This window comes from Salarias fasciatus, chromosome 3 (assembly GCF_902148845.1).
Source record: "Salarias fasciatus chromosome 3, fSalaFa1.1, whole genome shotgun sequence".
In the NCBI taxonomy this organism is placed as follows: domain Eukaryota; kingdom Metazoa; phylum Chordata; class Actinopteri; order Blenniiformes; family Blenniidae; genus Salarias; species Salarias fasciatus.
In genome coordinates, this window is record NC_043747.1 from 28,437,814 (window position 1) to 28,581,992 (window position 144,179).

The 144,179-nt window shown below is 44.1% G+C and overlaps 4 protein-coding genes across 5 annotated transcripts; 1 reads left to right on the forward strand and 3 right to left on the reverse strand.

The window, feature by feature from the left end:
• Positions 1 to 6,403: 6,403 nt before the first annotated feature.
• Positions 6,404 to 13,387, reverse strand: LOC115382780 (uncharacterized). Its single transcript, XM_030084672.1, has 7 exons — positions 13,360 to 13,387; positions 12,172 to 12,354; positions 12,053 to 12,097; positions 11,666 to 11,917; positions 11,321 to 11,560; positions 11,062 to 11,256; positions 6,404 to 6,533 (listed from the first exon to the last, which is right to left on the reverse strand). Exons 1-7 carry the CDS (start codon positions 13,385 to 13,387, stop codon positions 6,445 to 6,447), a joined length of 1,032 nt encoding a protein of 343 aa, XP_029940532.1. The 3' UTR covers positions 6,404 to 6,444.
• Positions 13,388 to 17,473: 4,086 nt separating this feature from the next.
• Positions 17,474 to 46,591, forward strand: LOC115409409 (nectin-3-like). 2 transcript variants are annotated; one of them, XM_030120581.1, is made up of 5 exons: positions 17,474 to 17,548; positions 24,004 to 24,088; positions 45,496 to 45,837; positions 45,944 to 45,966; positions 46,006 to 46,591. In XM_030120581.1, exons 1-5 carry the CDS (start codon positions 17,546 to 17,548, stop codon positions 46,171 to 46,173), a joined length of 621 nt encoding a protein of 206 aa, XP_029976441.1. In that variant the 5' UTR covers positions 17,474 to 17,545; the 3' UTR covers positions 46,174 to 46,591. The 2 variants fall into 2 exon arrangements, 1 of the variants encoding a protein (XP_029976441.1); XR_003933946.1 differs by lacking the exons at positions 17,474 to 17,548; positions 24,004 to 24,088 and adding an exon at positions 44,715 to 44,834 and having other exon boundaries at positions 45,944 to 46,591.
• A 7,081-nt stretch (positions 46,592 to 53,672) lies between these two features.
• On the reverse strand, positions 53,673 to 57,471 carry LOC115382790 (carbohydrate sulfotransferase 12-like). Its single transcript, XM_030084686.1, has 5 exons — positions 56,977 to 57,471; positions 56,646 to 56,782; positions 55,570 to 55,698; positions 55,215 to 55,401; positions 53,673 to 53,957 (listed from the first exon to the last, which is right to left on the reverse strand). The coding sequence occupies exons 1-5, from the start codon at positions 57,469 to 57,471 to the stop codon at positions 53,673 to 53,675; spliced, it is 1,233 nt and encodes a 410-aa protein (XP_029940546.1).
• An 8,217-nt stretch (positions 57,472 to 65,688) lies between these two features.
• Positions 65,689 to 89,416, reverse strand: LOC115382796 (carbohydrate sulfotransferase 12-like). Its single transcript, XM_030084699.1, has 5 exons — positions 88,925 to 89,416; positions 88,594 to 88,730; positions 83,959 to 84,087; positions 83,643 to 83,829; positions 65,689 to 65,973 (listed from the first exon to the last, which is right to left on the reverse strand). Exons 1-5 carry the CDS (start codon positions 89,414 to 89,416, stop codon positions 65,689 to 65,691), a joined length of 1,230 nt encoding a protein of 409 aa, XP_029940559.1.
• Positions 89,417 to 144,179: the final 54,763 nt, after the last annotated feature.

Consider the following 144,179-nt stretch of genomic DNA (forward strand, 5'->3'; position numbering starts at 1 on the left):
ATTTTAGTTTATGGACGTGATCTGTAGTTGTTTTAGTTTAAATGCGCAATCTGTCTATTTTGTCTTCTAAAATGCCGCCCCGCTGGTTGCTAGGCTGTTGCTATGGACTCTGAACTCTGACCCGGAAGTACGTCACGGACTGATTTTTTTTTTTAAACGGAGCGAGTTTTTGATCTTAAACTAATCATATTTGTCTACAAATACACTTCTGTGCATTATATAACAAGTTCTGTTTAATTTTAAGAGTAATATTTATTTTGAATCAGATGTGTGTTTTCATCTTCATACATTTGCTGAAAAAAGTTTGTTATAAATCAAGCAATCATTAAATCGATCACTCTGTCTGCATTTATGTGTTATAACATTAAGATCAAACATTTTTAACTGTTTTAATAGTATTCCAGTAGATTATGAAGAATTGACGTAACGACAACAAAGAAGAAAAGGGTGAAAAATCTACTCATTTCTTTAAGATAGATAGAACTTTATTCATACCTTTGGTGGGACCTGACGATAAATGTCAATCTAAAAGCAGCACAACACCAGCGTCACGTGCGTGTGCACAGAGAAGTAGCTCCATCCTGAAAAATGGACTTTTATGAGCTGTTAACATGGTTAGTGTGTGATTACCTCACGAAAACTTCTTTTTGGTTGATGTTCTCTTCATTCATGCATATTTGAGTATTCTGTAAGAATAATTAGTGCAAGCTCTAGCTCCCTTCACACGACTGATGTGCAGCATGGTGGCGTACTTCAGCATGAAGGAGAACCTCTCAACACAGATGTGCTGCACTAGATGCACCAGACGGAGCTGCAGAGGCCTTCTCTCCAACTTCAGTGTAAAATACACTACAAGGCCTGTTTCTTTCTTTCTTCATGCTGTGAGAGCTGGATTATTGTCAGACAGTCCTCTAGAGGTGCCCCACAATGTCATTAAACCCTCTGAGGCCTCGCTGAGACATGAAGCCTGTTATGACCTTTGACCTCTGTTGCTCTATTGCTCTTATTTGACCTCTACAGCAGATACAGACCTGAAACCTGAACTGCGAGGCCTCTGGGAGCTATAACTTCATGACCTGTTGGGATTTGTTTCATAAGCTCCTCCCAAACAGGAAGTAGTTCCAGGAAGGAGGCAGGCCTTCCAAATTCTACATATGACTTTCTGGCAGAGGTGTGAGCACATCCCACAAATCTCAGCTTATTTGGAGCAAATCTGACCAAATGATGATGCTTAATTGATTCTTTTAACTGGACACTGTGGCAAACACTTTATCATCAGCTGATGATAAAGCCTCTCAGAGCCTTTGTACGCAGTCTGGAGTCGGGATCAAATCAGAGGCCCGGTATATCCTTTTGCGGAGCACTGCGCATGCGCAGATCTGTGTGTATCAAAACGTTATTTTAACTTATTGAAAAGAAAACACGTCTTTTAAAATGTTTTATAACCATTCGGATTTACTTCACGTGCTAATACGCCGTCCCCTGGACCACTGGAAGGAGTATTTTGTCCACTTTCGTAGTCCGGCTCTGATTGACTTCCAGCTAAGCTTCGAGCTAAGCTACTACGATGCTAACAGCTGGGAACCAGCCGGACCAGAGACAAGGTATTTATGGGCTTGTCTAACTTTGTCAATGGGTTAGGGAAAGGGCGTGGGTCCCTAATCTTCAGAGTGTTCCTTTAAAAGCGGCATTTACAGTAGGAGGGAGTGCAGTGTTGTCAGTGGGGCACAAATTATATAAGGCAACCAATTTTACTTTCATGGTTCCATCAGCCCTGACCCGGAAGAGATAGCGAGCAGCTGCTCATATGGCCACCGTTCCATCTACTGGTGGTAATAAAAAAAACTCTGCTTAAATAATAATATTTGCTCTATTTGCAGTCATTGTAAAAGTAACGATAGTAGCGTTTCATTTGTAACGCTAGTTTAACTACCAATCTAGAACGAGTAGTGCCGTTACACTACTCGTTCCCATCAAAAGTAATTTAACTACTTGTAGCGTTCGTTACTTGTCGTTACATACCCAACTCTGCCCATTTGCCATTTTTGGAGCACTGCGCATGCGTGGCTCCCTCCCCATGAGGACTGTGGGAGCGCGCACGTCAGCCGCATGTCAGCTTGTTTACATCCACGCACTGGAGCATCTTTCCACATATGATTGAAACGCATTTGTAATCATGTCGGACTCTTCTTCCAATCATACATAAGAATACGATCCGTAAAGTAGTGTCTGTTTATGCAGCAGAAACACATTTGAATGGGATAATAAGCATGTTACCTGTCCAGCAGAAACTTCCCCACGTCGTGATCAGTCCTAAATCCCTTTTGTGCTTTGAATGTCCGCCGCCTCGTAAAGGAATCTCTGAGTAAAACACGCGTTTTGCCTTCTTTTCTATGGCCTTTCTTCTATCCTCCTGAGCTTCGTTTGGAGACCCGTTTTATCCGATAATATGAAGAGCGGGGGGGTGGGGAGGGGGGTGGTGGGGGGGACTGCTCGTGCTTCGACTCGCAGACTGGGAGCAAATATATAATATACCGGGGGAGCGGGCGCGGGGGGGGGGGGGGCTTGTAACTGCTGGCCCGGAACACACCGGCCGTTCGGGAAACCTCCCGAACCTCCCGGTGGCCCTGTTCGGAGGTGTTCGCAGGAGGAACAAGCCGCTTCTGCGATGGTTGCTCCCGCTGCATGTCACTTCCTAAACAATGCGCGGCTCGAAACAAGCGTGCGCACAGAGGCGGCGACTCGACATGATACGTCATCACGCAAACGCGTTCCCACATTGATTGGCATTATGACTGCCCAATCACAATTTGGAACCATACAATTCTGATTGATTCTAAGGATCCTCCAGTATACCTTTAAAGTAAACGTTTTTTTAAAATAAATACTCAATTTGTTATATTTTCTTATTTAAAGTAAACGTTTTTTTTTTTTTAAATAAATACTCAATCAGTTTTATTTATTGACATATAGAGGATGGTTTTCCTTGTATTAGAGTTTTATCTGTTTAACTTGCCTGAGTGGCTCAACTCTTCAGATGTTTGATTTTAACTGTAGCCTAGGCTTAGGAGACCATCTATAGCAGGGGTGTCAAACATACGACCCGCGGGCCGGAACCGGCCCTCAAGAAGGTTTGATCAGGCCCACAAGATAATTTGAAAGTGAAAAAAAATGCATAAAAGACATGGATTTAATTTTTTTAATTAGCTGCAATTCATGGACTATCCGCTAGGGAGCGCACTGTTTTGATGAGCCCGAACACAGCATTGAAGAGGGGAAGAGATGGACGATATTTGAGTACATTCCTAAGGGAGGTAACGATCAGCAGATGGCGGTAGTGCAACCGCAGGGGATGCAAGCTGCCATAAAACAGCAAAGAAGAAGAAGACCGAACACAGCAGACGGTCCCTGCTCATTTCCCCCTTCTGAGAGATGTGTGTGTGACCAGACCTGATGCGGACGTGAAACGGTGCAGAGACAAGATTGCAGGACTGTGGGAGTTTAAAGGTGCATTAAGGAGTTTGCACGTTTTATGCGAAACAGCGCCCCCCTGCAGGCTTTGGGCGTAACGCAGCTTAGTGAAAAACTCGTCCCTGTGGCTCCCGTGCACGGAAGAGGGGGACTCCTTCCTCGCTCGTTTAGTAGCGCTCAAGTAAGATTTAAGTTTCTTTTGCCTGGTGGAGTCTGTGTGGAGCTGTGGCAGTGCCAGAAGCCAGTCTGTTCTTACTTTCTGGAAGATCCTGCTCAGTTGTTGCTCACTAAGCATCTGGCGGAGTAATGGCGGACATAATAAAACCTAACGAGCCGGAGCGCGCATTACGTCATTCCTTTCAAATTCTCCCCCAAAAAACTCTGGAGCCGGACCGGCACTGTGACTTTCAAGTGACAGTTTAGCCTGTTAGAGGTACTTGCAATGAATATGTCAGGGCACATTGTACACATCATTAAAAATGTGTAACATATTTATGGTGGAAAATAAGTATTTTTAAGGTTGTAAAACTCCTTAATGCACCTTTAAGAAACGTTTTCAGGTATTTGGTGAACTTGAGGCAGAATTTTCAGTTTTTCGCTCACCTTTCACAGTTAAAGCTTCTGATCTGCCGGTTGACATCCAGCTAGAAATCATTGATTTGCAATATGATGCTGATTTGAAAGACACATTTGGCTCTGTAGGTCTGTACAAATTTTATCAGTATCTACTACCAGGGTACCCCAAATTAACAGCCCTGGCTGCTCAAATTTGTGCATGTTTGGGACAACCTACCTTTGTGAACAAATTTTCTCAGTAATGAATATCAATTAAACAAAAATGTGTTCAAGGCTCACAAACAAGCACTTAAATGACACTCTGAAAGTGACAGCTAGTCAGGACACGACACCTGGCATTGATGCACTTGTACAGGCCAAAAGATGCCAAGTTTCAGGAACAAAAACCAGTCCAGACTAGACTAACTCCTTTAAAATGCTGCCTTAGATACTGTTTGCATTGAAATAATACAGCTCTGTGAAGATGAAACCTTACTGTGGTGATTAAAAAGATGTGCAATTATATGTTAGTCAGCAGCTTCACTTCAAAAGAGTATGGTGGAATTCTAGTGTTCATGCAACTCCATCAATTTTCAGTATGTATTGTATGTGTCTGTATGTTTCATGTATGAAGTTCACACATTTACAGGACAGGTGACAGGTTCTTCTTTACACATTTAATAGCACTCTCCTTAGTTTTTTAAGGTGTAGGCAGGGATTCAATTTTATATGTTTAAATAGGTTTAAATATTCATTTCTTTATAAGTGTCATTTAATCTTAAAGTGCACTACTATATTTTTCAAGACCAATTACTTGTTAAAGTTTTGTGCCCTTGTACAATCAGTGGGATCAGTTGCAAAGCATATACGTGAATGATAAAAGTAAATTACACATTTGTCTGAGGAAATATGAGGTGTTTTGTGAAATGTATTGTAAAAGGATTGTTCATTAAATTTCAAGATTTTCCAAATGTTCTTGTCCTTCTTTACACCAAAAGAAAGGAAAGACATAGCAGAGTATGGTATAATTTTAATGGTCCGACCCACTTGACATCTACCTAGGCCATATGTGGCCCACGATGTGAAATGAGTTTGACACCCCTGATCTATAGGGTTAGGAATCTCTTCATTACAGTCTGATAAAATAGGGGCCCCCAAACAACATCTTGCCTAGGGCCCCCATGAAGCTAGAAACACCCCTGTTTATATCACAGACTGCTGAGATACTGTTTCTTTCTTTTAGTCTTCAGATGGATTTAATGTGTTGCTGTATTTTCTGTTCAGCTGTTCCACTGGTCAGAGGAGAGAATAAAATGTTTAACCTTCAGTCCAGGCTTCTCTATTTCCACTGAGCTGCTCAGTTTGATCTTTTCATTCTTGTTTTCTGTCGAACATTTCTTCAGATTGATAATGTGCAGTTAAAACATTTCTAATAAACTGATTAATCCTCTGCTGTCTGATTTGATATCCTCAACACAGTGATCACATCTCTGATAAATATGCAGTAAAAGTTGAGCCAACCTTTCATCAGGAACAAGAACAGTTCTTAAAGCTCTAAATCTTCCCTCCAGCTCCCCCTGCTGGCTGGATGAAGCAGACTGAAGCTGCTGGAACAATAAAAACTCAACATGAGAATCAGATCAGATGTTTTTAACTGAACTCTCAGAACATCGAACTGAAGCAACGTTACTAAGAACTTCACCAAGAAAAGGCAACAGATCAAAGATCAACAGATCATTAAAGAGATTATAAAGGAGGAAAAGCACATGTTGCTCAGAGGAACAGCTGATCCTCCATCAGTCCACTGGACACTTCCTGATGTGAAGCTGAACGCTGAAGACAAACTCCTCTCACATCAACTGTGCAGGTGAACTCTGAACTTCCCATGATGTGTCCTGTTCAGCAGTGTGTGTGTGTGTGTGTGTGTGTGTGTGTGTGTGTGTGTGTGTGTGTGTGTGAGTTACAGGCCTGGGACCTGCAGGGGTTAGGTTGCTGTAAGATACAACTGGTTACCACTAGCTACTGGATGTCTCTGTTGTTGTTCCTTTGAGATCCTGTTAGTTCATGTTTATCATTGTTTTACTTTGAAATCCAGCTGGTTCAGGTTACTTCCTGTCACTTGGTGTTAGACAGTATTAGTTCCTCTTCCCCACAAGTAGAAACTCTTCTGTTCCTCACTCTGAAAGTTCTTGACATGTTAGTAACGAGTCAACCTGCCAGCAGTCGACCACCTGTGGTTTGACCTCGCTGAGGCGCCGTGCTGGAACAGGAAGTCAGAGCGAGGGGCCTTCTCTGGAAACAGGAAATGATCACAAATACCACATCTTTCCAGTCAAGTGAAAATGTGAAGGTTTTATTCATTCTGCACGAGAACAACAGCTCCTCATCTTCAGAGCAGACGCTGGCTTGTTATACTGGTTATGACATCATCACTCCATCGTCCAATCCCTGCTCAGCCTGGGCAGCAGAGGGCGTTGCCATTGAGATGACTTGTTTGCTTCCTGTGGTTGAAAAAAGAAAATATTTTAGTCCAACAAGACAGATCCAGGTAGCTGTCAGTCATTAAGAGATGAACATGAGTGTTGATGAAGTATATGTTGTGTGCGATTAAAAATGAGGGGCAGTAACGACATCGTGCCATGAGTGACACCAAACAAGCAGTCCCATCTACCCAAGGCCAGATTAACCATTAGGGCAACTGGGCAATTGCCCAGGGGCCCGAGACCTACAGGGGCACACGGCAGTAGCCGTATAACCAGAGCAGAGGTGTAACTTACAGAGGGTTGGTGGGTTATGAAAACGCACGGGCCCTCTTTTGGTGAAATCCACCGCCGAGGATTTTTGTTTGTTTGTTTGTTTAAATCCGAGGCGGAAGGAGCAGCAGCTGCTTCTCTCCAGCCAGAGGCGCCGCTACACACAGGGCCCCGAGCTGAAGGGGGCCCCGAGGGATGGCTGACATCAGTCAATTTCAATGACAAATTAAAAGCGCTACACTAGACGCTGCAACGACAGCGTGTGGAAAATCCCCCTCATGGGGCCCCATGAGTGCCCGGCTTGCTTCAACGTGATGCATTACATGCAGTCAATATTCGGCATTCAATAGTACGACGCCATGACTGCATTTGCACTTCATGCCACTAGGTGTGCTGTTTGCATGTTCAACCTTATTTTACACAGACACCACAGAAGAAGAAGGGCGCCTGAAGAGCAGGCTGTCTCTGCATGTTGTGAGAAAAAGCTGGCTGGACGGAGGTGGTGATGTGTTCAATGATGCAAAGCAGCGTTTTTCAGTAAAAGAGAAGAAGTGACCTTGTTCCTCTTGTAACCGGGTTGAACCGATAAAAAGTGGTTGTAAACAATAATGGTCCACGTGTCATGGGCTTTATGTTTGCACTTATGGGCGTTTCCCATACATTTGTTAACTCGTGATTAGATTTTTTTTTTTTTTTTCTTAAGTGCAAAATTGCACTTAAGAAACATGGACATGTAAAATTAATTGTCGCTCTTAGAATTCTGAACTAGTCCTTTTTTCTTGTGAGAATGACTTTATGTTTGGTAATGAAAATGCTTTGAGCATTTTCAGGCAAACTGCTGATTATTTCAGATTTTATCTTTTTTTTTATCCATGAACTGTGACTGCAATGAAATAATTAAAGCAAAAAGTTTTTAGCTGCTTTCAGTATCACTGTCCCTGTTATTTATCCTCCTTGATATGTTCACCCAAATTCAAGATTTTTACAAGTACACTATTTGAAGTTTTCAGAGTGGCTGCTTTCTTTGAGTCAAAAAGTGGGTTACTTTCTCTGCAACCGTAGGGCTAATAGATCAGCTTAGACCAGGGTACTTGCTCCTGTCCTGACACTAAATGTGTGTTTTTGGGGGCAATAAGTGCTTTAGGATTTTGTAGGCGTCAGAATTTTAGCTTAGAGGGGGCACTTTGAAAGAACTTGCCCAGGGGCACGTCAGGGTCTTAATCTGGCTCTGCATCTACCCGAGCTGTTGGTTGATTGATTACCGAGTAGATTGAAGCAGTAATTTAAAGGTACAATGGACAATAGGGGTGTAACGGTACACAAAAGCCACGGTACGGTACGTACCTCGGTGTAAGGGTCACGGTTTGGTACGTTTTTCGGTACAGTGGGGAAAAAGTAACAAAAGCTCACAAATGTACCAGAGCATTTTTCCCAAGCTTTCCCACAACACATTATGGGCCCAGTTTACATGGTGTTTTTTCAATCCGACTGTAAACAATCGTATTAAACGCGAGAGTATTCATGTACAGCATACAAAGCATCCACGATGAATCCTCGTTTACAAGGACCCTGGGTGAAGCGGATTATACAGCGTCCTGTGACATGCGCACAAAGTCTCACGGGGAACTTGCAGGTCTTTAGTTCTGCAGCAGCAGTCCTCAACACCGAGCAGAGTGTTTTTATCTGCTGATATCTGCTCAAATAATGTCCCAACATCTGCATGATACGCTGCTGAAGGAGCGGCTGCTTCCCTGGCTGGAGCACTGCCGCGCCGAGCACTGCGCCGCATGCCTATGTTTCGAATTAACTGGTGCCCGTGTTAACTTGTGACCAATAATGACTGAAACATCTAGTCGTTCTGGCGAACGTCTGTTATCGACAGTTACAGTGAGTGTATACGTTTAAAGTCTTTTGTGAGTCTTACTTTAACAACTGCTGTAATCAGCATGTGTTTACACAGACCTCCGCCGTCATTCGTTAACACGGGAACCAGTTAATCCATAACACCAGCCGGCGATCGCTCGTATTCTGCTATAGAGCTCTTTATACAACTCGCTGTTGCGCGATTTGGTTCCATCTCGCCTCTCCAATGTTTTTTCTGTCGGGGTTTTTTTACTAAAAGAGTGTTTTTCCACCACTGTGGCGTTCTCTGCTGGTTTTTTGACTGTGCTGCTTCCCGTTTACTGGCACGTCACACGTCACTCCGTATGAGGGAACGCACGCGGAACAAATACTCTCCCGTAATCCGCTCCGCCACACGCTGCAGCTCTCATTCCGCTTGTACTTTCATCTTCGTTTGTTCATGTTTGGACCTGCTTGTTCTTCTTCTTCTGTGGTAATGGTGGTTGCTGGCAGCTTTTAGGCTCATTACCGCCATCTAAGGTTGGAATCAGGACTCGCTTCTTTTTTTTTTAACTCATTCGTGTATTCGTCGTGTGATTGTGTGTGCCGAACCGTGACCCCCGTACCGTGACGGTACAGGACGAATACAAATACCGTTACACTCCTAATGGACAATGTTTTAGCCAATGAATGGCATGATGATAGCGTCAACTTATGGTCACGCTGAAGAAATGCTTGCATCATGCCGTCAAGCGCGCTCGTAGGAGCAGCAGAGCAGGTAGGATGGTCTGGTGCATGCACGTTTTCAAAAAGCAAGAAACAGACGTTTGACTTCGACTTTTCGAGAAAATCGTCCATTATACCTTTAAGTTGTGATTGGTTTTGTTGGAGCCTCGGACTTCTGTCCAGCTGACTCTACACAGTTCTTAGAATACATGGTCATAATCTGAAGTCAGTTGTTTTGGCATTTTTCATACCTAGCATAGAATCTTATCCATAGATCCTGATTCTTCATGAAACAGAGCTTTTATTCCATATTCTTCTGGGCTGGACCTGCCCCAACAGATAGATTGGACTTGGTTTGCAATTGAAGCATCGAAGCAGCGCAGCACAGTGCAGAGTGGTGCTCACATAGCACACGGGGCGTCGGGGCGCCTATGCCTACAGCCGGCCCTGATTGCACTAATAATAATAATAAAAAAAAAAAAAAAAACAGTGCAGGCAGGTAAAACAACACTTATTTTTTTTACCTGCACACTGAAACACAGACTGGAACAAAGTGTCGGTAACTCTAAACATCAAACAAATGAAGTTCAAATGACCAGAACCAAACCCTCTTCTAACAAACGGGCTAAAGCACGTCATTTATTTATATCTATAATCTCTGCAGATAAGCTCACATTTTTTGGCTAAACAATTTCTCACATTATCTGCTCAAATTAAATGAAATAGGCTTAATTGCACTGTGTCGGGTCCGTTTTGCAGCGCAACATCCATGCAAAAACAAACACTAAATTAAATAGAATTAGCCTTTTAGATTAATAAAAATAATAATAACTTAAATATTAGTTAGTTAGTTAGTTAGTTTTATTTTTCCGGTCACTGCATATTCAAATGTAATATATCTATATATACATATACAAGTACATCCACACACATACACATATGTACATAATTACATACACATACATATATACTGACCGAAAGGGATTAGGCTGAACTATTGAAATATTACAATCAAACGAAATAAAAGTCAGCATTAAAAATGAGAATTGAGTAACAGAACCGTCTTTTAATAGCCCAATTATCTGGCTACTTACCCGTTTAAGGTGGAAAGCCATGTTGTTGTGGAGTGATATGAAAGGACACAACTTGCATTTGACTTTTTTTGGATCATCTTTGACTTGATCTGAAGTTCTGTTTTTTTTCCTGACATTGTGAGCCTTTTAAAGTTAAGCACCACCAAGCTTCTGCTCTCTGATGTGCCACTCACCATGGTGGTTCATTCACAAACACTAAATAAATAGAATATTGAATAAAAGTACAAGTTAAGTAAATTTTTCCACAGTGTATTTGATAGGCTAACATGTATATCAAATAGGATTTATATCATGTTTATTTGGGGGAAATAAAAAACAAGCAATTCTATGTAAAATCAGTCATTCAGCACCCCCATACAGCAGTAATGGAATGGTCCTCGTTTAATAACCACATTTTTTCGATGCTTCAACTGCGTGACTGGCCGTCTAATCAGGCCCCTTCTAACGAATCATCGAATCGTCGACTGTCTGAGGACACCCGTAGTTGAATGGTTGGTTTTAATGGTCAATTAGTCAGTTACTTGAACTGGTCCTTTAATTGGCCTAAGTTGGTTCGTATATGTCTTAATTAGTTAGTTAGTTAGTTAGTTATTTATTTAGTTAGTTAGTTAGTTAGTTACCTTTGGCTCTGCCTCGATATATCGACACCATGAGCAGAGTGGAGATGAAGTATGGACAGAAAACCAGCAGGTGGCGGAAAACACTGAGCACAAGCTGGAGCCGGATGGCACTAGTGGGTAGAGATCCACTTGTGGGCAGAGGTCCCTCAGTGGGCGGAGCTCCCTCAGTGGGCGGAGCTGCCTTGGTAGGCGGAGCTGCAGAGAGAGTCCCAGCAGGTGAGCATGAGGCTGAATCAGGAAGCAGAGTTCAGCTCCTCACCTGAGACAGAGACCCAGCTGGGTGGAGACTCTCCAACACCTCTGAAGCTACACCTGTAGAGGCCTTCAGCAGAGCGGGAAACATGGCGGAGGGTCATGTGACCTGTGGACTCGGTCCCAATGAAGACGCCATCTTTAAAGAACTCAGCTGAGAGGGTGGAGGGAGCGCTGGTTCTACAACCCAGAGTGACGTCCTGTCCCTCCATCACAGGGAGGACTGGACTCTGGAGGACCACTGTATCTGGACACAGAGCAGAGTCCAGCATCTGAGACACACACACACACACACACACACACACACACACACACACACACACACACACACACACACAACACACACTCTTACCAGCTACAGTGATGTTGATGCTGCTTCCAGCTGCTCCCTCTCTGGACTCACACCAGTAAGCTCCACTGTCCCAGGGGTAAATTGCACTGATGCTACAGGAGGAACCAGCAGGTTTTCCCCACCCGTCTCCACATGAACTTCTCTCTTTGTCGCCACTGGTCTTTCTCCGCACTGTCCATCCGTCCTCCTCACAGCTCAGTGACACTGAGGTTCTTTTAAGGAACTGAGATCTGCTGGGACTCACAGTCAGACCTGCTGAGAACGAGAGGAACTGACGGTAATAATGAAGAACGAAGCAGCAGCAGGATGCAGGACAGACTGGACAGAACAGGGACTGTAAACACTGATCACTGAAGCAGGAAGCAGAGGAACGAGGCGTTCACTGACCTGGAGGAGACAGTCGAGTGGTGGAGATGAGAGTGAAGGTCAGACCTGCAGAGAGAGAGGAGCTGGTCTGAGGTTCTCAGGTGGAGGAGACAGGAGAACCTGCAGAGAACAGTTCTTACAGAGCAGCTGCAGAACACGTCTTCCCTCCATCGTCCAGTCAGCGTCCTCCTTCTCCTGCTGCTCGTCCTGCTCCTTCTGGAGGATCTCGATGAGAACCGACTGTTTCTTTCTGGTTTGACTCAGAGGAAGTGAGCTGGAGACTTTAGTTTCTGCGTGTCTGAAAGCTTCTCTCAGCTTCACTACTGAAATGCAGCCGGAAAGGGAAACACACTGCTCACATGATTCACACTTTAAAACACACCCCGGTACCTGCAAGTAGGACACACACACATGAGCAAAATCAGAAGATGGGTTTGTATTGCTGGTTTTATTTTTACTTAAATTTGTTTTTTAAAACACATATTATTTGTATGACAACTACACAGTAAAACAAATACGGCTTAAGAACCTTAACACATCCAGTAATCTCAGTAGCAACAAGTCTATTGAAGTGATCGAAAATGTAATAATGAGAGGCAAAAATTGTACATTTTCTTTTGATCTGTTAGATCTGCATGAAGTTGAAAAATTGTTGAAATCTGTAAAATATAGCAAACAATTTGGGCTGGATTATTTAGATGGAAAAATGATCTCAGTTATAGCAGAATATATTGCCAAGCCTGTTTGTTATATATTTAATCTGAATTTAAAAGAGTGTCTCTTCCCGAGTTCTTGGTTAAAGGTGAATGATCAGACAAAATTCTGGACAAATATTCCGATTCCAACACTCTATGAAAAAATTAGTTTAGTTTTAGTTGAGTTTAGTTTATTTAGCACATACAATAAAATATATCACATAAACAAGTGCAGATTAAAAGAAACAGTACAGGGAGGAGCGAGCAAGCCAAAAGGCTTATGAAGAGCCCCCACCTAATAAAATTATACAGATATCATTAAAAAAATAAAATAAAATAAAATACAAAACAACAAAAAAAGCATCATAAGCTCTCATGCAAAACATAAAAGAAAGAAAGAAGAAAAAAAGACAAAAGAAAAGAAAAATGCTGTTGACCTTATAAGGACATCCTCATGAAAATGAACATTTTGTAGATCAGTATTGGCAACATGAAAATAAACTAAAAAAAAGAAGTTAGCAGTCTACGGAAAAGCTAAAATACAGAGCTCTCTTGGCTACACTGTTGAATTAGATGCTCTCTTGCGTCACTTTTGAAGATAGATAGAGATCTACAATTGTTGGCATGTGGTACCAACTGTTCCAAACTTTGACACCTCCATACCTAAACAAAAATTGCCTTCTAGATTTAAGACATTTGGGCGGATGTAGAGCTGAGGCCTGTCGTGTTGAGTAAGAATGAAAATGAGAATTTGCTGCAAAGTACGTCCTAAAATGCTCAGGGACCTTGTCTTCTGAAGAAAATATCTTGTACAGAAAAATGCATATTTGATAACTGTTAATATCATAAATAGTGAGAATTTGCAGATTTTTAAATAAGGGAGCAGCAGTAGCGTCCCAGACAGATCGAGATGCAAGTCTAACGAAACGATTCTGAAGAATTAAGATTTTTTTTAAGAGTGGTTGTAAATGTACGCCCCCAAACAATATTACAGTATGAAAGATGCGGATAGATTAGACTGTAATAAAGAGTAAGAAGACACTGTTTACTAACAAGGTGGCTGACTTTCCTTATTATACCAATAGATTTGTATATTTTCTTACTCACACAGTAAATCTGTTCTCTCCAACTCAAACTCTCATCAATAATTATTCCTAAGAATCTTGTAGATGATACTTGGGGCATCTCTATGGACTCAATTATATTTTTAGATAAATTCTTATTGCATGTTTTTTTTCCCACTGCAGATAATAGTTAGATTTTTTTATATTCAAAGATAATTTGTTCATTTTGAACCATGTGACAAAGGCATCTAAACCATCATTCACATCCCTTATTAAGGAATTGAAGTTTGGGTTTGAGAGAACCAGTGTTGTGTCATCTGCAAACATAATTGGAGAAACGATGTTTGAGATGTTACACAAATCATTTATGTAAACAGGGAATAATAGTGGACCAAGGATGGATCCTTGTGGAACTCCACAGTGAAGTTGTGCTCTGTTGGAATGGCAGCCCTTTGAAACATAATTTGACAACCATTGATGAGTATCTTTATGGAAGCCATATCTGTGCAGCTTGGCCAATAAGATACTGTGATTTATCGTATCAAAGGCTTTTGAAAGATCTAGGAAGACACTACAAGCAAGCTCACCCTTTTCTAGCGCTGATGTAATCTTATCAACCAGGTGAATTAAAGCCATGTGGAATGATTTGTTCAGACGCCATACTGATGTTTAAAAAGAATTTCATTAGAATTTAGATGAAAAATAATCCTTTTGTAAACTATTTTTTCTAAAATCTTTGAGAAGCATGGCAAAATAGAAATAGGCCTGTAGTTATTAAAACAACAAGGAACATTTGCTTTAAACAAGGGAATAACTGTTGCAATCTTTAAGTCATATGGTACAACTCCCGTCTTCAGAGACAGGGAAAAAATATGATGAAGAGGTTGCAAGACTGATTGCTTCACCTGCTTGAAAAGGAATGCTGAAATATTGTCATGACCTGCTGCAGACAACTTCAGCTGGTCAATTACATCACTTATTTCCTGGGTGTCGGGGAGCTCAAAGCTGGAAATAACAGGAAAAATTCCTTTTAAGGAATCCAGTGGGCTTCCATCACAGGAGGGGATGTTAGTTGCTAGTGTCAGACCAATGTTTACAAAGAATTCGTTAAACTTTTCGGCAATATCAAATGGGTTGTTTAAAGATTCTTCACCATTTCGAAAGACAGAAGGCAGTTTAGTGGCAGCCCTCTCTCTTTGAAGCAGTTGATTTATGACTTTCCAAGTGGATTTAATATTGTTTGAACACCTACTAAATTCATCACTGAAATACTTTTGTTTTGCAGATCTAATTTCATAAATATATATATTTCGGTGGGATTTATACACACTGTGATTGAGAGGAGTGGGAATGTTGACACATCTTTTATATACTTTGTTCTTTTTCTTCAACAACTTCTACAAATCAGGTGAAAACCATAGTTTTTTGAAATCTGAATGGTGTTTCTTTACAAGACTTGTGACAGGAAAACATTCCTCAAAACAAGAGCTGAATACATCCATGAATTTTTGATATGCTGACTCAGCTTTGTTCTCCTCATATAGGTTATACCAGGATTTGGAGTCAAGCCTGTCTTTAAACTTGGAAATATTTTTCTCGCTCATTATTCTTTTAGAATTTTTTTCTTTAGTGTTTTTAGCTTTGTTTGTCTTGATTTCAGAAAACTGAAAAATAGCTAAATGATCAGACAATTGAGCAGACAAGAGGAACAAATCAGTTCTGGTGTGAGAATTATGAGGAGTGGAGTAAAAGGAGTAATCCCGAGTCTGAAGATGCAATTGTCTCCATATATCGATGAAGTTTAGGTCTTTCATAAATGTTTGTGTCGTTTTAGCTGCTTTTGACCTGGTAATGGATTTGGAAGATTTGTCCAGAGCAGGATCTAAGCAAACATGAAAATCACTGCTTATTAATACACTGTGTTGTCCACCTGCAACTTTTAAAAAGATATCTTGCATGAAGGTTTCATCATAATTAGGGGCATAAGGAGTGACCATTTTTCTTAGAATATTTTACAATTAACAAAGACATGAAGGGTCAATATTAGAATCAATGACTTCTAAAGGAGTGTTTCTATTCACCAAAATGGCCACGCCTCTGGCTTTTGAATTGAAACATGAGGATATTACCTGCCCTACCCATTCTCTTTTTTACCTTTTTATGTTTTTGCATAGTAAGGTGAGTTTCTTGCAGGGCCGGCCCGGGCTTCGGAGGCGCCCTTGGCAAGCTCGAGACCAGCGCCCCTTGGGGGCGTGTATTTGGAGTGGTCCCGAGAGTTGTTGGGGGGGGGGGGGGGGGGGGGGGGGGTGCTGAGGAGCGGTGCCGAACGATACCGATCAGTGGCGAGCAGCGCCGAGGAGCGCGGTGCATCGGACCGCTGCACAGCACACGGAACACAGGGCGTCGTGGCACCCCTTGTACGACCGCAGCATCCCTCCCCGGGACGTGGCGCCCTGGGTGGCCGCCTAGTTTGCCTATGCCTAGAGCCGGCCCTGGTTTCTTGGATTTTTATGCAACAATCTGGGAAAGGATGTCGTGTTACCCAATCTTACAGCATTTGAAAAAGTATTACACAATGATGTACCATATAAATTTATTTCCAAAGTGTATTCATTGTTGATTGAAGACTGTCCTAAACCAGCACTTTAGAAATCGAAACAGAGGTGGGAAACAGACTTAAATTCTTCAATTGAAAATTGTCTTTGGTCTGAGTTATGTCAGGACAGCATATCTGCCACTATTAATGCACGATATAGCTTGATCCAGTACAACTTTTTGCATCAATATCGAACTCCAGAAAAAAATCCACAGGTCCAAACCTGAACTTTCTGACTTATGCTTTCGGTGTAAAATTGGTTATGTGTAAAGGTCAGAAATTTTTGGCTCGACTGGTGTGACACACTATCCAAGATCATGGAAGTTTTAATTCCCCTAGACCCAGAACTTTGTTTAATCGGAAATCTTATGAAAATTGATGCATCACTAAACAAGTATCAAATCAAATTCCTTGAAATTGCTTTGGCAGTAGCTAAAAAATGTGTTGGGGTTACATGGAAATCTGATTCCCCCCTGCTTTCAGCCAAGTGGTACACAGAGATGAATGGTTGTGTGCCTTTAGAAAAGATAACATACAGTCTAAGAAAATCATACAAAACCTTTGTCAAAATTTGGCAGCCGTATTTAAACTATGTTGGTGTAACTGTAAAGTGACTGGCAACACTTTGCTTTATGTCAATGTATGTAAGCTGTAAACCAAAAACTGTAACTTGAACATATATAGTAAATGGAGTGTTTTTTTCTCTTTCTTCTTTCTCCTTTCTCTTTTCTCTCTCTCTTTTTATTTTTTCTTCTCAGAGTGAGCAGGGGTGGGTGGGAGTTGCGGGGGTAAATTTAAAAGTTTCTTTTTTTTCATCTGTTGTACAATTGTTGTGCATTTGAGACCAAAACATAAAATATTAAAAAAAAAGGGGATCACACGCTTTGGATTAGTGGCGAATTGTGACTCCTTTGGCTTTCCATACTCGAACGAAGCGCAGACGTCACGGATCACGTGACTAAAAGTCAGGAAACGAATCAAGCTCCGATACAAACCTCCACTGAGAAGAGGTTAATTTTTTCCAACACATGCTTCGAAGCTTCGGTGTCACGGGTAACATCAGTAATCACTACTAAATGCTGTGAAAGTCGGACTGTCGGAGCTGAACACCGGGGCCGCCGAGCGTCTGAAACCGAGCCGTGAAGGTTAAACTGTGGACATGGTGAGTCACGCTAACGATAGCTTAGCCTCCAGGCCTGTGTTCTAAATATGCCAAATGATTGTTTCCCACTTATGTTTGTTATTTGCCTGTTTGTTGCACTTATATAAAAAGGTACCGCTTAACTCAGACGTGTTCAGTCTCCCGCTTCTTCACTCCATGAGCTGACCGAGTCTTCTGACTGGTCACTGCCCAGAACTGTTGTAATCCTTAAAGGAGCACAGCGCAGTTTTAAAGCTATAGTGCGTAACTTTTAAATGTGTATGAACGTCCGTTTTAGCCAAGCCACTACTAGTGGAGATGACAAAATGCAGATTAAGCCGATTGGCTCCTCTAACATGTCGCAGGATTTTTCAATATATATAATTATTGCTTTGCATGTCGACCAGCGACATTCCCGCGCTGGCGAGCAGGAAATTACGCATTTTACGTCACAACAAGAAGGGAGGGGGAGGACGCGCGGAGGGTCTCATAGCAACAGGCTCAGGCAGACCGAGGAAGCGACATGCTACGGGCGCCTCGCTCGCGCTAAGTTGTGCAGCACCCGGACAACGGAGAGGAGAAAAAAAAAAAACCTCTCAGACCGTCGAACACCGGCAGCGTTAGCAGCATTAGCGGTGTTAGCAGCCAGCAGCGTTAGCAGTGACACCACATGCTACACCCCCCCCCCCCCCCCCCCCCCCCCCCGCCGCCAAACCCTTTTCCTGTGGGAAACACTGTACTTTGTGTGTAACACTTCGTTTTTCATCAAGAAGCAGCTACTGGAGACCAACGGACAACAAATGATTTCCTCTGACGACCACTGGGTCTTTTTATCCACTAACCTGTCAGTTACAGATCAGCAGGCACCTTGTCTCCGTGTGTAATAAGCTATTTGCGTTTCTGTGGCAAAAAAAAAATACAATAATTACCTCTTCGAAAGAATCCATCTTTTTTTCACCAGCTGTCTTTATTCACACAGAATAAAAACCGTTTCCAACTGTGATTGGCGCTGTGGAAACGCGAATCACCGTGGCAGATTGGGAGGAGGAGGGAGGGGGGCACTGGGGACACCCGAGCGCACGTCATATAGAAGCGCCGGCTTTATTGTTGTAAGAACGCAGAATTCCGCTAGAGGGCGACCAAACTTACGCACTATAGCTTTAAATATTAAATAATCAATGATTCACACCCACACACGTTTTCACCTTTTCCTGGAGGGCAGCAAGAGCTGTTTCTGCAGGATGGCAGTCGCTCCAATTGTCCTGTGCAGGGCCCTGAAGGCACAGCGATATGAGTGATTCAGGTACGAATCGCTCTGAGCTGCGCGTGCACGCTGTCCTGTCTGATGAATGTGTGTTTGCTGCTTCGCGGACCCGACCCCCTCTGAAACCGGCCCGCCGGACACCGCCCCGCGGAGGGACCCCCAGGGAGGAGGCCTCCCGGAACCCGGTGGCGGGCCCGGGGCGACCGACCCCCGCCAGCTCAGTGAAGCTGACCACCCACCCACAAAAAAAATCGAAACAAACCCTCTGAGTGGTTAGTGGTTTGTTTGTGCAGTTGAAATTTTCGTTTGTGCTGCTTTTGTTTCTGAGATATTAAAGATTATTTTTTAGGTCATTCAGAGTTCACAATCCCCCCAGCTTATTGCTCCAAAATGAACCAGACTGGTCTGCTTTTTTAGAATTTTTCAGGGATGTCATCCCCCCCCCCCCCCCCCCCCCCCCAAAAAAAAAAAAAAAAAAATACACCGGTGTTTTTTTTGTTTGTTTTTTCAAACTTTATTTATATGTGTGTGTGTGTGTGTGTGTGTGTGTATGTATGTATATATATATATATATATATATATATATATATATATATATATATATATATATATATTTACACATATGTGTGTGTGTGTGTGTGTGTATATATTCTGTTAGAGCCATTTCAATCAGCAGCCAATGACAATGATCACACTAATTGACACAGGTGTGGCTTTTATGAGAGGTGAATTGTTTTTGATCGTGGGAAGTTAGGAAGACATTTCTTCTTGTTGATTTTGGTGAACTCCAGATGGAAAATAAGTTGAATTCTTATATCCATTCATAGTTATGAGTGTGGATATTTACATTTTGTAAATATAGAAACATAAACTCTATTGGCGTTATCACAGCAGCCAGAAGCCACACGTTCTTAAACGTTCTTGGGGGGGGGGGCCGAGATGAAGGGATGGATGGATCCCTGAGCAAAAATATAACTTGTAATATCCCCGGAACTAAAGCTGCACAAATGAAAATTTTAACTGCACAAATCAGCACAAACGAAGCACTAAAAAAAGTAGACCAGTCTGGTTCATTTTGGAGCAATAAGCTGGGGTAATGGTGAACTCTGAATGACCTAAAAAATAATCTTTAATATCTCAGAAACTAAAGCAGCACAAACGAAAATTCCAACTGCACAAACAAAGCACTAACCACTCAGAGGGTTTGTTTCGATTTTTTTTGTGGGTGGGTGGGGGGGTGGGGGGTCAGCTTCACTGAGCTGCCCCAGCTGGGGACGAGGGCAACCTGCCAGGCGGGCCACGCGCGTGCCTCGACTGCCCCCTCTGCCTCCGCCTCCGCCTCTGCCTCCCCTGCCTGTACCACCTGTACCTCTCCCTCTGGACTCCTCCGTGTTCCCCGTTCACCTCTCCCCCTGCCAGAGGCACTGCTGTCCTCTGTGGTTGTCTCCACAGGAATCTCAAACTGATCAGAGCTGATCCTTTGTGTGACATTTCACCATGTTTTGCATATGACAAGCTAGCTTACAAATTATGTCAATTTGAAAACGTTATTACTTACAACATATCAACAATGCACGTAGTCTTAGAGTTAGAAATACGAATGGGAGTGTTTTGACCGTGAGTTTGACACGTTACATATTGGAAACGTCATATCAGTGCACTGTGACAGCTTGTAAGTTTCGAGTTTTCATACAACACTCTGCTATATTGTAATTTATTCATTCATTGACGCTTTTCCACATGAAACTTGTCATAAAGTGGACAAAAACGGAGAAGGGGGAGGGGCTCTAGATACATCGTTTTTCCATGTTTACAACATTTGTTATGTCATTTAGAGGTAAATTACTTACACATGTTCTGTTGCAGATTTATACGTTTCTTACCTCTGTGGACATAACTGCGCTTCAAAAAGCTTGTGTGGTCCGTTGTGCTGCGTGATTCTGGCTTTCCCCCTTTGCTCGTGCTCGAGGACGTGCGCACTTCCAAGAGCGTGCACAGCTCTCATTCAGTACCGCTTTTCGTCAGAGAGGGCGTAGGACTGCCTAAACTGAGAGACTTGCGCTGTGCTCCTTTATATGTAACTTCCAGGCTACTCGGCCGCAAGGTGAAGTCGTTTTCCTGTCATGTCCGCTCCACTAAAGTGAATCTATGGATCATTCTTGTAAAAGCAAGGACTTTGCCCTTCCTGTCTAACAGCAGTCAAATCGGCGCTTGTCACCCCTGCCGAGTCTTGAAATCATGCTTTTAATTCAGTACTTTACTCCCGGAGCGCACATTGATGAATTGCTTCAGGCGTAGTAGAAAATGGCCCAAAAGCCACCTCACACCGTAACGTAATCAGATTGTTTACAATCCGATTGAAAAAAACACCCATGTAAACTGGACCACTGTTGCAGTTTGAACATCGACATCAGTCTGTGCAAGAGAGTCCTGCTGAAACACAAGAGCATCTGGCTGTCGCACAAGTGCTTCCCTGCACCCACAGTTTATGGCATCTAAAACACTGGTCAGGGCTGGGTTTTGGGTCATCCGTGTGATATGTAACATTTTGTCCTGCCCTGTAGGAATATTTTCATAATGATCCAGGTTTGGTTCCTCCGTGGCTCCTACAATCCAGCACGATGAAATTGTACAGTTCAAGCGGAACAACACTGTGCTTCAATGATATTCAAATCCTCTGAAGCAGGAGGCCAAGAGCAAGAAAAGCCAGTAGAGTCATGAATCAATCTTTTCAGGAACAATGCTGCTGTATACTGTGCTCTTACCATTGTCTGGTGTATTGAGGCGCTCTGTTGTTGTAGGCGTCCTGTCAGGCTCGCTGTCAGTCTGACTCAGCTCTCTTGACTGGGTAGTTTCTCCACCGGATGAGCATGGCAGCATGTCCACCAACTTGGACATTGTTTCCACTAAAACCATCTCGCCGATGTTGCGCTTCGTGGGAGTGGGGAAAACAAGCTGGGGAAAATCTTGCTGTCGTCGCCGCTTAAGTGAATCCTGCCAGAAACACAATAGAGGAACAGATTAACATTACCTATCTTACACTGCATTGTATTGAGCACCAAGATCATTTTTTGTGTCACAGCTGATCTATCGGTGTAAATGAGTGTCATTGTGCTCCTGTTTTGTGGCAAAAGCTGAAAAAATCCAAAGCTGTTATTGTGTGTGTTCATGAAACAAAGACACCACATGAGGATTTGACATTTTAATACAGAGTTGATGAAAGTATAGTGAGTTGATACAAGTTGAAATAGGTAATGAAATATTTGCGCATCTCCCTGGAGAGGACACATTGAATGCTCCTGTTGACACTGAGATGTGATGACAAGTGAGTTTGTCCAGTGGCTCATGTTTATGTCTGTTTTTTTTTTTTTCTTTAAAGTTTTCTTTGTAATTCTTAAGGCATCCACATGTATATAAAACCTTGAGAACTTTGAGTTGTTGTTTGGTTTTTTTGCTATATTAAAAACATGAACAGGAGATGTCTGTTTTTGCACCAAAACTCCAGATGGTTTTATCAGCTTTTGTTAAGGTGACATTTCTCTGTCAAAACAGCTAAACATTAGGTTTCACAGTTTTTGCATGAAACTCGTAATATAAAATGTAAGTTATTGAAAATGTAGAAAAATGGAGAAATCTGTTTTTACAAATGAACTCCTCATATTGTGCCGATTTTGCATTAAAATACACAGGTTGTCTTTGCACAAGACAAATGTCACAACTTGACGCATCAGCGTTATGATTACCTGTAATTTGTAGCATCAAGGCCCTCGTTGTTCTTCAACACATTTATGAAGGCCTTCCTCAGATGGTTCATTTGAAGCACCTCCAGGTTAATCAGCAGCCTTTTGGCGGATGACCTGCTTGCAAAAGATCCTGTAGCTTTTGTCATATGCTGGTTCATGTCTGAAATCATAAATATCAGGAACATTATGTGAATTTGTAGCAAACAAGCAAAACATAAAGTAAACAATGCTTTTTATGTCCTGTTCTAAATAGACTGATTTACTTGGGTTCTGTGTCTTTTCTTGCAGGTAGCTTCAGAAAGTGTACATACTGCTGGTAACAGGTTCAGTGCTACTGGACCTCAAGAGACACACAATCTTTGCCTTGAATGTGTAGAAGGATGCTCTTGAAGGATGATCTTGTTTCAACCGTGCAGCCTCTAACAACTTGCCTTTAAAATAAAATTAATAATAAGAAAAAAAATCAGTCTGTGTTTATAGCAGAGGAATATCTGTCAGACTGGTGTGCGCAGAATGTGGATAAAATAATACCTCATGAGTTGCAAGCAGCTTTTTTGCACAGAACTATATTATCGTTTTGGTTAGTTGATGCAAATATATCCATTGGGATGGTGTGAAGAATTTACAAAGCCACCCTCGGTTGTAATTACACAAAAACAGTAGTATTACTTCTTACCTGCTGTTAGTGTTTCAGCTTTTGACAGTTGATCCCTTTGATATTTGCCATGTTTGGTAGTGAACTTCTGAGACGGGGTCTTCCTTTCTCTCAGCTTTTTGTTCCAGTCGCCTGCTTGCCTTTAATATGGCTTTTCTGTCTGTGTACCTGTTGTAGCACGAAGGATGGTAGCCGGCATCCGCAGGAATATTTGTAAAGTCAATGTGGAGACAGTGCTGGAAGACGTTAGCAACCGCTCGGGAGACACCATCCAAAGACAGCCAACTTTGAAGGCTGTTCTTATACGTTTCCCAATGCGCCTCTGTGAAATTGTAAAGTTTCTCATTTTTCGTCGATACCACGTGCACATAGCACTGCTGTTTTGTCTCTTTAGTAGTGTCTTCCAAACCTATATTGGCCTCTTCATCGCTGCTACTCACACTCTTCGCCATCGTTCACGGGATACACTCGGGGCTCCTGACTTCCTTGTTTACGAAAAGCTGAGACCTTATTGGTTAAAGTTGGTCTCAACGTCACAATCGTGCCACTACTAGTAAATATGCGCTCCGGAAAGTAGTGCGTCATAAATATCGTCATTCCACACTTTTGAAGGTGATCGGTGCGCTGAACAACACGGTTTCAGTAAGGTATATTTATGCATTTTTTATGACAGAAATATCCTGCAGATTCACAAGACTGGAGCGAAATTTTATTTCTTAAGCACTTTTGGGGGTTCACCTTGTGGCCTATACAGTCGTCTCCTCTCTCTGACTGCTCTCTCGGTTCTTCATCTTCCTCTCTCTCTCTCTCTCAGTGGAACCCTCCAGAACTCCAGAACATGGTCCTGCTCCTGTTCCTCACTGTGATCTGCTGGATGTCTGTGGACTCTGAGTCTGCAGGTCAGTGTTTTAAAGTTTTCTTCTCTGCTGGACTCTACAGGATGATTCACAGGATCAGAATCTGCTTTTAACTGGTCTGACATGTTGGACTCTTCCTCCTCTATTTTCAATGTCTTTCAGAAATAGAGAGGAACACAGCATTACTGAGGACTTTCCAAATGTAAACATAACATTTATTCAGAGTATTTGACTGATAAATGAAGCAGGTTCTGTTCATGTAGTAACTTAGAATTCACAACTGATATCAGTGTGAAGCTGGGAGCTGCTCCTCCCTCTGAACCACAGTCTGATCTCCTCTCTGCTGCTCTGAGGCTTTTATACAGACAGACCTACATCAGAGATCTGCTCCAGCCCCATGTCCCCAGCAGGTCCCTGAGGTCCTCTGATCAGGGCCTGCAGGTAGTTCCTCGTTCGAGGCTGAAAACTGAAGGAGACTGCGTGTTGAGGTGGTGGCACTCACTCTGTGGAACTCCCTCCCACCAAATCTAAGATCAGCGGATGCTGTCGACACTTTTAAAAAGCAGCTAAAGACCCATCTTTTTAGACTTGCCTTTGTGTGATTTGTTGTTTCTCTTTTTGTTTTGTTGATTTCTGCTGTGTTTTTATGCCTTGTTGTTTTATCTTTTATAAAGCACCTTGTGACTTTACGCTCCAGAAAGGTGCTATTTGAATAAAGTTTATTATCATTATCATTATTATTGTTGTTGAAAACTGGTTAACCATTAAGGTTAAACATTAATCAATAGACAAGTTATTGAGCAGTGTGTGTCCTGAAGGGGAAAGTTATTTAACACACACACACACACACACAGACACACACACACACACACACACACACACACACACACACACACACACACACACACACTCAGCCATTGGTCCTCTGTGTTCTCCTCTCTGATTGGCTGCTGGAGGAGTGAAGAGTCTCTCCTGAATCTGTTTCTTCTCAGGTTCAGTCCAGAGAAACGTCTCAGCTGTTGAAGGACAAACTGTCTCTCTGCTGTGTGAAGCTCCGTACAACGACGAGACCATCTTGGTGGTAGAATGGATCAGACTGGACCTGAAGGACCACTATGTTTTCTTATACAGAGACGGACACTTTTATCCAGATAATCATCCTTCTTATAAGAACCGAGTTGATCTGAAGGACAGAACGATGAAGGACAGAGACATGACTCTGATCCTGAAGAACGTGACCTTCAGTGACCGTGGGACATATGAGTGTTTCGTCGTCCAGAGAGGAGAAAACGGCAATAACCATAACTCCCTCAGCTTGGTCTCTCTCTCAGTGGATCCAGGTCAGTAGTTTCAGCTGCAGGTCTGTTTCTTCATGTTGTTGCTGAGAGTTTGGAGAAAAGACAGCAGCTCTTCATCATCCTCTACCTCACTCTGTTTCTGTCTGCAGGAGACCCAGAAGGACCAGGAGGACGAGGTGGAGGGAGAGGACGTGTTAGTCTGACTGTAGCTGCTCTGGTTGTTGTTGGTATTTTTGGTGTTCTGATGTTTCTAAAACACCAGAAGAAGAAGAAGTCTCTTCTTCCTGCTGATTCTGATCCAGATCTTGATGAACGGTTTGACCCTAAAAGCCCGAATAATGTCTTGTGACTCTTGATCGTCCCTGATGGAGACGGTGGAGACGACTGAGACTCACAAACTGGACTCTGTGTCTCTCGCCACATGTTGGAATGTAGGAGATGTGTCCTTGTCGCTCTCCCATGTTTTCACCCCTGAAAGTATTGTTTAACTTAAGCTCAGACCGGCCCGCCGGCGGGCCGGTCAACTTCTCCCGATGCATTTATCAAATATCCAGACGCATTTTGCATATTCCACAGACGTACTATGTACCGTTAGAAAGCTGATATTCTCATGAATCCGCTGGTATAAACCACTTTCAGATGTGATAACCACAGCGGGTAATATAAACACATTTGTCCAACATACAGCAAATTAAGTAAACAGCGCAACTCACCTTTGGAGGCTCATAACTGATCACAGATGATCCATAATCCAGATAATCCGGCAAAAACTGCCACAGTACAAGCGTATGCATCCAGGCAAAGCTAGAAAGTATAGCCTTTTGTCCAAAACATGTCTTGAAATAAGCAAATAATCCAGAATTAGACGCGGCGCGTCTCTCCGCGTGCGCGTCCGATAATAATCCATATTTTTATCAGATAAAAACATCCAGACCTCTCTCAATTTCGCTGAGGATATCCAATATGGCGACTGATTGGTTTCCGTTGCTTATTCGTCATATTTCAACCAATCAAGTGACTCATCCCGCCCTCCGATGGCTAACCAGCCAACCGCTGCCGAAACTGATGGACCCACGTCATCGGTCGTCATCACTCGTCATCAATGAATTCTGAGCCAATCACGTCGGTAGAAACGTTTGACTGACAGGGCTGGTAGCCAATGAGCTTGCTGAATGGCTGGCTGGGTTTTAAGAGGGAAAAAATTCAGGCAAGAATGAAATTCATCCTAATTCAGTGTGCTGCAACATAAATAAATCTGTGGCAGTAGCACCTAGAGTAATTCTGACTGCACTGGGTGAAAATACAGGTTGTCAGCTTTCAAATGGGACCCCAACCATGCATGTACTCCAAACAGTTCAAGAACAGCATTCAGTTTACTTTGGGTACGTCTTTAGTTGAACTTTTAGGCGAAAATGGCCCCGAGCTTAAAGGGTTAATGCTGCCAGTGAAAATGAGATCAATCACAATTATTTATTGTCGGGTTGACAAAAGATCCTTCCAGTCCCGCGGACAGCTCCACAATATTGACAGGATCCGCACCTTGACAGTGACTCTGACATTTGGGCTCTATAGGGCTGTCGCCCTTTCCAGTCTGAACTATTTTGTTCAGTAAAAAATTCTTTAAGTTTTGCCCGTTTCGACATAAATCTCCTGCTGTATTGTTGTTGTACTGTGCGCTTTGTCGGAGTAAGGAAACACGTGCTACAAGTGTAGTTCCGCCTGAAAAAGATAAGATTTTGGGTTTTATTGTTGTTGGGTTTTTTTTAATAAAATGACATAGAAATTGCCTTTTTTTTAATTTAAACTTTGCTTGGAGGGAATATTCAAATAAAAATTTAGCTTGGAGGGAATATTATGCACCGCACATTTTGACCGGTGGTGTTAAAATATGTCGGATTTTGGCAGATTTTACCGGTCAAAGTCCGGTAATTACCGGATAATGGAAACCCAGATGCAGGGTTTTATGCCATTTTATGCAGTAAGATTGTTGTCATTTTTGTCGGGTTGAGTTTCGTCTGCCTGCTCAGCGACGTCTGCCATTAGCTCATTCCGCTAGCCATGGCGGCTATGTTAGCATAGAGCACAGAGCCCGGTTAGCTGCGCTCGTTTCTCCCAAGATTCGTGGGCTGCAGCTCCTGTTTGTGCCACAAACAAAGGTTCCCGTCTATTTTAATGCATTTTGCAAACACTGTTTCTCTATTTCTCTCTGTATCTCCTAGTCTACTTGTCTCTGGTCTGTTCTCATACATCTGTGTGCTGCTGTGGTCTGCCCACTAAGTAGGTCGTGTGGAAACAAAGCGAGAAAGAGAGAGGCAAAGGGACCGTTTTGGCTGCATTTTGCGCCACACGGGAGTCTAAATTGACGGACTGTTGTGTGGAAATAACTGGTGTTGCCGAACATGTGCGGTTATATAACCGTGACATTTAAAACCGCGGTTAATAGTAAAACCGGTTATCGCTGCACCCCTATTAGATTCCTCATTCCAAGCTTCATTTGGATCCACTCCACAGCCTTCAGATCAGAATCCAGAGTCGATCTGGATCAATGTCTGTTATAGCAGTGATCAGAAGGAACCAACTCAGACCCGCAACTTCACTTTATTGCTGTTAAATTCCTCAACAGCTTGAATGTGATTCAAACTGACACCCTGAATGTAGAACCATTTTTTATTCTATTTTTTTAAACGTAGCTACATACAAATGTATTTTAATTACTTTCTATATTTATATGAAAGCATCTAGAAACCATCTGCAGAGGACTGTCACTGTCTGCTCTAAAATCATAGGACTGCCCCTCAGAAGCCTGTCTGCAGTGTATGAACATTTAACATGCAGACTGGTGAACCGGATCATCAATGACCCCTCACATGCTCTCTTCTTGGCATTGGAGTGGCTCCCTTCTGGCCGACGGCTTCGCTGCCCCGCATGCAGGACTCGGAGGAGAAGGGCTACCTTCATACCAAAGGCAGTCCTACTCCTCAACTCTTAACCATTCCCCCAGATTTTTTTACATGGACTTAACACGGACCCTTTGGTCTCTGCCACTTTGCACTTTGATATCTTGTATCTGCACTGACATATCATCAGGGTTGGGAGGGTTACTTTTAAATTGTAATCCGGTACAATTACAAGTTACTTGTCAAAAAATGTAATCAGTAACTTACTCTAATTACTTCAATTAAAAAGTTACGTACCGGATTACTTCTAGTTACTTTTAGATTACTTCACCAGCAAACATAAAAGATAAAGACAAATACAATGTGTCGTCCTCACAGTGTATTGACAACTCTACACAGAAAACACTAAATGCTCTGAGTGTTCTAAATCTGCTGAACTCTGAAGATCAGCCCCAATTAATACCAACAACAAAGAGGATGCCATCCTCTAAACATACTGAGAATCTGATTTCCTTTCTTTCTGACTCAAAATCAGAACCATCCGTTCAGACTGTGTTTCTCTAGTAGCTCTACAGTCCAGCAGCACCAGGAGCCGTACTGACAGTGTTAACACACATTTATATCATATCCTCAGTCTGCTGTGTAGCTGTACTGCTGCAGTGAGGAGCAGTGCTTTGTGTTCAGGTCGGCCATCCAAAGTATGTTTTCAAGAGTCCAGAGTTGATTCATTCCTCAGTGACAGAAGGAAACATGCAGTCTCCAGTAAATCCTCCATCCAGGCTGAAGATATTATTGCCTCCATCAGATTCTTCTGAGTTCAGCCTGGTGAGGCTGTGGTTCTCAGCAGCAGGTTACTGACAGGTTAGCAGGCTAACAACACTTTAGCTTCACTGTGAGTTCAGGTGTGTTTCATACCTGTAAATGTGTCTTCAGGTTTGATGAGTTCCTGGATGTTAAGAGCGTTTTCACAGCTGGAGGCAGAATTTACATTGTACAGAGAAGTTCTGGCCTCATCTGACTTAAATACAAAATGTCTACGTTTCCAGCCAAAGAATGAGTTTCTCTCCCTGAAGCAGCCATGACTCCAGCAGCAGGTGGTAAAGTCCATGCCAACGCGATTTGTTTCCTTCACGGTTAAACATATCAGCAGAGCGGGAGGCTGCTCCAAGACAGCGGTGGATGCGGCGTCTATCATTTATATATCTAAGGTGTCTACTGTTTATAGATCTACAATATGGCGGTTTGTGCCGTAAAGTGCTGTAAAGTGTCACAGTGTCTGTATACGGCGCAGATGTCTGTTGTTGCTGCTATATTCCATCTGATTTTCAAAAGTAATCAGTAATCTGTGGTTTTATCAGAAGTAACTAACGAGATTACATATTTTTTGTGCGTACTGTAACGGATTACAGTTACAATTTTTTTGTATCCTGATTACGTAACGCCGTTACATGTAATCCATTACTCCCCAACCCTGCATATCATGCATATCTACCTCTCTTCCTTATTACACTCTTTTTGGGATTGCTGACAGTGTTTGTATATTTGCACTGGTATAGTATGATATTAAAGTACTGTCACTTTAAACTTAATTTTAATTTAAAATTTTGTACATATTTTAGTATGCCATTTATTGCACTACTGCTCTGCGTGCCTTCTGAATTGCCCCTTGGGGACAAATAAAGTTTATTTGAATTTGAAATTTTGGACTGTTTAAATAAAATAATAAAAAAAAAAAACCTTTGTTTCTCCGACATTATTTCATATTGATAAGAGACATGTTCTCCACTAAACTCCAGCTGAACGAATGAATGAATGAGAGACTGAAATAATCAAACGCCACGTGGCTGAAAGTGGGCGGAGTCGGTGGGAAACTTTAGGCGTGTTCAAGATGGCAAAGCCAGAGGCAGACCTTTAAGACTTTTGAGCCGCCCCGCCCAGATTTGGCCCGGCGTCACTGATGCGTAGGACCTACGTAGGCAGAGGTGGAAAGAGTACAAAAATATTATACTCAAATACAAGTACTGTTACTCTGATGTGATTTTACTTAAGTACAAGTAAAGTTACCTGTCAAAAAACCTACTCAAGTAAAAGTAAATGATTTGAAATGTACGGAGTAAAAGTAAAAAGTTACTTTTTAACAACGGGTGTTTTCTGCCTCTATTGTGTCGTGCAAAAAGGAAACAAGGACGTGTGTACATAAATATCAAACTGTTTTATTTACAGGTAGTGAGGCAAATTCAATGATACACATGAACTGTCTGAATATATACTCGCTCCACCACTGAAGATGGATGGAGCCCATCACAAATGAAGCTCGTGACAAGTTTGTCCACTGCTGCCTGTGGTCCACGTCTGCCGTCCTGCCGTCATGTCGTCCTGTTCAGGATGTTTGGGCAGCATTCCTGGAGGCTCCAGTGTTTGTTTCCGTGTTGCCACACCGTCACCAAAGGCCTTCAGCTCTGATGGATGTCTCCTCTGAAAACAGAAATATACTGATATTTTCATTACTATGTAAATCACTACTTTTATTAAATACTCAGCATTTTATTTATTATACTCTTAGATATGTTTTCTACAGCTAATGCATTTGTGCATCAGAATGCAAAATTTGGTCAAAAACATGAAGTATGAGGTCTCTCTCTCTCTCTCTCTTGCCGTCAGTCGATGCGATGAGGACTGTTTATGGTTTGATGACAGACCTCCATGTATGTCTGTTGCTCACGGTTGTCTGCCAGGAGTTAACTGGGATCTTCCTCACTTTCATGTTTCTCTTTGCTCCATCTTTGAATAACATAATAATAAACGAGAGAAACTGTGATCTAAATGATGAATGTATTCACACAATGTGTCTTGGTTTGGTTCAAATAACGACCTAATAAAAGAACAGATAAAACTTAAACAATTGTGATTTGTTAATTTGTTTTGAGGAAGCCAATGGAAAAGATTTATGGCTCCCACTCTGGCATCAAAAGTGGAGGCTTGAAAAAAAAACTGCGGTTTGGTGTTTGCATGTCAGCAGAGAAAAATGGAGACTGGCTTCAGAATCAGTGCCTCCATCCACACTGTCTGCTGGAGTGTGAGCAAAGTTATTTTGGAAAACGGAGGGAAGAAAGTGTCCGTTTATGGAAAGACTGCATCATGAATTACTCTGCTTTCTCAGCTGTAGGATTATAGGTTAAGACAGACGCTAAATAACTAGCTTGCAAATTTGCATTTATCAGGAGGCGATAAAAGAGTTAAAAAGCTGCCAAATCCTGCCTGGACTGTACAGAGCACAGGGGGAAGCAGCTGCAGGATGTTTGCTGTGGTACTTGTAACACTGATCAGTCAGGTTGCAAGCTAACTTGCGCACACGATTAGCCAGCTGAACAACAGCATTAGTTAGCTTGTTGGAAAGAAAACGAGAAACACGACTTACCTCAACATGCTTGCGCACAGGAGCCAGGGGTGCGCTGTGTTTTTGGTATCTGTCTCCTCGACCTCTCCACGGTAGTTCACCACAATGCCTTCGCCTGCCTCCATGTTCACCATCGTTTGTGAGAGACTTGCTCCATGTCTGTCTCTGCTAGCACCAATCAACCCTCCCTCCCTGATTCAGTACCAGAACGCGTTTTCTCTTCTCTGTTGCAGCCTTTTTTCTTTTCTTTTTTTTTCTTATGTAAAAGTACCGGAGTACATTACTTAAAAGAAAGTGTACTTAAGTAAAAGAAAATTACACTTGAAAGTACTTGAAAAAGTATAAGTACACAAAAAAGCTACTCAATTACAGGAACGCGAGTAAAGTAATTCGTTACTTTCCACCCCTGTACGTAGGTCGTCGAAAACTGGTGAGACCCAAACGAGATCGGTCACACAGGTACCTGGCCCATCTCTCTGTTTCATACAAGCAGGGGATTGGACCTGAGCCCACTCTCATCAACGATAACACGCTTCATTTGCATAAATAAACACCCCCCACGGTGGGAGTCATGAGAAACACAAACATGGAGAACCATTAAATAAATATCAGTATTACCTTCAAACCATCGCCCTTAAACAACACAATTGAGAGCTCTGTACAAAAAATTTAAAGGGGCTGTATCATGCTTTTTTAGCTAGTCCAAACCCTAGAAATGGCACTAGGTCATTGTTGGACGTCCCAGCAACGTACCCACAAGGTACAGAATGTAACTCCAGATGACGTCTTTTTTTTACGTAATTTCAACGTCGACGTCACCAGGACCTCAAGACAAGGGCCAAAAAAAAAGTGGGGAAAATATAAATGAAGTTGACCAAAATCAAACCCCTGGGTTTGTCGTCTGAGCATCCATCTTATTCTCTCGGTCATTTCAGCATTTCACTGCAGATGGGTCACACACAAGATTCAAACTCACAACTTATTGTTCCACAATCCTCAGCCTTACCGGTTGAGCTGTTAAGTTTATTGAATGGCTAATCAGTAAACGGGAGGGTGACCACTAGTTTGCAGAAAATTATTTATCCTGAAATACAGTGCAATACACACAAAACAAAGTGGGGGTTTAAAAAATGTTTTTGTGTTTCTCCAAAGTTCACAATTTGATGAAATTACGTTACGTCAAAGAAAAAGAAATACAAGGCGGGGTTAACATTCACATAAACACTTTTCCAATGGTAAATTATTATTATTTATACTGCTTACTATGCATAAAGTCCCACTGTAGAAGGTGACATGCTTGCCAAGGTTATTTTCCTATTACTTCATTTGAATCAATCACCAGCAGAAGCTAACTCGAAAGGCATAAAGACAGCATCCAACCTGCTGACAAGCCAAAATTCACAGGTACAGGAAACTACGATCACAATCCAATTCTTTTTAAACAGATTTTATTGCAACAACTTCACAGCACTCAAAATACCTGACCAGTGACGAATCTGCAGCTAACTCTTCCTCCATCCGCTGTCCCAGCATCCTATGGTGCTGACTGCCCTCAAAAGGGACTGTGACCGGCCAGTCCAAGGTGGATCCAGACTACCGTCGGTCCACAAAACAGGAATCAGGGTTCCCCGACAACCTCTGGACTAGCGATCAAGGGAAAAACACTAAATTAGCCTGACAGCAGCGTCTCCAGCTCCGTGGCTGTCGCAGTAAAGTGTAGCATCTGACACACCTCCACTTCCGGGTTCACTCAGTCAAGTTAATAAATTTTGAGTATGCGAGAAGTTCCCGGATGCATACTGCATTCGCCAGAAATGTTGAGTATACATCGTGTGTTCACTACTCATACTGAAATTGCCCAAGATGCAACGCGACGGACATTTGAATAAACTTTATTCAGTTCACAATGACTGTTTCTTCATGATGTACATTTAGCAAGCTGAGTATGGTTCTAGATTTAATCTTCCCTCCATTGTTTGTGCTCGTAGGTATGTTCTGTTACGAGATTTCTGATTGGATTGACAATGATTAAAAATAGTAAAAACAAAAAACAAAAAAACAAAAAAAACCCTTACATCTGAGAACAAGTCCATGCTGAAAGCGACCATGATGTACCGAAGACGGCGAGCCGATCTTTGTTGAAGAGCCGAAAAAAGTCTCCGTCGGTAAAGCATCATAATTGGCATAATAAGTGGTCCGTTAACGGAACACCGGTCCAAACGGCGACGTTAAGCGAGATATATTGCTGAAAGATCGGCTTCTTGTTTTCAAAGTAAAAGCACAGATTTATCACTGAGGTTTTTTTTGCATGAGAAAGGGAAAGGGGGGGTTTATTTTGGTGAAAATAACCGGAAGTGCGTTGCTCACTGCAGCTGGCTTGAATTTCGCCAAATTCGTCCAAACAAAATCATAAACGGCTGGTATGCGGAAAAATAAACGACACACTCGGGCTCTAAACCACCACTTTGTCGCCTAATTTAAAAAAAAATCTCGATGAAGTTGTACATTTGAAGAGTTTAGAGCTAAAGTGAAATCAGCTTTATCGGATCGATTTCTGCTCAGGGAGGAGTGCAAAGCATTGTGGGTTATTATGTAGTATGCTGTAGTGTAAACGCTTTGCATACTGTTTGATGGACTGAGTAAGCAGAATGCAGGATGGATAGTATGAGTATGGAAGGATGTAGTAGGCAGTATGCGGTTTCGAACACAGCCTATGGCAGCCAATAAGTGAACACAGACACCGAACTTCCTGTCTGTCGCCCTTCAAAATAAAACAAAAATAAAATACATCAAAACCCATTTCATACATAATACGTCATTCCTCATCTCGTTCAGATGGTAAACATTTTTAATCAGGGAACATAAAGTTTCCCCGACTTTCAAATATTCAACCACATGTTGACGTCGCCATTGGGTCCTAATTTAGACGTCCAGATCTTCAACGTCATCAAGACATCGAAATTGGGTAATAATAAGACGTCCAAATACCTCACCTATTTTGGACATCCAAAATAGGTCTATAATTGGTCTTGGACTGACGGACGCAATATGGACATGATCTGGACGTCCATATGACGTCCGATGTTTAAGGGGTAACATGGTAATCGTTTATTTTTGGCGCTAAGGAAAAGTCATTTTGTGTGAAATCAAAGATTTTCTGGGGCTAATTCTGAAACCCGGAAGAGAAAACGCTCCGTTTCACTGAAATCCCGCCTCTTCCCCTGTGGACTTTGACTGACAGCGTGCTTCAACCAATCAGAGCTTCAAAACAAATACGCTGGCTAGCTTTAGCTCTTTAGCTCTGGCTTCTCTACACGCAAAGACACGTGAAAACGTCTTTTCCTGTTAGAAACTCACTAAGCGCAGACCCTTCAGACTCTTGCTCTTGCTTGATTGTTGCTTTCAGACGATGGTTAAAGTTTATCTCCATAATCAGAGTTAGAAAAAAGCGGCAACGCTGATTGCCGAGGGCCTGCGGGAGGGGGGCTCAGGGGAGCCATCTTCATAGTGTGACGTGACCATGGGAAACAGAGCGTTTTCACGGGTGCGGGAGGGGCTGCCTCTCTGAGCAGCACAAACACCAGGAAAGCTCAAACACACAGGCACGAAGGAAAAAAACGCTTTGGGGGTGTTTTTGATGAGTACATAACTATATAACAAGGTTAAAACATACAAAAAGTGAATTTTGCATGATACAGCCCCTTTAAGTAATGGAAACTCCTACATTGACAAATGAGTGTCAAATTTTAAATCCAACTCAGATAACTGGTTTTAGTTCTCATGAAATAGTTAAATGCCAACTAACATTACATGTATCCTCTATAAACTTCAATAAATTATACATTTACAAGCTCTCAGAATATCCTATTTACACGAACTACTACTATGCACTGTCAGTTCCTCTGTACTACAGCTCATGCTGTCATTCATCTATGAATAAGATGACAAAAGTCGTACTGCCAACTACTCTCACTACAAAATTTCCAGCCTGTGCCCATTTAGGGAAGAAAACATTCATCAAACTCGACTTCCTCCATGAGGACCTACGCAAACGCGATCTCAGCCATCTCTGTTGCTGACAGCAGGGTTGTCCGAGTTGGAGGCAGACTTATAACTCCGCCCCACGGCTGCGGCGTCTACTTTGTCTAGCTCTGTCTACCTCTGGCTTTGCCATCGTGAACGCACCTTTTAGGCTTTGTATTCAAAACCTGTTCCAGTCCAGGGGGGTATTGCACAAAACCAGGATAAATACATCCAGGATAAATGAAAAGGCGCGGCTTGAGTAAGCCTCATTGGTGTTTTCTCGGATTAATAGCTTGCACGTTTGCCGAGCCAGGATGAAAAGCCGTGGCTTAGTCAAGCCCAGTGTGGAGCATAAGGATAAGTGCATGTTCACGGCGTTCTTCAGAAGAAGTATCCCGGTTGGGAATCATACCTCTGTTTTCTTAATGATAAGAATGAAATCTGCCAGTGGACTAAGCAGATTCAGTCTATGTTTATACAATCTTTTAGGCAGTGTTTCACTGAACTTGCAGAACCCAGTAGAATCCTCGGACAGAACAATCAATCATTTCATTACCTCCTGAGAACCTGCTCTGCCTCTCAGCTTTCAGATCAGCTGCTCTTTGAAAGCTGGTTCCCTGCAGAACTTCTGGTTCCTCACAACTCCATAGAGTATTGAACAAACATTTAAGCCAGTTGTCTGCTTCTTTCAGAACCTTTAGAACCAACATTCTGTCGAGAAATTCTAATTACAACAGAGAACATGTGCTGTTTGAGCTGCTCTGACTCTTCATGGTTCTACCTGGAGTTCCACTGTTCTAGATTCTGTGTTCTCCTGGTCAGAGTTGTGTGTAAATTTTCACATATTCCAAGTTGATAAATCCCAGACTTGGCCGGGAAACGGCTGATGAATGAGGACTGAGGTCTATCAGGGGTCTGTTTTATTTTTACAGATATGTGGAGGAGTTTAAGTATCTTGGGGTCTTGTTCACAAGTGAGGGACGGATGGAGCGTGAGATTGACAGGCGGATCGGTGCAGCGGCCGCAGTGATGCGGTCGTTGTATCGGTCCATTGTGGTGAAGAGGGAGCTGAGCCGAAAGGCGAAGCTCTCGATTTACCGGTCAATCTACGTTCCCACCCTCACCTATGGTCATGAACTTTGGGTCATGACCGAAAGGACAAGATCCTGGATACAAGCGGCTGAAAAGAGCTTCCTCCGTAGGGTGGCTGGGCGCTCCCTTAGAGACAGGGTGAGGAGCTCAGTCACCAGTTAGCAGCTCGGAGTAGAGCCGCTACTCCTCCACATCAAGAGGAGCCAGCTGAGGTGGCTCGGGCACCTCTTTAGGATGCCTCCTGGACGCCTCCCTGGGGAGGTTTTCCGGGCATGTCCCACTGGGAAGAGATCCCTGGAAGACCCAGGACACGCTGGACAGACCATGTCTCTCGGCTGGCCTGGGAACGCCTTGGGATCCTCCCAGAGGAGCTGGAGAAAGTGTCTGGGGACAGGGAAGTTTGGGCATCCCTGCTGAGACTGCTGCCCCCGCAACCTGGTCCCGGATAGCGATAGAAAATGGATGGATGGATGGATGGATGGATGGATGGATATATGACTGTTTTGTTTTAATTCCTCCTCTGATGATCGACTAAACTTCATAACATTGACTCAGGAACTCTCAGCTCAGATGAACACAGGACTGCTGGAGACTGTTTTATATTGTAGCTGTAGTGTTTAATGTTCACCAGCAGGGGGCTCTCTGTTTATTCAGTTCATCCACAAAGTCTTCAACCTCCTTCACTTTCTACACTTTCTGTGTTTCAGCTTTTTTCTGAAAGGTCTGGGTTAAGCTCTGGGTTCAGGTCTAGGTACAGGTCTGGGTTCAGGTCTGGGTTCATTTCACTTCATTTCAGTAGGATCTGGACAACTTTAATCCAGAAAGACAAGACTGTCCTGATCCCAGCAGGGGGGAGGATTTCAAGGATTTCAATTTGTATCATTTATTTAGTGTTTATACTTTTATTTATATTTTACACTTCATTTGTTCAACTGTTCCTGTGATGAAATAGATCTTTCAGCAAAGTAAAAATAAAATAAAGTAAAAAGAATCTTTTTTTAATGAAATAAACGCCAAACAGACATCAGCCCTTTCAGAAAGGTGAAAAGACAGATGTGGCTCTGTTCATGACCGGAAGAGAGAACTCTGCAGCTCTGCAGGGGTTCCAGGTGCTTTTGGGGACGGAGAGCAAAGTGATCCAGTTCCTCTTGGTTCTGGATTTCAGCCCTGGTCCTGAAGAACAGTCTGGATTCTCTCTGGAAGAACCAGCAGTCTCAGGAGCTCAGAAGAGGCTGGAAGCTTCTTGAACAGGAATAATGACACCTCTGAACGACTCCTTAAGAGGAAGTGAAGGAAGAGAAGCTCAGATCCTCCTGCAGAGGAACAAATCAGCAAAGCAGGGAGAACGTCACGCCTGCCTCCTGAATCAGGGAGGAAGCTGCTGGAGAACCCTGAACGTTCTATACTCTGCTCACTATTGGACATGGAGAATTTTTTTGTTTTAATTCTAGACTTCTTCAAAACATCCACAGTGTCAGAATCAGAATCATAATAGCCTTTATTATCATTGCAACAAGTTACCGAAGTTACAAGTTACAACAAAATTACTTGGGTTTTAAAGACGCCCAGGCAGCCAATTACGGCGCTTCGTCTTGAAAAATAAACAGAGTTAAAGAAACTCAGACAGAAATTGGGGGGGGGGGGGGGGGGGGGTAAAAAAAAAATATACATAAATTCAGATCGCGGTTCCAAACGGGAATCGTGATTAGAAGTGAGAGACCCAAATAAAGCCAACCTGCGCACAAACATAGCAAGACATGTGAAACAAGTTGCTATCAGACTAGTGGATCAGCGGTCGCAGCTATAACATCAGCGCAACGCGTCGTCACCACTAGAGGTCAGCAGAAAAGTGTGGTGGAGACGTTGAGAGTGGGGGAGGGAGTGTGTGTGGCATGTATGTGGCATTTCAGTTCATCAGTCCATGTAGTGTGTGTGGTTTGGCCCGCCTCCCCTTTGCGCTCCAACTCAGATGGTAGTTGCCGGGACGGCCTTGAATGAAGCAGTCCAAAGTGAACTTGGGTTGCAGCTGAGAGTGAGAGAGGAAAGGTAGAGAGAGCAATCAAGCCTGTCCTTGAATCCTCAGGGAGATTTGTTTAGTCTTCCAGGGGCGCCAAACACAATCAGAATGTATCTTGCTTTGGTGTGGAGGGAGCCGTTTGACCTTCCTTTGCTCGGTTTCTCCACATTTCAGACAGAAGCTGGTTTTAAACCTCTCGGCGATGGTGACATCTGACTTGCGTCTCAATCGTCCATAACCCAAATTGCCCACCTTTCGAAAGAGTTCGCACAAACGGTCAGTCTCAGCTTTTGCCCGTTGACTTGAAAAGACCGTCCTCCCTTGGACGTCTTTTATGGTGGCGGTCTTCTTAATCCTCCGGAGGATCAGGCCACAGCACAAGCCGATCAGCAGCAGGTCGATCATCATAAATCCGAAAATGTAATCATCCACAATGACCTCGACGGACAGGGGTGCCAGGCATGTGACACCCCTCCACTTCCCCCGGGCGTCCATCACATACCCAGCATGCCGAGTCCCGTCCGGACAGGCAGGATCCCCCGCTCCTGTGCTCTTTGTTGGAAAAACATATCAATTGCGTTGAGAGACCAGCTGATCAATTCCATGGTTGATATTTTGGGTAGTTCGAAAAAACAAGTGAAGTGATTCCTCCAGTCAAACAGATGAGACAAAGACAGCAGCAGCAGAGACAAGAGGGAGGGAGAAGCAAAGTAGGAGCGATAGAAAAAGTGTCTGCCTCCTCCGAGAGCCAGCAAAGAACAGTGTATTAGTTTCTGTCCAACAGTGATTAGTTGTGTCTCAGTCGTGGACATGATGCTACTTTAGTGTTTGTCTCAGAATCAAACCTCTTGAAATGATCCCATATGGCTCTTCTGCCTGCTGTTCTCTACATTACTGCTCGTCCACATTGTGATATCTTCCATTTACAGCTCTGCTGATCCGGAAAACTGTATCTGTTGCTTTGAACAACCGACTTAAGTGAGACGGATTAACTGATCCTGGGTCGCAAAAACAGGGGATTTCCAAATCCAGATCATTTTGATCCAGATTACATTTTTTGAACAATCATGAGCTTTATTCTGCAGATATTAACATGATCACGGAGAACAAATCTTGTCAATCATTAACGATTTCATTCATCAGAGAAAGGTAGAGACTTTGCAGAACCAGACTCAAAATAAATGCGTTGTTGTCTCTTTAAATCGAACAGCGAGTTCTAACTGTTTCTCAGTTTTGGTTGTGGCTTTGTTTTCTTCTGGTATTGTTTCTGTGTTTGGCTGTGGTGTGTGTGTGTGACAGAGAGAGACCGTCGGTGAACCACATCCTCACCAGAACATTTCAAATTTTCCATCTGATGTTTGACTGAAACCACAAAGAGACTCTGAGACCAACGTTTATTCTTCACCAACAGAAGCTTCAGTTCAAATCCTCCTGATCTCTGAACATGTTTCTCAGCTTTTATCTGGATTTCTTAAAAAACAGTGAAAAAAAAAATAACAGATAAAACAGAAAATCAGGCAAAAACCAGTCAAACATAGAAACAGGTTGAAAATAATGTCAGAAAGCATTACAAATAAAAAGCACAGCAGTTCGAGCCAGAAAGTGTGAAAAACCCTCCAGAAAACAGAAGAAAGAAGATTAATCTGAACAATAAAGTGATTTTTTTTTGTTATTTAATACAAGGAGCGACTGTTTAACCATCAGAGAGATGACACATAGAGAAGAAAACTGAATGAAAACCTGATAAAACTCAGTAAAAACCCATTCAAGCAAAACAAAATGAATAAAAAAACTGATCAAACTCAAATAAAACTCAATAAAAACAGTTCAAGCCAAATAAAACTCAAAAAACCTTGACGAAACTCAAAATTGATTAAAAACTAGTTCAAACTCAAAACAAACAAAAAAAACAACAATTCAAACTCATGTGTGTGTTGCAGATAAACCACTACTTGCTGAAACATCAGTAGTTTTCTGTGAAAGCCCCGTTGCCATGGAAACAAGAGCAGCCAGAGGTCATCGTGTAACTTTCTGTTCCTGATTACACAGGAAGTCCAGGAAGCCGCACCACCAAAAGCCTGATAACCTCCCCACCACAACACACACACACACACACACTCACACACACACACACACACACACTCTCTCACACACACACACACACACACACACTCACACACACTCACACACACACACACACACACACACACACACACACACACACACACACACACACACACACTCTCTCACACACACACACACACACACACACACACACACACACACACACACACACACACACACACACTCACACACACACTCTCTCACACACACACACACACACACACACACACACACACACACACACACACACACTCACACACACACACACACACACACACACACACACACACACACACACACACACACACACACACACACTGAGTCACTTGACCCGTAGCAGCATTTCAATGCACCTTTCTGGGGACGACAGTCAAGTTAAAGCACGATGCAACGTGTGTCGGAAAAACATTAACATTGTCAGTGTGTCGACACACACTCTACAGCAGGGATTCTTAATCTTTTTGACCTCAAGGCCCAATTTTCTGAGTACAAAGTGGTCTGGATCCCATTTTAATATGAACATTTTCATTTCAATTGATCTGAGTGCAGGTTTGAATTGCATTCAATGATTAAATCAAGTCCACTTACAGTTTAACAAGCTAAAGCCTTGTAAAATAAATGATATAATACACTGTGACCATCTCAAAGACATTTCTTTATATCATGTATGTAAACCTGCACACACAACAACACTGAAAAGATGAGCAATTAGAACAAAGCAAAAATATGTTGCTGTTTCTCCCTAGAAGTGAGAGATTCAGCTCGTTCAGCAGAGAACAAATGTCAGAGCTTTAGCTGTGAAGTCGGTGTTGGTGTAGTAATGAGCAAGAGGAGATTTTTTTTCTCAGAAAGAAAACAGAGCTTGAGGACGAGTCCTCTTGAGAGCCACCTCACTTCACTGTGGTGGAGCAGCTGGACATGACCTTCTTCATCCTCTCACAAAGCTCTGCAAAACATCTGGACTTCACAGCATTGCTTTTAATGAAGTTGATGGTTTTCACAGTCAGATCCATCACGTCCTGGAACTCTGGTGAGGTCTTTCTTGCTGCAAGGCTGTCACGATGGAGAAAACACAGTGGCTCCATTTAGCTTCTGGAGCACGATCCAGTACACTGCCTTGCCAAAGTATTCCGCCCCCTTGAACTTTTCAAAATTTTGCCACATTTTAGGCTTCAAACATAAAGATATAAAATTATAATTTTTAAACGCAAGGGGGGCAAATAATGTTGCACACCCTACTTTTCAGTTTTTTATTTTTTTTTAAAGTTTAAAATATCCAACAAATTTCATTCCACTCACAATTGTGTCCCATTTGTTGTCGATTCTTGACAAAAAGTTAAAATTTTATATGATATATATGTGAAAGCAACATCATCGCCCCCTGCTGGAATGTCCCCAGAATGCATTATCTTCGTGTTTTAAAAGTGGAGGTTGGTGCTTGGGTCTAACCAACTTTAAGCTAGCAACAGGTTTGGTTCTCAGGGCTCTGGTCGGTTCTGCTTGGTTCTGGATCCAGTAGCTTTGTCCCTCTTTATCCGGCCTCAGGCTCGGGGCTTCGCTCGCTAACCACAGCCGAGCCGCAGCGTCACGGCTCGGTTCGGAAATCCACAGGCTGGAGGGTCGGAGAGAAACCCAGATGGAGAAAAGCTCCGCCGCTCGCTGAGGGGAGACCACCTCCAGAGGTCAGGGAGAAAACACTATGGACAGCTGAGGAGAAAGCGCCGCTACTAGGGAGAAAACAATGCGAGCGGCCGGGGGGAAACACCGCTACACGGCAGAAAGCAACGCCAGCTCCTGCTGTCAGCGCTGAGTGGCAGCCCGTTCAGCGCTGACCGCTCCCCAAAGCGAGCCAAGACACCGCTAGCTGCCGGCATGGTGTTGCTGGCGGATGTTTCCGCTGTGGCTTGGGGTCCTGGTGAAATTGGTGCATCAGGACAGATGCCTTCAAGTTCAAGATGGCGCTCAAGAAACAGTCCTGTATTCGACATGGGATTCTGTCAGTGGTGAGCTCAGTGTACGATCCATTGAGATTTCTGGCTCCACTCATACTTAAGTCGAAGCTCTTAGTCCAAGATCTATTTGGGAGAGCCAGTGGATGTGGTGATCAGATTCTCTCGCCTCTCCAAGAGTAATGGATCCAATGGTTTAGAGATGAGCATCCTGGAGGCCACAGACGTGGCAGCTTGAGGTCTAGATATCAATAGGGTCAAATGGTGATCAGCTTCACCAGGCCCTCCGTGCTGAGACACAAATTCCACTGAGTTGGCCGGAGGGCTCCTGCTGGACGTTCCATGTGTTAGCTGCATATATTTGCTGTTGTATTTTTTAAGATTCATGTACATAGAGGTAGCTCTTCGTTGTCTTCAGCTACTAAGATTTGCACTATTTCTTGTTCTTAAAGCTACGTTCACACCGCCAAGTGCTGTCTGCGATTTTGCGTCAAAGACAAGTGAAAACAAATGGGAACGCGCGTTCCAGCTGCGATGAGACGCAACGCGTCGGACGCGGCGCGTCGTCACGACGCGTCACGACGCGTTGTGCGGCGCGTCGGGGCGTTGGCGCTACGCGTCGCGATTTTGCGTCCGACGCTGAAGTTGGGAAATCTGAACTTTGGCGCGTCGCGATTTTGCGGCAAACCAATCATAGAGCGTGTCCATGGTGACGTCGGCCAGGGAGCTGGAACCGGTCCGAAGAGAAGCACTACGACCATGGAGGAGCGTGTTAAGGCTCGTCCATGCTTCACATGTACGCGTTTCCGCGTCCGCTTTGGAAGGTCCGCGCACCACCGATGCGGACGCGCTTTCTCCCATGCTACATTTTGAGCTCAGCTGTGTGCGTCTCATGCAGGCGCGGTGATCCACGCAGCCTCGAGAAGCTTTTCCGGCTCTACAGACTGTTTATCTGCTCCTTTATTACGGTTTATTTAGAGAAAATTAAGCACATACATTGTCAGTCCATTATCTTTAAGTATTAAAGTTTATTTAGCCTTTTTTTTCTGTTTCTGAATCGCGGGGCGGCGCCGGAGCGATTAGTTGCTTTTTCACTTCTGTCTGCAGACCTTCTCCTCCCTCCAGACAGTCTCTCTCTCTTTCCACGAGTTTTTCACTCTTTCGGTGTCTTTAAGTGGAGCCATCAGGCTGGAGCTCCGTCTACTTTCACTTTTACCGTCATGTTTTGTTCGCTATGGCGCTCTGGCGCAGGCGCACACTTCCGCGACTTGCGCTCAATGCGCAACGCGGTCTCAATTTCTGGCTGCTGCGCGGACGTCCGCGGATCGGTCCGCGCGGACCCTAGCGGACAGGAATTCATGACGATTCACGTCACGCGGACCAACGCGCACCCACGCGGACATGTGAAGCATGGACGGGCCTTTATAATGGCCGTTTACGCTCGCCCAGAGCTCTGGGACAAAACTTCTTCATTTTACAGGGAGCCCCGCCTCCCCACCAGACACGACGCGTCGCGTCTGGTGGGGAGGCGGCTTTTGGCCCCGCGTTGTTCAGCGTCGGACCTCAGAATTGACACGCGTTCAGCTTCTCGCGTTGACGCGCTTTTTGACGCAAAATCGCGTTCGGTGTGAACGTAGCTTTATTGCACCTTTCATTGCTTTCATTGCTGTGTTCTATGAGCCTCGTGCACCTGTGAATTTCTCCACTGTGAAATGAATAAAGTCTTCTATTCTAAATGGTTCTGAATGTGGTTGCTGGTCTGGATGGATTCTATTGCTCAGTCTGATTCTTCGTTCAGGAGAGTCTTCTCCTTGTTGAACAGCTGGTCAGCTGGAATGGACTGGAAACTGAATGTTGTCTCCTCCCTCAGACTCTGACTGCTCTCTCAGTTCTTCCTCTCTCTCAGTGGAACCCTCCAGAACTCCAGAACATGTTCCTGTTCCTGCTCCTCACTGTGATCTGCTGGATGTCTGAGGACTCTGAGTCTGCAGGTCAGTGTTTTAAAGTTTTCTTCTCTGCTGGACTCTACAGGATGATTTACAGGATAAAAATCTATCTGGTCTGATGTGTTGGACTCTTCCTCCTCACTTTTTAAAGTCTTTCAGAAATAGAGAGGAACACGATGTTACTGAGGACTTTCCAAATGTAACCATAACGTTTATTCAGAGTATTTGACTGATAAATGAAGCAGGTTCTGTTCATGTAGAAACTTAGAATTCACAGTGAAGAAACTGCTGAACTGAACCAGTGTGTTTACTGACTGATATCAGTGTGAAGCTGGGAGCTGCTCCTCCCTCTGAACCCCAGTCTGATCTCCTCTCTGCTGCTCTGAGGCTTTGATGGAAACTGCTTCAGCTGGTTGATCATCAAGGTTAAACATGAATCAACACGTCAGGTTACTGAGCAGAGTGTGTCCTGAAGGGGAACTAAGAGCAAGTCACATGAATCCAGTGCATGCACGCACACACACACACACACACACACACACACACACACACACACACACACACACACACACACACACACACACACACACACACACACACACACACACACACACACACACACACTCAGCCATTGGTCCTCTGTGTTCTCCTCTCTGATTGGCTGCTGGAGGAGTGAAGAGTCTCTCCTGAATCTGTTTCTTCTCAGGTTCAGTCCAGAGAAACATCTCAGCTGTTGAAGGACAAACTGTCTCTCTGCCGTGTGAAGCTCCGAACCAGGAGACCATCAGAGTGGTAGAGTGGACCAGACCGGACCTGGGGGAGAACCCGGATGTTTTGTCATACAAATATGGACACTTTGATCGAGATAATCATCGTTCTTATAAGAACCGAGTGGATCTGAAGAATGTGAAGGACGGAGACGTGAGTCTGATCATGAAGAACGTGGCCTTCAGGGACAGTGGGACATACAAGTGTTTCATCGCCCAGGGAGGAGAAAGTAACAACATAAAGCTCATCAGCTCCATCTCTCTCTCAGTGGTTCCTCCAGGTCAGGAGTTTCAGCTGCAGGTTGTTTCTTCATGTTGTTGCTGAGAGTTTGGAGAAAAGACAGCAGCTCTTCATCATCCTCTTCCTCACTCTGTTTCTGTCTGCAGGAGACCCAGGAGGACAAGGAGGGGATGGAGGGAGAGGGGATGGAGGGAGAGAGGATGGACACGGTGGAGGACATGTTGGTCTGAGTGTTGGTCTGACTGTAGCTGCTCTGGTTGTTGTTGGTGGTGCTGTTGTGATGTTTCTAAGACACCAGCAGAAGAAGAAGTCTCCTCCTCCTCCTCCTAATTCTGATCCAGATCTTGATGAACCTTTGAATCAGTTTGATTCTTAGATTCTTTGATTCTTCTGTTGACTCCTGATCCTGCTTGATGAAGACGACGGAGACCCAGAAGATCAAACTGGTCTCAGAGTCTCCATCTTTCACTCTCACACACTGTAGTTAAACTACGTAGTTAACATGTTTAGTCAAACAGGACAGCATCGTAAACACATTTTAACAGAGTGAACAAAATCCCAGCATGCACTGCGGTGCAATGTCACCCTTTGGAACCCTTTCTGCAAAAGTTCGCTTGATCTTTATTTTCAGTCTGAGTACAGACCGTGAAATCGGGGCCTCACGATCCTTCTGACTTCTTGGGTTTTAAGCAGGAGGTGTCAGAAAAGTTCCCACAGGGAGAACTGGCTTGTGGCGGCCAAGCGTTCATAGCAACATCGCTTTTTGATCCTTCAATGTCGGCTCTTCCTTTGATCTATCTGCTTCACAATGATAAGAACAGCAGACATCGAAGGATCAAAAAGCAATGTTGCTATGAACGCTTGGCCGCCACGAGCCAGTTCTCCCTGTGGGAAGTTTTCTGACACCTGCTGCTTAAAACCCAACGTCAGAAGGATCGTTACTGTTGTTTTGACGTTTTGTTTCATTTTTACACTTTAATGTGAACCGGAAGTGCTTTTATTTTGAAGAGACTGAACTGATCGTTCTGGTAACGGCTCATTAACAGCAATTTAAGAGGAGATTAATGAATAAAATGAGTGTTTTATGAATTGAGCAGCACTCTTTTTTCAGGACAGAACTTTGTTTTATTGTTATTGTCTTTATTAAGTTTGGGGTCATTGTGTGACTGTTGATTTATATCACAGACTGCTGAGATACTGTTTCTTTATTTTAGTCCTGAGATGGATTTAATGCGTTGCTGTATTTTCTGTTCAGCTGTTCCGTTGATCAGAGGAGAGAATAAAATGTTTGACATTTAGTCCAGCTTCTCTATTTCCACTGAGCTGCTCCATCTGATTTTTTAATTCTTGTTTTCTGTAGAACATTTCTCTAGATTAATGTGCAGTTAGAACATTTCTAATAAGCTGATTGGTGAATCCTCTGCTGTCTAATTTGATATCCTCAACACAGTGACCACATTTCTGAGAGATATGCAGTCAAAGTTGAGTCATTGTTTCATCAGGAACTGGGACAGTTCTTCAAGCTCTAAATCTTCCCTCCAGCTCCCCCTGCTGGTGGTGATGTGTGGCTCAATACTGAAATATAGATACTTCCGAGACCAGACCTCTATGCTGTAAAATTGGTTCTAAAATTAAAATATTGATACTTTTGATACTTCAGTCATTTGAGGTAATATATAATATAAAATAATTAAACTATTGAAATTTTGTCTGAATGAAACGCGATTGGTGGGAACTACTTTTTCTTCCTCCTGGGTAAGCATGTAATGCAGTCAGTCAGTCATTTGGTCTCATCATCCACAGACATCATGATCACAGACGTCTCGCTGAGGGTGGAGGCGTTGCCACCTTACAGAGGTGGAGCATCAGCAGCAGTGCATCCACAGAGGTCAGAGGCTTTCTTTCATCTTTAAGTGGAAACATTCGCTGAATTTTCCATAGAATTCCAAACGGTTTGATTTGGGAAAAACTTCACATGTGTAACTCTGACACAGGATGCTGGGATGTTTTAAAAACAAAATTTAACACAATATAACTGGAAAAGATGCTAGAATTTTTGTCCCTCTGGATGTTCTGATTAAACCAGATACTGTAGAATCACTTTTCATGGGTAAAGAGTGTATAAAGAATGAGACGGAGAGAGCTGGTTGTTAAATGGTGAGGGAATCACAGGGGCCGGGTGCAATGTGGATTGGGTGGCAGCCGACGGCAGGGTGCCCGGCGACCCGATCCTCAGACACAGAGACTAGCTCTAGGGACATGGAATGTCACTTCATTGGGGGGGAAGGAGCCCGAGCTTGTAAGGGAGGTTGAGAGGTACCGGCTAGATATCGTCGGGCTCACCTCCACACATAGCCTGGTCTCTGGAACCCAACCTCTCGAGAAGGGCTGGACTCTCCACTTCTGTGGCATTGCCCGCGGTGAGAGGCGGCGGGCTGGTGTGGGTTTGCTCAAAGCCCCGCAGCTCCGCCGCCATGTGTTGGAGTTCACCCCAGTGAACGAGAGGGTCGTATCCCTGCGTCTTCAGGTCGGGGACAGGTGCCTCACTGTTGTTTCGGCTTATGGGCCGAACAGCAGTGCAGAGTACCCGGCCTTCTTGGAGTCCCTGGGAGGGGTGCTGGACAGTGCTCCGACTGGGGACTCCATTGTTCTGCTGGGGGACTTCAACGCCCACGTGGGCAGCGACAGTGAGACCTGGAAGGGGGTGATTGGATCGCATGGCCTCTCTGATCTGAACCCGAGTGGTGTTCTGTTATTGGACTTCTGTGCTAGTCACAGTTTGTCCATAACAAACACCATGTTCGAGCACAGGGGTGTCCATAAGTGCACTTGGCACCAGGACACCCTAGGGCGGAGGTCGATGATCGACTTTGTTGTCATGTCGTCTGACCTTCGGCCTCGTGTGTTGGACACTCGGGTGAAGAGAGGAGCAGAGCTGTCGACTGATCACCACCTGGTGGTGAGTTGGATTCGCTGGCGGAGGAGAAAACCGGACAGACTTGGCAGACCCAAACGTATTGTGAGGGTCTGTTGGGAACGTCTAGTGGAACCCTCTGTCAGCATGGTTTTCAACTCCCACCTCCGGGAGAGCTTCTCTCATGTCCCGAGGGAGGTTGGAGACATTGAGTCAGAGTGGACCATGTTCTCCACCTCCATTGTCGAAGCAGCTGCCTGGAGCTGTGGTCGTAAGGTCTCCGGTGCCTGTCGTGGCGGCAACCCCCGAACCCGGTGGTGGACACCGGAAGTAAGGGCTGCTGTCAAGCTGAAGAAGGAGTCCTACCGAGCCATGTTGGCTCACGGGACTCCAGAAGCAGCTGACAGGTACCGGCAGGCCAAGCGAACTGCAGCACGAGTGGTTGTGGAGGCAAAAACTCGGGTCTGGGAGGAGTTCGGAGAGGCCATGGAGGAAGACTATCGGTCGGCCTCGAAGAAATTCTGGCAAACTGTCCGGCGCCTCAGGAGGGGAAAGCAGGTCTCTGCCAACACTGTTTACAGTGGAGGTGGGGAGTTGCTGACCTCAACTGGGGATATCATAGGACGGTGGAAGGAATACTTCGAGGACCTCCTCAATCCCGTCGCCACGTCTTCCGTGGAGGAAGCAGAGGCTGAGGTCTCAGAGGTGGACTCGTCCATCACCCAAGCCGAAGTCACCGAGGTGGTCGGTAAGCTCCTCGGTGGCAAGGCACCGGGGGTGGACGAGATTCGCCCTGAGTACCTCAAGTCTCTGGATGTGCAGGGACTGTCTTGGTTGACACGTCTCTGCAACATTGCGTGGCAGTCGGGGACGGTGCCTCTGGACTGGCAGACCGGGGTGGTGGTCCCCCTGTTTAAAAAGGGGGACCGGAGGGTGTGCTCCAACTATAGGGGGATCACACTCCTCAGCCTCCCCGGGAAAGTCTATTCCAGGGTACTGGAGAGGAGGATCCGACCGATAGTCGAACCTCGGATTCAGGAGGAACAATGCGGTTTTCGTCCTGGTCGTGGAACAGTGGACCAGCTCTACACCCTCCATAGGGTGCTCGAGGGGTCGTGGGAGTTTGCCCAACCAGTCCACATGTGTTTTGTGGATTTGGAGAAGGCATTCGACCGCGTCCCTCGTGGTGTCTTGTGGGGGGTGCTCCGGGAATACGGAGTCCGGGGCCCCCTGTTAAGGGCCGTCCGTTCTCTGTATGAACGGAGCAGGAGTGTGGTCCGCATTGCCGGCAGTAAGTCGGACCTGTTCCCGGTGCATGTTGGACTCCGGCAGGGCTGCCCTTTGTCACCGGTTCTGTTCATAATTTTTATGGACAGAATTTCTAGGTGCAGCCAGGGGCCGGAGGGGGTCCGGTTCGGGGACCACAGGATTTCATCTCTGCTTTTTGCAGATGATGTTGTCCTGTTGGCTTCATCGAACCAGGACCTACAGCATGCACTGGGGCGGTTCGCAGCCGAATGTGAAGCGACAGGAATGAGGATCAGCACCTCCAAATCCGAGGCCATGGTCCTCAACCGGAACAAGGTGGCTTGCCCTCTCCAGGTAGGTGGAGAGACCCTAGCCCAGGTGGAGGAGTTTAAGTATCTTGGGGTCTTTTTCACGAGTGAGGGACGGATGGAGCGTGAGATTGACAGGCGGATCGGTGCAGCGTCTGCAGTGATGTGGTCGTTGTATCGGTCCGTTGTGGTGAAGAGGGAGCTGAGCCGAAAGGCGAAGCTCTCGATTTACCGGTCAATCTACGTTCCCACCCTCACCTATGGTCATGAGCTTTGGGTCATGACCGAAAGGACAAGATCCCGGATACAAGCGGCCGAAATGAGCTTCCTCCGTAGGGTGGCTGGGCGCTCCCTTAGAGATAGGGTGAGGAGCTCAGTCACCAGGTAGGAGCTCGGAGTAGAGCCGCTTCTCCTCCACATCGAGAGGGGCCAGCTGAGGTGGCTCGGGCATCTGTTCAGGATGCCTCCTGGACGCCTCCCTGGAGAGGTTTTCCGGGCATGTCCCACCGGGAGGAGACCCCGGGGAAGACCCAGGACACGCTGGAGAGACTATGTCTCTCGGCTGGCCTGGGAACGCCTTGGGATCCTCCCGGAAGAGCTGGAGGAAGTGTGTGGGGACAGGGAAGTCTGGGCATCTCTGCTGAGACTGCTGCCCCCGCGACCCGGCCCCGGATAAGCGGTTGAAGATGGATGGATGAATGGATAAACCAAGACGGACAGACTGAATCCCTCCACTCTGCCTCCAGGTTCTTCACAGTCTGAAGGACTCTGGGACTGAACCAGCTACTCGCTGGATCAGGAGCAGTGAGTGAACCGAGGCTGATGGTGAACTGCAGCCGGTTCACTCAGCTGCTCTGTGACTTGGTCTCAGCTGTTCTTCATGGCATTGGGATCCACAGCACCAGACAGTGGCGATCCTGGGGTCTGGGGGCTCGAGCAGAAGATTTCCAAGAGGCCCCTCTAAGCGCTAAACACCAGCGTTCGAGTGTTTGTCAGCAAAATACCTGGAAAAGTTGAGAACTAATTGGGTTGACGTTTTCCACATGGACTTAGTTTGACAAAAGGAAGAGGAATATCAATTCTGGGCAGAAGTGAGTGATGGGTTTATGCCAAATTTGTTTTTCCAAAGACTCATCTGTAATAATCATGGGAAGCTGACTTTGTTGAGTAATGAATGAATGAATGAATGAGAGAATGAATTTATTTCGAACATGCAAAGGAAAATGGAAAATAGGTTATCGCCAAAAACAAAAACATACACATGCATAATAAAATTAAAAGAAAACGAAGACTGCATCAACAGCCTACATGTGTTACAGATCTGCATGTTCGAAAAGGAGCAGGAAGAAGTTAAACTTATTTAATCCTACCCCTTATATCCACACCCCCTACAGTGATATTATAACTTAACTTAACACACATACACACTCCCCCATACACATCCATATATATATATATATGTACACATACATACATACATATGCGTAAAGGGTTGAACACTGCCATCTAGTGTTAATTGTTGGTATTCATGACTGTTCCGTGGTGGTGAGTTTCTAAATGCTTCAGGTCATTGAAAATCTGAAAACAATGAACAAATCTGAAACTGAAATGATCATTTTTATTTGAAAAAAAAAAAAAACAAAACTTGGATTGGTGAAAATCGTTGTCTTTTCCTGCTTACGACAGGCAGAAGGGGAGCTCGGCAAAATAAAACATTAATTTCATAAAAACCTTCAGAACACACTGCTGAGGTTATCAATGACAGTAATGACGCAGGAGAACACGAGAAGCAGACAGAAACAGGTGGGGCAGGGTAAGCACAAAGGACAAAACGGACAAAATATTTTCACAGGATATAGGGGTGTAACGATACACAAAAATCTCGGTTCGATACGTACCTCGGTTCTGAGGTCACGGTTCGGTTTGGTTTCGATACAGTAGGGAACAAAATGCAAAACCTAAATTTTCTTGTTGAGGTCCATGCTTCCCATGTCCGCGTGTCTGTGTGCGGCACATCACCGATGCCAATGCTCTTCTCTCCTGCTACATTTGGGCTCAGCTGTGTACGTTCCTTGCAGGCGCACTGATCCACGCATCCTCCAGAAGCTTTTCCGGCTCTCTAGACTGTTTATCTGTTCCTTTATTTCTGATTATTTATAGAAAATGAGGCACAGACATTGTCAGCACGTTATTATTTAGTATCAGAGTTTATTTAGCCTTTTTTTTCTGTTTCTGAATCTCGTGGCAGTGCCCGAGCGATTATATACTTTCACTCAGGGTGCGAACTATGTGGGGGGTCTCAGCCCCCCCTTGATGAGACATGAGCCCCCCTGAAAACATGATTTGTGAAATTTTGGGGGGGCCCTAAATATTGGAAAAATACTGTTTCCCCCATGTTTTTCCTTTAATTTATTATTATTGATTTTGTATGATCATAATCATGGATTATATGCAGAATTAGGCCAATTTTAATAGATGATTTGTGCATCACTACTTCACTTTAAAGATGCCGACCTGCATGCAGTACTTGTCCTCACCATTGAAGCGTTGGGGCGCTATGCCTTAAGCGTCACTTAAAGCAGACATATTCCCTCCGAGGCATGCGCATCCCCCCCCCCCCCGACAGCCGCGGTATAGTTCACACACTGCTTCACTTCTGTGGCAGACCTTCTCCTCCCTCCTGACAGAGTCTGCTCTCTCCGTCCTCCAGCTTTTCTCTGAGTTTCTTCAGACAGAGTTGCAGCCTGTTCGCTTCACAGACTCACTTTTCAAAGTTAGCGTCTGTCACGGTTTGTTTGCTGTGGCGCTCTGGCGTATGCGTGTACCGGCGCGACGTGCGCATACGCGCAACACGGTCACAAAATCTGTGCTGCGCGCGGACGTCCGTGGACAGAAATTCATGACATTACGTCCCAGGGACCAATGCGCCACGCGGACATGTGAAGCATGGACAAAGCTGCTAGCAGTAGCAATCATGGCTGCAGGTGCAGCTGCACATGCTAGCCGCAGAACGTAAACACACGCACCATCCGGCCCGTGAGCCGGGGAAAAAAAAAACAGAAAACCAACTTTGGCCCGTGAACTCACCCGTGCACAATCCTGTACCGAACCGAACGGCCCGTACCGAAACATGTATTGTTACACCCCTAACAGGATATGATCCAAAGTGCTTTTGCGAGAGGAAAATGGACTGAAAACCTGTAACAGGAAACAAAGTTTGCTTCATATATATTAAATGAAGAGAGAATACGACTGATAGGGACTTGTATGTTTGAGATTTGAACTAAATAAAAGGTTCAGACAGCAGCATCGACGGGTCTTCAGGGACACTTCCTGGTTGGGCACAGGTTGGCAGGATGTGGACTGTCCGTTCAGAGCAGTTCCCGGGTATCCTGCTGGGAGCCGTCACGGAGTCGTCTCCTCATCTCCCACGATGTCGGGTTTGGGGTAGCCGAACAGCTTGAAGTCCGGTTCATACAGTTTGTACAGTTCCCTCCGTACCTCAGTGGGAATCGGTTCGTACCAGTCTCTTACCCAGCTGGCTTCAGTGAAGTTTGTGTACGCTGAAGGCAATTGGACCAGATGGTCCACTTTCATAAGTTTCAGAACTTGCTCTGCGTCTGTGCCGATGGTCTCCAGTCGCCCAATGAAGTCGTACTTCACCTGACAGGGATGGCACAGCCGGTACATCTGAAACCAAACAGACACGGCCGCTCTGTTAAAACTGGAGTTTCATGAGGGACCGAGCCCCTCCGGGCTAGGACCCTGTGGTATGAGTATTATTATTAATTACTGACACCCAAATATACCCAAATTTGACCCCCTAAACATGCATCGAAACTCACCAAATTTGGCACGCACATCATGACCCGTGACAAATTTGAAGAACTAACCCCATCATGTTCTGATAAGCCTGGCCTAAATCTAAAAGGATGCCAGAAATTTAGCTTCGAAGCAAAATTTCACTCATATTTGTTCCTCATGAAAAAAGCGATCTCCTCTGAGGGCGATTACCGCAGAGACTTGAAAACAACACTAAATGACTGAGGAGAACTGCTGAACTACTTTTTAATGAGTGTGGATTTTACTTTCCCTCAAAGTTCACGTCCCAAAACCCCGTCCTGCTCCGAATCCTCATTCACTATAACAGAGAAAAAATGCAAATGCTGAAGTAAATGGCCTTTTCGGAACACCTCTAACAAGTGGGGACTTTGGCTACACCGTGACTCCTATCATCACACCAAACACAAGTGAAGCACCACAAGGTCCTTCTGATCAACAATGAACACAAGGTGGTACAAGAGAAAAGGTGTGGTCTCTGGGTTAGGGTTTGGGTATCGGAGGATTTCTGCTGTCAGATCTAATGGATTTGGATGGTATAAAGTCTTGCATTTCGCACAGTCTGAGGTATGTAGTGGCAGACTGCCACTCTGCCTGCCTCTCCTTGCCACCTGCTCCTCGCCGGATCGTTTTCTTCTTCAGGTACCTTTGCTGCTGCAGAGGGATTCTGCTGCTCTGTCAGGCCAGAAATGAGATTTTTTTCACGCCTTGTCTCACCTCGCTTCGTCTCACCACGCCACACCTCGCCTTGCCTCACCTCGGCTATCCAAGACCTACGTCCTGCTCCCTTCATCCATTGTCCACATTCAGACGGTCTCCAGCACGTAAGCCTAATCATCCTCTAACTGCTGTCGCTCATTTCAGAGATGGCCTGCGTGCTCAAGTTTCCCCCTTCACCGATGGGCTCAGGAGACTCCCCCATCGAAACTCAACTGAGCTAACCTGCGACGCTGCCGCCAGGCAGCAGCCATCTTTGAACACCTTAGTTCTCAATAAACCTGTTCAAGCATCAACCCAGGCCTGTATTCTCTGCATCTGGGTCTAACGGCACACCGATCATGTCTAAACAAGTGTGACATGAGTGTAAACTGTGTGTGAGACAAATACCTGCAGCCAGTGTTCATTGAACAACTGTCTCCTGTTCTTGGGATCCACCAGGTAGGCGATGAACTGCTGAAACTTGGGTTTGAGCCCTGCAGCATGAGCCTTCTGAACTGTGTCTGGTAAATCAGACACGTGGCCATAAGTACGCATGAGCTTCTTACCATAGTTCTTGTAGAATTCTGGATCGGGCCTAGCAACACAAGCACACAACACACACACACACACACACACACATACACACACACACACACACACACACACACACACACACACACACACACACACACACACACACGTCAATGATGACAGATCCAGAGAGAACACACGTGAATGAGAACATGCATGGTCAGATCCACACCTTATAAACTTGCTCCTGAAGGCAGAGATGAGTCGAACCAAGGGGTCTCGTACAAACATAAATGTAGTGTAATTCTTCAGCTTGTCTTTCATCATTTGGCGGGCGTGAGAACCATAAAGTTGGGGAAACCTGGTCAGAAGAACAGCAAAGCATGATGAACGGTCCCTGGAGGAGTCACTGATCCACAGACAGCCCCACTCTGACTCTGCTGTTGTTTCACCACATTCAGCCACAACACCTTCAACGTCAGGAGAGAAGCTGAAAACCTAAAGCTAACCCCATGTGATACAATCCCTGGAGCTTATTGTCTGAGGTTTAGGAGCTGGAGAAGAGGCAACAGGTCACATTTGAAAACCTTGCTGCATTTCCCCCATTGTTGTGGCTTTAAGAGCCGGTCATAACAAGTGATGTCTGTCAACCCATCCATTCATCCATCCATCAATCAAACAATCAGTCAATTCATCCATCATCCCTCTTCTATCAGCTTCATCCCATTCGGATTTGCGGAGCCATGAGAACCAACCCTGGCTAATGATGAGAGCACCCTGGAAGGGTCTCCAGTCCATCACAGAGACAAATGACCACACACACTCACATTCACACTGAGGGACAATTTAGTCACCAGTTAACCTCACATGCATGTTTTTGGACTGTGTGAAGAAACGGGAATACCCAGAGAGAAACCTAGGTACACATGATGAAAACATACAAACTACATATAGAAAAGGCCCAACCAGGTATCAAACTCATGACCTCCTCACTGTGACAAGGGAGCGCTCATGCTATTGATATCTACTCAACCAAATTAACCTTCAGTTGCCAATACTGTAATGGACAGTGGTCATTGTTCTTCAGTGCTGAATATTTGGATTAAAGAGAACATTTTCAGAGTGAACTTACACTCATTTGCTCGAACAGTAAGGACTTTTTATTGGCTGTTAGGATTTCTTTGCAACATTCAAGCTCAACTGAGATGAAACTGGACTTTACAGAGCGACTGATATAAGTAAGCATATCAAGGGTACATTTACATCATAGATTTTGGCTCTGGGTGTAAACTGCATTATGTGTCTTACCTTTTAAAAGCAAGTTCATGAGAGTGTTTGTGAGCGACGGGTGAAGGTATTTGTAGGGGATCAGTATAAGGTTTTCCTCCAGGCTTTGAGAACCCAGTGAGGACCATCATGACTTTCTTCCAGTTGCTGCATGCCACCTAAACAGAGAGAAGTCATGGAGACATTGTGGGAGAAGAAGGAAAGAGAGAACCATGAATGTCTGTATAAATACCCTGAATGAGAAATAAAGCACTTTACTTTCAAGCTGTTTTTCTCTTATGCATTTTTCTACAACACTCACATCCACTGCAGCACAAGCACCACCCAACAGAAGAACACAGTGTGGATGTACCTTGGGAATGTAGCAGTAGATAATTCGGTGTACATCATCTACTATGAAGTGTGACAGCTCATCGTTTGGGATCTGATCAAATGGGCGGGTCAGTTTGGGAAATTTCTTGGAGGAGCTCATTTCTGAGCACACATCCATGATCCTCTGCTTCCTCACTCTTTGTTCCATGTCTTCAGCAGACACAGCACTGCTCTCTTTCTGCTCTTCCTTCAGTTCCTCCTCCTCCCTCTGTTCCCCCTCTTTATATTGCTGAACAGGGATGAGTGTGGTGTCAGGCTTGCTGGTGGGGATGCTGGTCTCAGATCTGCTGGTGCTAACAGGCTGTGAAGGGTCTTTGTTGGTCCTGGTACTCCAACCAGAGTGAAGTGGTCCATAGAGAACTGGCATCACACCTGAATAGATCCAGACCAGGTTCTCCCAGTACACAACGGTGAGCAGGCTCATGAGCAGAGACGTCAGTATGAAAACCAGACGTATGATGGACAACTTCCCCATGGCTGGACCGCATCAAGCTCTGTGATCGGTGAAGAGAAGAGGGAGTGGTTATCTCAAGGTTTATAGTGGCCCGCTGTTGCTGATGATCCCTCCTGCTTGACAGATGCCACTGAAAGACACGGAAGAGAGCACAGAACCTCTGTAGTCATTAACAGCTTGAATACAGACAGTATAGTCTGGTAGGGATGAAAGTATTTAAAAGAAATGTATGAATGTGTCGGCATCATCAGTGATGCAGCCAATCACAGCAACTATGGGCGAGGGCGGGGTCCACCTGGACAGTTCGCCACTCTGTCACAGGGCCACCTTTAGCATTCAGTTCCATAGAAACACCCTAAAGTACTGAAAATGGGTTCTGTTTAGTACCGGTACCAATTCCCCGGTACCGGGTATCAGTACCGTAACAGTTCAAATGTGAACGGGTACACTTGGCGAGACAAGCTTCAGACCCACACAACCAACTGGAGAGATTCACCAGGCTCTTACTGAGAGGGTGGAGGTTTACTGGTACCTCGAGGGCCTGTTTGACAGGAACACACCCAGTGTCTTTGAATTTCTCAGCGGCGAAAAGACAAATGATACCAGGTATTATTTATATAATAAATACAAGTGAACCAAAACAAGAACAAGAGTATTCTTCTCAATGAATCTTGGGATTTTGAATTCCCCGGTCCCTGTGAGCCCCTACCTTCGTAGTGCTCTGATTACAGCACTGTTTTTTATCCAAACCGAACCCTTACAGTACAGTTCCCCTCAGTCTCATCTGCTTCGTCTCCCTCCTAATCCCAGAGATGAACCTCAGCCCGGCTCGGCCCCTCTCGATCCCTTCACACCAGGCACATCAGCGGGGAGACAGACCCCCCATGGCCTGAATGAAGTCTGTTTCCTTACCTCAGGTGTGCCGCTCTGTCTCCGGTCCCTCTGCCAGGTTATGTGAGGCTGTCTGAGACGCTCCTTCTCCCCAGAAACCACGCCCAGCGCCGTCACATCACCGGCCCATCTCCACCCAACTGCCTTCACCTCTCCTGGCGGGGTGAATTTTATTCAGCAGTTCATTTTCGTTACAAAATAACCTGTGCAGCAGTTACAAACATAACATGTTTGTGCCTCAAAGGGATTAACTGTAGGCTACAGTTTAAGTAAGAATACTGAACTCATGAACACGCAGGGTTGCGTGAATTTCAGTCAGTCTGATTTTTCTAATTATATTTGTTGGAGCTCCTGCCGCAGTCACAAGTTGTTTGTCTTTCAGAGTCACAGTGAGCTCACTTCTCATTAATCCAGCAGGATATTTCTTCTGCACATCAGTCCACTTAACAGTAATATTAATAATACATTTGTAGCAAGGTGACACAGAATGAGACAAAAAAGAAATAAAAATCACATCAATGTCTCACACATAAAGAGGAACACCATGCACCCTCGGAGTAATGCATTCATACAGGCTCGGCAGTGAGGCCAGATGTGCACTGGCACGCACGGTGAAGACACGGCTGAGGAAATAGTGGCTGAGTTGTTGCAGGAAATCTGCACCTTTGTACAATTTGGTGTACAAAAGGAAAATAAATGAACAATGATCGTGTCAGCTGAGTCTTGGAGCGTCAGCTAACTACACCTAAAGTCACCTGCTTCATGTGGAACTGGAAATGTATTTAAACTGGTAGTGCAACTGAGGCACACACTCCCCCGGGCATGGCACCTCGAATGTCATTGAACATACTTACAGTTCAAGTTCTGGTTTTATTGGCCATTGTTCCCTCGGTGCTGATCAGCTGTAGACTCTCGATTCATTGCATCTGCCAACATTCCAACGGGTGTGGCTGCTCAGCCATCAGAGTGCCTGTCAAGAGGGGGAGGGAATGGCAGGTTGTTACTATTTCCAGCCCAGCAGCAGCAGTAGCAGGAGGAGCAGTAGCAGCAGGTGGAGCAGGTGGAGCTGCTGCTTCAGGACCAGCAGCAGCAAAATGTTGTGTGATGTGATGCAAATGTTTTTTCTATTTACCTTCATCTTTCCTTGACTGTAGGTCCAGTAGTCGGGGTCAGTAGATTTCAGGGCGTCATTTTCCCTGTAAAGCATTCAGTTGGTTTTGTCAGGCCCTGTTCCGCTGGTCCCATGTGGACTGGACTCTGGTGGCTCTCTTTCTTTTGTTTCTTTGGGCTGGTCCTCTAGTGCTCAGTTAGCTTGGACAAAAAGAGTTATATAGTTGGAGTTTTGGTCTCAGAAGATGCTCACAAGGTTTCTTTTGTTGTTCCAAAATAAAACCTGCCTTTTTGCTTGCAGCTCTGGGATTGTCTGATCATGTTCGACCTCATGTTGTCACAGCCTGTGTCTCTGCTGCCATATGGGGGTGCTGGGGTCTGTTTTGTCTGCCTGTCTGTGTCGGTGGGCGGTGCTGGGTGGTGGTGTTGGTGGAAGTCAGGACGGGCAGATCATGGGAATTGCCTTCAGCTGTGATTTCAGATGGAGATCACTCCCTGATGAGGGCCATTACAGAGAGTCTCTGATTAAAGCTGACCTTTGACTCCACGCTTGGCGCTGGAGCGTAGCACCAACTAGTTGTTACATGCAAGCGTTTGTTTTTGAGCCACCTGTTCCCTATTAAGTTTGTGTCTCAGTCTGAAGACCTGCTCAGCCGAGCTCCCTGACTCGCTGCACCCTGCCTGCGTTACAGTCGCTGCCTGCTACTGTACCACTCCCGACGTCAGTGCTGGACCTTGCTGGCTTTGGAGAACTCTGGCTCTGATCACTTCACCTGACCCAGTCCCTTGTGTGTCTTGGTTCCTGAGGAACATGTATCCACACTGACCTGAAAACATCGATCTGCGAGACAACTGAACCAGTTAAGAACAGTACCAGAGAGACCCACCAGGTGTCTCCATCCATTTATTAAAATATGACAGTCTACTGTGTCAAAAGTGGCATTTGGGTCCAACAGAACCAACACTGTGAGTTTTTAATTGTCCAAATTCCACCTGATGTCATTTCAAATATTTCAAAAGGTCTGATGGAGGATCACGTTTTCGTCTGATCCTCATTTCAACATGTGCTTCACCTTATTTACCTGTGACCTCCTCAATATTGTCTCTGTATAAGTAGACTGGTGTATTGGAATGGCCATTGACAATTTTTTCGTAATTCTAAATGTCTCTATCCCATATGAATGTGTTGACAATGAGGATGAATATCCTCACAGACTTGGTTTTACAGGCTCTGACAGAGAGGAAAGTGAGAGTCTCTGTATCTTTGTGATGGGTGAGTTTAATGTAGTTTTTCTGACACAAAGTCCCTCTTTGGGCAGCATCCGATCCATTTTTATTATGACAACAAGCTTACTGTTCAAAAGGCTCTATTGATGTGTTAATGTTTGTGTGGTCCTGTCATTAAAGGTCGTAACTTTGTTGTCCACAAGAGGGCACTCCAACCAAGAGTAGGTGAGGGAGAAGAAGAACTTGGAGACAAATGTGTTCATAGCATAGAAGCTAATTCTTTCCTGCTGCTATTACACCCATCTCTACACACACCTAACGTGTGTGTTAGAGATATGTGTGCATTGTTTAGACATACTTCAGCTGGTGATTGTGTTACTGTTAAGCTGCATGTATGGGTACTGTACCGTGGCCGACAGGTGCAAACGCACTGCAAACACAGAAAACACATGCAAGAGAAAAATGCTGCAAGTTCAATCCACAATGGAAGTGTGCCAGGTCGCTCCAAGAAAAAGAAGAAGAAATTAAAGCCGCAAGCGGCGTCAAAAGGCCCTCGCCCGCTGCTTACCTGACCCGCCTCGTCAAAAAGTGTTTAAGATTTGGTTTTAATTGGAGTCATTATGTAGGAATGGCAGACATTTATCAAGCACGAAAAAGGGCAAAATTTTACATCAACTTTGCGGCATTGCCACGCAGAAACCGTGAACTGAAGATTTATGATTTGGATAACTTTTAATTGTCTACTTGTATAGATGGTGTCCACGAAATTTCAGCTCATTTGGAGAAGCGCGCGATCAAAATGAACATTTTGTACGACATCATGGAAAACGGTCAAAATGGGAGGTTTTTCACTTGGGCCCATTAGAATAACATGGGGAACTTCAGCCATTGCCACTGCAACACCGTTGATATTACAATATGGTTACAATTTGCTTTTTTGATCAGGACCACATGAAGGAATTATCCCCCAAATTTCATTCATTTCTGACAAACTAAGAATTTTACTTCCCATACAGATTTTATTTTGATTCTGTAGGGGGCGCTGTAATGCCGATTGTCAAAATGTCACTGTCAATGTGTCCAGATAAGAAGGGTCAATAAGTGTTTAAAATTTGGTTGAGATTGGATTTGTTATGTACGAATGGCAGCCATTTATCACACTCAAAAAATGGCAAAATTTGACATCAACTTTGCGGCGTTGCCACGCAGAAACCGTGATCTGAAGATTTGTGATTTGGATAACTTTTAATTGTCTACTTGTGTAGATGGTGTTCACCAAATTTCAGCTCATTTGGAGAAACGCGCGGTCAAAACGAACATTTTGTACGACGTCCTGGAAAACGATGACTCAGCATTTTTGAAAATTCAATCCCAGACAGCTGCTTTCCTGCTGATTTGAGGACAGAATCATCAGTCACAGGTAATGTTAAGTTCCAAGAGCAAGGTGGCTGTAACTTGCTTGAGAAACTTTAGTTCTTCCTGAATTGGAAAAAACAAAACAAAAAACGTATTGCACTGGATGCTGACTGCAGGAAGGTTCTGCTTTGTTGCAGCTTTAACAGGCGTTATTCTATTGCTGAAAAGTAATGCAGCCAAGACTGCTTCCTGATTATATGTTTTTTTTCTTTTGTAACTTCAGTTTTTGTTTTTACTATGGCAGGTGGACAGAGATGCTGGTGGGATGAAGGATGAGGAAACCCTGTCAAAGTCTCTTCCTCATTCTGGAGCCGTGTGGAGGCCATCTTTACACTTTCTGCTCTTGCTCCGTTTCATGCCGTTTTATTTTCATGACAAAATTTTGTCAGTTCCTTAATAATTTTATTGTAGAATATCACTGTCAACAAAGATTCTATTTTTGTATTAAACGGTTTCAAATTCAATCCAGTGTTTTGTAATGTCTTCCAGTCAAATTATGTTGGTTCCTATCTATGATTTTATGAATCATAGCTGTGCTCCTGAGCCCACATGGGTGTCATGCATGTTCTCGATAAACCACTGGAATTAACTCGTTATCACGGCAAAGCGGAGGAAATAAAAAAATTATTTAACCATGTCCTTGTAGGGCTTACGTACTTTTTTCTTCTTCTTGCTCTTGGAGCGACCTGGCGCACTTCCGTTGTGGATTGAATTTGCAGCATTTTTCTCTTGCAGGTGTTTTCTGTGTTTGCAGCATTTTTTTCTCTTGCATTTTTTTCTTGCAGCGTTTTTCTCTAGCATGTGTTTTCTGTATTTGCAGCGCATTTTCACCTGTCGGCCACCGTAGTACTGAGTGCACCTTGTTTGCAATTTGCAGAAAACCAAACCCGAACCTGAACCAAACAAACCTTTAATACAAAGAATTAAACTTCAGTCTGCCTCATCATTGACTTCAGTCCTGATCGGTGTCCCAAGTTCCACCTGAATATTCATCCTGGCCCTAAAGCAGTGTTCTGGCCGACACTCCAGGGTAGTGGCAACTGCAAATACGTTCCAGCACCATACAGTTTTTCCAGTCCACCGAGATTGAGCTATCTCACCAACACTTACGTTGGCAAGTAAGACATTGCTGCTGTCAGACAGTTTCACATATGTGAGTGAGGCCTGGAGCAGAACCTCTGGTTGGAATTCTGTGTATGTACTGCTGAAGCAGCTCCAAGCAGCTGCTTCAGCAACGGAGGCGGACAACATGGTTTACTTGGACTCAATGGCCCTCTTTTATCAAATGATCGTACGGCGGCTCACGACAGTGTGAACGACAGGGTCGGGATTCATCAATATGATGGTGATCATACGGAAAGATGACGTCTCTCCAGAGGCCTGACATCGTGGAGACAGTTTGAGTCGGTGTGGATTAGCGGTGCGGCAGCAAAACATGGCGGAGCGTGAAAATATTTACAAAGCAACATCAAACACGTCTTAACCTGTCCTGAATCTGTGCTGCTTGTTCTTTAAAGAGTGAAATAGAAAAATAAATCATTTGTCTGTTGTTGGTGTTTTGAATGGATGTGACGCGTCAGTTTCTGATGAGCGCTGTGGTTGGTCAGATGTTCGTCCACTCCCCTATTTGAACGAGCGCTTCGTCAGTTTCCAGATCTTGACTATGGCTGATCTGCTCCTGATAGAACAGAATTAGGTGCAGGTGAGACCAGAGCGAGTCTTCAGGCACCGCAGGGATCTCCTCATGGGAAGCCATCACTGCCTCATCAGTGGCTTTCAGCTCCCGAGGCATGCACTCCTCGATTTGTGGCACCATATAGAAGCTCCGTTCAGAAGAGAAACCAGGCGGTCAAACGCCTCACCTGTGCCGGTGCAAGTGCTCGCCAAACTGGGGTTTTTGGCCACCGGGACCTTTCAGGTGAAGATCGGGGACAGGGCTGGGTTCTCCCAGCCAACAATGAGCAGGATGATGCCAGGAGTGTTGGCAGCCCACGAATGACTCCCTCATATTTCAGAACAGTAGCATTGGGGCACGGCTGCAGGAGGCTGCAGTCCTCGGTAAGTAGCCTATATGTGAACTGCATTGAAATTGAAGCAGCAAATGATTTCACATGGTGATATATTTATTTTTCTGGGTGATAAGGGTTATACCTTCACAGAATACCTGGTTACGCCACTGGTGAACCCCACCACAGCGCAGGAGCGCTGTTTTAACAGTGCTCACATAAGGACATACGTCACTGTGGAACGGTGCTTCAGACTGCTCAAAGGCAGGAGGCTCTGTCTTAACACAGCGGGGAGAATGCCACCCTGCACCCCCAAAAAAGTGTACAACATCATTTTGGTCTGTGAAGTGCACAATATTGCATTGGTCCATACAGGGCTTTTGCTGCGCCGGCGCCACCAGAGGACTCTTTGCACTGAGACCCGTGGCCAGCAGAGTCTCCGTTGGGGGGTGTACGGGGAGACAGGACCTGATTGACTGCTTCTGAAATGGAATATACTTTAAAGTTGAGCAAATTCTCTATGTGATCAATGAGCAAATGCAAGTAACACAGGGGCAGGCTATTGGCTAAAGGGAGACTGAAGGGTTTTTCTCTGTCTGGGAGAGGATGAAATCAGTCGGAGCCGAAGTCCAGCAGAAATGATGTCTTTTATTACAAGATGCGCAATCAGGGAGCAGATTCACACAGTTCAGAGTCTGTAAGTGAAAAAGCCGAAGCGGTTCTCATCCATCACTGTCTTCTACCTTCTCTGAGGTGTGGTCACTATTACATCAGTTACTAAGAATCTTCTGAAGAGCAGCATTAAGCAAAACAAATCCTTAATAAGCAGCCTGGGCAGGGGTCATAATGACCTGTACCAGGTTCGTGCAGGCACTGCATTCCAGCAGGACCCATCAGCAAGCAAAAGCTTCCTTTAACAGTACAGAGTATCACCAGTGTATTTTTCACCCTTCAAGACCAAAGAGACAACATTTAGTCAAACATTTTTCATTGAGATTTCTCTAAATTGTCTTTCATTTTATTCAGCGTGTCATTGATTACCTCAAGCAAGGTCACTACTGCAGCCAATAAACAGCAAATTTCTGTCTGCCTTTCCAGGACCCCAACACTAACCCTAAACCCAAAACCTGACCTCAAAACCTAAACCCAACCTCTAACCCTAACCTCCCCTCATTTCAAAGCAAAGTGACATCTTTGCATATAGATACATTTATTTGTTTGAATCTTTCAGCTTTGTGTGTTCTGACCACCAAACATGAAGAAATGTGAAATAACAGTTTTCAGTGACGGCACACTATCTCCATTTGAAACACCATGAAAAAAGCCTCTGTTTAGCAACAGCATATTCACAGGATATGATCCAAAGTGCTTTTGCAAGAGGAAAAAAAAAAAAAGAAAAAGAAAACATGTATCAGGAATCTAAGTTTGCTTCATTTGACAGGCACGTGTGTTGTTTGAAGTTTGCGCTAAATGAAAGGTCCAGACAGCAGCATTGATGGGTCTTCAGGAACATGTGCTGGCTGGAAACAGGTTGGCAGGATGTGGACTCTCCGCTCAGAGCAGTTCCCGGGTATCCTGCTGGGAGCCGTCATGGAGTCGTCTCCTCATCTCCCACGATGTCGGGTTTGGGGTAGCCGAACAGCTTGAAGTCCGGTTCATACAGTTTGTACAGTTCCCTCCGTACCTCAGTGGGAATCGGTTCATACCAGTCTCTTACCCAGCTGGCTTCAGTGAAGTTTGTGTACGCTGAAGGCAATTGGACCAGATGGTCCACTTTCATAAGTTTCAGAACTTGCTCTGCGTCTGTGCCGAGGGACTCCAGTCGCCCAATGAAGTCGTACTTCACCTGACAGGGATGGCACAGCCGGTACATCTGAAACCAAACAGACATGGCCGCTCTGTTAAAACTGGAGTTTCATGAGGGACTGAACCCCTCCAGGCTAGGACCCTGTTATATAAGTATTGCTTTTTATCAGTTACTGACACCCAAATAGTTAGGGTTAGGGTTAGTGTTAGTGTTCGGGTATCGGAGGATTTCTGCTGTCAATTCAAATGGAGTCGGATGGTGGAAAGTCTTGCGTTTCACACAATCTGAAGCCTCTATTGTCTAAACAAGTGTGAGACTAGTCTAAACTGTGTGTGAAACAAATACACTGCATGAAAAGCCAGATATTCGGGCCTGTACATTGTTGTAAACGTGCGTCGTTTGCGACAATGTATGTGTGTTTCCAGGTGCTGCACTCCTCGTTTGCCTGTGGCATTTTATTGTCAGCAATATACTCGCTTGTGTGGAGGAGAGGGAGGGGTGAGGGGAAGGCGGGCGGGTGGAGCAGGGAAGGGGGGAATACACACCGCACCGGAGAGGTGTGAAAAACTGATTAGAACTCCGCCAGCCTGTCTGGCTTCATTCAGAACACCCACTGGATAATAATAATAATAATGAATTTTATTTATCATGCACTTTACATTTGTAAAACAAATCTCAAAGTGCTACAATGGAATTTAAAACAACAGTGATGAAAGTACACAGGGCAACAAAAAAACCCTGTGTCACGATTGGTTAAGAGATCTGTTGCTATTGGTCAACTTTGGCTCATGAATGTCCGAATTTGCCCCCTCCCTCCCGCCCCCCTCCCTCCCTCCCCCCGCTCATTTCCCCACCCCTCCCGCCCCCCTCCCTCCCTCCCCCCGCTCATTTCCCCACCCCTCACCCCCCCTCAAGTTATCACCAATATAATATCACCTTCATACTTGCCATTAAACAATGAGCTGTCCTACAATCAATGATAATAATGTATTGTGAGAGAAAAATTGTTGCAGACATGTTGAAAAACAAGAGCTTTATTAAACTGAATGAACCGTGAACAAAACAACCATGCACACTCTCAAACCGATAAATATATTCAAAAAAAAAAAAACAAAAAAAAAAAAACACGCAGCAGTGGCAGGCACACGCCTGCCGATTACTCTGGCTTAAAATGTCTCTTTGCTGCCTCTGAGTCATATTTATTTGGTTTTGTTCTGTCAGATGGTTGTCCACTTTGCAGCCGTCTGATGTAAGGCTGCGTACTTGGCGTCAGCCTCGAGCTGTGTCTGTAATGCAGCACACAGGTCAGACAGCTCCCGCCATCGTCCTCATCAGGTCGGTTGTGATGCCCTTCAATAACGCCATTTCGTCTGGAGCAAGTACCGTCCAGCAGCTGTGAACACAATCAGAACCGGGGATGAATACCAATCAGTCAATACTTCACAACTGGAACAGAAAAATAAAGTCTTAGGAACCAGCAATAGTATTCTAACCACATCGTACACAAAACACAATGCAATGAATCAAATTAATATATCTAGTAAAGGAAAAAATGAATATTATTAGCATCACGTTACCTCGACCTGTTCTCCTCCTGCGGCCGCTGGAATGGCATTGTTTTTGAGATTCATTCTCTGGATCTTCTGGCCTTCATTTCATTCCTGAACTGGGAAGAAGTCCTCCGATGTGAAGTGGGCACTACACACCCGATAATCCAAATGTGGTTAAGTTTGAACTTTGATGCTGGGGTCCGTGTTGAGCGCTATTAGCCATAGCTTCAATAAATCCCGGTCACGAAGCGGGAGCCTGTGAGCTCAATGACGTCCAGCTGGTCATTTTACTTTCACAGCAGGATATATGCACACTGGAACTATTGTACCAAAGTTACAACCAGCTGAAAATAAACTCTGACTGCCTAAAAAAGCTGATCGAGATGCCGTGGTCTGACTGCAGAGCAGAGACGCTACTTCCATGTAAACAAACAGTGCGCCACGGCGCAGTGTGATGACATCATCGCTTCAGAGTTCCTGGAGATTTGCTCAATCTAGCCGGTTTACAGACTTCCCAATAGCGCTAAGTGATGCTGACTTAATAAATTTACATGTATCTACCACCCCACAACAAACATAAGAGAAAAGAGTGTCTGTAACGGCTGCATGTCGGTGCCCCGCCCGCTGCCGTTATATGGATATGGGAGCATCTAATTATCTCCGAACCAACTGTAAATCACACGAAAGTCAAACGGGTGAGTAAATGTTGTTGTGACGAATGTGAAATAAGGTCCAGATTGTAAAAACGACCGTTCCCCTTTAATGGGTTAAATGACATGTATTTAGGTTTTCTGTGCTACAGAAAGATGTAATTACAGAGAGACAGCAATATGTGCAACATATTGCTGTGTTGTTTTGAATTTATGTTAAGAAAATAAAAAAGGAGAACTTTTAATAAGTTTTTTTTTTTTTTTTTTTAATAGATAATGTACATATTTTACTATATTAAAAAGGAATCAGATCGGGACTCGGAATTGGCAGATACTCGAAATGATAGGACTCGGACTCGGACTCGTGGCAGAAACACCTGATCAGGACATCCCTCGTTATTATGAAAATAAATCTAGTCAAGCATGTAATTACCACTAAATGTATCCCACGCTCCCTCTCTCCCTCCTTTCCACAGGTGTCAGAGGCCAAAACTTCAGTCACAATGGAACCACTAGGTTTCAAGAGAGGACTGGAAAGGCTTCTGGATGAAGGAATTGGTGTGAATGTTGTCACCACAGACAGACATCCCTCTATCAGAAAAATGATGAGAGTTCTATCCAGAAATAAAACACGAGTTTGATCCATGGCATACATCAAAAGGTGAGTCCCAACTCTAAAGTATTGAGTCAGGCCACAGAGCACGAGTGCTGTCAAATTGTGGTCATACACAAGTAGTGTGTGCCTTCTCTGAAGTTAAAATTTATATTTTCATCATTCTTTTTCTTCTATTACTTTAGGAATTTAAAAAAAGCTGGTTTTGGCATCAAAACACAAGGACTGCAAGGACCTTGGTCCCTGGGTGAAGAGTATCACAAATCACATGCGGTGGTGCTGCAGCTCATCAAAAGGAGATAAAGAGGTACACACAAAGACACACAATGTTACCGATGGCTGAGCGCTATTTATAAAACTTGAACAACTAACCGGTGTAGCGCTTGATATAATGCAATGATAAAAGCATTTTGCAAAAATCTGGTTATAAAAAGCTATGACTACACTGTTTTTTTAATTGGTAGGTCACAGAAAATGTTCCTGTAACTCTAAAAAGACGTTTTCATGTAATCTAATTTTATTGTCAGTTGATCAGTTGTGAGTTGATCAGATCATGGAAGTCAATTCTTTGGCATATCATTGAGGTCCATCGCTGAGCAAAGACTCCCCTGCCTACAAAGCCCTTCATGATGTGGTTATGGATAAATGCCTCCTGCAAGACTTGGAGCACATGGCACTTTTCAAACACACAGGTAAGTGTATCAATTACATATATGTGTAATGTGTATGTACACACACACACACACACACACACACACACACACACACACACAGATATATATATATATATATATATATATATATATATATATATATATATATATATATATATATATATGTATATATAAACTGTGTTCTCGCCTGTGATGTGGCTTCTTGTTTGTTGTTAAAATGATGGCACAGCCGAAGGTAAATGGTGTCGAGTTCTTTTGTCAAACGTAATCCCAAAGTGTGGAAACAAAATGACGAGCTCGAAAACTATTTACAGTTTTTACAAAAAGAACAGGAAGGAAAAGGAAAATTCTCATAAAGATATTGGTCTTTCGTTACCTCCATTGTAACAAGTCAAACCAACGCTTGCCGACTCCCACTCTCTCTATCAGAGTCAGGTCTGTCTCTCTCCACAGGTGGAGGTTGGCCTCCTTTTAACAGCGCAGTCCCCTCCCTTCAAGTAATTAACAATGAAAATCAGAGATTTCTCCCACAAAACATAATAAATCCCCATAATAAATACAGGATCGTTTTCCCCAAAATATACAGAAACAACCAGTTGCAGCACTGCATCTCCAAGTAGGTCAGCAATCAAAATAAATTATTTTCATGCCGAAATCGGCACCTGTCGGTGACATCATCATGACATCACTTCCGGGTTTCCCTGTCTGACGGGACATAACCAGAAAGTAAACACGGCCCTTGGTTTGCCAGTGGGAGGACGTGAATGGGACGTGAATACTGGTGAAAAGTTTGCAAGGTGAAAAGATTATGGCAGGAGGATGATTTGGCAGTGGTCAAGTGTGCACCCACGACTACTGCGGTGAATAACAATGTCCAAATATGCGGGGAACGGAGCAGATGGACGGAGAAAAGACACAGGTGAGTGTTCAAGCTCGGGTCCTCTACCAGAGGCCTGGGAGCTTGAGGGTTCTGCGCAGGATCTTAGCTGTTCCTAGGATTGCGCTCTTTTGAACAGAGCTCTCAGATGCTGTTCCTGGTATCTGCTGGAGCCATCCTCCCAGCTTGGGGGTTCCTGCTCCCAGTGTCCCGATCACTACTGGTATCACTGTTGCCTTTACACCCCACACTCTCTCTCTCTCTCCTCCCTCAGCCCTTGGTATTTCTCCAGCTTCTCATGCTCCTTTTTCCTGATGTTGCCATCACTTGGGATTGCTACATCTATCACCACAGCTGTCCTCTGCTGTTTATCCACCACCACTATGTCAGGTTGATTGGCCATCACCTGCTTGTCAGTCTGGATCTGGAATTCCCACAGGATCTTGGCTCGATTGTTCTGGACCACCTTTGGAGGTGTCTCCCATCTTGACCCTGGGACCTCCAGTCCATACTCGGTACATATGTTCCTGTACACGATGCCCGCTACCTGGTTGTGTTGTTCCATGTATGCCTTGCCTGCCAGCATCTTACAACCTGCTGTGATGTGCTGTACTGTCTCTGGGGCTTCTTTGCACAGTCTGCACCTGGGGTTTTGTTTGGTGTGGTAGATCCCGGCCTCTATTGATCTTGTGTTAAGGGCCTGTTCTTGTGCAGCCATGATTAGGCCTCTGTGCTCTCCTCCAGTCCAGCCTTTTTGATGTCTGAGGCATTCACTTAGCAGAGCATCACTGGGAGCCATCTTCTTGGTATACTCATGGAGGTTCTTGGTTTCCTCCTGGATAGTGGCTCTGACACTCACTACTCCTCAGCCTCCCTCCTTTCTCTTGGTGTATAGCCTCAGTATGCTGGACTCAGGGTGGAACCCTCCGTGCATTGTAAGGAGCTTTCTTGTCTTGATATCAGTGGCTTGCATTTCTTCCAGCGGCCAGGATATTATGCCAGCAGGGCATCTGATTACTGGTAGGGTGTAGGTGTTTATGGCCTGGATCTTATTTTTGCCATTCAGCTTACTCTTCAGGACCTGTCTTCCTCTCTGTAGGTATTTGGCTGTGGCTGACTTTCAAGCTGCCTCCTCATGGTTGCCATTTACCTGTGGGATCCCCAGGTACTTGTAGCTGTCCTGCACATCTGTTATGTTCCCTTCAGGCAGTTCAACTCCTTCAGTTGTGATCACCTTCCCTCTTCTAGATACCATTCGTCCACACTTATCTAGTCTGAATGACATCCCGATATCATTGCTGTATATCCTGGTGAGGTGAATCAGGGAGTCGATGCCACACTCATTTTTGGCATACAGTTTGATGTTGTCCATGTAGAGGAGGTGGCTGACAGTTGTTCCGCTCTTGAACCGGTATCCAAAGCCGCTCTTAGTAATGATCTGGCTGTGGGGGTTCAGGCATATGCAGAACAGCAGGGGGAACAGGGCATCTCCATGGTATATGCCGCATTTGATGCTCACCTGTGCCACTGGCTTTGAGTTGGCCTCTAGACTTGTCTTCCACAGCCCCATTGAGTTCTGAATGAAGCTCCTTAGAGTCCTGTTGATGTTGCACAGTTTCAAGCACTCCAGTATCCACGTGTGTGGCATTGAGTCATAGGCTTTCTTGTAATCAATCCAGGCAGTGCACAGGTTGGTGCTGCGGGCCTTGCAGTCTTGGGCGATTGCTCTGTCAACCAGTAGCTGGTGTTTGGCCCCCCTGGTGTTATTGCCAATCCCTTTTTGTGCTTTACTCATGTACTGATCCATGTGCCTACTTATCTTGGCCGCTGTGATGCCTGATAGGAGTTTCCATGTGGTGCTGAGGCAGGTTATAAGCCGGTAGTTTGATTGTATTGTTGACTTCTGGGTGTCCTTCATGATGAGGACTGTCCGGCCTTGGGTTAGCCAGTCTGGGTGTGTCCCTGATATTATCAGCTGGTTCATTTGTGCTGCAAGGCATTCATGGAGTGCAGTTAGCTTCTTAAGCCAGTAGGCGTGAATCTTGTCGGGCCCTGGAGCTGTCCAGCTCTTCATTTTGGCCACTCTTGCCTGTACATCTGCTGTTGTAATTACGACTGGGTCTTGTTCTGGGAGATTGCTGTGCTCTGCCTACAAGCCTGCCAGCCATTGGGCATCGGTGTTGTGTGACACATCTTTCTCCCAGATACTCTTCCAGTATTGCTCAGTCTCAGCCCTGGGTGGGTCTGCTGTGGTCTTACTACCCTGCCACTGAGAGCAGACCTTAAGCCGGCCACACACTACAGGATTTTTTCAATCTTCCCCGATTCAGACACCACACACTACACTACAGCAGAGGACAGATCGTACCCGATCTTCCTCTCCTGATCGTCTAGTTTGTGGTGTCACTCCGGAGCAGACCACACACCAGCAGATTCTTCAGCCGAGAATCGGCTCCTCACTCCTCCTAATCTCACGTCGTCCGACGTGACTTTGTGCTGTTTCCCTTCATAGCTGTTTTTACATTCATCTCCACTTTCAATAATAAGTGGAGAACTCATTCGTTCCCTCAGTTCATTCATTCACATCGGTATCGCTCCTTCAGTGCAGACCCCCACCCGCCGTGCGCACGGAGCACGGACTGTCAGCACCTTGTTAGAAAATTTAAATGTTCCAGTACAGAAGAGGGAAACATAGTTTCAGATCATTTTATTATAATTTACATTTAATAATAATTCAGCTTATTAGCTAATCTGTTTGTGTGTTTTTTTTGTTTTGTTTTTTTTTTCTTTTGAGTCCCGAGTGCAGCAGTAGAATAAAGTTATTAGCAGACCGTGTCAAATAAAAGCTACTTTTTTAAATCATCAAATATCTTAAATCATTCTTTATGTCCACAGATTTGATAGTTTACACCAGAATAAATACACATTGAGCTTTGATTAGGAAAGTTTCATTATAGTCCGCTCTGTCTCTGAGGGCACGGAATCGGTGGAAAGTTTTTTTTTTCTTTTATTATTATTTTTTCTTCCCCATTCTTCCGTGATGGTTAATAACGGAGATTAATTAAAACATTGGGATTATTGCAGGACTGGAGGAGATGCAGACATTAGATCGGAGTTTGGGTCTGAATGGAGGATCCACTTCATCCAGGAGCGATAGGATTAACCATCACTTTCTGCACGGCTGAGTTTAAAGCTCTGGCTTTTCTGTTTCACTGTCATATATAGTGGATATATATCACAGACATATATTCATCATCCAGCTCTTGACAGCTGTGAGTGGATGTTTTTAATCAGCGGCACCTTGGTGAGACGGAGCTGTTCATCCAATCAGAGAGCTTTATTTCGAGGGTGTGGACAGCTCTACTCAGAGCTGATCGGCGCCTCTCGGAGCGCACCACACACTACAGGATTTGCGATCGGAAATATTGAACATGTTCATTATCTCCGATCTCCCCTTCCGACGCCTCCCGAGAGGCTCCGACCGGAAAAAATCTCTCGGAACACACCGCACACTACACGAAGATCGGACCCGAACTCATTTGCATACTCCCGACAATCGGACCCTGTCGGCCTCGATCGGGAGGAGAAGATCGGGGCAAAATTCGGCCCGATTATCCTGTAGTGTGTGGAGGCCCTTAGCTGGATTGTTGGAGAACACCCTGTTTATTCTCCTGGTCTCCACTTCTCTGATGTATCTCTTTAGGCGGGTAGCTAGGGCTGTGAGTGCTAGTGCTGGTGCTTAGCAGTCTCCAGTGCCTCAGTTATTGACAGCTTTCTGTATTTCTTGGGCAGTTCTTTCTTGAGATTCACCCCTCTGCTTAGTTCTGTGAGGAAGCTGACTTCTCTCCGTGTTGCCATGATTTTTGCCTGTAGCCTTCTTTTCCATGGAGGTTCTTGGTCACTGTTCATCTTGTAGCCAAGATGACTGTCGCTGTTGCATATATCAGCTGATTGGTCTCAGTGATGGTGCTGGTAGGGATAGTTCGCAGTGCTGTGTTCACATCTTCCAGTAGAGATTCCGATGGTACTTTATCTTTACTTAGCCTTGGCAGCCAGGAGGGTGTTGAGTTCCTCCAGGACTTCATGATCTTCTCTCTCAGGTCAGCTGCTCTCGTGTTCAGCTCTGTTATTGGGGCTTGGTAGCATCTTGTACCGTGGGTGAGGTGCTGGGGCTTGGTATCCATTCTTGTTGCACCTCATCAATCTCCAACTGTGACAGTAAGTTCCTCTTGCGGATATTTGAGCACTGACTTAGTAGCTGGTTCTTAGTCAGCTTGGATGTTTGGTTTCGAAGTAACCATTGTTCCCACATTCTCTGCATATTTCCCCTTTCGCTGGGATTACTGCTGTAGTAGCATTCCATTAACGCTCTGTTCTCTGACCTGCTCCACAAGTGTCTTGTTCGACGTTTGAGCCGGTATGACTCTTTCATTTATGGTTTTGCTCATGCTGAGGTGTATATATATATATATATATATATATGAAGTATAAATTATCATTTATTAGACCCTCCAGAAAAACGCGATTATGCGAACGTGTGAATTCACGCATAAATCACATTTTTGCCGCTGATTATGCAGGGGCCACATATTTTCCAAAAAGGCGCATAATTCCCGCAATAATCTGACATTTACTGCGAAAAAAAGAGAAATGGTCTTGCTTGAAGCGCTGTGACGTTCAATGAACGAGTCGTCCGTTTGAACGCGTTCTTTTAAGTGAATGATGAAAGCCGGTTCACAGCTGTCTGAGAGCCGTTCCTTTGTGCAAATAGTCCACGTTTCCTTCACGTGTCTCCTGAGTCCAGCTGTCACCGCTGCCTCCAGGTGAATGACGGAGTTTCAGTTTTCCGCAGCTGGCTCCAGTCACCTGAACGCAGCAGCTAACTAGCGGAGGAGAAGTGTCCAGAAACCGGAGAGTAGCCGGTGTTTTGGAAGAACCTATTGGCGACTGGGTTACTTTCACTTCCCTTGTTGCTGATAGATGTTAAAAACCAGACAAAATGCCGTGTCTGACCTTTAATGAGTCTGATTTCAACATCTGCTGCTACTAGCAGCAGCAGCAGGAAGTGCTAAAGGAAGTCAGTCACCAGTTAACAAGAAAACCAGTTCATTTGATACACTGTATTGACGGCTGTCTCACAGGTTTTAGCAATTGTGCGCACACACACAGACACAGACACACACACACACACACACACACACACACACACACACACACACACACACACACACACACACACACACACACACACACACACACACATACACACACACACACACACAAAATTTGCTAAAACCTGTGATAAAGTGTGTGTGTGAGTGTGTTCCATTGATGAGCATTGGTGAGTAACAGTTTAAGATAAATAACGAACTAATATAAAATGAATGTGATTTAGTGGTGTGTGTGTGTGTGTGTGTGTGTGTGTGTGTCTGTGTGTGTGTGCGCATATAATAGAGAGAGAGAGAGAGAGAGAGAGAGAGAGAGAGAGAGAGAGAGAGAGAGAGAGAGAGAGAGAGAGAGAGAGTGGGTAACCTACATATCTGGCATCCTTTCGCATATTTCACAGCATACTTCACAACTGTCCGCAATTTTACCGCATAAAATGGCATAAAAACCCTGCATATTTATTTGCATAATCAAGCATTTTAGCTCGCATAATCTGGGATTTAAGTACGCATAATCAAGAATTTTTGCTCGCGTTTTTCTGGAGGGTCTAATTTATAAAATATTGTTCAGTGCCAAAATTGTAATAAACCTCTGTAACATGTCTCCATGTAGTATACTACCAACAATCCCTTTTTTAATGTGAAATATGTTTCTGCAGGACAGCTGAAGGTTCCACAATACTCTCAAGTACACTCCTAAAAGACTACACTTCCAGTATTCTTCAATGCAGGCAAGTACAAAGTAGCCTCGTGAACCAGACCTGCCCACTCCTCATCCAGATTTGGATTTGGACTTGGGCTTAGTCTGGATAGGAGCCCATAGAAACTTCTTGCAGGGGGTGTCTGTTACCCCATTGACTGACAGCGTACTTCAGCCAATCAGCGCTTCAAAAAAATACGTCATCAAAATGTGTTCGCTTCTCTAAGGGTTAGTATTAGCTCTTTAGCTCTAGCTTCCCTACACACAAAGACACGAGAAAACGTAATTGTAAATCTAATTGTACTGGCTGACCAAACTTCGGGGGTGGAGAACATTACAATAAAATTATAATGCAGGCGACTGGTTTGATCATGCGGCGTTCGCGGATCACATGCCGGTCACATGATCTGGTCACATGACCAGACAGCCGCTCGCGCTGTGCGCTCGTAGCTAAGCTACTCGGTTCAAATAGGACGTCAACCATGAAGCTCCAGGTCCATTCTCCACCTCTAACCTGTCAGTCACCATAACCACACAGTTTGTCCTCCAGTCCCCTGCCTGCTACGTGAGGAGAAGCGGCGCTGCCGGCACGAAAAAAACTGCAAATCGTCGCGGCGCAGCCGGCATCGCTGCACTACGATTCCCAGAATGCCTTGGGACTGGTCACATGACCAGACAGCCGCTAAGCGCTGCGCGCTTGTAGCTAAGCTACTCGGACGTCAAACATGAAGCTCCCAGGTACATTATCCACCATCGTGATTAAAAAAAAAGAAAGACGCTTTTGGCCGAGTTGGTAAGCAGCTTACAGTCAAGTCGGCACCGACCAACTCGGCCACTCGAGAGCCCCCCCGCCCGCGAGGCCGACTTGGCTTGATGCCGACTTGGCTTGATGCCGAGTTGACTGTATCCCGGGGCGGTGCCGAGTTGGCCGGGGCCGACTTGGAGTGGTGCCGACCTGACTGTATCCCAAAATCACCACCCCAGGACTGCTGATTCTCCCCTCCTGACTGAAAATAATGTTGTGTAAATGTGTAAATAAAATTCAGCTTGTGACTTCTTTTGTCTGTTAATTATGCTAATCCACCATACGTACTCAATTTAGTTATTCAAAGGTAACTTTTATTTGCAATATCTTTCATGCATGACCAATACTTTTCACCAATAAGAAGTCTAATAAAGCATTATTTTATATTGTATAGTTTATTTGGTAAATCTGAATCAACGGTGTGGGTAGGTCAATAATATAATGACAGAACGTATGAGTAATACAATATAATAAACATAACGATTAGCAAAAATAAGAGTGATAGTAGAAAACTGCCACTATAACATGTCTATTGCATCTTCTGCGTCTTGGAAACCTGCGTAAGTCCCAGTTGTTGAAGGGTATCTTCTGCGAATGAGAGCGACCACACATGATGGCAGGGGTTGTCTATTGCCACGTCCCAGCTGTTCTCCCCTCAGGGCCCATTCCAGCACTATCCTGTAAGCCACCAATCTGTACTGACTGGAGAGAAAAGAACAATAACAGTTGTATGAATACACTAAGACAGCAGTTTCCAAAGTGTGAGGCGCGCCTCCCCTGGGCGGCGCCAGAGGGTTTCAGGGTAGGCGCGGCGTGACAGAGAAGCAACAAAAAAAAAAACTGTGTGGGCTTCTGAAGCAGCAGCGCGCGCAGTGTCTCCTGTGAGATTTCTCACCCCCACCCTCCCGCCCCCCACTAGGGATGGGAATCGAGGAATTATTTGGCTGTCTCCTTAACGATTCCGCTTATCGGTTCCGCTGTGTGCGTGACGACGTACCATGGACTCCCAGCAGCCACGGGGCAGCTGCGGCACACTCTGGCGCCGCTACAGAGCCGCGGACCAGAAACTTTCAGCAAGGATCATATTTTTCCTCACTCTGGAGCCCGCTGCTTCAATCTAAACAGAAACAAGTCGGGTGCCAGATGGAAAGTAGATATGTGTTCCTAAATCTTTGATTTCAAAATAAAGTCATGTTTTTGCCTTCACACTTTTTTTTTTTTTTTTTGTAATTCTTCTGGTAGAATATATGACAAACAGTGCGATCTAATCATTATATGCATTAGAAGAATGAACGATGTAGTACTTACTCATAGTAGGAAAGTCAAAAGATGCCAAAATTGCACAAATCAAAGCTCTATGACCGGAGCGGCTGTGTTGCCAGATTGGATGGGTTTCTGCACAATCAAGCTTCTTTTGAACCCGAGGTGGATTGATGGAATGGCTGTGTGTTTGTAACATGTTTTTTTTTTTTTTTAATGCAAATCCAGTTTTTACAGCTTTAACATGCATTTTCTACAGAGATGGAGGTTTGGAATGCTTTCTATTGTTGGATGGTTTTAACATTATATTCGGGGCAGATCTGGCAACCTCCATCAGCTGACAGCAGACACACCGAGACTGTGTGAGTGACAGAGCTGCAGAGCTGGACCAGACATGCAAGGACATCCAGTGTGAGGCCGGTGTTGGAGCCCAAGACTTCCGTCTGGCCGACTCCACCCAGTTCTTTTATTCTATGCTTGGTATAAAGAATGCCAAAACGACTGACTTCAGATTATTACCATTTATTTAGGTATAGCCAGATGTAATGCTCAGCGCTGGACCTTACAGGGAAAGATACGCAGTATTTTGCCCTGAAAGGATCCTGATCGTCGATGAGACAGAGCTTTTATTCCATATTCTTCTGGGCTGGGCCCCGACAGATAGCTTGGACTTTGTTCGCAATTGGCAATTTGGTGTTGATGTCAGCTGCCAACCGAGAGCTGACATCCTTATCGAGTATGTTTGGAACACTAGTGTGTGTGTGCTGATATCTCTGGAGCATGTGGGTATGTTTCCACTTTAACAGAATATCTTATAAACTAAGTGTACTTCTCTCAGGAACAAGTGTCACAACGGCCTGATGTGCAGTCGATACAATTGTCCCATAGCAGTAGTGCTAATTAAATACCTAACACTGGTGTAATTTGGATTTGAGCTTTCCAGCCTGGCGTCAGGAAGAAGCTCCAGAGTTTGGCTGTATTTCACGCCAAAGGATGAAACCGGGGCTACTTGCAGCTTGCAAAGTTTTCATGACATAGATATTTTTTTTCTTCTCTTCAGGATGAAGATATTAAAGCGTAAATGCAAACACCCCATTTGTATTGTTTCATTTCTCACTCAATGAGAATTGATAAGAGAACTGATAAGGAATCGTACCGATAAGCAGTATTGATAATGTAATTGGAATCGCTAAATTCTTAATTCTCATCCCTACCCCCTGCTCCCACGGTACAAGTGAGCATCGATTCTGTCTGAGCATCCGGCATTAATCACCCACTTTTGAAATCACTACGCCCAGACGCCATGTTTAGTAAGTAGTTCCATCTTAGCAATCTTTGCAAAACCAACTCAATCTCGTAATTTTGCATTAATATTTCACAGCGTAGTGAATGTGCGGATTATAACGTGTCCACCAAGGTGTTTTGGGGTTGTTGGATTGTGTATTTGATGAGTTTGACGAGGGGAATCAAAAATACCGTTCACTTCCATTATGTCCGCCGTGAAGTTCTCCTCAGACCCAGCTCAAAATAAACAATAGCTTGTCCTCACAAAAAAAGTAAGTATGCTGTTCGAAATGACTAAGGAATTGCGCTAAATGGGCCAATTTGCCAAAATGTTGAAGTATCCCTTTAGCGACTACTTTTCTAAATTGCAAGCGTAGAAGAAGAAGAAGTTCCGCTGTTTATATTCTGCTGTGAGTAACCGAGCTGTGGACAATCACAAAAGTGATTGGCTCCTGTTTTAAAGCTTTGACTTCTGTGTCCTGCTGAAAGGGCGCAAGCGTGTTGCTTGGTCTGCCGCGGCTTCCGTAGTTCAGGGTGCGCGTGCAGACGTGCACTGGAGCAGTATGAGAGCGCCCTGTTTGGGCTCTTAAAATGTACTAAATGACCTCGTTAAGAATTAATTACGGACGTTACGCGCTCAGGACACTTGGATTACAGCGGACGAGCAGTATGAAGAAAAATGTGCACGTTTTGTGGACTTTATGGACCGTTTTTTCTTTCGGGCTCGGTCGTCCCTGTTTGTTGACAACGAAAATCCCCCCAAAATCTCCAGCTGCATTTGAAACATCAAAAAAGTGCTCCAGAGTGTTTCTCAGCATGAGGGTGAGTAGAAAATGAGGCCAAATCGTTTTTTGGGCGGAGTATTCCTTTAAGGCATTTAAAAAGTTTTAAAGTAACAGATACAACAGTCTCACCTTTGCTCCTGCTCATAGCGTGTTTTCTTCAGAGAGGTGCAGTCTGCGAACCGTTTCCTGAAAGAATAAAAAGTCACGTTTAACAACACAGACGACAGACGTCAGGATATCACTGCATTCTGCTAAAATTCACTTAAATATCCTTCAAACGGAATTTTATACTGACCTCATTGCTGGGACTAAATGTCGCCTTTAGCTTTGTGCCGCTGAAGAAGCTGTTAAATTCACCTTCCAGGGTCTGGTTCTCAGAGGTTAGCTCACCAGGACCCGGGGCTCCTGCAGCCTCCGTCCAGCCTCGGTGTCTGTGGCGGGACTGGCTGGAACAAGTCGGCCAGGCTGTCCCAGACGAGGGTCCATGCTCAGTCGGAGAGGAAGCGGCTCCGTGTTATTTAATTAATTTTTTACGATACAGAGCAGCTCAGAAAACAAGCTGCTGAGCTATAGACCGGAGAATTTGCTCAGCAGGGACTGTGCATGCACGATTCCTTCTGAAACAAAGGTGCGTTTCATTTCTACACAGGGTCGTTTTCTGTGAACAGGTCCACAGACATTAAGGTACGCTGCCTCCGCCAGGACAAGACAAACAATAAATTAAACCAACAATGAACCAACGATCACATGATCTGTTCTCTTTTTTTTTTTCGTTTGTTTGTTTGTTTCACTGAAAATAGTTGTTTACCATGTCGTCAAGTGTTTTTAATCCTGGCCCAGTAGACCTACAGACGGCCTGAAGGAAATATTAAAATGTTTTATATCTTTAGGTTTTCACTTTGCTAGTTTAAAAATGTTTGAACTGAGAGAGACGGGTGAAAGTTTTGGTAAGTCCAACATTACATGTTGCTGGGTATTTACAAAAATGGTTATTTGCCCCTCTGTGCTATTAAAGACATCTTCCTTCACACAGACCTTCAAAAAACCTTTGTTCAGAGCAGAATGAATCAATACATGAAATAGAGACTGAATGTATTAATGAAATAATGAAAGAAAGAAAAAAGAATGAAATAATGAATGAATGAATGAATGAATGAATGCATGAATGAGAAATATTGGAACTAACTGAGGGGGGTTGTGTGGAGATCACCACATTCTGAAATTCTGAGACCATTCCTTCAGGAGAAGTGGCTCATTTTCATACTTCTCCAGCAGCAAGCAGGTCACCGCTCTGCTTCTTGACATGATAGAGCGGTTGTGAATGGAAATGCAATAAATCCAAAAGAGCTTGGTCAAACATAAAAACAAACACTGCTTTCACTCTACACATCTTCACAACAGCAGTGGAACTGTGAACACTGGTCAAAGGTCACACACAGATGGTGCTTCTGTCTCATACTGAGATGAAATTCTATCTCTATACATGGGAAACAAAAGATGAAGTTTTTCTAAATCTCCACTGTGGAAGGACTTTTCAGATACTGTTTTTGCACTAAATGTAGACATATTATTGCCAGAGTTTCCAGGCTTTCTCCCGTCCAGACAGTCATTTTGTGGGAAGCCAGTAGAGGTTTGGAGCTACAGGGAACAGACACTTCATATCCCTCCTCATTTCTTGCTCTTGAGTGCATTGCAGGAAGACGTGTGGTAAACAAAGTCACTGTGCAGTTAAGTCACATTAAAGAAAAGGTGTCTGTAGTCACCCTGCTCTGTACAATATTTGAGATTTTAGGGTACTGACGATGTTGAGGAGTGTCTGTGTTACACTTTGATTAATTCCATAAAACCCTGATTAAAATAAAGTAGTTGCTTTAGTTTTGTGTGTGTGTGTGTGTGCATGTGTGTGTGTGTGTGTCCCCTCTTACAAATAACAATGCCAGTGTGAAAACTGAATCCCCCCCACTCCCGAGCTTTACACACACACCTCTGATTTGCATTTGTATTGCTCACAGCATTTTCATTGAGTACGTTTACATGCAGTCAACAACCCCTTTCAAACCCTTTTCAAACTCGAATGTTGGCAATAACCCAGTAGCGCGTGGCCATGTAAACACCCGCCAAAACCCGGAAAAGCTCATTTTCGAGATTTGTAAAACCCGATAATGACCGCTGGGTTACTTCTTTTCAAACTCCAAAGTTCCACCGTGTAAACAGATAACGAGAAACGGGACATTGTTTTTGGCTCTGCACATGCTCCATCCGCAATGAATCATGGTCTTTTCAGTCCAGCAACGAGTAGGCGCGAAACTCACCACACTTTTGTCCGTGTGAGGCTTCCGCAACGCACGATACGAACTGTTATTCTGAGCGCGCACATCGCACATGCTTCCTTCTGAAAGTCGGCGATTTGTATGGCCTGCAGAAAAATCATGTACAACTGAACAACCGTTCTGTCTGCGTTCCGTCTACAGAACGGAGTCACCCAGCAGCGTCTGCCTCTGCAGTCCAGTGGAGGAGGTTGCCAGATCTGCCGATCTAGTCTGTAAAAAAATCTGAAACTCGTAGAAAGCAGCCCAAACCTCCATCTCGGTTGAAAATGCACGTTAAAACCGTATTTTTATGATAAAAAAAAACACGTCATAAACATATACTCATTTAATCAACCCATCCAACGTGTTCAATAAAGAAGCTTGCTTTGGCGGAAACCCCACCCAATCTTACAACACAGAGCCGCTCCGGTCAGAGCTGTTTTGTTTTGAGAACAGCACGACGTGTGCTGTGGTTTGGAAAGGGATATCCCGATTGAATGCCCTGACTTGTAAATGGGGTAACTCTGTCTGTTACAGCATGTAAACGGGGTTTTCCTAATGTTTCAGAAACCCAGATATTGACCTGAACCCGAATTTTAGCTGCATGTAAACATACCACTCGTTGCTGGACTCAAAAGACCATGATTCATTGCGGATGGGAGCTTGCGCAGAACCAAAAACAATGTCCCTTAACTCGTTATCTGTTTACATGGCGGCACTTTCAACTTTGAAAAGGAGTAACCCAGCGGTCTTTATCGGGTTCAAATCTCGAAAATGAGCTTTTCCGGGTTTTGGCGGGTGTTTACATGGCCATGCGCTATTGGATTATTGCCAACATTCGAGTTTGAAAAGGGTTTGAAAAGGGTTATTGGCTGCATGTAAATGTAGTCAATGTCTCTGGAAGGTCTCCCCCATCCTGGGGGCTGAGACACCAGCCATTCACACCAATAAGCAGCAGTTCAGTGTTGACTGCAAGTCTCCATTTATAGCTGTTAACTTAAAAAGCCATGACCATTTACAATGCTGTTTCCTGGCAAAAATCCCTCTTTTCATGCAGTGATACCTGCCGCCAGTGTTCGTTGAGCAAGTTTCTCCTGGTCTTGGGATCCACCAGGTAGGCGATGAACTGCTGAAACGTGGGTTTGAGGCCTGCAGCATGAGCCTCCTGAACTGTGTCTGGCAAATCGGACACATTGCCGTAAGTACGCATGAGCGTCTTACCATAGTTCTTGTAGAAGTCCGGATCGGGCCTGGAAATACAGACGCACACACACACACACACACACACCCACACACACACAAACACACACACACACTTCAATGATGACAGATCCAGAGAGAACACATGTGAATGAGAACATGCACAGTCAGATCCAGACCTTACAAACTTGCTCCTGAAGGCAGAGATGAGTCGAACCAAGGGGTCTCGTACAAACATAAACTTAGTGTAATTCTTCAGCTTGTCTTGCATCATTTGGCGGGCTTGAGAACCATAAAGTTTGGGAAACCTGGTCAGAAGAACAACAAAGCATGATGAACACACAGAGACAGACAGTCGGGTGCACACACACACATACAGACAGACATACTCCCATTATGTGACACACTCCCATTATGTGCCATGTTCGACAGTGAAATTATTGGCAGGCATTGAGTGACTTGATGCCACAGTGAGTGGCGAGGTTTTTTTTGCATATTTGTACCAGCTATAAAACTCAAGTGTCTAGCGCGGCGCAATTGCATTTGTAACGCGAATGCAGTCACATTCACCGTGTCCGGTGGGAACACGGCCTAAGACCCAGTCATGCAGTCCTTGGTGGTTGTTTGTAATGTTTTACACTGACAGCATGCACTATCCATCCATCCATCCATCTGCTACCGCTTGTCCAGGACCGAGTCACGGGGGCAGCAGTCGAAGCAGAGATGCCCAGACTTCCACAGACACTTCCTCCAGCTCCTCTTGGAGGATCCCAATTTGTTCCCAGATCAGGCAAGAGACATATACCCTTTTCCCACTGCAACTAGCGGGTCGACCGTGTCTTCAACCCGCTAACGATTGGCTTTTTTTTTTTAAGACTCCTTTCCCATTGCATGCAGACGTGGGTCTAGCCTCCTGCTGGCGAGCCGCGACACTGCGTTTTCCCGCGCTGATAGTGTCCACGTTGATGACATCGTCAGAGCGACGGAGCAAAACAAAAGTAAACGGTACAGCAGAACACAGTCCCCGTTACCTGTAGACGAATCTTCTCTTCCCCACGGATCAAAAGAAGCTCTCTGGTCTAGGATATCTCACGTTGTGTCCAGAAACAACAACTAGAGTGCTAACTTAGCCGCGCTGCATCGACGTTATCATGTAAGTTCCCGGATGAGTCCCTTCCACTAAAAGCCTGTCAAATTACCGGGTCGATTGCAGAGTCAACGATCCCGTCGAAATCACTGGTCAAACCCTTTCCCACTGCCATGAGGAACCGATAGTTAGCGGGTTCAAACGGGTTTTTTGGCCAGTGGGAAAGGGGTCATAGTCTCTCCAGCGTGTCCTGGGTTTTCCCCGGGGTCTCCTCCCAGTGGGACATGCATGGAACACTTCCCCAGGGAGGCGTCCAGGAGGCATTCTAAAGAGGTATCCGAGCCACCCAAACTGACTCCTCTTGATATGAAGTCGGAGTAACAGCTCTACTCCCTCCCTGGTGACTGAGCTCCTTACCCTGTCTTTAAGGGAGCCCAACGACCCTACGGAGAAAGCTCATTTCCGGGTTCCGGTCGCTGCTCATGTGGCTGACTGGCCGGCTCGTAGAGCAGTGTTTTTTATGGCGTTTATGCTGTGTTTTTGCATCATATTGTTCTGCCACTCGCGTCTTGTTCAGAGTAGGCAGCACACAGTATCGCTGTGGTCTCCGATCTTACACCTGGGAAAATAAAAATGTCAAGGCAGACCCACTAGCCTCCTGCTAATGCTATGCTAACGCTACGACCACGGATCCTACTTTCTTCAAGGATCATTCTCATCATGGACACTCGATGACTTCTCTGGGTACCTCTTCTGCTGCTCCTCCTCCTCCTGTGGGACTTCGTCCCCATGAATCGGTTTAATTTCCCTGACGGCCAGCGGATCATCTACTCCAGGGATCTCATGCTGCAGCTTGGACTCAATCCTCCACCATCACAGACTCAGTTCCTGAGGAAATACTCCGCCACTCATCTCACCGCAAGTACAAGGTAACCAGAAGAGGCAAGAAGAAAGTGGGGTAAGAGCCAGATTAAAGCGGGAGTCATGGAAACAGTGGCCGCTGCGCTCCATTATCCTAGCCAATGTGCGCTCGCTCCGAAACAAGCTGGACGAGCTACAAGCTAACATCAACCATCTGCATGAATACAGGACGGCCTCGATTCTAGCTTTTACGGAGACGTGGTTAAATAACAACAACTGTAACAGCCTGCTGCATATCGATGGCTTTGCCCCCCGCCCCCCCTCTGAGGCTGGACAGGGACAGAGAGCTTACCGGTAAGCAACATGGCGGCTGTGTCTGTCTGTACGTCAACACACGTTGGTGCTCCACCATTGTGAGGGAGAAGCCCTAAAAGGCTTTCAGCAGTATATAACATGCACCACACGCCAGGGGAAGACGCTTGACAAATGCTACGGGTCAGTTCCAGGTGCATACAGGTCACCTCCCTCATGATGAAGGCAATTGGAGAGAATCGTGAAACAGCATGTCATCGGAGTAACTAACTCACAGATTGACCCTCTCCAATTTTCGTATTGTCCGAGCAGAGGTGTTGATGATGCTAAAATATTAATTCTGGACTCCATACACCATCGCCTGGAACACCCAAATGCTTCAGAAAGACTCCTGTTTGCTGACTTCTCCTCGGCATTTAACACCCTCCAGCCGCACATCCTGGCTCACAAACTCTCCTCCCGCTTCCACCTGGAGGATCAGCTCATCCTGTGGATCCTGGACTTTTTAACCCACAGGTCACAGAGAGTGCGGGTCAACAACGCCTTCTCTGACGTGCGTCACACCTCCACTGGTTCTCTCCAAGGCTGTGTCCTCGCTCCGCTACTCTTCATCCTCTACACAGATGACTGCAGATCCACACAGCCAAATTCCCATCTGGTCAAATATGCAGACGACACGGTCCTCCTGTCTCTGCTGACAGGACCATCTCAGTCCCACAGCTCAGTCCTCCAGGAGTTCGTGGACTGGTGTGATGATTCCTGTCTGGGGCTGAACATCAAAAAAACTAAGGAGATGGTAGTGACCTTTTCCAGTACCTCCTGAGGAAGCTTGACTCTTTTGGAGTAAGTCAGAACATTCTCAGAACATTCTACTACTTCTTCATAGAGAGCACCATCACCTTCTCCATCACCTGTTGGTTCTACTCCATCAGCCTCCAAAACAGAACTGTCTGCAGAGGACTGTCACTGTCTGCTCTAAAATCATAGGACTGCCTCTCAGAAGCCTGTCTGCAGTGTATGAACATTTAACATGCAGACTGGCGAACCGGATCATCAGTGGCCCCTCACATGCTCTCTTCTCTGCATTCGAGTGGTTCCCTCTTGGCTGACGGCTTCGCTGCCCCGCATGCAGGACTCAGAGGAGAAGGGCTACCTTCGTACCTAAGGCAGTCCTACTCCTCAATCTTCAGCCCCTGAAGATCCAGAGACTTAAGGTACTCAGGGTGAATCTCATCCACCCCCGGTGCCTTGCCACCGAGAAGCTTCAGCCTGGGTGATGGATAAGTCCACCTCTGAGAACCTCAGCCTCTGCTTCCTTCACGGAAGATGTGGTAACAGGATTGAGGAGGTCCTCGAAGTATTCCTTCCACCATCCTATGATATCCCCTGTTGAGGTCAGCAGCTCCCCTCCTCCACTGTAAACAGTGTTGGTGGAGACTTGCTTTCCCCTCCTGAGATGCTCGACAGTTTTCCAGAATGTCTTGGAGGCTGACCAGTAGTCCATCTCTATGGCCTCCCCGAACTCCTCCAGACCCAGTTTTAGCCTCCACAACCACTCAGGCTGCAGTTATCTCGGCCTTCTGGTTCTTGTTAGCTACTTCTGGGGTCTCACGAGCCAACATGGCTCGATAACACTTCTTCTTCAGCTTGATGGCAGCCCCTACGTCCAGTGTCCATCACCGGGTTTGGGGGTGACATTCGCGGTGACATTCCATGCCCCTTGAGCTCGTCGCTGTGTCCAGGAATCAAGTCACTGGGCACCCTGCCATCAGCTGCCACCCAATCCACAGTGCATCCGGCCTCTATGGTTCCCTCGGTGTGTGGCAGGTCTACCGGAGGTCTCACGTCGTCCCTTCGAGCTGAGCCCAGCTGAGCCCCATGGACAAAGGCCCGGCCACCAGGCACTCACTTGTGAGCCCCAACCCCAGACCTATGTCCAGAGTAAGGCCCGGGCTGCGCCATACCATCTTTATCCATGGACCAACCCTGGATAAAGATGAGAGCACCCTGGATGGGTCTCCAGTACATCACAGTGCAAACACACAGAGACAAACAACCACACACACTCACATTCACACTGACTGACAATGTAGAGTCACCAGTTAATCTCACATGCATGTTTTTGAACTATGTGAAGAAACTGGAATACCCAGAGGGAAACCCAGGTACACACGAGGAAAACATGCAAACTAGACATAGAAAAGGCCCGGCCACGTATCGAACTCATGATCTCCTCACTGTGACAAGGGAACGCTCATGTCATTGATATCTACTCAACCAAATTAACTTTCAGCTACCAAGACTTTAATGGACAGTGGTCATTATTCTTCAGTGCTTAATATTTAGATAAAAGAGAACATTTTCAGAGTGAACTTACACTCATTTGCTCGAACAGTAAGGATTTTTTATTGGCTGTTAGGATTTCTTTGCAACACTCAAGCTCAACTGAGATGAAACTGGACTTTATAGAGCTATTGATATAAAATAAGCAGATCAAGGGTACATTTATAACATACATTTGGGCTCTGGCTTTAAACTGCATGACGTGTCTTACCTATTAAAAGTGAGGTGGTAATAGGGGTAGTGAGCGACGGGTGAAGGTATTTTTAGGGGATCAGTATAAGGTTTTTTTCCGGACATTGAGAACCCAGTGAGGACCATCATGACCTTCTTCCAGTTGCTGCATGCCACCTAGACAGGTTGAAGTCATGGGAGACCGGGGTGGTGGTGGTGGGGGTGGGCAGGAGAAGGAAAGACAGAACATTGACAGTCTGGAAATAAAGCACTTTTCTTTCAAGCTGTTTGTCTCTTATGCATTTTTCTACAACACTCACATCCACTGCAGCACAAGCACCATCCTACAGAGGAACACAGTGTGGACGTACCTTGGGAATGTAGCAATAGATAATTTGGTGTACGTCATCTACTATTAAGTTTGACAGCTCATAGTTTGTGATCTGATCAAATGGGCGGGTCAATTTGGGGAATTCCTTAGAGGAGCTCATTTCTGAGCACACGTCCATGATCCTCTGCTTCCTCGCTCTTTGTTCCATGTCTTCAGCAGATACAGCACTGCTCTCTTTCTGCTCTTCCTTCAGTTCCTCCTCCTCCCTCTGTTCCCCCTCTTTATATTGCTGAACAGGGATGAGTGTGGTGTCAGGCTTGCTGGTGGGGATGCTGGTCTCAGATCTGCTGGTGCGAACAGGCTGTGAAGGGTCTTTGTTGGTCCTGGTACTCCAACCAGAGTGAGGTGGTCCATAGTGAACTGGCATCACACCTGAATAGAACCAGTTCAGGTTCTCCCAGTACACAACGATGAGCAGGCTCATGAGCAGAGACAGTACGAAAACCAGACGTATGATGGACAACTTCCCCATGGCTGGACCGCATCAAGCTCTGTGATTGGTGAAGAGAAGATGAAGTGGTTATCTCAAGGTTTGTGGTGGCCCGCTATTACTGATGATCCCTCCTGCTTGACAGATGCCACTGAAAGACACAGAAGAGAGCACTGAACCTCTGTACTCATTAACGGCTTGAATACTGACCGTATTGTCTCGTCGGGACTAAAATATTTAAAAGATATCTATATATTTTTTTATTTTTTTATTTACATTTTAAACAGAGGTATTGCCCCTTGAGATGAACCATCTCATTTTCGAGGGGGATCTCAATATTAACTGAAAATAAATAGTACAGGTACAAAGTTAAAACAACCAAACTATTGTAATACAAAAGCAAAAACTTCAAAACTAGAAACAACAAAAAGCAATGGAATAAACAACCCCCCACCCCCACTCCCCCCTCCACATACACACACGCTCACACACACACTTCAAGCCTTCAAGTCATTGTTTAAACATCATCCAACATTGCACTTGTATGACATTGATCCAATAGAGACCCAACCGTGAAGAAACTAATAACAATTACAGCTGCTTCGAAGATGACTGTAAATGGCATTTCGAAACATTGAAAAAGAAGTTATTGATCTGATATGGGCAGGAAGGTTGTTCCAGTCTCAAAGAGCTTTCACACTAAAGGCAGATCTTCTGTAAACAGTGTTAGTTCTCGGAACTGTAAAATAAACCTGATCCGTGTGTCGGAGGCTATACAGAGTATGATACGGCACAAGATATTGCTTCAAGTATTCAGGATAGTCGCAGTAGATGCATTTAAAGATAAAGAGCAGCCAGTGATAGTTTCTTCTGGCAGAAGGTGAAAGCCAAGACAACTTCTCATATAAAACGCAGTGGTGTGTCCTGTCGGGGCATCGGAGGATGAATCTACAGACTCTGTTATAAGCCACATCTGGATAATGTAAACAGGTGGAGGTTGCATTGAAATAAACAACATCTGCATAGTCAAGAATAGGTAGCAGTAACTGATTGGCTATTCTTGTCCTTACCTGATAACTAAAACAGCTCACGGATTGATGCAATGCTCTCAGACTATAGTTGAGTTTATTAGTAATTGTATGTATATGTGTTTCAAAGGAGAGGTCTTTTTCCAACCACACACCTAAATATTTAACAGTGTCAGTTGGTTCCAAGGGAGAAAAGTCAGAAAAACACAAAGAGAGATTAGTTCCCCAGGTAGACCAATGTCTTCTCTGGAATAGCACTGAGTAAGACTTTGTTTTATTCAGTAGTAATTTGTTGAGGGAAAGCCACCGCTGAGCAGAGTTAAAATCAGATTGTAAGGATCTATCAATATCAGAAAAATTCTCTTTTGAGCAGTAAATAATAGTATCATCAGCATAAAGATGAATGTTACAGTCAATACATGAAAGTGACAGATCATTAATAAAAATGGAAAATAATAAAGGCCCAAGCGCGGAGCCTTGGGGAATGCCTTTCTTAATATAGATGAAATCCGACTGGCTACCTCTAAAGGACACATACTGACGACGGTGATGTCGATATGAATTAAACCACAGTAAAGATGATCTAGAAAGGCCTATTGCGTGAAGTTTATCCAAAAGTAGGTAATGATCAACAAGGTCAAATGCCTTCGTAAGATCGAAGAAAACTGCTCCAGTACACATATTATTGTCAAAACCATTAACTATATCATTTGTAAATGATAAGAGAGCAGAAATAGTGGAGAAGTTCTTCCTGAACCCTGATTGGCATTGAGACAATATATTGTATCTTATGAGATAGTCAGATAATTGGTTAAAGATAATTTTCTCAAATATTTTTACAATGGTATTAATAATAGAAATAGGTCTATAATTATTTACATTTTGAGGATCACCCCCTTTATGCAAAGGAATGACCTTTGTTGATTTCCAAGCTATAGGCACAACAGAGTTCGTGAAGGACATATTGAAGAGTACCGACAATGGAGAGGCCAAAACATGAGAAGCAAGTTTAATATATTTACTCTCAATACCATCAGGACCAGGAGAACTAGATGATAATTTACTTATTGCCTGCGAAACATCAGCAAAGCTGACTAAACTAAATGTAAAAGAACTATTATAAGATGGTGTTGAGCTTACACCACTATCAGACAGATGTGGCGAAGGGTCAACAACAGGTGTTTGGGAAAAATGCAAGCTAAAGGCAGTGGCTATAGCTCCAGGATCATTTGTAATTTCATTATTAATCATGAAGTTATTTGTTGCACAACTAGACTTACCTATCAATGAATTAATGTTTTTTTCCAAAATTGCTTAGGATTATTAAGATCATTTGCTAAGCTAGTTTTATTAGTTTTATTAGCTTTAGCGTTTCTAGTTTGGGTCGTGCAATAATTTCTTAACGCTTTGTACTCTTCCCAATCAGCAACAAGTCTTGTCTGTTTGAATTTGGCAAAAGCCCTGTCTCTCTGCTTAAAAAGTCTGATAAGGTCGCCACCAATCCACGGTAAGTGAAATCCTTCAACGCTGATGGTGGTCCATGGGGCATGCTTATCTATGACCTGCAGGAGTTCTGTATAAAAGTACTGCCAAGCCATAGAAATATCAGGAATTAAGTCAAGTCTGTTCCAATTTACTCTGCTTAAGTCATTTATGAATAACTCACTGTTGAAAGATTTATTATCCTGCATTCTAATATATTTAGGGGGTAAACGTGGAATACAAATTTTCCAGACACAGAATATTATACAATGATCACTGAAGCAGTCTGAAAGGACACCACATTGAATTATTCTGTTGGGATGAGACACAAGAATATCATCAATAAGAGTTTTACTTTTTGTTGTGATTCTTGAGGGATCCTCAATAATTTGTGTTAGATTTATATCATTAAATAGGTTATGTGCGGTAAAGGTATTTGAATCCAACCAGTTTAAGTTAAAATCACCCAATAGAATAATTTCTTTGGAATCACCAAGGGATGCAACAGTTGCAGTGATGTTTTTAACACACTAACATTGGTGATGAAGGTGGTCTATAAATATTTCCAATAATCAATTGTTTATTCAAATGAAAATTTAGCTTAATAAAAATACCCTCAAAGAGCTCAGGTTCCACTTGTGGTATAATTAGTTCAGACTTAATGCTAGAGGAGACATAGGTAGCAACCCCACCACCCCTTGAACCTCTGTCTGCTCTGTACAAAGTATAGTTTGCAAGATTAACGTACGAGTCTGCATCTCTTTCACCAAGCCAAGTTTCAGACAAAGTAATTATATTAGGATTATTGTAAGACAGCCATGCTCTCAGTCGATCAATTTTATGAGTTAAACTTCTAATATTGATGTGAATTGCATGAATGCCTCTACCCATCAATTAAAAAAAAAAAAAAAAAATTAGTGAAGACAACTGAGCATGGGAATCTTACAGTAGCAGAAATAAATAGAGACTGGTGAACATGAGAGCGGTCATCATTCATATACACATTCACACACACACACACCATATACCCACTACATTACCCACCCTCAAAAAAATAAAACAGAAAAAAATGTGTTTCATTTGCACAATATTCCCTGTACCATTCAAAATCCTCTCCTAAAAATATGGGCCAGTGGCAGTGACTGTTCTGGCCATGTCAGATGGGCAAAGCCAAGTCCGCCTCCCCCATCAGAAAAGAAAAAAGAATATACAAACGCAAAAAAACTACATATGCATATCCATGCTTGTGATTTTAATAACAACAAAGAATATATAATTGCTGCCCATTGAATATTTAGGGCATGTTTAGCCACTAAATGTTAAATAAATACATATAGAGACTGTATCATAAATATAATAGCGTGTGAGTAATAGTAATAGTATTAATAACAATAATAATAATTTCATATTCTTCCTATATTAGTAATAAAAGAGCAACAAAACAAAAAATAAACGAAAAAATATTAATAATTTCAGCAGCAGTTGATTCATCAAATTAAAAGTAACATCCACAAATTAACAAGGAAAACATGCCAGATAGTTTCAGGAATATTATTATATTATTGTATATTGTATATTATTATTATACTGTTATAACTTGTTTTTCTTCAATTAAATTATAAGTATTATATGAGACAGTCAGGTCTGGGCAGACAGTTTATATGAATGTGTCGGCATCATCAGTGATGCAGCCAATCACAGCTACTCTGGGTGAGGGCGGGGTCCACCTGGATAGTTCTCCACTCTGTCACAGGGCCACCCTTTAGCATTCAGTTCCACATAAACACACCAAAGTACTGAAAATCGGGTACCCTTGAGTACCGGTACCGATTCCCCGGTACCGGGTATCAGTACCATAACAGTTCAAATGTGAATGGGTACAGATGGCGAGACAAGCTTCAGACCCACACAACCAACTGGAGAGATTCACCAGGCTCTTACTGAGAGGGTGGAGATTTACTGATACCTCCAGAGCCTGTTTGACAGGAACACATCCAGTGTCATCGAATATCTCAGCAGTGAAAAGACAAATGATACCAGGTATTCTTTATATAATAAAAACAAGTGAACCAAAACAAGAACATTCCTTTAAATGAATATTGGCATTTTGAATTCCCCCACTCCCCGTGAGAACGTATCGTCGTAGTGCTCTGATTACAGCCCTGTGTTTTTACCCAAACCGAACCCTTACAGTACAGTTCCCCTCAGTCTCATCTGCTTCGTCTCCCTCCTAATCCCATGAGATGAACCACAGCCCGGCTCGGCCCCTCTCGGTCCCTTCACACCAGGCACATCAGCGGGGAGACAGACCCCCCATGGCCTGAATGAAGTCTGTTTCCTTACCTCAGGTGTGCCGCTCTGTCTCCGGTCCCTCTGCCAGTTGTGTGAGGCTGTCTGAGACGTTCCTTCTCCCCAGAAACCACGCCCAGCGCCGTCACATCAGCGGCCCATCTCCACCTGACTGCCTTCACCTCTCCTGGCGGGGTGAATTTTATTCGGCAGTTCATTTTCATTACAAAATAACCTGTGCAGCAGTTACAAACATAACAAATTTGTGCCTCAAAGGGAATGATTGTAGCTACAGTTTAAGTAAAAAAGACTGAACTCGTGAACACTCAGTACTGCATGAATTTCAGTCAGTCTGTTTTTTCTAATTATATTTGTTTGAGCTCCTGCTGCAGTCACAAGTTGTTTGTCTTTCAGAGTCACAGTGAGCTCACGTTTCTTTAATCCAGCAGGGTGTTTCTTCTGCACATCAGTCCACTTAATAGTAATATTAATAATACATTCGTAGCAAGGTGACACAGAATGAGACATAAAGACATAATAATCACATCAATGTCTCACACATAAAGAGAGACACCATGCGCCCTCGGGGGTGTGCATTCATACAGGCGCGGCAGTGAGGCCAGATGTGCACTGGCACGCACGGTGAAGACACGGCTGAGGAAATCTGCACCTTTATACAATTTGTTGCACAGCAGGAAAATAAATGAACAATGATTGTGTCAGGTGAGTCTTGGAAAGTCAGTTAACAACACCTAAAGTCACCTGCGCAGAAATGGTTGTGCAACTGAGACACACCCTCTGGGCACATCACCTAGAATGTCATAGAACATACTTACAATTCAAGTTAAGGTTTTATTGGCCATTGTGGAGTCTGGGTGTCATCCTCGACAGCTCACTTTCTTTCCACTCCCACATTACCAACAAAGCACTGACATTTGGCTGGAAGCCCAGCACAGGTGGCATTCGGTCAGCGCTGGCATGCAGCATGTGAACCAAACATGGCCCAGATGTGGCAGAGGTAGTGCCTTCTTTAAGGTGGCAAACCGAATGTGGGCCAGATGTTGAGTTTAATATGTAGCCCACATGTCAAATAAGAGCGGTGGGCCACAGGTGGCATTCAGTTGGCATGTGGAACAACAAGATGTACTCCACAAGAGCAAATCTTTATTTTTCGAGGAATGGTTTAACAAGAATAAAGTTTGGGTTAGACAATTATTCAAAGGCAATGGTGTTTTACTTTTTTCTTTCTGTCTTATGGAGAACTTCTTCCAGACTTCCAGATTCCAATAACCCCTGAGCAGTTTGCTATAGTCTGTGGTGGTATTCTTTCTGGTGTAGGCCATCCATGCTGTTCAAGAGTTTTATGTTTCCCTTTGTTCCTAATACCTACAATATTGATGTAGCTGTTTCTTCAATTAGGTACATTTATCTTTGTCTTTGTCTGTTATGGAAGATGCACACTATTTTCCAATGTAATATTAAAGGTATACTGGAGGATCCTTAGAACTAGGGCTGAACGATATATCGTTATCATATCGATATTGGGATATGAACATTCAGGACATTAGTTTCTCAAAATCGACGATATCAAGATTTCCCCTGCTTGCCCTGCTTGTAAGCTTGCCGGTGCACAGGTCAGGCCAGCCAACCACAAACCTCGTTTACTGGTTGACAGCTGATGGCAGCCAATGAGAAACATCAGAGGGAGGGGCAGGAGGGAGACGGAGACGCACACTCACATGTGCTACAGGCAGCGGAGAGTAAGCAAAACAACAACATGAGAGCTGAAGAGAGGGCGGCTGCAGAATCTGCACAAATGAGTTTGGTGGTAGTGGCAGTGAGTTCTCATTTTAAAAAAACTGCATTTTTTTTTACATCCTTTTGTATTATCAGGGCGCGAAATTCCCTATAAAATGGCGACGCGGACCAATTGAGATGGAATCTCCGCCGGTTTTGGTGCCATATAAGTCGGTCCTTACTGCCTGTTGGTTTTTTTTTTTTTTATCATGACATTGCGTTGCTTCTCTTTTAATGAATCAATCAGAACCAACACGCCTGTAACTCTGGGATTCCATGTTTGCATTCTTCTTCTCTGTGCGTCACACTGCACTATGCATCTAACAATCACAGTGCGCCCTCTGCTGGATTGAAGGAGGTACTGCTTGATTCAGGCGCTGCTGTGAACTTCAAACAACAAATACTTCAGAACACAATGACAGCAATGGGTGTAAACAGTAGTAACTGTAAATATGCAAATCTGCCAGAACAGTTATTGATTTACTGCGATACTACAGTTCTCCACCCCTGAATGAGGCAATCACAGCTGCAGAACAACATCAATGAACATCAGTGAGAGAGGTCCTCCAGGGTCTGATACATACAGAGACCTAACCTGGTCAGATTATGAACTGAATAGAATCAGAATCTACACTAACATTCACAGCCATCAGCAGGATCTTAGCTAAAATATTTAGTTTCAATTTGGTGCAAGTACATTATATGAAATGTGATTTGTGCTGGTATGGATTCTAGGGTTAATGTGCCACCACCACCAAAGGAACTTGTCAAAGCTGGGATACTTCAATCAGCAATTAGCAACATGCATACCTGCAACAAAATAAATAAAAATCATTTTATAAATTTGCAACTTAGGATGGGCCATATAGCATAAGAAGATCTACCATCCCAGATATAAACAGAACTAAACAAGCACAACAAAATACAACAGTTTAATGAAAAAAATATTGTTGGATCCTGTTTTTGATCAGCATTTTACAAAATTGAAAATTAAGGACCTGTTAAAACTTGTGAGGACCTGTTAAAATTTTCTGAGGACCTGCTGAAAAAATTTGGAGGCCTGTTAAAATTTTGACGAATTTCATGCCCTGCATATTTTTATTTTTCTGAAAACTGCTTAACTTTCACTGAATCCATTGTAATATATCGTATCGATATCGAGATATCTGGCATGGATATCGAGATATGAACTTTTGCCCATATCGTTAAGCCCTACTTAGAACCACTCAGAATTGTATGGTTCCAAATCGTGATTGGGCAGTCATAATGCCAATCAATGTGGGAACGCGTTTGCGTGATGACATATCATGTCGAGTCGCCGCCTCTGTGCGCGCACTTGTTTCGAGCCGCGCATACGCAGAGCATTGTTTAGGAAGTGGCATGCAGCGGGAGTCTGCAGAAGCGGATTGCTCCTCCAGAGAAAACCTCCGAAGAAGCTTAGCCACAAATAAAGAACATTGTTTGAGATGGCAGAGGACAGAAGAAAGGCCATAGAAAAAGAAAGGCAAAACGCGTGTTTTACTCGGAGAATCCTTTACGAGGTGGCGGACATTCAAAGCACCAAAGAAATTTAGGACTGATCAGGACGTGGGGAAGTTTCTGCTGGACAGGTAACATGCTTATTATCCCATTCAAATGTGTTTCTGTTGCATAAACACTAGGGGTGTAACGGTACACAAAAGCCACGGTACGGTACGTACCTTGGTGTAAGGGTCACGGTTCGGTACGTTTTTCGATACAGTTGGGAAAAAGTAAAAAAACCTCACAAATGTACCAGAACAATTTTCCCAAGCTTTCCCATGCGACACATTATTGGCCCAGTTTACATGGTGTTTTTTCAATCCGATTGTAAACAATAGTATTAAACGCGAGTGTATTCATGTACAGCATACAAAGCGATCCACGATGAATCCTCGTTTAGAAGGACCCTGTGACATGCGCACAAAGTCTCACGAGGAACTTGCAGGTCTTCCTCTCTGCAGCAGCAGTCCTCAGCGCCAAGCAGAGAGTTTTTATCTGCTGATATCTGCTCAAATAATGTCCCAAAATCTCCATGATACGCTGCTGAAGGAGCGGCTGCTCCCCTGACCGCAGCACCGCCGTGCGGAGCAGCACGTCTCGGTGTGAGCTCTGCGCCACATGCCGATGTTTCGAATTAACTGGTGCCCGTGTTAACTTGTGACCAATAATGAGTGAAACATCGAGTCGTTCTGGCGAACGTCGGTTATCGACAGTCACAGTGACTGTATACGTTTAAAGTCTTTTGTGAGTCTTACTTTAACAACTGCTGTAATCAGCATGTGTTTACACAGACCTCCGCTGTCATTCGTTAACACGGGAACCAGTTAATCCATAACACCAGCCGGCGATCGCTCGTATTCTGCTATGGAGCTCTTTATACAACTCGCTGTTGTGCAATTTGGTTCCATCTCGCCTCTCCAATGTTTTTTATGTCGGGGTTTTGTATTAAAAAGGTGTTTTTCCACCACCGTGGCGTTCTCTGCTGGTTTTTTGACTGTGCTGCTTCCTGTTTCCTGGCACGTCACACGTCACTCCGTATGAGGGAACGCACGCGGAACAAATACTCTCCCGTTTAATCCGCTCCGCAACACACTGCAGCTCTCATTCCGCTTGTACTTTCCTCTTTGTTTGTTCATGTTTGCACCTGCTTGTTGTACTTCTTCTTCGTCTGTGATAATGGTGGTTGCTGGCAGCTTTTAGGCTCATTACCGCCATCTAAGGTTGGAATTTTTTTTTCTTTTTACTCACTGGTGTATTCGTCGTGTGATTGTGTGTGCCGAACCGTGACCCCCGTACCGTGACGGTACGGGACGAATACAAATACCGTTACACTCCTAATAAACACGTAAGACTCTACTTTACGGATCGTATTCTTATGTATGATTGAAGGAAGAGTCCCACATGATTACAAACGTGTATTAATCCTATGTGGAAAGACGATGCTCCAGCTGCGTGGATGTAAACAAACTGACATGCGGCTGACGTGCGCGCTCCCCACAGTCCTCATGGGGAGGGAGCCGCACATGCGCAGTGCTCCAAAAGTGGCAAATGGCCATGTTGTACGAAATCGGTGGAGAATCCTCGACTATGCCTTTAATATTACATTGGAAAAGAGAGCTAATTTTACACCTGCTGTTTCTTACTGGAATATCTGAATAAATAACTTGTGCTTGAAGAAAATTTGGACCTTACCTCAATTTTTTGTTGACAGTAAGGCAAAGGAATCATTTAATTTAAAATCAATATATGTGGAGAGTCATATATGTGGGGAACATCATCAGTGACTTTGAACTCCTCTAGTATAAGGTGCTCTGTGGTTTTATAAACAATGACTGTTCAATTCAAAAAGAATATTTTTGATCAATGGTGTAGTTTGAACAAAATTTATTTTCATAAATGTAATTTTAATAAATGAGACCTTTATTTGGTGTTTTTATGAAAGAAATGGAATTATATTTTCAGTCTATTGCTTCTGCTCAAAACAAAAAAGCTGTGATAACTGTGAATCGACTCCCTTTTCAATGTTTTTAGATTGATTCAATTTCTGTATGACCCCTTGTGTCTTTTTATGTAGGCTATTATTAATCATTGTATGCATGTATCTGTAACATTTCACTAATGTATTATTTTCTTCCTTTTATGTATTTGTTACAATATTTGTGCATTCCCGTAGATGCAGACTTGAAATAAAGCAATTAAAATAATAATAATAAGAAGAAGAACAAATAGCTTCCTGTTTCCACCTTTCCGCCCATGACCTATGGAGTTGAATCGCGGAAGTGACTTTCGGTTCTCTTCTGGGTTCCAGGAAGTGATTGCCCCATTCATTCCAGCCATAGACATTTCAGGTCTTTCATCAATGATTATTTGAAAATACATAGTATTAAACCCATCACTAGATCGATCTAATAGTCCAATACATGTAAAACAACCACAATCAGCTAAAGTCATGCAGGATTATATGAAAGATTTTGGACTGGAAGATGTCTGGAGACTCAAAAACCCAACAAAGAGGGACTATACTTTTTTCTCTCAGGTGCTCCAAACGTTTTCAAGAATAGATTTTTTCCTCTCAAATAAGTCTATCGCACACAAAGCTACTACGAAAATTCACCCAATCATTATCAGCGACCATGCACCAATATCTCTCAGCTTGCAAACAGATTCTATCCCTAAACCTTCTCAGACTTGGCGCCTAAACATCTCTCTACTCAAAGACCAGGAATTCGATCGAATAATAAGAAGTGAGTGGGCAGAATTTTTAAAAAATGACTCTAATCATGTATCTTCATCTTTACTTTGGGAAACTGGAAAAGCCGTAATCAGAGGCAAAATAATATTGTACTCCTCGTACAAGAAAAAAAAGGATCAACAACTACAAGAAGAAACTGAGGGAAAAAAATTAAAGAACTTACAGAGAACTATGCCATAAATCCAAGTGATCGTTTATGGTCTGAATTACAAAATGTTAAACTAAAACTCGATAATATCTTATCAAAGAAAACAGAGTTCTTACTACAACAGCTGAGATATAGTGATTTTGAAAACAACAATAAATCTGGAAAATTTCTTGCGAACCAACTCCAGCGCAATAAAGAAAAATCCTTCATAACAGCAATTCAAGATCCCTCAGGAAAATACACTCAGTCACCCCAGGAAATTAATCAGAGTTTCTATAATTATTACCGAAGTTTATACTCATCAATGATCAACCCAAACGAAGAAGATATTCACAATTTTCTTGACAATCTAAACTTGCCCGAATTAACATTAGAGAACAGAGACATACTAGATGCTCCATTGTCTATCAAAGAGTTACAATGTGCATTAGACAGTATGCCAGCAGGCAAGGCACCTGATTCTGATGGCTCCCCTGATGAATTTCTTAAACATTTCTGGTTAATGTTAGCACCCCCATTCTTCAGGACCGTGACAGAGATTAAAAATAACTGATGTATAAGTTCACATAAGTTCACATGTTCGAACTACATTGAAAAGTATGTGCATGTCAAGCTGTGGAGTGGCTCTGTGGAACAGTCTGGAGAAAGAAATAAAACAAAGTAGCAACATAAATCTGTTTAAAAAAAAGGTACAAAAAATATTTCTTAATAAGTATATGGAAGAGGAAGTCTGGAACTGTGGATGATGATAGCAAACGGTGTTGAGTATTATACATATAGTGGAAATTGATATATTGATGTTATACTGTAGTTATATTATAATTATTCTGTTATATAGTATATATTTATGGGGATAACTATATAGTATGTGTGGGTATATATTATGTATTTATAGGGATATCTGCATGGCATATATTATATTATATGATGTCCTATGATGTATGATTTAAAACTTGTTAATAGTTAAAAAGGGGTAGGAACCTCTAAAAAGTTTCTACTTCTTCCTACTCCTTTTATCGAACTACACTGTTATGTTGTTTTTTTTTCTTTTCTTTGATTTGCATTAACTTTCTTTTTTATCTTTTTTCTTTCTTCACTTTATATATGTTTGAAAAATAAATTTATTCATTCATTCATTCATTCATTCACATATGAATACAGCTGCAATTAAATTATTATGAAAACCAGACAAAGATCCTACACTTCTCTCCAGCTATCGACCTGTGTCACTAATCAACACTGACATCAAAATTATGTCAAAAGCACTCGCCTCTAGGTTGGAGAAAATTATCCCGTCAATAATCCACCATGTGTGTGTGTGTGTGTGTGTGTGTGTGTGTGCGTGTGTGCGTGTGTGCGTGTGTGCGTGTGTGCGTGTGTGTGTCTGTGTGTCTGTGTGTGTGTATGTGCGTGCGCGTGCGCGTGCTTGTTAGCGTGTGCGTGAGAGGGTGTGAGTGTGTTGGAATGTGAGTGTGTGTGTGTGTGCGTTTGGTTTAGGGATGAGTGGTTGTGTGTGTGCGTGTGTGCATGTTTGTGTGTCAGTATGAGTGAGTGGGTATGAGTGTTGGGTTGGGGCGGGGGGGAGTGAGGCGGGAGAGGACAGGGGGTGGGAGGGGTGGGCCGGGCGGGGGGGTGGGTTCCGGGTGGGGGTCGTGGGGTGGGGGGTGGGGTGGGGTGGGGCGGGTTTGGGCGGGGGGGGGTGGAGTGGGGTGGGGGGGTGGTGGGGTGGGGTGGGTGGTGGGGGGGGGTGATGCCCTGGATCTCGGGGTGCGTGGCCGGAGCGCTGGGGGGTGTACCGGCCCGGGGTGGGTAGCCGCCCGTGTGGGCTGGTTCTCCCGGGTGGGTCATAGCCCTTCGCCTGGGTGGGGGGTTGGCTCCTGGGCTCTTGGGCCTTGGGCTCTCGGCCCTGCCCGCCCCGGGCGTCCGGCGCCCGGGGTGGACCGGCTCCTGCCGGTCGTGGCTCCGCGGGACCCGGGCCCCGGGACTGCCGGGGTCCCCGGCCGGGGCTTTCCTCTGCCCCGTTTCTGGACTGGAGCGTGGGCGTCTGCCTGGGGGGGCGGCTTGGATCCGGGCTCTGTGATGTCCACCGGCTGTCTGGGCTCTGAGGGCCTCTCTGGCCTGCTTCTGGCCTTCTCAGAGGTCAGAGGTCATATATGCATGATCACTATCACCATCACTGTCACCATCATATTCACATGATCACGTTGATCTTTAATCACTCTTTACATACTGGGTTACCTTGTCTTCTTGTGGTGGTTAGACTAATGGTGATCTGTAGCAGACCTCTCTTGATGCACGCCCCTAGTTTACTACTAGTTACGACTAGCTATATTAAAAAAAAAAAAAAAATACGGTTTGTGGTGTCCTTGCATTTCCCTCCTCCCCTACACCTCCTTTTATTTTTGTGGCCTGGTCTGTTCACTAATATGGTTTGGAAAAAAAGGGGGAAAAAAAAAAAAAAAAAAAAAATGTATGTATGGTTCTGTAATTTTCTGTGTTGGTTGTCGGCTCTGTTTTGGTGTTGTCTAGATTGGGGGTTTGGGATTGTTCTAGGTTGCGTGTGGTGCGTCGACAACACTGTTTTGTATTGTGACTTTGTACATAGGTTGTGCCGCCCCCCCCCCCCCCCCCCCCCCCTTCCGTTCTCCCTCTCTTTATCTTTCTCTCTTTCTGTCCCTGCTCTCTGAGCGTTTCCGTCCCGGTCCTGTCCGGTAGCCATGCCGGATGCCAGCTTTAAATAAAGGCAGCAGCAGGAGGAGACTCAGTCTCATCCGGCTGCTAATATTAAAATCTGTTCGGATAGTAAAAGGCTACAATCATACAATATTGCACGCCCCAGCTACCGAACAGGACAAGGGGGAAAAAAAAAAAAAAAAAAAAAAAAAAAAATAATCCACCATGATCAAACAGGTTTCATAAATGGCCGACGCTCCACCAACAATGTCAGAAGACTTCTTAATCTAATCTCTCCAATGCAACGCCACAACAAAGATGCTATCGTTATGTGACTGAATGCAGACAAAGCCTTCGACAAAATCAATTGGTCTTTTCTCTTCGCTGTGCTCCATAAATTTGGCTTCGGAGAGTCGTTTATCCAGTGGATATCAGCTCTGTACAACTCTCCCAAGGCTACAGTAACCACTAATGGGATCACTTCACAAAGTTTCAGTTTGCGAAGGGGAACGAGACAAGGATGCCCACTCTCGCCTTTATTGTTTGCAATCTTTATCGAACCATTAGCAACAGCTGTACGTCAGAGCACTGACATTAAAGGTATCTGTGCTTTGGAGTCTGAACATAAAATTAACCTATATGCAGACGACATTTTACTTTACCTACAAGAACCTAAAACCTCAGTGAAGGAAGTATTTAACCTCATTACAACCTTTTCACGTCTTTCAGACTTCTCCATCAACTGGTTAAAATCAATCATATTACCTTTAACAGAAAATTCATGGGATCCCACAATCCAAAACTTGAATTACTCGATTTCTACTGGCAACATCAGAAATCTGGGCATAAATATTTCCCCCAAACTCTCAGAGCTAGTTCACCTGAACTACACCCCACTTTTGGACAAGGTCTCTGAAGAGTTAAGGCGTTGGAATAACCTCCTCATCTCCCTCTTGGGACGAATAGCTACAGTCAAAATGAAAATATTACCTAAAATCAACTCCCTCTTTTCCATGATTCCGTTTAAACCCACATTAAAGTGGTTTCAATCGTTAGACTCTGCCATTGGTAAATTCTCCTCAAAGAACAAAAAGGCTAAAATCAGTCTGGCCACCCTCCAGAAGAATACATCAGAAGGGGGACTGGGAGTCCCTAAATTCATGTATTATTATTTAGCCAACCAACTTCTGTATATCACCAAATGGATTCACCCGCATGTAGAATATAACTCCTGGCTGGAACTAGAACAGTTAGATTGTAACCAGATCAGAATCTCTGACCTTCCCTTTATCAGTTCTGCCCTTAAACATCACTCCTGCTTCAGGAACCCAATGATTGCGTCCACCTTGTTTGCTTGGTGGAAAACGTTGGAGGTCACAGGCTCCCAATTAAAACCAAGTATACTGTCTCCAATCTGGCACAACCCTGATTTTGCAAACAATAAAATAGCTCTTTATTTCAGGACGTGGGCAGAGACAGGAGTCACCCACCTCCATCACCTTTTTGAGGATAATATATTTAGGACATATACAAACTTATTCCAAACATTTGAAATAAGAAATGGAAACTTCCTCCACTACCTACAGGTAAAGAAGACACTTCCAAGTAGAATTCCATTGCTTCAGTCTACTTCACAGCCAACTGATTTACAGCCACCTGAATTTATCAAATACATTACGAAATTGTCTCCAAGAAACAAAAAGAACCTGTCAAAAATGTATAGTCTACCCTCAAAGACAGACTACATTCACCTACCAACTCACAAATGGGAAGAAGACTTGTCCAAATCCTTTGACTCTGAGTTTTGGACCCAGATCTGTGAAAACACATTTAAAATGACAAAAAACACCAACTTACAACTTAAGGTTCTTCATAGAACGCATATAACCCAATATAAATTACATAAAATGGGCTAATCAAACTCAGACACATGTACTCAATGCACCCAAAACATGGCTGACACATATTTTCATGCTCTTTGGTTATGTACACCTGTCTATCAATTCTGGGCACTAATTACAAAGAAACTCTCCAATATTTTGGGCTGTGGGATTCCGCATTCCCCGAACATTTGCCTAATTGTTGACCTAACGCTAACAGCCTTACTGGACATCCACAAACAACCCACACTTGCAGCTATTGCCATTGCCAAAAAAACTATTTTGGTTAACTGGAAAGATAAGAAAGCCCTCAACATCATCCATTGGCTGAACCTCCTCACAGAACACATGTCATTGGAGGGAATGTCTGCTATCCGGAAAAAACAATTGGATTCATTTAAAGAAAAATGGTCTCCATTTATTAATTCACTAAATATTAATCTATAGCTCCTGCTTGTATGTGGCCGTATGCCACTGCCTCCATTATATATTAAAAAAAAAAAAAATGGTAATACCTGTTCTGTCTGTGCGTATGATCGAACTCTCCTCTGCTTTATTTCAGTTTATTAACACACCAACTCTCAAGATGGATAGCACCATGGACTTCGAGGCCATGTGCAGGCTCTGGTGGTGTCCTTTCCCTATGGTTCCTGGGGTTACTCTCTGGCTCCGTGGGGTCGGGGTGGCGTGTGCCCCTCTCCCCAGGGATGGGTGTCTCCGGTATCTCCCCCATTGAGCTCTGGGTCTGATGGGTCTGCATCTCTCCCTGGACCTCCGAGTGTCGGCGGCTGATCTCTTCTGGGGCGCCTGGCTGGTCCTGAGGCTTGGGGTGGGTCAGTCCCTCCGCTGCTCCCCTGTCCCTCTCTGTTCCGCTTCCCTCCTCCTTCCTCCTCTCCTGCCTGGCCGCTCCTCCTCGCCCCTCTCCCTCTCCTGGAGGGGGGCCGGTGACCCTCTGCGGGCGGGTGGTCTGGCGTGGGGGCTGAGTGATCTCTCCTGGGGGGGGGTGGCTCTGGCTCACCTGGGCACAGGCCTTGATCTTGGCCTGTGTACCGCCACGGGAGTTCAGTTTCTGCTGGCTGGGGGACTCCGTCCGGGCCTGGTGCTGTCCTGGGGGGTGGTGGGATGGGTGGGGTCTTGGGGGCCCTGCGGGGTGGGTGCCCTGCGTCCTTTGCGTGCTGGCTCCTGGGTGGGTGTGGCAGCTTGTGGCCCTCGCTCCCTTGTGGTGTGGCCTGGTCCCCCGTTCGGGGTGGGGTGCTACGTGCAGCTGGCCTGTGTCGGGGCTATGGTGCCTGACGGGGTGCTGCTCTGATCGGCAGCTCCAGGGGGGTTGTTGTGCCAGCTGGGCCAGTTGGCTCGTGTGGTCCCTCCCTGGTCCCTTGCCTCTTGGCTCTGGGGGCCCTCGGCATCAGTACCGGGGGTCTTGCTACCTGCCTCCCCCACTGCTCTGTCCTCTTGGGCAAGATCCACACCAGACTGCCTCCTATTGTGCACGTCACATTTTTCACACCTCACTGTAAATAGAAACCTTTAAGCACATACAGCAACACAACAGCTAGGGCTCTGAGGGCAGGTGGAGGTGGGAACGATGGCTGACAGTGTTGTTTTCGTTAACGATGACGACGACGAAAATATTTCGTCAACGCCCCTTTTTTCCGTGACTAAAACGAGACGTGACGAGCTAAAAATATCTCTTTAAAAGACGGAAATGTGACGAGACGTATCTGTTGTTTTCGTTAACGAGACGAGACGAAAATGTCAGTATTTTGACTTTCAAAATAAATGAAAACAAATGCGATTCCCCCAGCCAGTTCACGCAGATCGGCTGCTTTACTCTGAAAATATCAGCAATTCTCGAGCTGCTTCCTGCATGCCTGCACTGCATGCGCCTGCGCACTAGAGAGTGGGCAGCAAGTTTCGCCCGGGCTCGGCGGGAGGAAAAGATGCAGCGATTTATGGATGTACTTTAATCAGAATCCAGCAGAAAATAAAACAGAACGCCTCGTAGTGGGAGACGGAGAATCTAATCCAACTGTTGACTGTTTGTTCTTACTGTGAAACTGCAATAGGAGCCCACCTCTAATTAGTGAAGATTTTTCCCCAAGTACCTAATAAATCTTTACTTTTTCTTTTTCTTTTCTTTTTTAAAAATAATCCAGGTGTTGTCTTATTTTGAAGAAATGTATTTTCACTCTTGTTTAAAATTAGCATAAAGAAAATTCAGGTAAGGAATACTTACAAAGTTTATTAAACTCAAGTTATGTTTGTCATTTCAGTTTTGAAGACTTCCAAGTGTTTCATACCATCAAGTTTACCCAAGGAATTAATTTAGTTTATTTCAGTTGTTTTAATGGTAGTATTTTCCTCATAACCATCTTAATATTGGTTTTATCGCTCCTCCAAAAGTAATAACAGGCAGTTACTCTTACCAGTTCAAATCAGTAACATAGAAACATAACATAACATGACCAGTTTTAATAAAAGATCTCAGCCTTTATATCAGTATGGACATTATAAAAATAGCCTGAAAGTATCAGCAAAACTCCTATTAGTGTTCTCATTCTGTCTGCAGAGCTCATATAAGCACTGCATTGAGGTTGTAAAGTATCAAACTAGTCCAGTTATTATTTAATTCACAAGGAATCAATGTGTTATGATGGTTTTGTGCCATTTAAGTATATTTTATTATGTTTGTTTGGTTTAGAATTTCCTTTGTCTGTCTTTTTTCTCATGTACTATTGTTTCAGCCTTTTTTTAATGACTAAAACTTGACTAAAACCCGTTTGGTTTTCGTCGACTAAAACTAGACTAAAACTATGAAGTGTTGAAATGACTAAAACTAGACTAAAACTAATGAGCATTTCGTCCAAAAGACTAAGACTAAAACTAAATCAAAGCAGGCTGCCAAAAACAACACTGATGGCTGACACCCCCCAGCCTCCCCACTTTTAATGCACCACATAACACTCAAGGTTACACAATCACGGTGCTGGGATAATGTTTCCCGTTAGGGATCGGGAAATGTATTAATAGGAGAATGATGGGTGGGTTTCATAGTAATGGCCGAGCTGGTAGGATCTGGCCCCCAATACAGCTATGGGGCGGCGGGGTGCACCATCATCCGTGTCGCTGTTGCTGGGGGTCCCCGAGGCCGGGGGGCTGTGGCCTGTGGGGGTTCTCCTGCGTAGCCAACGAGTCCCGGCTGGTGCGGTGGCTCTTGCAGAGCGGCGGGGTCTGGATTGGCTGTCTCGGTGGGTGCTGTGGCTGTGGCGTGGGTTGGTGGTGTGTGGTGGCTCTGTCCTGGTGGGGGGTTGGTTCGCGTCGCGGGATGCGGGGGCCTTGGGTGTGCTGTGCTCGCCCGGGGGCTGGTGCGGGTGGGTATGCGGGGTGGGTATGCGGGGTGGGTATGCGGGGTGCCCCCCCCCCCCCGTTGGTGCTGCCGGGCCCTACCACTCTGTCCATTTTTGCCCTCTGGGCTCACATTGGGTCCCAGTTCCGGTTTCCCCTAGCCAGCCTCTGGTGGCAGCCTGTCCGGTGATGGGCTGCCTGCCATCCCTTCGGTGGGGCGCTCTGCCCCTGTGTCTGACTTCCTGGCTGCTTTGGGCTGTCGGCCCCTCTGGGGGTGGGGTGTGGGTGGGGTGTGGGGTGTTGGGGTGCGGGGTTTGGTGGAGGCCGGGACGGGCGGGCTCGAGATTTGTGTGGCGGGTGGGTCCTCTTGCCCCGGGCTGCCTGGGTCGGTTCTGGCATGGTGGGGGTGTCGGTAGCTGCTCCCTCTGGCCTTCGGGGTCCGTGTGGTACACGGTGGGGCCGGTTGCTCTCTGGGGGCACTGCCCCATGGCTCCTGCGGCCTGGGGATGGGGGGCGCTCCCGGTCGGCTTGGCCCTGCATTGCTATGATGGCTGTTCTGGGCTTCAGGGTTTTTCACACTTGCATGCACATGTTGGCTCAGGTCCCGTCAATTCCTGTTGAGTCCCACTGTTGAGCAGTGATGGGACCCACCAGAATGTGCTGAGTCTCTCTCCAAAGTCTAATCTCACACTAAACCCTCTCTCCTTTTTTTTCTAGGATTATTCTTCTGGCCTATTCCACTCTATACTAACATGACACACACAACTATGGTGTTCAGTACTGTCTGACTAATTAATTAATTAATTTATTGTTTGTTGGTTTTCCGTTCTCTTGTGGATGTGTTTGTTTGTCTTATTGATGGGTAATTATTAGTTAGGAATAACACAACACCTGATACTCTTTAGATGTAATAGCACCACTTGCTAGTCCCTGCCCCTGTTTGTCCTGTCCCGTCCTGGTCACCATTTGTCTCCCTTCACATCACCACTGAGGTGTAGCACTGCCCTCCCTGGCCCTTAACAGGGAAATGTAATAAAGAATATCAGTTCAGCTTTCAGGGAGGAATGGTGATGGTCACACACATGCACTGAATAAAAAGATATTTGCCTGCAAGACTAAAATATGCATTATTCTCATAAAGTGTTGACATCCCTTCCATGGAGTTAAACAATGACAATAAATGCACACAAAAAAAAAGATTATTTGAAAAGATAAAAAAGGGTTGGGTGCAACACTGTGTACATTTATTTATCAAAATGTTTCTATGTCTTTACATTTGTGGTTGAAGTGTTCTCCTCTTATGATTGAATTTGCTCAACCTAGATTGTTTGTATTAAATAATAATGATATATGCATATTTTGTTTGCATTTATAAAAATCCTAATAAAAAAAAATCAATTAAATTAAAGCCACAAGCAGTGTCAAAAGGCTCTCGCCGGCTGCTTACCTGACCCGCCCTGTTTTATTCTTTCATTGATGTTTTTGAACTGCGTGTGTGTCAGAATGCATGTGTCAAATTTGGCACATTTCCATGGTAACAGGTAAATTTAATCTAATGGGAGATTTTTCACTTGGGCCCATTAGAATAACATGGGGAACTTCAGCCATTGTCACTGCAACACCGTTAAAATTACAACATGGTTACAATTTTCCTTTTTCATTGGGACCACATGAAGAATTTATCCCCCAAATTTCATTAATTTCTGACAAACTAATTATTTTACTACCCATACAGATTTTATTTTTATTCTGTAGGGGGCGCTGTAACGCAGATTGTCAAAATTTCACTGTCAATGTCTCCAGATAGGAAGGGTCAATAAGTGTTTAAGATTTGCTTAAGATTGGATGGCAGCCATTAATCACACTCAAAAAATGACAAAATTTGACATCAACTGTGCGGCGTTGCCACGCGGAAACCGTGAACTGAAGATTTATGATTTGGATAACTTTTGTCTACTTGTGTAGATGGTGTCCACCAAATTTCAGCTGATTTGGAGAAGCGCGCGATCAAAACGAACATTTTGTACGACGTCCTGGAAAACACTGACTCAGCATTTTTGAAAATTCAATCCCAGCTCGCTGCTTTCCTGCTGTTTTGAGGATGGGGTCATTATAATATTTTTTGTTTGTCCCGACAAGGCGCATGTGTATACCAAATTTTGTGACTGTACGACAAAGTTTATTGCGGAACCCCTCCCATTGACGCAATGCATTTTGATTTTTGCAGGTGGCGCTGTAGAGCCAATTTTTAAATTCCAATATTGGAACACATATTAAAAAATATTTTTCGCCGGAACTGAATTTTGTGTAAAATTTGGTGAGTTTTTGAGCATGTTCAGGGGGTCAAATTCCAGTTTAAAGAGCAGAAGAAGAAGAAGAAGAAGAAAGAAAGAAAGAAAGAAAGAAAGAAAGAATAATATTTTTTGCAAAAACAATATGCTTTTTTTTTCTGCCATTATTTCGCCCACATGTTATATATTTTCGGAAAGGTCTCGTCAAGCCCGACACGTCTGTCAGGTGTTTGAGAGTGTGAATGTCTGTGGTCGAGCGCTACGCGCTCGACAAGTCATGTTTGTGTGTGAGAGTGTGTGTGCGTTTTTTGTGTTTATACACGTGTGTATGAGTGCATGTTGGGGTGTGTGTGTCTGGACATGTTGGCCTACGTCTGACGTCGAGCGCTGTGCGCTCGACTTGTCATTTTTGTACGTTTGAGTGTGTGAAAAGCCTTAGTCGAGCGCTATGCGCTCGACAAATCGTGTGTGTGTGGGGGTTTTTGTGTTTGTGCACGTGTATGTGTAAGTGCATGTCGGTGTGTGTGTGTCCGGACATGTTGTATGATGTCTGTGGTCAAGTGCTGCGCGCTCGACTTGTCATCGTTGTGTGTTTTGAGAGTGTGAAAGGCCTGAGGTCGAGCGCTGTGCGCTCGACTAGTCGTTCTCTGTGTTGCAGAAACAATAGGCCCTTCGCCCTTGGCAGGCCAGGGGCTCGGGCCTAAAAAGAAGAAGAAAGAACATTTTTTGCAAAAACAATATGCAATTTTTTTTCTTTGCTGTTATTTCGCCCAAGTTACATATTTTCAGAAAGGCCTCGACAAGCCTGACGCATCTGTGAGGTGTTTGAGAGTGTGAATGTCTGTGCTCGACAAGTCATTTTTGTGTGTGAGAGTGTGGGGGGGGATCCGTCTATACGGGTGTAACTGGGCCATGAGTATGGCAGCTCATCTCCCACTTAAAGGGTTACATATGCCCGGTAAAGATCAACAGCCGACAGTCCACCTCCTCGTGGTCCCCCCTGGGTAATGCGAAGGATTGAGGCTTACTGGCGAGTGAGGTTCTCCAGTTAAATAAAACTCCTCGTGCCCCCAGCTATGGGTCAAATAGCAACCCTCTTGCAGGGTTGGGCGTAGGGCCAGCTTCCCCATTCCGTAAAACACCTCTTGCTATGAACACTGATCCTGAATTCTCACTCCAATCCGGACCTTTGCGGTCGAATCCACATCGTCGCTCTGCTGACTGTAATGACAGGTTGCCCCCAAACCGAGGAAGGGGTAATCTTGACGTGGCAGCCGCTGCGGCGGTGCCCACATCCAATGCTGTTTTCACCCAAGCTTTACCAAATCTTAACCCCAATCCAAATCTTAATCTTAACCTTACTCGCAGATCCATCCGTATTGCCACATGGAACGTGCTTATGCTCAACTCACCAAGCCACTCCACACTTTTATCAGCTGTGTTGTCACGTCTCACCATCTCAATTGCTGGTCTCCAAGAAGTTAGATGGCCTGGCTCAGGAGAAACAAATGCTGGTGACTACAGGCTTCTCTTAATTACTGACTGCAATCACCGATTAGAAGTCCCTAGTTGCCGCAGATATTCCAAACTCACGGCGGCGATTTTGAAGCCATTTAATTCCAATAGTATCACCAGACAGGGGGCAGTAACTATTTCCGTTGTATTTTCAGCCTCCCCAAATCACAGACATAGACGTTACTGGTACTAAAGCATTATGGGTAATGAAGTCTACTTTTGCATTCTTGTCTGATCACATCAGTTGTTGGCGGTAATGCACTAACCCAGTTTGCCAACTGCCATTAAGCCTCAAAAAGAAGAAGAAGAAGAAGTCTGCTTTTGTGGGATCGTAAGTAAAAGATGTTTTCAATAAACGTAGCGTGAAATCATACATACTATGAGCCTCTACAAAAGCATATAGGACGATTATGCTAGCAGTATCGTCATGGTAAGTGGACATAGAATTGTTACGATAGGTGGCAGTAGTGCAACCGATTGGGATGCAAGCTGCCATAAAACACAAAAGACGAAGAAGAACGGGGCTGTGGAACTCAGCTTTTCCGCCCTCGATTTTGCCCGCCTTTAACAGGTGAAGCCTTTGCTCCTCTGGACTGCACTGTCACGGTGGAAGTCGGCCCAGATCGGGATATGACTAGCAAATATCGGTAAGTGAAAAACAGGAACTTTGTGCGCATGAAGCAACGTTTTTAGAGTGTAGGCTGTTAACTGGTAAAGAAAACGCTGTGTTGAAACTGGTTCATAGTTTGGTTTGAATTTGAATAATGTGGCTGTCGAAAGGAACATTAGCTTATGGTTGCAAATGTCAGGATGTCATTTTGTGCGAGGCTGGTTTACAAAGGAAGACAAATTGCACCAATATCGTTAACTGAAGTGTGGGGCTGCAACTATTACTCGAGTACCTCGAGTACAAAAAATGATCGAGGCAAATTTAATATCTCGAGGCTTCGTTTAATTAACATCACGTGGCGATGAGGTGCGTGTGCACGTTTGTGTGTGAGGGAGAGAGAGAGATGTGGTGTGCGCGTGTGTCACCCAGATTGTTGTGATTGACAGACATGTCCAAGTGATGCTGGACCGGGTCCTGAAACCTGTCCCGTCATGAATTTCTGTCTGCTGGGGTCCACGCGGATCAATCTGCGGTCGTCTGCGTGCAGCCCTGTGTGGGACCGCGTTGCGTATACGTGCTGGTCGCGCTGGTATACACTTGCGTCAGAGCACCACAGCAAACAAACCATGCAGTAAAGTGACTCTGAAGCCATCAGGCTCTTGCTCCGTCTTCAGAAACTTCCAGAGAATGGAAAACTGGTGGACATAGAGAGCAGCCTCCGTCGGGAGGGACGAGAAGGTCTGCTGATAGAAATGAAAGTGAAAGTGTAATTGCTCGGGTGCCGCCCCGCGATTCAGAAACAGAAAAGGCTAAATAAACTCTAATACTAAATGATAATAGACTAACAATGTATGTACTTCATTTTCTATAAATAATCTGCAATAAAAGAGCAGATAAACAGTCTAGAGCAACAGAAAAGTTCTCCGAGGATGCGTGGATCAGTGCGCATGCGTGGAATGCACACCACGTGACCCAAAATGTAGAGTACTCGATTACTCAAGGAAATAATCAACAGAGTAATCGATTCCAAAAATACTCAATAGTTGCAGCTGTACTGAAGTGGTATGCTGTATTCAGCCCAAACAAAACTAAAATGAAACAACTTTATGCACTTTTCGCGACAAAACAGAAGTGCACATTTGAATTTGAAAAGCAGGGTAACCCGATGAGCAGTGTTTACAACCTATATTGACAGTATTGAAAAGGAGGTGAGAAAATAAAGTACAGTGGATTTTTGTAGTGATTTTATGTCACAAAAATTATTTAAAAATAAATCAGTCAGACAATGACTGCTATCACACAATAAACTAGAATTTGGCACTCAGAGAGCACAGACCTCCGCCACAGCTCAAATCAGTCACCAACAACAATAAGAACACCAGAACATTTTATTTCTCCCCAACAAAAACAATGTATGGGAGAAAGCTGTTTGTTGCTTGTTCATATCTCAGTGTGTTTCCTCACAGTGACTGACACTCCTGAATCCCCCTATTTTTGTCTGTTGTGGATCCTGGTATCCGGAATACTTCCGTGATCTGGATCAGCAGCTGATATCTGTTAGAGTCATTAAAGAACTTACACTGCAATTTTTTGCTAAGCCCTCTTGTCATTTATTGTTGAGTTATGCCCAACTATGTCAAAGACTGCCCTATCTCTCAATGATAAAGAATTTCATTAAAAAAATCCCTGGATCCAGACAGTGAAACGGATCATCACCAAAATTTAATGGATTCTAAGTTAGCCCAAGGGCCACCTTTCCACAAAGTTTCATTGCAATCCGTCCATAACTTTTTCCGTAATGTTGCTAAACAAACCAACCAAGCAACCAACAAACCAACCAACAAACCAACAAAGCGTTGTGATTACATAACCTCCTTGGCAGAGGTAATCAGATAATGACTGCTATCACTCTTAATATCAATGTTACCAAATATCACTTAAAATTCTTTACAGCACCACTGGACCAAATGTTAGTTTCCTGTCATTTACAATGGCATTTTCACTATAAGCTATTAGATTTTTTTTTTTTTTTTTATTTGACATGGTCTGCTTTGTCTCTTTCAGGTGGAAAGACAAACCCTTGATTAAAGTCAAGGTATGGAACAACATTGGAAGTACAATGATAGGGGCAACGTGCGAAGAAGAGCATTAAAAAGAGTTAATGAATTAATGGAAAATGAGTTTGAAAAGAAAGGGATGATTGATGCCTACTTTGTGGCAGGTGCTCGTGTTGATGACTCAGAAGAATGTGAGATCCAAGTTACTGATGAGGAAAGTGATCAGGATCTGAATATTGAGGATAATGAAGAACATGAAGAGACCGTGGCTCCTGTTGAGGATAGGCCTGATGATGGAGAACAGGCCACTCAGAGTAATGGGGATCTGCAGAGCTCACTGGCAGATTGGGCAGTTGAATTTGGGGTTTCTCTCATTGCTCTGTCTGCTTTTCTCAGTATCCTCAAAATATTCCATCCTTCTTTACCAAAGGATGGATGCATGTTGCTGAAAACTAAAATAAAATGCAAAATTGTTTCTTTTTCTGGCGGTGTGTTCCATTACTTTGGGATTCTAAAATCTATCGGGAAAATCCTAGATAAAGTGTGGTCTACTGTGCCTGATAGACATGTCTTCAAACTGCAGCTAAATTTTGATGGTCTACCTCTCTTCACGAGTGCCAGTACACAGTTTTGGCCGATTCTTAGAATGTTACAAGGATACACCAAGAACCCAATGTTGATCAGACTGTTCTCTGGCACTTCGAAGCCAAATTCATTGTCTGAGTATCGTCATAGTCTGGTTGAGGAGTTGAAAATGTTGAAAAGTGAGTTTTTCTTCAAACAGAAAACATTCTTTGTGAATGTTATTTAGGTTGTGTGTGATACCCCAGCCAGAGCTTTTATTTTTTATTTATTTATTTATTTATTTTTTACTATTATTTTGCACATATAGTCACAACAATCTGACTATGTGCAGGGGAGCGACAAAAGCCAAAAGGCTTGTACAAATGCCGCTACCGCACAAACTCTAAGTGAAAAAATGTACATGGGAAAATGTCATGAAGTCCACCAGAAAAATTAAAAAAGAGAGAAAGAGAAAAGAATAGGAAAACAAAAACAAGAAGAGATCCTACAAAATAAACAACGAATAAACAGAACAATCTAAAGCAATCCTAATCTAAAGCAAATGTATAAGTCGTTGAGTTTGGATTAAGTCAGATATTGTAGAATTAAATTGTTCTTTTAGTTTCTTTTGTAGTTGAACATGGACAAAGATGCTTCTAATAAGGCCAGATGCATATTCCACACTTTAGGTCCATTAAATCTGAGCGAGAACTGCTCACGATGTCTGTTTATCAGAGGAGTGAAGTCACACACCGGATATCACGGGTGTGACAAGTGCCACCAAAAGGGTGTCGGTAAATCTAATGGTATGACATTTCCTGAGGTCAATGCAAGGAGCAGAACTGATCATAGTTTTCAACAAGCAGATGAAGAACACCACATCCACCACTCGCCACTTGCAGATGTTGGCATTGACATGGTCGCTTGCTTTCCACAGGATTATATGCACCTGATTTGTCTAGGTGTAATGCGGCGTCTCTCAGATTTGTGGATTGCACCACTTGCCCCTTGCGCTGTCGCATTTTGTCTATGCAAGCTTCTATGGTCTTAGAAAGACTGCTCGAAGGCCCCGGGCACTGGCTGAACGAAGTAGGTGGAAAGCCACAGACCTGCATCAGTTCTTATTATATACTGGTCTGGTTGTGCTGAGGGGTGTGCTACAGCCTCAGATCTATGACAACTTCATGCTTCTATCAGTCGGGGTGTACATTTTGGCAAGTGCAAAACACTGCATGGAGATGAATGAGCTTGCTAACACTCTGTTGGTTTCCTTTGTTGAACACTTTGGCCAGCTTTACGGTGAAGAGTTTTTGGTCTACAGCATTCATGGTCTGGTCCATCTCAGTGATGATGTCAAAATCCATGGCAATTTAGACCTTATATCAGCATTTCCCTATGAGAATTTCTTAGGAGAATTTAAAAAAAAAATGGTGATCCGCAGATTATCATAGCGGGAAAATGGCATCTGTAGTGCTGATGTTAAAGACGTGTCTCTTAAAAGTGGATGAAGAGCACACAGATGGGCCAGTACCGGAGTGCTAATCACAGCAAGCTCGTCAATTTAAAGTGCTTATCTTTGATGATGTGATTGTGAATAGCAAAGAGAGACATTGTTGTGTCAAAATTGATAACAAGTTGGTGTTAGTCCGAAACATCGCTGAGGATAAATGGATATTGCACATTGTGGGCAATGAGTATAAACAGGTGGAAGACTTCTTTAAATATCCATTTGACTCTAAAGAATTGGGTATTTATCTGGTTTCTAGCCTCTCAACCAGTCTCCAGTGTTTCATGGTTGGGAGGACGCTGCAGAAGTATGCTAGGCTACCATGCCAAAACAAATTTGTTGTTGTTCCACTCCTGCATTGAGAACAATAACCCTTATTTTGTATTATAGTTTACCAAGGAATATTTCAGTTGAATTGGAACTTTCTATTCATGTGTTGAATTATTCTGTTTAGATGTTCCATATTGTTGTCTTTGACAACACAAATGAGGTGGAAGTTGTGCCTGTGGATGAAGACTGGACAGTGCATGTGGCCTCCAAATAGAAGTGATGTGGCAAAATGTATAAAATCCCAAGAATGTCCTGGAGACGGATGGAAGCCCTACAAAGCAAGAATCATTTTCACATCATGTAAGTTAAATGCTGTTACCCCAGACCTCTTGAACAAACATTTTATAATGTGTCATTAAAAATTGTTTTTGTTTTGTGTTGTTCTTTTTCCAGATGACTACAGTGAAGCAAGGCACAAACTACCTAAAGCTGTCGACCACACTGACCTCGCAAGTGATGAAGCTGATTCACAATTATACTCAAAATGTCTAGAAAGCATTTATACACACACTTTAATCATTTAAGCACCTTTTATATTGACAAGATAAAATAGAATAACGTGGAATGAACTTCTGGGCGTTGGGCCATATCACCCTGAGGTTTTCAGATTGCAGTAATCAAACGCAATTTTAACAGCAATTAAAATTTGAAGCAATACTACCAACCGTCTGACTGTTTACCATTTTACCAGTTATTGCTATATCCCCATATGACTACAACCACAAATACTTAAAGGGAATCTCTATCTATATATCTGTTTGTCTCATAAATCACCCCTCCTATTATCAGTTTGTTTAAAGGAGTCATGTTATACAAAATTCACTTTAAAAAGGTGTCTTTACAGTCATATTGCCTCCCAGAGCCTCTGTATGATCCCCCAGAAGTGAAAAATTCAGTCACCTCCCTCAATCGTGCGCTCCACTTTTAAGAAAATATACACTCAAACACGCGGTTCTGAAATCTCCCTCTTCTCGACATCATCAAGAGGAACACCACTCCCCCCCGGAAGAGTATCCAGCCTCTGGGCGGCCCCCGGATCGGTGGTTCTGCCCCCAGAAATTGCCTGGCGTGCGCCATTTATCCTCCTGCAAACTCGCAAGCGAACATGGCTTCGGCACGAAAAAAAAGCACAAAAGTTGCTCCGTTGATGGCTGCGCCAGCGAGCACCAAAGTCTTTTTTTTACTCCCTGCATCAGAGCCGTTGAAGACCCAGTGGATCAGTTTCATTTTTGTTGGAAATCCGCCGACAAGACTTCCTAAAGTTCTTTGTGTGCGCCCACCATTTCACTGAGGACTGCTTTTTCAACATGGGTCAATATAAAGCAGGCCTCGCTAAACAGCTAAGGATTAAACCAGGATCGATACCAACTGTCCGCGGCAGTGCTGCAAACGTGGGAGCTGTAAGTTATTTCACTTTGTGCTGTTTTACTGTGTAGGTTTACTTAGCGTGATAGCCTGTAAACATGTCCCTCTAACGTTAACATTGCAGTTAACGGAGCTAACTATCAGGAGACACGCAGCCCAAGATCTATGAGCACAAGCTTCTTCTAAAGCATTAAACACGTATTTTTAATTTGGATGATTGTGATTAATCGTCACAGTAATGTTGGTGCTGCAGAGTATCGTTAGCCTCTGTTGTTTTTATAAACGCAGGGGGATAAATGAACGAGGGGGCATATATCCCCCGTGCCTTAATAAAAAAATAAATTATATGAAGTCATTCTGATTGGTTTGCTGGTGTTAACTTAGCTTTTATTTGCACCAGGCCGGTTAGTTTATCATATGAGAGGTGCTGTTGTACGTTCTTGTTGGTTTGTTATTATATTCAGTTGTCTTATGCATGGCTGCAAAGTTAAGCTGGTACAGGCTGCAGTTGGATCAAATGTAGGCTTTGCAGAGTCAAAGGTATGTGTTTTGGCTAAAATACTGACACTGAGAAACTGCTGTTTTGTCTCTGAATCTATGGTGATTCAAGATTACATCGCCTGTCCCCCAGTCCTTATCTGATGTGAGGTTGTTGTCTCAGTGTTTCATGTATACGTTTGAAAAGTGCATAGTTAGTATGTATGTGTAAAAGGGGGCCAGTTTTCAAGATAGTGACCATGTAAATTGCAGCCATTGGATGTCTTATAATTTTCAGCAGAATGGAAATATTCTGTCATTTATTTCATATAATGGAGAACATTTAATGTCACAAGTTTTGCATTGCGTGTAGATGTTACAAGTACGAATTTGAGAAGATGGTGTTGAAAACCTTGTATTGTCTACACAGACCAGCGCACCAAGTGCAGTCTCCCAGTTACCTGCATCAGTGGAAGTTGCATGCCAGACTGACCCACTGGACACACACACTGTAGGTACACAGCTGTCGCTTAGGACTCTTCAGTCCCACATCAGAAGTGCTGGTACGTACTAGCCACCTTTAATGTAATTAGTTATGAAGTTAAGAATCATTTACCCGTTTTTATATCTATTATGTAATATTTCTGCTGTCTTTGTGTAATTTGTTTGTACTTTGTTTTTTAAAAATATATTTGGCTACAGGTATACAGGCTACTGTGTCCTGCAAAGACTTTGGTGTTGGGACTTCTGCTGCAGACCCTACTTATTTCTCTTCAACACCTGTGAAGAGACCCTCAAAAAGACCCCGTCTGGACCCTGAAGAGGAGATGGAGCAGGAGGAAGATCCATTAGAGGGCAGCTCTTCAATGGCGGCTTCCAAGGGGCTGGACCTCACCTACAACCCTGCAGATACCGTCACCGCATTGACAGAGTCAACTGTTTTGCCGTAAGTTAGTCTCTCGCGAGTACAAGTACAACACTAAGGAGAGTTCAAGCTGTTTAATTGCTCACAATGCATCTTCCATATATTTTTCCTTTATAGAGAAGAATCATCCACCCCCATCCAGAACATCAAAAAATACATTGTGTACGAGAGCTGCATTCGGGAGCTGTTTGCTGTCTGCCCTGTCTGCACGCGGGCGTGTGATGTGAGGACCCGTAAGATGGGGACATTCCTGTCTGTGGAGCAGCAGTGCCCCCATTGCCAGTTCTACAGACACTGGAATAGCCAGCCTCTCCTTCGAAGCAAACCAGCTGGGAACCTCCACCTTTCTGCAGCAGTGTACCTGAGTGGTGCATCCTTCGTAAAAATTGCCAGGGTAAATGATGTGCAACTATTTTTCCTTTGGTTATGAATATGACTCTGAATATGAAGTTATTTCAGATCAATTTACATGCACTACGCCAACGAACACCCTTTCTTTTTTTTTTTGTCTTTCTACAGGTCTTCGATGCAATGCAGCTGCAGTTATTTGAGTATGACACGTTTCGCCGACATGCCCGATCCTTCATAGAACCTGCAGTCATTCACCATTGGAGAACATCACAGGATGTGAGGCTGCAGCGTCTCAGTCAGGAGGAAAAAGTGGTAGTTGGTGGCGACATGAGGGCTGACTCTCTCGGTATTTATAATTGACTGAAATCCTACAGGTTATACAGTTTATAGTTGTTTCATATTTTGTGAAGTTCAAATGAGTGCCATGACTAATATGAAGATTTGAACACATTTTTAACAGGACACTCCGCAAAGTTTGGGAGTTACACCATGATGGACCTCAGTACAAACACTGTTTTGGACAGCCAGTTGGTTCAGGTGAATGGTTAAAACTCAAACTAGAAAAGCGCAAACCTCCACCAAGCAGTTATCTTGTTAACAGACAGACAAACAAACCCTGACGATTACATTACCTCTGCTGGCAGAGGTAATTATAACAAAGTTGTTTAGTGAAATTTGAACATGAATGTCCATTTGGCATGTTCTAATACTTTGTAGTTTGTTGTTTTTTTGTGGTGGGGTGACAGAGCAATGAGGTCGGAGGCAGCTACCATATGGAGAAAGAGGGCCTGAAGAGGAGTCTGGCATTGCTGGAAGCACGTGGCGTGACACTTGATTGCATTGTCACCGACCGTCATCCACAAATCCAGAAGTTCATTAGGGAGAGAAACATCACCCACTTCTATGATGTGTGGCACATGGCAAAAGGTATGTTTCATTGTTACTATGATAATCCACATAGTTGTTTATCTACATTGTAGTAACTACTGGGAGTTTGCTGCTCTCAACACGCTTCTATGGAAGCCCTGAAAGGCAATGTGGAGGAAAACCTCCTTCAAGCCTACCAAACTTACCATCCTGCAAATACAGGGTCTCAAAAGGATACCTGGCTGTGGCATGCCATTCCATTCCATTCCATTCTATTTTCTACCGCTTATCCTGGACCGGGTCACAGGGGCAGCAGTCTCAGCAGGGATGCCCAGACTTCCTGTCCCCAGACTCTTCTTCCAGGTCCTCTATATCCTCATAGTAGGGTAAAGCTGTGGCATGCATTGCCTTTTTGGTTGTTGTTGTTGTTGTTTTTTCAACTTGCCTTTCAGGGCTTCTGCACACTGATGTTGCACATTGTAGCAGAGCAACATGAAAGACATTTGGTGTCTTAACATTAACTTTAGGAATCATCTGTCAATTATATCACATTTTTTTTAAAACAGTTTATCAGATACTGCACTTACTGCGTCGTTCAATTGAGGGCTATGTTTACTGAATGGAATGTATCTTGGATTCTCTGTAGGTATTTCAAAGAAACTGGACAAGATTAGCAAACAGAAAGACTGTCAAAAACTCCAGAAGTGGATGAGGTGCATAAACAACCACATATACTGGACTGCAGCTACCTCAAGTACAGGACCAGAGAGAATTGCAAAGTGGACCTCAATCCTGAACCACGTGCAAGACATCCACACACACCAAGACCCTCATTACCCCAAGTGCCTGCATGGCATCCACCAGACACATGACAAGAACAAATGGCTACGTGCAGGTATAACACTCACAGAAGGACTATAAGTTATTGGATTTATTCTCAGTGTTATTATAGTTCGATAAGCACATAATTTGGAAGAAACCTCTATTTAACACAGTGGTGTAATGACTTTTATAAGCATTTCTCATTTTCTATTTTTTTCTTATTTTAGCAACTCCTGCTTTCTACAAGTTAGAGAAGGTGTTGACCAACAAAAGAACACTGAAGGATGTTGCAAAACTGAGCCCTCATCACCAGACTTCATCGTTGGAGGCATTTCACAGTGTGATACTTCGTTTTGCCCCGAAGAATGTGGTTTTTCCATTTATTGGAATGCTGTGCAGGTAAAGCAGGCTTTGGTAATTATTAATTTTTGGGACACTACACACATCATGTCTTTGTTCTAAACATCTGTAACTTTGTTTGTTTTTGTTGTATTTTCAGACTGTACCTAGCTGCTATGCATTTCAATGAAAACGCTGACCGGCCTCAAGCCAAAACACTGGAAGGTGTTCCTCCTTTCAGGGTCCACTTTCCAAAAGCCATGAAGGGGGAATGCAGGGCCAAACCACAAAAGATAGAGCCAACATTTCGTGAGTATAACATCCTTTTAATGTTGCAACACAATTTTTTTATTGAATTGTTTGAGGTTTTTATTAAAAAATAAAATAAAATAAAAACCAAATTAAACAAATGTCGTACATAAATAAATTAGAAGCAAGTACAAGGTCAGACGGGTGTTATGTCAGACCATGTATTAACAGTAATGACACAAAAGAAAACAAAGATAATTAACAAATGATCTTCTGTACATGTTTTGTATTTAACAGGGTATGTGGCTGACTTGACGGACCTCATCTTCGACCATGTGTTTCTGGACCCTGCGACCTACATGAGTGCACTTTTGGACATCCCTGTTCCAGAGGACCTAACGGCGCAATATGAGCGGCCTGACAAGGAGGAGGTCATTGCCAGCTTTGTGTCCAGGTTTAACCGAGGGCCAGTTTGAATCCCACATAGTGTCCTTGCTCATCCGGAAACTGTGTGCGGATACGAAGAACCACACAAGCAGGAATCACAACACGGATTCTGCGTCCCAAGAACCCCCAGCACCAGCTCACGAAACTCCGATAGGCCAGATACCTGTAGCGACTACAGAAAATGGACACGTTTAGTCATATACAGTTATCATCGGTGTGCTGGCTTTCTGTAAATAAAGTTTTTTTTTTTCTACAGCAATTTGTCATCTGAGTCAGTCAGAAAATGCTGATAAAAAATATACTGCAATGACATAGCTAATGCAATAATTTAAAATTCTATACACAATGTCATATGTTACTACGGTGTCAACAGTGTACATTCTGATGCACGATTTGATAATATTTTTATTACTCTTACTCTGTCATTTTAGAAATCCGAACTTACTGGTGTATTCCTCTCAGCTGTAAAGGGCCATAGTCAGCCCTGTACATTTGGCAGGCATTTTGCAGGGAGTATATATTCAAGCAGACTGGTCAACCATACATGCCAGTTCTTCATTGACCTCCTGTAGGCGTCTGCGAATCTACAGAGAGTAACAAACGGTAAGTGTTAGTGTAATCTGTCACTGGAGCCAGTAACTTATATATACTTAAAAACAATATAAATATAAATACATTAAAAGGCAGTGAAAATTTACGGGTAACTGACATTACCTGTGGTATCTCTAAGCAGCAGATGTTTTCAGCTTCTGTGGGCATTGTACCACAGTTTCTACAAGAGCACCTATCCAAAGAACAGAAAATGAACATTTCCCAAAATCTATATTCTCTTGCATGATTCATCATAGTTCACTGTGGATACTTAATTATATTGTGAAAATACAATTGTGGCTCACAGTGCCACAATCCACAAGCTTGAAAATGTAAAAATAGGTCATGATAAGACAGTTTTAAAAAACTTTTAAAGAAGTTAAGTCGGTAGGTAGGATGGAAATACAGTAAACATAACACACAGGAACAAACTAGAAACGCATCTAAGACACACAATATTGTTTACTAACCATTCCGAAATGTCCTGCTGCAGCCGTAGAGTTGGAACTTCGTGAGGAGCCTCTCCTTCTGGGTCTGACTCAGGGTCGAACTGGTACTGCTGAACAACTGCATCCTGACTAGCCATAGCTTCTCTGTAAACATTAGCACGTGGTACCGCTAGCAGCAGCAGCCGCGTCCTCTCTCAGAGAGGGGAGGGGGAGAGGGCGTGCACAAACGCGTTCATTTGCATACCAGGAAGAAGGCTCTGAAACAGCGCGTTTTTAGGAGGGCTCCTCAGAGCTACTTTTCAGACCACTGAAACGCCGAACAAAGGATGAATTTGCAGCAAAAAAACTTATACTATGTCTTTGGGCGTCTGACAACTATATGACGTGACTGGGAAATAGCAAAATAGGTCCACTTTAAAACCCTCCATACCCCCAAATTCTGCTTGATTAAGTATAGATTCATTTTTTTTTCAAATATCCATAATTTTGTCATTGTTAACATATAAGCAATGAATAATTTAAGAAATGTTTTGCATTTGTTTAAAAATTGTTGCAAATTGCAATTCACTTCCATTGTGTCTGTCCCGAAAACCTTCCCCGACTCACCTCTGAATAAACAACGGCTCGCCCTCACAAAAAAAGTAAGTATGCTGTTCGAAATGACTAATGAATTGCGCTAAATGGGCCAATTTGCCAAAATGTTGAAGTATCCCTCTAAGTTACCCATTGAAACTGAAATATACAGTACGTTCGAAGTATTTCAGAAGCTGTTTCTTGAGCTTGACATCCTTAACATGTCAGCAAAGGTCCAGTCTCCCAATAAGGAACTTAAAGTGTGAGTGTTCCAGTGTTTTTGAGCTTCTGTCCAGCACAAACAGTTTTTTTACATTTTGTGTCAGTGATTTGAAGTGTTGGTCACTTTCATATATGCTCTGTTTTTGTGAACACCTTGAGATTGTCAATCAATCAATCAATCAATTTATTTTTGTATAGCCCAGTATCACAACAACAGTTGCCTCAGAGGGCTTCAAGATGTTACATTTGTTGGTAAAAGTAAAAACAGTGAATAAGCATAATGGTAATATGTCAATATTTACAGTAACGAGACAGAACGAAGCAACCACCGCCTTCGACCCTCACATCCGGCAAGAAAAAACTCCAAAAACCCAGTGGGAAAAGAAGAAATCTTGGGGAGAACCACAGTATGGAGGGATCCCTCTCCCAGGGACGGACAGCTTTGGCAACAGCTAGCATGAGACAATAAGAAGTAAAGCCTAGGACTATGTTGAGGACAGTCCGTTGGACGGTCCAGCACAAGAACCACGGATCCCAGCAGTAGAACCGAAGCCAGTCCACGGGCAGGACCGACAGGGGTGTCCTCCCGGTCCGGACGGAGCTTGTTCATAGGCCTTCGTAATAGTGGAGTCAGCAACTGAAACTGGAGAAGACTCCCCCTCGAAGGGGGGGACAGCAGGTGAAAAGCAATGAACGGATTAAAGGGAATAACATTCAGACATTAGAGGAGGACAGGGCTCAGTGCACCGTACTTCCCACAGCATTCTAGCTCCTAGGGCAGCTTTGTGGATACTTAACTGTTTAAACTAGTATTTAGTTAGTATAGTTTAGTTTAGTTTAATTTAGTTTGGTTTAGTTTAATTTTGTTTAGTGTAATTTGGTTTGGTTTGGTTTAGTTTAATTTAATTTAATTTAATTTAGTTTAGTTTAGTTTAGTTTAGTTTTGTTTTGTTTAGTTTAGTTTGGTTTACTGTAGTTTGGTTTGGTTTACTTTAGTTTGGTTTGGTTTGGTTTAGTTTAGTTTGGTTTGGTTTGTTTTAGTTTAGTTTAGTTTAGTTTAGTTTAGAATCCCTAGCTGACCTGATCATAGGCTGCATCGAAGAGAAACGTCTTGAGCCTAACCTTAAATGTGGAGACTGTGTCTGCCTCTTTGACACCACTTGGAAGCTGGTTCCATAAAAATGGTGCCTGATAGCTAAAGGCTCTTCCACCTAGTGTCCATTTAGAGACTCTAGGAGTCACCAGTAACCCTGCATTTTGAGAGCGAAGTGCTCTGATTGGTTGATAAGGCGTTAAAGCATCTTGGAGATAGGTTGGAGCCATCCCATTTAGGATTTTGTAAGTGAGGAGAAGGATTTTAAATCTAACTCTAAACTCGACTGGAAGCCAGTGAAGAGATTTTAGAACGGGAGTAATGTGTTCACGTCTTCTAGTTCCAGTTAATAATCTGGCGGCTGCATTTTGAACCAACTGAAAGTTTTTTAATACACTTTTTGGGCAGGCTGCGAGAAGGGAGTTGCAGTAGTCCAATCTCGCAGAAACAAATGCATGGATGAGTTTTTCTGCATCGCTTCTCGGTAGAATGTTTCTTATTTTAGCTATGTTGCGCAAGTGGAAATATGCTGTTTTACAAGCCAGGTTGATGTGTGCTTTAAATGAGATATCCTGATCAAATAAGACCCCGAGGTTCCTCACAGTAGAGGAGCAGGATACACTGACGTTATCTAAGGTAATAATCTGTTTGGATAGACACTCTCTCAGTTTATGGGGGCCTAGTATAATGACCTCTGTTTTGCCAGGATTCAGACGGAGATAGTTCGTAGTCATCCAGGTTTTAATTTCTCTGATACAGTCACTGAGTCTGTCTATTTGATTAGTTTGATCAGGTTTCATAGATAAATACAGTTGTGTGTCATCTGCATAGCAATGAAAATTGATATCGTGACTTCTAATTATGTTCCCTAAAGGAAGCATATATAACAGAAATAAAATTGGCCCGAGCACGGACCCTTGAGGAACCCCATAACTGACCTGGGAGCACGGTGAGGACTGTTGGTTAACGTGAACAAATTGGTACCTATTAGATAAATAGGATTTGAACCAGCAGAGGGCTTTTCCTCTGATGCCAACCTCACATTCTAACCTCTGCAGGAGAATATTGTGGTCGATTGTATCAAAAGCTGCACTGAGGTCTAGGAGAACCAGGATTGAGACTAGACCTGCGTCAGCCGCCAATAGCAAGTCATTAGTGACTTTAACTAACGCAGTCTCAGTGCTGTGATAAGCTCTATATCCTGACTGAAATTTCTCAAATAAACTATTGTCCTGTAGGTGGCGGTAAAGCTGTTTAACCACAACTTTTTCCAGGACTTTTGAAATAAAAGGCAGATTTGATATCGGTCTGTAGTTAGCTAGAATATCAGGATCGAGATTAGGTTTTTTCAGCAGTGGTTTGATTACTGCGAATTTAAATGACTGTGGCACATAGCCATTTTCTAGAGAGGTATTTATTATAGTTATGATCGTATTTAAGATAACTGGAAGGATATCTTTGAAAAGCTTAGTTGGAATTGGATCTAGGAGACAGGTTGAGGTTTTAGAAGACATTACAATTGAAGTAATCTCAGCCCCATTTACTAATGAGAAACTATCTAGTATTTCAGGTATTTCAGGTGGAGGCAGTGGCTGGATTCCCTGAGCTTGATCTGAGGAAAGCGCTTCACTGATTTTACCTCTAATGGTTATGATTTTATCATTAAAGAATTTAAGAAAGTCATGGCAGTTTAAAGATTCTGGGATTACTGGTTCCACTACAGTATGACTGGTTGTCAGTCTGGCTACAGTGTTGAATAGAAACCGAGGGTTATTTTTGTTTATTTCTATTAAACGAGAGTAATATAATGTCTTGGCTTTAAAGAGAATTTGTTTATAGCTTAGCAAGCTACATTTCCAGGCCTTCAGAGATTGTTCTGATTTAGATTTACGCCACAGTCTTTCTAATTGCCGAGTTTTTTGTTTGAGAACACGGGTTTCAGAATTAAACCATGGAGCAACGCGCCTGGGTCGATTGGTTTTCAGCTGCAACGGGGCCACTACGTCAAGGGCAGATTTTAGTGAGTGCATAGCACTGTCAACAAACTGATCACTATTATCACCACTGGTCAATAAGCTCATTTCTGTGAGTTCACAAGATAATGGAGCAAATGCAGGCTGGATCAATTCTTTGTACCGAGCCACAGATTTTTCAGATAATGTCCGTATCAGCTGAATTTTATCTTTTTGAGCACAGTAGTCTTCAATCAAAACCTGAAAAGTAATTAAAAAATGGTCTGAGAGAATAGGGTTCTGAGGGAGAACATTTAGGTCACTGACTTCTATCCCATATGTTAAGACCAGATCCAGGGTGTGCTTGTGACTATGAGTGGATTCATCAACATTTTGAGTGAAACCGATACTATCTAATACTGCAATAAACGCATTACTCAAACTATCACCAGAATCATCCACATGGATGTTAAAGTCACCTATTATAAGGATCTTGTTATGAGTCAATACTATATTGCTTAAAAACTCTGAGAACTCAGTTAAAAAGTCAGAGTAAGGACCAGGAGGTCGATACACAATAATTAATAGCACAGCTTTTTGATTCTTCCAATTTGGACAAGTAAGCGTTAGTATTAAGCTTTCAAAAGAGTTGAATTTAACATTAGTTTTGGGTTTAAGAAGAAGACTGGAGTGGGAAATCACTGCCACACCTCCACCTCGACCTGTTGATCTCGCTGTTTGGAAATTAACATAGGTTGGAGGGGTACATTCATTGAGCCTCACATAATCATCTTGCTGGAGCCAAGTTTCTGTTAGAGCAAGGAGATCAATGTTATTGTCACCGATAAGGTCATTAACTAACAGAGATTTAGTGGAGATCGCTCTAATGTTTAGTAGACCACATTTTATGTATTTCCTACTGGAAGAGTTATTCTGTCTTGTACAGATGTTAAGCTTTTTACCCATTGACTTTTTTTTAATGCTTTGAGCACTTTGGACAGACTCAGTCTCTGTTAGCCTAGGTAAACCTCCATGCTTGACTTGTAAAAATCCGGGAGCAGGATTAGTGACGGGATCAACAAGATCAACAGAGGAGTGTTCTACACGACTGCTCTGCGCCCGGGGCTCATAGCTGGATTGTCAATTTAGAGTTCGAAGCCGATCAGCCATATTGTGAGCTAAAAGGGCTGCACCATCCAAAGTTGGGTGGATGCCGTCCCTGCGGATGAGCCCAGGCTTTCCCCAGAAGGTGCACCAGTTGTTTAGAAAAATAACTCCGTTTTCCTCACTCCATCTAGACAACCAGCGATTGAATGATGAAAGTCGGCTATACATTTCATCATTGACCAAATTGGGCAGGGGACCAGAGAATATTACGGCATCAGACATCGACTTAGCCAATTCACACACCGAGGCTACTTGTAATTTGAGCACCTCTGATTGTCTCCGCCGGGCATCATTACCGCCTGCGTGAATCACGACTCGACGGAATCTCCTACCTTCCTGTTTTAAAAGCCTAAGGTTCCCCTCGATGTCCCCCACTCTGGCCCCCGGGTAACACCGAACCTTCACCGCTGGCAGCTTCACGTCTCTAACTATAGAGCTGCCAATCACCAGCGTGTCCAGTTCAGCCGGCGTGTCGTCGCTGAGGGGAGAGAACCTATTGCAGACGTGAAGCGGTTCTTGGAGTGCTACGTGGCGGTGCTTAGCACTAGCCTTCCTCCGGACTGTCACAAACCGGTCCTGGTCTTGTCCCGGCTGCTCGGGACACGCTGCGGGGCTAGGCTTGCTAACACTCCTCTCACTGCGGGAACGGGCTGCGAGCCCTGCCGCTACCTCGCTATAGCTAGCGCTGCCCTGCCCCTCACATCTGCGCAGCCGCTCCTCTAACTCGGTTACCCTGGCCTCCAGCGCTGTCAATACACTGCACTTTACGCAAATACCCCTATCGTCAAGGGAGGCAGGGTTCTGACTCAACATACGGCACACTGAGCAGGAAAGAAAAGAAGACAGAGGGGAGGACGCCATAGCGGTCCCGGCGGACCAAGCTAGTTAGCACGCTAAGCTAGTTAGCACGCCGGTGGCGCTAACGGCGGAGAAGAAATGTAATTCACGAGAGATCGCTTGGTCAATCGGGGGCGAAGTAACCCCGGGGGCGTAAATAACCCCGATTTTTGATTGCTTCGTGAATTAACAGTAATAGCAAGAGAGAGACAGCAAGCACTTCAGTCGCTCGCAGGCTTCAGCAAGCTTCACCAACACGGAAAACACTCACCGGAGTGACGTCAGACGCTCAGGCTGCGTCAGAAAATGTCCAGTCTCTCCACATGAAACTTAGTTTTTCACGCTTGTTAACACACAAAAATCTAAACTTTGGAACAATTTGCACAACCTTAACTTCACGTACCATTTGCTCGACTGGAATTGTCACTACTTCACACTCCCTTATGACTCCGCTAGGCTCTGACTTTCCTTCTTTACACTCCAACACCAACTGCACATCACCCTGTGGTCTAAACACTACACACAATGTTCAGTTGTTGCACACACCTCTCATGTAAAAGCTCAAAGCTTCAACCGACAATACACTCTGCAGTCAACTGCACATTAACTTGTTGTCAAAACACTACAAACAATGTTCTGTCGCTACACACACTTCTCATGTCACATCTCAGTGGTATCAACCTACAACACACAAGTGTTCAAAACTCAACAAATTCAGGTCAGTACACTGTATACCAGGGGTTGGCAACTGGCCATTCATGAGTGTTCATAACTATAGTTATACAGTGCTATAATGTACTTATAATGTGTTATACAGAGGTGCTTCAAGTAAAGTGTTACCATTATTTTCATAGATGAGGCTGGGTTTACTGTAATCTGGTCAAGAGGGGGTGCAGGGGAAGAAATGTCATAGGCCAGCGGGCCATTGTTGGGGTCCCCAGCCAGTGTGGTGGGAGCATAACCGTGTGTGTAGAAATCACTATGGTGTCCTGCACCTCCATGTACATCTTGGTGCCTATAACACAGACTTGCTGCTGGCCTTCCTTGATGACTTCCACGAACAACTTGTTCCATGATCCACAAAGAATGACTGATGTTGTCCTCTGGGACAGTGTGCGTTTCCACCGGGCTCTGCCTGTACGTCAGTGGTTCCAGGACCAGCCACACTTTACGCTGTTATTCCTCCCGCCGTACTCTCCATTCCTCAACCCCATAGAGAAGTTCTTCTCTGCTTGGAGGTGGAAGGTGTGTGAGTGAAACCCCCAGACCCAGGTCCCACTGGTCCAGGCCATGGAAGGAGCCTGTGGGGACGTCAGCCTGGAGTCCATTCAGGGATTCATGCGCCACTTAAGGCGGTTCTTCCAGAGATGTCTCACACTGTGCGTGCAGTATTGAGAAAGCCGTTATTGTATTGAGAAACCTGTGTTAACAATCGTGAAAAACTGTAAAGCACCCATTTTTTTTGTGCTCTTGTTAAACACAAGCAATTTGTTTGCATTTTTTGTTAGATTTCTGATAGTAATTTTGAGTGTTGCACAGTTTTAAAAAAGTTTTTTTTCTGTCCTGAATGTCCTGAGAATGTCCCATGAGTAAATGATTGCAGCTGTTAATGGACAGAGTTGATAAATGTATACTTTACTTTTCTAAAAGTTGATTTGAAGAAAGGGGATAGCACACTGATTTTTTTTTTTTTTTCCAATTTTTTCTGGTAATGTGAGTGAAAGTTACAATCTAAACATGAGTATTGCGAGTGTAATTTACTTGGGTATTTTTTAGGGATGCACCGAAATGAAAATCCTTGGCAGAAACCAAAACCGAAAAATGAGGAAACGAAAGCCGAAAACCGAAAGCTGAAAGAAATGAACAATTATTAGCCTATATTCCTCAGGGATATTCTTCAGGGATGATCAGGTTCATCGGATTAATCACTGCATCCAATTAGGACAGGACAGGAAAAGTTCCTGTCTGTGACATTTAACCTACTGTATTTTCCGCTCTATAAGGCGCACATAAAAGCCTCTAACTTTCTCAAAACCCAACAGTGCGCCTTGCGGAAAATACGGTCATAAAGACCACCTGGTTGTCAGTCCGTTGTCTTGACTGCGGTTCCCATAAATCATTGCGACATGATCACATGAGCAAACAACTTCTACTTGCTTGTAGCTAAGCTAGCCAGTTCAAACAGAACGGCAAACAACAGCATCCACCTCTAACCTGTCAGTCACCATAATCACAGTTTGTGCTCCAGCCTCCGACCGGAGAGCATGGCGTGCAGCTGGCAGTCCGCCTGTTCCTGTTAGAAACTCACCAAGCGCAGACCCTTCAGACTCTTGCTCTTGCTTGATTGGTGCTTTCAGACGATGGTTAAAGTTTATCTCCGTAATCCGAGTTACAGATGAGGACCGAGGGCCTGCGGGAGGGGGGCTCAGGGGAGCCATATTCACCGATTCAGACGAGGGCTGTTTTGGAGCTAATAATACCCTCCTAATGTATTTCTAACATACCTGTTGTTTAGGGGATCTTTTTTTTCCAGAGCGGGTCCAACGTGATCTGCCACCAGAGAAGACAGCTGGAGCTTCTCCGACGCTGCACTGCGCGTCTTGATCTCCATGGAAACCAAGACGCGGTTCTGGATCATCTGGAAGTGATTACAACATTATGGTTCTTAGCTGTTGTTTATTTCTGATAAAATAAATGTGTATTTTACCCTGGCAGTGGGCTGCATGCTCCTCATTACTTCCACCTCACGAAAAATCCTTCAGAAAAGACCCCATAGCTCATTAATTCATATACAAATATTAATTCAGGATCCAAATTACGACCAAGAGCTACATTTTAAAATCAAGTGTCTCCTATTGGTCATGTAAATATTATCACGGAGCATCACGGACTGAAGGAGTGGGGGTTTTTTTTCTGCTTTTTTTTTTTTTGCCAGAGGGCGTTGCTCTGAGAAGTAGTTCCGTTTTAACACGAATATAATTTTCTGCCTTGAATAATAACTTCTAGTAGACTTTGAAAACATAACAAAATCATTAACAATAGTTTCTGAAACAGATCAGAAGCCATACATGAACCACAAAAAAAAAAAAACAAAAAAAAAACCTGAAAACGGAGACGTCTCTAAATTGTAATTTACACAATGCTTTTCTACCAATAAATGTACATTTTATCTTCATATTTTCCACTCGGTATATGGATGTGATGAGTAGTTTTTTTGGGGTTTTTTTTTGTTTCAACGTGCAATCTGTCTATTTTGCCTGCTGAACTGCCGCCAGGTTGGTTGTTAGGCTGTTGCTAAGGACTCTGACCCCCGAACCGGAAGGAAGTTGATGTGCGTCACAGACAGCATTTTTTTTTTTTTTTACGGAGAGAGTTTTTTTGCTCTTAAACTAATTATATGTGTCTACAAATACGCTTCTGTGCATTATATAACAAGTTCTATTTAATTTTAAAAATATTTATTTTGAATCAGATGTGTGTATTCATCTTTACACACACATTTGCTGAAATACGTTTGTTATAAATCATCAATCAATAAATTGATCATTCTGTCTGCATTTATGTATTATAACATTAAAGGTGCTGTAGGCAGGATTTTGCTAGTCAATGCTAATTTTTCTGTGTTTTCTTTGGATTAAATGTTAGAGTATCCATTGATAATCCTTTAGGAGTGTAGCATAACTGCACTACTGCGAGGGCGCAGCGTTTCCATCTGTCTCTGTTCTGAGCTGAAAAGGAATCTCGACAGCGCCAGGTATCTTTGACCAATCAGAAGAGCCCCTGAGGCTCTATCCTGATTGGTCAAGGGGGCGCCGCTTTAAAGCTCTGTTTCTCGTGAATGCACACGAGGAAGTCCAGATCTGCATATTTACCTGCTTCATCGAACATAACATCATCAAAACTCCCCGGAGGACAATGTCTGTTTCTACTGTAGTTCTTTAAAAAAGGCTTTGACCCCAGGCCCGCCGTGAAAAGGTCACAGGTGAATCAACCCACCGGCGCAGGCAGCCGTGACACTGCCGGCCCCGACTACGGGTTTCAAATCGCCATCTTGGATGGGTCAAATCGCCATCTTGCGAAGGTAATCCTCCCTACGGCACATATTCTTTAAAAAAAGGCTTTGACCCCAGGCCTGCTGTGAAAAGGTCACAAGTGAATCAACCCGCCGGCGTAGGCGGCAGCGACACTGCCGGCCCTGCTCGGCACCCCGAGGTGGGCACGACTCCGGGTTTCAAATCGCCATCTTGCGAAGATAATCCTGCCGACAGCACCTTTAAGATCATACATTTTCAATTGTTTTAATTGTATTCCAGTAGATTATGAAGTATTGACGTAACGACAACAAGAAGAAAAAGGTGATAAATCAACTCATTTCTTTTAGATAGAACTTAATTCATCCCTTTGGCGTGTACCTGAGGAAAATGTCGATCTAAAAGCAGCACAACACCACCAGCGCCGTGTGTGTGTGCAGAGGAAAAGTCGGTCTGAAAAATGGACTTTTCTGAGCTGTTAACATGGTTAGTGTGTGATTAGCTCATGAAAACTTCTTTTTGGTTGATGTTTCTCTTCATTCAGGCATTTGAGTATTCTGTAAGAATAATTAGTTTAAGCTCCGGCTCCCTTCACACCACTGCCTTCCCACCGGTTTATGCCGGTCTGTGTGGCACCAACCATGAAAATCCAAATACGTGTGCGCAGCATGGTAGCGTACTCCAACATCAAGGAGAACATCTTAACATAGATGTGCATTGCTGAGACTTAGAGGTTTCAAACATCCTTATTTCATTTTAAATTCAGTCTCAACAAAAGATCCACCAGACGGAGCTGCAGAGGCTCCTCTCCAGGTCAGTGTGGGTCCATGTATAAAAAATACACACTACAAGGCCTGTTTATTTCCTTCATGCTGTGAGAGCTGGATTATTGTCAGACAGTCCTTTAGAGGTGCCCCATAAAGTCAGTAAACCCTCTGAGGCCTCGCTGAGACATGAAGCCTGTTCTGACCTTTGACCTCTGTTGCTCTATTGCTCTTATTTGACCTCTACAGCAGAAACAGACCTGAAACCTGAACTGCGAGGCCTCTGGGAGCTATAACTTCATGACCTGTTGGATTTTTTCATAAGCTCCTACCAAACAGGAAGTAGCTTCAGGAAGGAGGCGGGGCTTCGAAATTCTGCATATGACTTTCTGGCATAGGTGTGAACACATTCTGCAAATCTCAGCTTATTTGGAGCAAATCTGAACAAATGATGGTGCTGAATTGATTCTTTTAACTGGACACTGGGGCGCCCTGTACGGGCAGCAGAAAGAACTGAGTGGAGTCAAACCACCACAGATGTGATTCTGAGGGAAGACAAACAACATCTCAAATAAAATCAGCCTCTTAACTTGAATGGAAGCAACTTTATCAGCTGATGACACTGGGGGTGGGGGTGGGGTCACAGTATGTGACCTTTACACTCTCAGAGCCTTTGTGAGCAGTCTGGAGGATCAGCTGATGAAGATTTTGGGTTAAGGGTTCCAGTAAGTTCAAACAAAGTTCTCAATGAATAATTTGGCCACTATATTTAAGATGAATTCAATTTAATCACATTTCATCCTGTTGAGCCTCACATTTCTCCCTGAAACCTACATGTCAGACAGGCCTGTGTCAAGAGGAGGGGAAATTAAAAATGTGTCATAGGACTAAGTATGATACATCACTGTAAAGGGCTAGATCAGGGGAGTAAGATTATGCCAGACCTGGAGTTTGAATTTGCTCCTGCTCAGAGATATTGACCTTTGAACTTTGACTTTGCTGCTTCTTTCAAAGCCTCTATTTTGACAATGAAAAATGCTAGAACCATGGGGCCAACTGTTATACAAAGCTCTTGAACTCCACTATCCTGTCAGGTTAGACTTGATATTATCACCAGCAGGGGGCATCACGATATGTGGTAAAAACTCAATTTCACCTATGTATATCAGTTTCATTTGAAAAAAATAATCCAAAGGAGCATGTTCCTCATCAGTCTAAACCCCTAAATGTACTTATTTTGCATATTTCACTCTTCTATCTGGGAAAACGGGTATTTTGAATACAGAACTACAACTGTCATGGTGTCATCATGCAAATCAATGGACGTCATGAATCTTGTAGTTCTTTCTGGGGTTTCAACATAGGATTACGTTTATGAGTTTATGAACGCCAATAAACCATATGAACACCTCAACACATACTAATGGTGAAGTGTAATGCGTGTCTGATGAATTGAGTATGAAGAAGTTCATCGCTCTGGATTTATTTCTGTGATTTGCCAGCGATTGTGTGACTGACAGATGCTGCAATTCCCGCGAGATCTTGTGTTCTCGCGATACCGACAATCCCGCTCTCAGAATCAATGGGTTTTTGTCCATTGACAGTCTAAAAGAGGATTTTAGCGCAGGGTCCCAGGCAGATGTGGAAGCACGGATGATCTGGCACGTAAATCCTGCAGAACAGATGTGCATATGAGACGCATGCGGCGGGTTATTGTGCGTGGGACCACCGGTGTTGCTTTGACTACGATTCCCATAATACTTTGCGGCCTGGTTGATAGTCGGTTCAAACACAACGGAGGACAGAGCTTCAAACATGAAGCTCCAGGCACATTATCCACCTCTAACCTGTCAGTCGCCACAATCTGTTGATATTTAATGCAAAGAGGAGTGTTTGTGGGCAATAACTAGTTAAAAAGCAAAACTGCGGTCTTAAAAAAAATGCAGTCTGTGACGCACATCAACTTCCTTCCGGTTCGGGGGTCAGAGCCCTTAGCAACAGCCTAACAACCAATCTGGCAGCAGTTCAGCAGGCAAAATAGACAGATTGCACGTTGAAACAAAAAAAAAAAAAAACTACTGATCACATCCATATACCAAGTGGAAAATATGAAGATAGAATGTACATTTATTGGTAGAAAAGCATTGTGTAAATTACAATTTAAAGACGTCTCCGTTTTCAGGTTTTTTTTTTTGTTTTTTTGTGGTTCTGTTTCAGAAACTATTGTTAATGATTGTTATGTTTCGAAAGTCTATTAGAAGTTATTATTCAAGGCAGAAAATTATATTTGTGTTAAAACGGAACTACTTCTCAGAGCAACGCCCTCTGGAAAAAAAAAAAAAAAAAAAGCGAAAACAAAAACCCACTCGTCCAGTCCGTGATGCTCCGTGATAATATTGACATGGCCAATATGAGACACTTGATTTTAAAATGTAGCTCTTGGTCGTAATTTGGATATTGAATTAATATTTGTATATGAATTAATGAGCTATGGGGTCCTTTTTGAAGGATTTTCCGTGAGGTGGAAGTAATGAGGAGCATGCAGCCCACTGCCAGGGTAAAATACACATTTATTTTATCAGAAATAAACAACAGCTAAGAACCATAATGTTGTAATCACTTCCAGATGATCCAGAACCGTGTCTTGGTTTCCATGGAGATCAAGACGCAGTGCAGCGTCGGAGAAGCTGCAGCTGTCTTCTCTGGTGGCAGATCACGTTGGACCCGCTCTGAAAAAAAAATCCCCTGAAAAAAAGGTATGTTAGAAATACATCAGGAGGGAAATTATAGCTCCAAAACAGCAATTGTCTGAATCGGGGTGAAAACGGCGAGTGGCAAAGCCTTCTGCTGGAGCCCATGGGTCCTCTCGAATAAAAAATATTTATTTCCTAATTCCCGGTCATTATATATCCTGGATTACACATGATGTTTGCGGGATTAAATGATCTGTTTTCGCGTTGAGAGTTTGAAGTTTGCTTCACCGATCGCTTTGTAAAAGGTTGAGGGAAAAGCCAAATTTCAAGTGGCATGTGTGACGTCATGCTCCGACCGTCCGAGTGCGAGCGAGTGGAGGGAACCAATCAGAGCAACAAACCATCAAACTCTCAACACGACAAATTATCATTTCATTCCACGAACATCATATGTGTAATTCAGAACATATAGTGACCGGACCGGGAAATAGGGCTGAATCCCATTTCACCCCTTAGCCCTTCCCCTTGGCCCTACCCCTTAGCCCTCCCCCTATGAAAGAGTGCTAAGGGGTAGGGGAGAAAGTCAACCCCTCCGAATTGGGACACCCCTCCGACAATCGCGTACGTCATCAGTAGTCGCCGCTGCCGATGACGTAGGCAGATGCGACAATTATTTGCCGAAGAAGAATGTTTTTCTTACATTTTAAAACTTTGACAAAATACTGACATTTATGAACTTCTTTCGTTGCGGACGCCGCCATCTTGCCGATCTTGGAAGGCTTTCTGAGAAATCTGTCATCCAGTGGCGGCCGGTGGCGAGGGGCGCGTGTTTTGATCACCTGGACCTTCAGTGGCGGGCGGGCTTAGTTCACTTCCGCATTGTCGGGGGCGCTCGTTTCCCACCCGCGCATTCCAGGCGGGCAGTGTTGAAGAAACCAGTTTATTGGAAATAATCGTCTATCTGTTGTGTTTGGAATGCGCCTGGAATGCGCGGGTGGGAAACGAGCGCCCCCGACAATGCGAAAGTGAATTAACCCCGCCGGCAAGTCATGGTCTAGGCTGACAGAACAAGCGCCCCTCGCCATCGGCCGCCACTGCATCATACCCCTCCGTTTGGAGTGTGCCTCTCGAGAATCTCCTTTTGGAGGGGTGACTGGCCCTCCTTCTTGGCCCTACCCCTCCGTCATAATGACAATTGGGACACTCCTACCCCTCCACGTGAACGTGCAAAACAAGGGGAAGGGCCAAGGGGAAGGGCTAAGGGGTGAAATGGGATTCAGCCTAAATGTTTCACTCTCTGTCACCACCGTATGCGGATACACCGACAGCGTTACCTAGGCAACGGGAAAAGCCAGTGTTTTTCAGATTTAAAAAAAAAGAACATTTCACTCATTGAATTAGAAAGTGAAAATTCAATGTTGAAAACAAAAAGGACCAAGGGAATATGATAAAAGCTCAATTTGTTTTTTTGTTTTTTTATCTGCTTGTAACAGCAAGGTGGACCAATCAGACACGTCGCTGTTAAACATGAGGATTATGGGTATTGTAGTAATTCTCCGTGATGTTACATTGACAATAAAATGTGTTTTCTTAAAATAGAGTTGATATTTCACGGGGCTTTTTGACTCAGCAGAAGCTCATACCAGTGCTACACAGTCTGCCTCAGATGGCTGCACTGCTTTGGATAATAATCACATCTTTCTTCAGAATATTGATCAGTCTGCATTTGCACTTCCGGCATCTCTGAAACGACACCCACGGAGCGACGTCGTTGAAGCTGAGAATGCGTGTCTCCACCACGCCACAGATTCTAATTGACTTTTAGTGGAGACTGTTTGCGTGGTGACAGCATGCAATTTCAGCACTTTGTGTGACAGGAGCAGCAATCTGGAACCCTCTGGTTCTAACAATACGTTAAACATTTCACGCATTTCTGTGAGATCAGGTTGGACTGGTCACAGAGAAGAAAAAAAAAAAGCAAAACAAAATATCTCCACGCCGGATTTCCGGCACTGTGCCGGAGGTCTTCCAGCCCTGTGCTGCCACTGTGTCCTGGTGTGATTAATAAATGGAAGAGCTCTGGATGACTTTCGACTGTTCGTTTGTTGTTCTCGGACGTGCTGGCCATCCTGGGCCCGTGAGAGCCATCACTACTGTAGCCAAGGGGGGGGGGATCAATTTTTATGCCAAGAACACACAGATTAGACGTGGCTTACAATTAGGACAAACAGCAGATAGTGGTTTACAATGAATTTATTAATTTATTTACAATAATAAAACTATTTCTTTTATTTCCACAAAAACTCTAAAATTAACAATGAATAGCTCGCACCATAAAGTTAATTAGGAAATACAAAAGAAACTCAAGTTAGTAACGCAAAATAGCAAATCAAATTAATACACAACTCAAATTAACCAAACCCAAGTTAGTAACAAAATCCAAAGGGTAAACAAACCAAAACTGTAAATCCTAAATACTTAAGTGCCAAGTGCTGTGCGTTCATTAAAAGTGGCTTGTGCATGAGGCATGAAATGCGGGGTAAAGTGCTTTCTAATTGACTGTAAGAGCATACAGTATTTTGTTTATTAAATTCTAAACCAAGAAGTGAGCATAATAGAGCTGCAGTGGCTATTCCCTTTTTCTCAGCTCCAGCTACTCAGCAGGAAACAAAAACTTAAGTCCGTCTGCAAAAAAACAATGTGCATATTAACCCACAAATCACAGTCAGCTTAAGCCGGCCTCACACTACAGGATTTTTTCAATCTTCTCCGATTCAGACACCACACACTACAAGACAACAGAGGACAGATGTCCCCCGGTCTCCCTCTCCTGATCTTCTAGTGTGTGTGTCGCTCTGGCGCAGAACACACACCAGCAGATTCTTCAGCCGAGAATCGGCTCCTCACTCCTTCAAATCTCGCGTTGTCCAGCGTGACTTTGAGTTGTTTCCCTTCATTGCTGTTTTTACATTCATCTCCACTTTCAATAATAAGTGGAGAACTCATTCATTCCCTCAGTTCATTCATTCACATCGGCATCGCTCCTTCAGTGCAGACCCCCCCCCCCCCCCCCCCCCCCCCCCCAGTGCGCACGGAGCACGGACTGTCGGGACTTTGCCAGAAAATTTAAATGTTCCAGTACAGAAGAGGGAAACAGTTTCAGATCATTTTATTATAATTTACCCTGCACATTTACATTCAGCTTATTAGCTCATCTGTTTGTGTGGGATGTTTTTTTTTTTGTTTGTTTTTTTTTACTTTTGAGTCCCGAGTGGAGCAGGAGAAAGACCGTGTCAAATAAAAGCTACTTTTTTAAATCACCAAATATCTTAAATCATTCTTTATGTCCACAGATTTGATGGTTTACACCAGAATAAAAACACGTTGAGCTTTGATTGAGTAAATTTCATCCGCTTTCATCCGCTCCGTCTCTGAAGGCAGGAGTCAGCGGAAAGTTTTTCTTTCTTTTATTTTTTTTTCTTCCCCATTCTTCCGTGATGGTTAATAACGGAGATTAATTAAAACATTGGGATTATTGCAGGACTGGCGGAGATGCAGATATTAGATCGGAGTTTGGGTCTGAATGGAGGAAATATCATCAAGGAGCGACAGGATTAACCTTCACTTTCTGTACAGCTGAGTTTAGAGCTCTGGCTTTTCTGTTTCACTGTCATATATAGTGAATATATTTCACAGACATATATTCATCATCCAGCTCTGACAGCTGTGAGTGGATTTTTTTAATCAGCGGCACCTTGGAGAGACGGAGCTGTTCACCCAATCAGAGAGCTTTATTTCGAGGGTGTGGACAGCTCTACTCGGAGCTGATCGGCTCCTCTCAGAGCTCCACACACTACAGGATTTGCGATCGGAAATATTAAACATGTTCATTATCTACGACCTCCCCTTCCGACGCCTCCCGAGAGGCTCCGACCGGAAAACATCTCTCGGAACACACCGCACACTACACGAAGATCGGACCCGAACTCATTTGCATACTCCCGACAATCGGACCCTGTCGGCTTCAATCGGGAGGAGAAGATCGGGGCAAAATTCGGCCCGATTATCCTGTAGTGTGTGGAGGCCTTTAGTGTGTACAGCCCGGGCTCCCCATTTACCTCTTAAGTCCTCATCAGAGCCCGCATCTCTGCCGAGGACTTGGCCCCCAGCACACAACCTGTTGCCCATACAACTTAAAGTCACAATGATGCTCTTCTGGAAATGCTTACTCATAAAAAAACAAAAATGTACTCACAACTTCAATGCCTTAAGACCCCGAGCACAGCCACGCGACGTCCCCAGCGCTTCTCCTGTTTGTGGCACACCTGTACCTAATGACTCATCAGGGCAGGGAAGACGCTGCCTGCATGTGGTGCGTTCACAGACCTGCAAGTGTGTGGGAATTTTCTCAAATACAAAACCACCCGGTCACACAACTGAAAACCCTACAGGAAAATTGTTTTATAAGGCTGTATTTAGTGACAGTTGTGTTTAAAGCTGTAACAGGGCAATATTAAATCAGTACTGGCTTCTCCCTACATGTAGATGACTCTGGCTCCACCTTTGACTCTGGCTCCACCTTACCTTTCGTTCTTCAACCAGCAGTCAGACTGAAGTGTGTTTCCATAAAGCACCGTTACTGTAACGTGTCACAGTGCAGAATTGTCTGAAGTTCATGATAATCACCATGTAAAATATTCAAAACACCACGTACAACCTTTACAAATGAAGTTAGTTCATCTCCATTCAGCACCACTAAAGAAATGCCAAATGCAAAAACACTGCTGTGCTTGTGTTGAGCAAGAACCAGTGAATTCAGACACATGGGTGTGAAAACTGTTTTTATTGGAAAGGACATCAACACCACTAGTTGTTGAGCTGCTCCTGTGGGTTCTCGGAGTCTGGACCTGCAGAGAGACCCGCTGCAGGAACGTCTGAAGGCCTGGCTCTGCTGCTGCTGAGAGGACAAATCAGCCTCTTTCAGCCTCACTGCCCTGCTTCATCTTCAAGGAACTGCAGGTTCAGACGCCGCTCCTCCTCCTGCTGCTCCTCCTGATGGACATGCCGTTCATCACGCTGCAGCTCCCAGCTCACCTGAAGCCTGGATTTCTCTCAGGGGCTCCGTCAGGTCTGGGTGGTGCTCCAGCCTCCTCCTGGGTAAAAAGCAAAGGGGGAAAGAGAGCAGTTAAGCAAGGCACTGCCACCCACACCCTGCCTCCACCCATCAGACCCTGTGGCGGCAGGTGGTGGAGACGTTCCTGGACAGTAACACTGCTGGATGTAATTCCCAGGGTGTAATTGCAGAGTGTGGCCAATCAGCTGACTGCTCTGCACTTCTGTAATGGATTCAATATGATCTATTGTCGTTTGTCCAGCAGTTTTTGCTACTTCACCAGTTTGTGTTCACTGTAACACTGGACGAGGAGAGCTGTTCAGCGTAAACATCCACAGTTCAGAGCAACTGGAGCTGCAGAAACAGCAGCATATATTTATTTCAGTGCTCTGCATCAATTGTGCTGTCCACTGGGCCCTGTATCCAGCTGGAGCAGCAGTGGTGAACGGATCTAATACCCCTTTCCCACTGCAACTAGCGGGTCGACCCGTGTCTGCGACCTGCTAACTATCGCCTTTTAAGGCGCCTTTCCCACTGCCTGCAGACCCGCGTCTCACCTCCTGCTGGCGAGCCGCGTCGCTGCGTTTTCCCGCACTGATAGTGTCCCACGTTGATGACATCATCAGCGCGACGGAGCAAAACGAAAGTAAACAATGCAGCGGAAAACAGTCCCTGTTACCTGTAGACGAATCTCCTCTTCCCCGCGGATCAGGGGAAGCTCTCTGGTCTCGCTATCTTGCCAATGCTGGGTCATGTTGACGAAGGAAATCTCACGCTGTGTCCAGAAACAACAACTAGCGCGCCAACGTAGCCGCGCTGCGTCGACGTCATCGTGTAAGTTCCCGGATGTGTCCCTCCCACTAAAAGCCGCTACAAACTCACCCGGGAATTTACCGGGTCGATTGCAGGGTTAAAGACCCGGGTCGAAATCCCGGGTCAAACCTTTTCCCACTGCCATGACTTAGCGGGTTTAAAGGGGTTTTTTGGTCAGTGGGAAAGGGGTATATGTGATACTTGATTGAATTCTACTTGATAGAACACCAGTATAGATGCTGAATCGTTTCCTGCATTAACTACAGCATGAACAAAGCTGCTTGCTCACCTCCGAGCTGCTGGGGCTTCATAACACAGGACAGTCTGGCTGGAGGTGGAGTGGATGCTCCATCCTGACGATGCTACATCTCCCTTCTCCACCCCTGTGCCCAGAGGACGACGACTCCTGGTCCAGGAGTGACTCCTGTCCTCCTGCAGAAACGTTACACAAACCACACTTAATGCAACAGACAACGCCACATGGAATATGATGTCCAGCTGGGTGCAAAGCTAACTAGCCTAGCCGCGTGCTAATGCTAACCAGCTAGCACGCTGCGTGGATACAAATTTAAGACAGAAACCTCAGATTTCAGTGGTGGATCACTGCATGGTGTTGTGGAAATTCTCTTAATAAATGCACCAACGATGAGTTCCTTAATGATTCCTTTAATTCCAGTTGCAACAGGAGAGAATCGCCACTGTCCTCAGTCAGGGTGATTTCTGCAGTTCTGAGATACAGACTGATATTTATACCCTGTCCTGAACCCCTGAGGCCAGGGGCAGACATGTTAATGTCATTAACATGTCTGAGAGGCTGCCCTCAGTCAGGAAAGGGACACATATATAACATTTAAAGTGACAAAGGAACAGAAAACC

Bases quoted from the DNA above. Each gene is read 5' to 3' on its own strand.
- LOC115382780 (XM_030084672.1), bottom strand. From the start codon at position 13,387: ATGGAGGTGTCAAAGTTTGGAACAGTTG. The intron at 12,355-13,359 runs GTACCACATGCC...GCTGCATTTCAG, and splicing joins GTCAAAGTTTGGAACAGTTG to TAGTGAAGCTGAGAGAAGCT. The intron at 11,918-12,052 runs GTCAGTGAACGC...CGTTCTCAGCAG, and splicing joins CACTCGACTGTCTCCTCCAG to GTCTGACTGTGAGTCCCAGC.
- LOC115409409 (XM_030120581.1), top strand. The intron at 45,838-45,943 runs GTCAGGAGTTTC...TTCTGTCTGCAG, and splicing joins TCTCTCAGTGGTTCCTCCAG to GAGACCCAGGAGGACAAGGA. The intron at 45,967-46,005 runs GATGGAGGGAGA...GAGGATGGACAC, and splicing joins ACCCAGGAGGACAAGGAGGG to GGTGGAGGACATGTTGGTCT.
- LOC115382790 (XM_030084686.1), bottom strand. From the start codon at position 57,471: ATGGGGAAGTTGTCCATCATACGTCTGGTTTTCATACTGACGTCTCTG. The intron at 55,402-55,569 runs GTGTGGATCTGA...TTGTGTTGCTAG, and splicing joins TTCAGGAGCAAGTTTATAAG to GCCCGATCCAGAATTCTACA. The intron at 53,958-55,214 runs GTATTTGTCTCA...GTTTGGTTTCAG, and splicing joins TCAATGAACACTGGCTGCAG to ATGTACCGGCTGTGCCATCC.
- LOC115382796 (XM_030084699.1), bottom strand. From the start codon at position 89,416: ATGGGGAAGTTGTCCATCATACGTCTGGTTTTCGTACTGTCTCTGCTC. The intron at 84,088-88,593 runs GTAAGACACGTC...TCTTCTGACCAG, and splicing joins TACCACCTCACTTTTAATAG to GTTTCCCAAACTTTATGGTT. The intron at 83,830-83,958 runs GTCTGGATCTGA...CTGTATTTCCAG, and splicing joins TTCAGGAGCAAGTTTGTAAG to GCCCGATCCGGACTTCTACA.